We start from the raw sequence: 144,179 nt of genomic DNA on the forward strand, positions 1-144,179 counted from the left end.
TTTCTTGCACCTGACACCATGGAGGCCTCCCCAGGACAGAGCAGACAGCCTGCCCTGGACAGTGGGAGCTCTTGGCGACCCTGCAGGGGACAGGAAAGGGAAGGACCAGGCCGGAGGGGAGTGAGCCCCCAGGCAGAGCCATGGGGCTTGGAGCCCGAGGAGGCCTTTCTGTTCTGAGCTGGGAGAGGACAAACAGTGGTGAGTGTGATCCAGGAAAGCAGCCCTGGTGACATGAGACTGAATCCTCTTCAGAGTGACAAGCCTTCTGGATGATCCCAGAAACAGGACTGTGAGATAAGAGTCCTGGTGAAAGAAGGTGAATGAGTCCCCCTAAGAGGAGGCTCTGTGAGCTACCCCAGAGGGGGTGAAGGGGGCAGATGTGAACGTGCTGTGAATGGGCAGTCATCCTGGGTGGGGAGCGGGCACAGACCCCACTCCATGGCCACATATTTGTCCTTCTGGGTGGTTTACTTGGCTTCTCGGAGCCTCAGCCTCTCAGCCTGCTTGTGGGGTGATGATAGCATGGACTAGTCATTTGCTCAGAGCAGGGCAGAAAGGGATCTCATGGAAATTCCACAGAACACCATCAATGTGGGACTCACGGCTCCTGTTTCCTGCAGGTCTGTCTTGAGGATCTGGAGAACAAATGTGTGCAGACTTGTAGCAGGGCCTGTGATGGGCTCGGTTCTGGTGGTTGGTGGAGTGACTGCTCTCGTCCCCAGGCCCTACCAGCATTAGCCCTTCAGGCTCTGGGTCGGGGAGCCCATGGGGTGTGGGTCCAGCTGTGTCCACCAGGGAGGCCTGGAGGATTTGGCAAGGAAGCACTACTGTGGCCATCCCCTATGCAGAAGTTTCCAACCCAGGGTCCAGTGGGAGCTCTTGCCCTGCACATAGGTTTCAAGTCCACAGCACACATGAGCTTCTAGTGGCTTTGTTTTCTACATGCAAAGTCCTAATACCCAGCACATCCACAGCCCATGAAAAGGCACGTCTGATCTGGCTCCAAGTGCTGCTTCTGGGTCCTTCCTGACTGGACGCCTGGCAACCAGTGTCACCGAGTCAGACTTTCAGGTGGCGTCAGGAGTGTGGGGACGAGAGTACACAGTCCAGCCCCGGGAGCTGGTGCTGCGGCTACAGGTGCACCCTCCACCTACCCCACAGGCGGAGGCCACCGTCCCCTTACAGATTGTTACCAAGTTACTCCTATGGACCCTGCTCGGGCCCTAACTTGGCTGCGACTCTGCCTCAACAAGGAAGGTTTCCTTTTTCCATTCGGGTTCAAGTAGCTAGTTATGAAACCAAAGCTGAGACCAAAGCAGCATAGGCTTTATTCAGAGGCCAAAGAATGGAGGAGTGGGAACAAAGTTGACAGTTCAACTTCTTGCCCACCTGGAGAGAGTGGCTTGATTTTAAACAGTAAGGACAAAGGGAGGAGGGGTGAGACTAATCCTGGGGAGGCAGGTACATTTAGGGGAAGGGCAGGGTTTTTCCGAGTTAGTGGGGTGCCATCTCCTTTTTACCTTTTTTTGGTTCTTCATGTTGGGTCTTGGCCAATGGTTGGTGTGTCACTTAGTATAATGATCGAGTTAGCAACAAGTAGTGATGGGAAGAGATCTTAATTCCCTGCCCAGGAATTGAACCTGGGAAGCCTGGATGAGAACCAGGAATCCTAGCCACCAAACCAGCAAGGGCTAGAGGCTAGAAGCTTTTTTTCCCGGATCTTTGCCCCCAGTGAACAATGTTTTTACCATGGAGGCAGAAACTGTAAATGCAGGTATAAAATTTATTCTTAGAGACATAGCATAACAGCAAGTGGGAGAGCACAGAGAAATGGTTTGTTAAGACAGAAGCAAGGTGGAGGAAGGGTGTGGGTGTCCCCCGCTAATGAGGAGGAGCGCGGTAAACAGGCGGTTAAGTCATTTGTATAGGGCAGTTCTTCTGGGTCTTTGTCTTCCTTCAGCCCAATTATCTGGTTTCTTTTCCCATATCTGACCTACCCTGGGACCCTCCCCTGGGTGCACACTCACCCCTCAGCCAAGATGGATCTCGAAGTGAAGGCTTCTGGGAGAAGCAAGACTCATTATGGCCTGGCATTATCTCTTGAGTTCTGACCCACAAGAAGCCTTTCTGTGAATGTGTAGTGTGTCTCCCTTGTCCCAAAAGAGTGGGGGGCAGAGATCCTTTAATCCTTTACTCATACAGGCTTTTGCCCCCTCTTTGTCCTTCCATGACTGTTACCTTGAGGTGTTTATAAGAGACAAACACTGGCTATTTACTCTCTGTTGTTACTTCCATTTCAGAGGGCAAACAGGAGGCTGATTGTAAATACCTAGACTGAAGCCCACCTATCTCTTTTCTCAGAAATGCTAACAGTTGTACACATCTAGCCTGAATCCCCATGAAATGCAAAAAGGAGGCCAGGTATAAATGTCTAATTTGGAGCCCATCTATCTCCTACATCAATAATACACTAAAATCAACATACAATGAAACTTGGGTTCTGTTGGAAGTCAGACTCATTGCCATTGTGGTCCCAGCTGGTTCCATCTGGTTGTTGGTAGCTTCCTCTCTTCTCTCTAGACCCTTTACCTTAACAACTTTTGTTACATCTTTCTTAAGGTGTGAACAAGTTTAAAGGGTTGTGAACAAGGACACTCCTATTAAAGGAGCTTTCAGATGCTCCTACAGCACCCCCTGATCCTTTCCTGAGAATATTGAGTGGAGGGGGGCATTCAGGCAGCAGGGTAGACAGCTTGCTCTGGATGCTCGTGTGGGGAAGAGGGGCACAGCAACAGGGGCTCAGCCTGGAAACCCCAGAACCACTCACAGATTGGCTCCAGAACTGCTCCTGGAGTGGCAAGAAGGGCTGTCCCACCTACTAGACATGAAGGAAAGGGTGAGGTCCACAGGGCCACCCTCGGGACCAGCTGGGACGCTCCAGGGCTCAGCACAGGCTGGTGTGCTCAGAGCTGAGACAGGCCTCAGGGCACAGTGGGGATGCACTGGGAGGAGGGGCCCTGAGCCATTGTGCCTCTCCTCCCTCTCCTCCCTCGAGGGTGTCTCTTCCCCCAGAGATGAAGGGCAGAACCCTGACAGTCATCCCCACCCTTGTCCCCTCAGGGAAGCTCACTAGAGACTTGGCACCAGCTGGAGGCTGGTCACGTGGTGGTGTCTGCTGTCACCCTCCAAAATACCAGTGCCCAGAAAGGGAGCCGGGGCTCAGCATGAACCTCATGGTTAGTGCAAACAGCATAGGTGCAGGGAGCTGTCTCTAAGGGGAGACAGGCTTTCGATCAGGGCAGAGAGCTTCCCGCCAGCCGCTTGAGCTTCCTGGGGCAGTGGGAACAAATGACCACACGTGGAGGTTCTGAACAACAGAAGCCTGGCCTCTCTCAGTCCTGGAGACCAGACATCTGAGGTCAGGGTGTCCCAGTGCTGCGCTCCCTGCAGAGGCTCCAGCCAAGGGTCCTTCCTGCCTCTTCCAGTTTTTTGGACTCCAGATGTCCCCGGAGTCCACACTGTTTCCATGTGTCCAAAGTGGTTTGTGAAGTTTTATGCTGGAGGTTTCTCGCTGGATGATGCTCCACATTCGGGCAGACCTGTTGAGGTTGACCATGATCAAACAGAGACATTAACTGAGAACAGTCAACATTATACCACGCAGGAGAGAGATGACATACTTGAAATATCCAACTCAAGTGTTGAAAATCATTTGCATTAACTTGGTTAGATTAATCACTTTGATGTTTGGGCCTGCAGCCCTCCACTCTCAGGCCTCAGCTCCCAGAGTGTACCTTTCACAGGAGAGATTTATTTCTTGCTTCCAAGGAGACAGACAGGAGATGGAACCCTTAATCTTATCCTTGAATTGTGCCCTTTAACATGATGCTGGGGACGGGAGAAGGACTAGCCAATTTCCAGCACCTGCAATGGCCTGTTTTTTGGCTTTTTTTTTCCTTTATACTTTTCACTAGCTTTGCCTGTTTACTAGGATGTGGGTCGAAGTTGTTCTTTGTGTGCTCACAATTTACTCACTTCAGAAGTCACATGGAGCCATCAGAGAACCTGCGGATTTCCAAAGTTATAGCTAATCAGAAACCCAATGTTCATTATTCAGAATTGTTTATGTTTTTCCTGGAGCAAATAGTTACTGGAACTATAAAGTAAATAATAAAAGTTAATACCTCTACACTATAACATTTAACATGGATTCATCTGAGCTTTATTTAATTTACACACCAAGGTGAGCATCTGAACGGCTCCATGGTGTGGGCAGCAAAACCTTTCGGTGAGCTCCCCCGAGTTGAGTGAGAAATAGGAGCATTTTATCTGCATTTAACACACACTAGGCTGGGTATTTGGAACTCACAGATATTGTGACTTTTAATGATCTGAGTTATATGTGTTACCGAACCAGGTTTGCATTCCCCATAGTACGTGTGTGCTCCGGCATGTTCGACTCTTTGTGATCCCATGAACTGCAGTCCGACAGGCTGCTCTGTCCATGGGGTTTCCCAGGCAAGAATACTGGAGTGGGTTGCCATTTCCTTCTCCAGGGGATCTTCCCAACCCAGGGAAGAGGAGTTAGGACATGTCTTGTGGATCAAGGGGAAGGGGGAAGAAGTAATGAAACACCAATCTTTGGGTGTTTGGTGTTTTTCCTGGCCCAGTTCAGTTCAGTTCAGTTGCTCAGTCTTGTCTGACTCTTTGCGACTCCACGGATTGTAGCCTTCCAGGCTCCTCTGACTGTGGGATTTTTCCTGGCAAGAATACTGGAGAGGGTTGTCATTTCCTTCTCCAGGGGAACTTCTCAACCCAGGGATTGAACCTGGGTCTCCTGAATAGCAGGAAGATTCTTTACTGACTGAGCCACCAGGGAAGCCTAACTTTATTCAAAAGGCCTGAGAGGCTGTAAATAGCTCCTGCCCTTCAAGTAATGTCTCTGGAAAAATCATCAAAAAAGAAATCAAAGAAGGGCCCAATTTCAAGAGGTACATTGTACTCACACTGTCTAAAGTCCAAAAGCACTTGGAAACATACTCCACATGACTACCTCCTACAATGAGGCCAATCAAATCCACTATGAGGAATCATCACAGCAATTTCATATTGCTCAGAAAGACCAGTATAAAAAAGACCTACTAAAACCAAGTCCCACTGAGGTCTCAGAGAAAAAGGAATCCGCCTTCTCTCTTCGTGGGGATGTGAATGGGTACAGGAAATATGCAAAGCAGCATAGGGATTTCTTTAAAAAAAAAAAAACAACCAAGCATAGGAGAACCTCCTATGAAATGAAAATACCTCCTTCCATATTAATAAACAAGAAATGTCACAGATATCAGTGATTTCTGGCCTCCAAATGGGAATGAGGGCTCCCAAAACTGTGATCCTATGGACATTGCCACCTCTCGGGGTGATTGCTGAGGAGATGGGGAATGCAAGAAGCGAGGTGAAGAAGGAAACAGGATTCACCCCCAGACAGCTGAGATGCTTATGAATTCAGTGAGCCGAGAGGCATGGATCTTCCCAGACACAGAATGAATGCTAAATTCCTTAATTCGATACCTGATCTTCAGAGTGCCTGCTGCCTTTGTTGCAAATTTGCATGTAGCCTGACTTCCCCTCCTGCCTCCTTGAAGCAGTTTTCTCAGAGCTACTGAGATGCTATCTCCTGGGCTCAACGTCCTAAACATTCCCACCAAATCTCCTTCCAGGTTGTGACTATAAATTTTAGCTGACACTTCTGATCCGGCTTTCCTACTCTCCACTCCTGGGCTTAGATCCAGAGAAAATCAGAATTCGAGTTGACACTTGCCCTCCTGTTTTCAAGGGCAGCATGATTTACAAGAGCCAAGACATCGGAATCAAACCAACTGTCTAAAAACAGAAAGTGAAGTCTAAGAGGTACACCTCTCCACCGGAATCCTGCTAAGTCATAAAACAGCACAGAATAATGCCAGTGGCCATAGCACGGAAGGACCCAGAGACTGATACTAAGGGAAGTGAGTCAGAGAGAAAAATAACATAAGATAACCATGACTGGCAAAATCTAAAAATTCATGCAAAGGAACTCATTTACACAAGAGAAACAGTCTCATAAACTTACAAAACCAAATTATGATTCTCAAAAAGAAAATGTTAGGGCAGAGGAAGCAATTAAGAGGTTGGAAGGAACCTCTGCGCTTTAATAGATATCAAATGGAGAAGCCAAAAGGAACTACTGAATACCACAGGAAAGGCTAGAGAACACGATGTAATCACCTCTTAGGAAAAAAAGAACCTGAAAGAGAACAGATGAACGTCTAAGTGGAACTGAAGCAAGCTCTTGTACACAGGAAACAAACAGAACAACACAAATTAACTCTACTCCAATACACAATAACAATGAAACTACAGCAGGAAAAAAAATCAGCATGAGGCCTGAAGACATGTGGTCGCCTTCTGGTTTTCTGCCATAAAACCCCTTGCAGAGGTGTGTGGATGGGCACTCCATATTCACAAGGCCTGCAGGGCAGCCAATAAGAAACACCTCCCCTCACAAAGTGTCCTAGGGCTGGTCAGTGAAAAGGAAGTCCAACTTGGGCAGACCTTCAAGAAGCCAATTTCAACAGGTAAGTTTCAATCACACCATTCTAAACGAGTCCCATGAAAAGCTGTCAACATCGCTAAGTGTTCGAGAAATGGAAATCCAAAGTACCATGAGGTATCACCTCACACCAGTTAAAATGGCCTTTGTCAAAAACTCCACAGACAGTAAGTTGTGGAGAGGGTGTGGACAAAAGGAAGTTCACCTCCATTGAGGCTGACGATGGACCTTGAGAAGAGCCGTGACGGACGACAGTGTGGAGGTTCCTCAAATCGTGAAAAACAGGATGAGACGGGAAGACTTGATAACACCATACACCAAAAGAAACTCTGAATAATATAAGGCTCCAAGTGTAAGCACAGATCCTAGGAAAATCCGGAGGAATATTTCAGAAGGACACACTTTTCCATCAATTGCATCAAGTACTTTTTACATGCACTTCTTAGAATAATGGAAAATAAACCAGAAATAAGAAAACAGGACCTAATTAATCTCAACAGCATTTGCACAGCAAAGGAAACCCTAAAGCAAAGACAAAGACAACCCTCAGAATAGGAAAAATATTGGCAGACAAAGATACCCACAATGAATTGGTCTGCAATACACACAAACAGCTTATGCAGCTTCATCAAAAATACAAACAACCTGTCCTCCGGGAGGTGGGGAGGGAAGGGCTATTGTTCTGCTGAAAGTTTTCACTTTCGTTTCAGGTTCAAAGTATTTGTCAACAAAATAAGCCACTTGTTCTATTCAAATAAACAATACCAATATTTATTAGAGAATTATCTAGCTGACTTTCAATATACTAATGTTAAAAGAAAAGAGAAGTAAAAAACAGCAGAGGATACATCACCAAATAGAGTTTTGACCAACATCCAGACTGAAACAGTGCTTGGAAGTCCTGTGTCACAGCACATCAGGAGTCCCAGTTGGGAAAAGGTCCCAGGCAGTAAGTCTGCTCTCGGGATGAGAGTTCAAAGATTCCAGTTCAGAGTTTCTGCTATTAATTCCAGGGTGCAAACTGATATCTTCATCAATCAGTGAGCAAATTGCAGCTCTGGTTTCATGTTAATGCTGTTTGCTTTGTCTTGTAAAACTTGGAATGTTGTTAAGCCTGGGACTTAATTGGCCAGCCCCCCTCTGGGGGTTCAACAATCTCAAGATTTGTCCCCTATTTTATCTGTCTATTTTAAAAGACATTTTAAAAGACGCTTGCTCCTTGGAAGAAAAGCTATGACCAACCTAGACAGCATATTAAAAAGCAGAGACATTACTTTGCCAACAAAGGTCCGTGTAGTCAAAGTTACGGTTTTTCCAGTAGTCATGTATGGATGTGAGAGTTGGACTATAAAGAAAGCTGAGTGCCGAAGAATTAATGTTTTTGAACTGTGGTGTTGGAGAAGACTCTTGAGAGTCCCTTGGACTGCAAGATCCAACCAGTCCATCCTAAAGGAAATCAGTCCTAAATGTTCATTGGAAGGACTGATGGCTGAAGTTGAAACTCCAATACTTTGGCCACCTGATGCAAAGAACTGACTCCTTGGAAAAGACCCTGATGCTGGGAAAGATTGAAGGCAGGAGGAGGAGGGAACGACAGAGAATGAGATGGTTGGATGGCATCACCGACCCAATGGACATGAGTTTGAGCAAGCTCTGGGAGCTGGTGATGGACAGGGAAGCCTGGTGTGCTGCAGTGCATCGGGTCACAAAGAGTCGGACACGACTGAGTGACTGAACAGGACTGAACTGATCTGTGGTGCTGCAAGTCTTGCACTCACAGCAGGCAGTCAGGGCACACACACTCAGGGCAGTGTCCAGGCAGTTAGAAGCAAGATCAGAGGCCCTCTCTGCTTTGTCTCTGAAGCGTAAACAGGACTATTTAATTTCTCTAACAAGAACAGGGTGGAGCATCCTTAAATAGTGAAAATGACAATGAAATTAGAATAATCCCTAACACTATACACAAAAATAAACTCCAGTTTAAACATGTGATTGAAAGGACAGGTACTATAAAATTCCTGAGGCAGAACATGCTTTGACACAAATCGCAGCAAGTTGTTTTTCATCCACCATTTACAGTAATGAAAAAAAAAAAAAAGAAATTAGGCCTAATTAACCTTAACAACATTTGCACAGCAAAGGAAACCCTAAGCAAAAGGCAACCCCCAGAATGGGACAAATTATTTGCAAATGAAGATACTGTTCCAGAAGTTGGACCTTGGAGAAACCAAGCACCACACTCAGAGGGTTGGAGAGCTCAGGTTTGTTAATCCAGTTGTCTCAGATGAGTTAATGCTCTGAAATTCTGGGGCCCCGACCTCAGGGTGAGCTTCACTTTTATAGGGTCAGTACATACAATTACAGTAGACATGGATTGATTGGTTACCTGGTTACTATGGGCAGTCACAGAGTGTGGGAGTTGTATGGATTACGTGCAGGGAATTTCTAAACAGAAACCGAACATTCCATACTTATCAGAACGATTTATGGTTCTAATTTATTGCTATGTCAGCTTGTTCCTTTCTTGGCTCAGCAAGCATGTCTTACAGAAACAGAATGAGCATGAAGTTATTCCTAGCTGTAAGTTTTAAATTTTCCTCTTCAATACAAGGTCTTCATTTGAAGATCAAGATTTCATCTCTAAAACATACAAAGAGCTTGAACAACTCAATATCAAAATCATGAAAACAACACAAACAACTCAATTAAAAAAATGAACCAAAGACCTCAGCAGACATTTTTCTAAATAAGGCATCGGTTCAGTTGAGTTCAGTTGCTCAGTCATGTCTGACTCTTTGCGACCCCATAGACTGCAGCATGCCAGGCCTTCCTGTCCATCACCAACTCCTGGAGTTTACCCAAACTCATGTCCTTTGAGTCGGCGATGCCATCCAACCATCTCATCCTCTGTTGTCCCCTCCTCCTCCTGCCTTCAATCTTCCCCAGCATCAGAGTCTTTTCCAATGAGTCAGTTCTTTGCATCAGGTGGCCAAAGTATTGGAGTTTCAGCGTCAACATCAGTCCTTCCAATGAACACTCAGGACTGATTTCCTTTAGGATGGACTGGTTGGATCTCCTTGCAGTCCAAGGGGCTCTCAAGAGTCTCCTCCAACACCACAGTTCAAAAGCATCAATTCTTTGGCACTCAGCTTTCTTTATAGTCCAACTCTCACATTGTAACATGACTACTGGAAAAACCATAGCCTTGACCAGATGGACCTATGTTGGCAAAGTAATGTCTCTGCTTTTTAATATGCTGTCTAGGTTGGTCATAACTTTCCTTCCAAGGAGTAAGCATCTTTTAATTTCTTGGCTGCAGTCACCATCTGCAGTGATTTTGGAGCCCCCCAAAAATAAAGTCAGCCACTGTTTCCCCATCTATTTGCCATGAAGTGATGGGACCAGATGCCATGATCTTAGTTTTCTGAATGTTGAGCTTTAAGCCGACTTTTTCACTCTCCTCTTTCACTTTCATCAAGAGGCTCTAGTTCTTCTTCACTTTCTGCCATAAGCGTGGTGTCATCTGCATATCTGAGGTTATTGATATTTCTCCTGGCAATCTTGATTCCAGCTTGTGCTTCTTCCAGCCCACCGTTTCTCATGATGTACTCTGCATATAAGTTAAATAAGCAGGGTGACAATATACAGCCTTGATGTACTCCTTGTTCTACTTGGAACCAGTCTGTTGTTCCATGTCCAGTTCTAGCTGTTGCTTCCTGACCTGCATACAGGTTTCTCAAAAGGCAGGTCAGGTGGTCTGGTATCCCCATCTCTTTTAGAATTTTCCACAGTTTATTGTGATCCACACAGTCAAAGGCTTTGGCTTAGTCAATAAAGCAGAAATAGATCTTTTTCTGGAACTCTCTTGCTTTTTCGATGATCCAGCGGATGTTGGCAATTTGATCTCTGGTTCCTCTGCCTTTTCCAAATCCATCTCAAACATCTGGAAGTTCACGGTTCACGTATTGCTGAAGCCTGGCTTGGAGAATTTTGAGCATTACTTTACTAGCATGGGAGGTGAGTGCAGTTTTGAGGTAGTTTGAACATTCTTTGGCATTGCCTTTCTTTGGGATTGGAATGAAAACTGACCTTTTCCAGTCCTGTGGCCACTGCTGAGTTTTCCAAATTTGCTAGCATATTGAGTGTAGCACTTTCACAGCATCATCTTTTAGGATTCGAAATAGCTCAACTGGAATTCCATCACCTCCACTAGCTTTGTTCGTAGTGATGCTTTCTAAGGCCCACTTGACTTCACATTCCAGAATGTCTGGCTCTAGGGGAGTGATCACACCATCGTGATTATCTGAGTCGTGAAGATCTTTTTTGTACAGTTCTCCTGTGTATTCTTGCCACCTCTTCTTAATATCTCCTGCTTCTGATAGGTCCATACCATTTTTGTCCTTTATTGAGCCCATCTTTGCATGAAATATTCCCTTGGTATCTCTAGTTTTCTTGAAGCGATCTCTAGTCTTTCCCAATCTGTTGTTTTCCTCTATTTCTTTGCACTGATCACTGAGGAAGGCTTTCTTATCTCTCCTTGCTATTCTTTGGAACTCTGCATTCAAATGGGTATATCTTTCCTTTTCTCCTTTGCTTTTTGCTTCTCTTCTTTTCTCTTCTCTTCTATCTGTAAGGCCTCCTCAGACAGCCATTTTGCTTTTTTGCATTTCTTTCCCATGGGGATGGTCTTGATCCCTGTCTCCTGTACAATGTCATGAACCTCCATCCATAGTTCATCAGGCATTCTGTCTATCAAATCTAGTCCCTTAAATCTATTTCTCACTTCCACTGTATAATCATAAGGGATTTGATTTAGGTCATACCTGAATGGCCTCGTGGTTTTCTTTACTTTCTTCAACTTAAGTCTGAATTTGGCAATAAGGAGTTCATGTTCTGAGCCACAGTCAGCTTCTGGTCTTGTTTTTGCTGACTGTATAGAGCTTCTCCATCTTTGGGTGCAAAGACTATAATCAGTCTGATTTTGGTATTGACCATCTGGTGATGTCCATGTGTAGAGTCTGGGTTGGTCATAGCTTTTCTTTCAAGGAGCAAGCATCTTTTAATTTCATGGCTGCAGTCACCATCTCATTAGTAGAGAAATGCAAATCAAAACTACAGTGAGATATCACCTCTTAACAGTCAGAATGGCCATCATCAAAAAATCTACAAACAGTAAACGCTGGAGAGGGTATGGAGAAAAGGGAACCCTCTTGCAGTATTGGTGGGAATGTAAATTGAGACTGCCATTACGGAAGACAGCATGGAGGTTCCTTAAAAAACTAGGAATAAAACTACCATATGTCCCAACAATCCCACTACTGGGCATATACCCTGAGAAAACCAAAATTAAAAAAGACACATGTATCCCAATGTTCACTGCAGCACTCCTTACAACAACTAGGACATGGAAGCAACCTAGATGTCCACTGACAGATGAATGGATAAAGAAGCTGTGGTACATATATACAGTGGAATTTTACTCAGCCACAAAAAAGGAACACATTTGAGTCAGTGCTAATGATGTGGATGAAAATAGAGCCTATTATGCAGAGCGATGTACGTCAGAAAGAAAAAAATAAATATCTATATTAATGCATATATATGGAATCTAGAAAGATGGTACTGATGAGCCTATTTCCTGGGCAGCAGGGGAGACGTAGACATAGAGTACAGACGTATGGACATGGGGAATAGGAAGAAGAGGGTGGAACTAATGGAGAGAGTAGCATGGAAACATATACACTAACATATGTAAAATAGATAGCCAGTGGGAATTTGCTGTATGACTTAGAGAACCCAAACCAGGGCTCTGTGACCACCTAGAGGGGTGGGATGGGCTGGGAGGTGAGAGGGAGGCTCAAGAGGGAGAGGACATATGTATACCTATGACTGATCCGTGTTGATGTATGGCAGAAACCAACACAATAGTGTAATTATCCTTCAATTAAAAATAAACAAATTAAGGAAAAATTGTATGGAAAAGAAATGCTGACTCTATTCCCCTCAGGTATGGTGACCAGGGCTGATGCGACATTCCTGGAATCTGAGTAGGCTTGGGTCCCCAGGCTGCCGTATCCTGGATCTGAGGGAGTCCCCTGGGTGCCAAGTCCCTGGCGGTGAAGTTGCCATCTCCAGCCTCCTTCCTTACGGGTCGCCCCACCTACAGATGACGTCATCCTCCGCAGAGTGATGTTGCAAGAATTGGGATATGTCCAGGGGATAAAAGGTAAGGGGGAAGATGTTATGAAACACAAGAAACCTTAGGTGTTTCTTCTGGAATGTTCTACTCTAAGTGACAATCCAGGAGAAGGGCTTTCTCACAGGCTCTGGTTGTCTAAGAAACCAGAGTTGGGCAGGAAGAAATGCTGCCACCTTATGGCCATTTCCTGTAACAACAACTTTAAAACCGGTGCTGATGACCTCTGAATAGTCACAAGGCCTGCCCCGCTGGAAAAAACAACTGACCACAAGTGATCTCAAGGGGTGAACCATCAAAAATAGATTTCAAAACAGGGCCGATGTTCAAGAAGCCAGTTTCAACAGGTAAACTGTACTCACTGTGTAAGATCAAAACGCTCATGGCAACATACTCCACACGACTAATTATCAAATCAATGCAAATCAAAACAACACTGAGGAATCACCTCACCGTGGTCAGAATGGCCATCATCAGAAAGATCCACAAAGAATAATTGCCGCAGAGGTCGTAGACAAAAGGGAATCTTCCTACACTCTTGGTGGGGGTGTAAATGGGTACAGCCACTATGGAAAATAGCATAGAGGTTTCTTAAAACTTCAACACATACGTACAATATGATCCCACAATCTCGCTCTTGGGCTCAAAACCAAAGAAAATAAGAATGTGAAATGACTTGTGCACCCCTATTTTCAGAGCAGCACTATTTACTAGAGCCAAGACAGACAATCAACCAGCATGTACAGAGACTGAAAAAGGAAAACTAAGTGGGATCCAAGCCACTGGAATACTCAGTCATAAACCAAAATGAAATAATGCCATTGGCAGAAGAATAGATTGACCAAGACATCATCATACATAATGAAGTTAAATCAGAGAGGGAGAAAAAAAATATCATAAGATATCACTCACAGGTGGAATTTATCAATCTACACAGATGAACAAAACAGAAACAACCTCACAAACATCGAAAACCAACTTATGCTTATCAAGTAAAAGTTAGGAAGAGTGATAAATTAGGACTCTTGCATTAACACATGAAGACTAACATATATCCAATAGATAATCAGAAAAGACATAGTGAGTTGCACAGGAAATTCTACTAAACACACCGTAATAACCTATATGGGAAAAAGAACCCAGAGGAAGAATAGATACACGTCTACGTATATCTGAATCAAGCTCCTGGATAACTTAAACATAGGATACCTGGATAACAAAGGATACCTGGATATCTAAACAAAGACAACATTGTAAATACATGCTGCCACAATATATAATAAAAATGAAAAATACAACAAAAAAAAAGTAGGGCATGAAGAAAGCTGTTGCCTTGTGGCCATTTTCTGTAAGAGAGCAACTTAAAGGCTGAGCTGATGGGCATTTAACATTCACAAGGCCTGTGGGACTACCAGTAAAAAACATCTGCCTTCAAGAAATGTCCTGGGCACGGTCATGGATTCAAAACACACAGATGTTCAAGAAGCATGTTTCACTCACACCTGTTCAAAAAAATCACACGAAAAAATGTCAGTATCAGTAAATATAGAGAATTGCAAATCTAAACTACACCAACGTATCACCACATACTCTTGAGAATGGCCATTGGTCAAAACTCTAGAAATGTAAGTGCTGGAAAGTGTGTGGAGAAAAGAGAACTCTCCTACACTGATGCTGGCAATTTAAATCGAGAACAGCCAGTCTGGAGGACATTGTGGAGCTTCCTTAAACAATGAAAAGAACAATGAAATTAGAATAATCCCTAACGCCATACACAAAAATAAACTCCAAACAGTTTAAAAATGTGAACGAAAGGACAGGTATATGACTCTTGAGGAAAATATATGCATAAAATGCTTTGACATAAATCTCAGCAAGTTGTTTTTCATCTACCGCTTAAAGTAATGAAAAATAAAAATAAACAAATGGAACCTAATTAACCTTAACAGCATTTGCACAGCAAAGGAAATCCTAATTGAAAGAAAAAGACAGCCTTCAGAATGGGAAAAATTATTTGCAAATGAAATAGATTTCACTCCAAAATGTAGACATAGCTCGTGCAGCTCAATAGAAAAAACACACACATACATAACTCAATTAAGAACACTGAAGCAAAGATCTCAATGGACATTTCTCTGAATAAGGCAGACTCAGGGCCATAAAACACATGAAAAGATGCTCAGCATCACTCATTATAAGAGAAAGGCAGATCAAGTCCAAAGCGATATCACCTCACATCAGTCAGAATGAATTAGGAGACAGATGGCCTCCAGGTTAGACATTTGGACCTGGCCTCTTGTTTACATTACACGGGGCACACAGAAGTGGGCTGCAGGCTGAACACTCACAACTGTTAACATTTCCTGAGACAAGAGATAGGTGGGCTCTAGTTAAGGCATTTAAAATCAGCCTCCTCTTTGTCCTCCAAAATGGAAATAACAACAGAAACAGGGTAAATAGCCAGTGTTTGTCTTTTGTAAACACGTTAAGGTAATAGTCATGGCAGTAATCAAGGCAAGGACAAAGAGGGGGCCAAAACCCTGTGTGAATAAAGGATTAGGGGCTCTCCCTACCCCTTCTTTTCAGACAAGGGAGACACTACACATGCGCAGAAAGGCTCCTTGTGGGTCAAAAGTCAAGGAATAATGCCAGGCCACAATGAGTCTTGGCTCCTCCCAGGAGCCTTTGAGATCCATCTTGGCTGAGGGGTGCAGGCACACCCAGGGGAAGGACCCAGGGTAGCTCAGCTGTGGCAAAAGAAATCAGATAATTGGCCTGAAGAAAGACAAAGACCTGGAAGAACTGCCCTATGTAAATGACTTGACCGCCTCTTTACTGCGCTCCCCAACAGGGAGGACGCCCACTCCCTTTCTCTCTGGGTGTGCCTCTCTGCCTTGCTTCTGTCTGAACTAAACAAACAGTTTCTTTGTGCTCTCCCACTTGTTGTTGTGCTATATCTCTAATGATAAACTTTATACCTGCATCTACAGTTTCTGCCTCTGTGACAAATGCATTTTTCATTGAGGGCAAAGATCCAGGGGAAAGTAGCTTCTAGCTTCTAGCCCTTGCTGGCCTAGTGGCTAGGATTCCTGGTTCTCATGCAGGCTTTCCAGGTTCAATTGCTGGGAAGGGAGTTAAGATCTCACTTCATGTGATTGCTCCCTGCTGCCTCGCTGAGATCAAGAACCACCATCTCAAAAAAATCTCCAACAATAAATCCGATAGTGGGTGTGGAGAGAGGGGAACTCTCCCACACTGTTGTTGAAAATGTAAATCAGAACATCCACTAGGGAAAATAGTATAAAGGTTCTTTAAAGAACTAAACGTTTAAGTTCATGGGACCTAGCAATACTATGCCTGGTCCTGGATCCTGTGGACACCAAAGTTTTCAAGGACATCTGTACCCCTGCGATCACAGCAGCACTGGGCACAGTAACCAAGGCACAGAAGCAACCTAAGTGTGAAAGGACAGATGAATGGATATAGAAATGGGGTACATAGACACAATGCAATATTACTCAACCATCAAGAAGGATGAAATAATGCCATTTGCAGTCACAGAGAAGAAAATAAAGGTGATCATGCTAAGTGAAGTAGAAAGACAGGAAAAGACTAGGATTATGTGATATCATTTCTAGATGGAATCTAAAAATGGATACAAATGAACATCTTTTCCAAAGAGAAACAGCCTCACAGACTTAGAAAAGAAACTTATGGTTACCAAGAAGGAGAGGGGGTGGGGAGAAATTAGCTGGTTCATATACACACTCCTAATTATAAAATAATCCAGAAGGACCCACTGTATAGCATGCGGAACCCTATTCAGCACTCTGCAATAACCTATATGGGAAAAGCACCCAAAAGGAACAGATAGATGTCTATACATAAGTGAAGAAGTGAAAGTTGTTCAGTCATGTTCGACTCTTTTCAACCCCATGGATTGCAGCCTGCCAGGCTCCTCTGTCCATGGAATTCTCCAGGTAAGAATACTGGAGTGGGTTGCCATTTCCTTCTCTAATAAGTCAATAAAGCTGCTGCCTATTGGGAAAAAAATCCACAACATTGTAAATCACTTATATTCCCCAATTCAAATGATACAATAATAATAATAAAAAAAGAAATGGAGATGATGACTCTAGGCCCCTCAGACATGGTGACCTAGGCTGGTGTCACATCCCTGGAACCTGAGCAGACTTGGGTCCCAAGGTTGGAGTGTCTTGGATCTGAGGGGGCTAGGAAGATGCGCCAGACAATGAGCCCTCTACCGAAGGACCTGGAGAATCTCCAGCTCTGGGAGTGGAGGAGGGTGTCCTCCTGCAGCTAAGCCAAGCCTACTGCCCCCAAAGGATGTTGAAACTTCTGGGATGGAAGGGCTTTGAAAAGTCCCCCGGGCTCCAAGACTCCTGGTGGTGGGGATCCCACCTCCTTCCTTGAGGTCACCCCACCTATGGATGACATCACCTTCCGTAGAGTGGAGTTGCAGGAATCAGCATGTGTCTGGGAAATAAAGGTTAAGGGGGAAGAAATCAAGAGACATAATACTTCTTACACAGTTTGCTAAAACTGACAATTCCAGAGCAAGGCTTTCCCTCAGGCTCTGGTTGCATAAGTAATCAGAGTTGGGCAGGAAGAAATGCTGCCGCCTTGTGGTCATTTCCCATAACAACAACTTTAAAACAATATTTGGAAGGACTGATGCTGGAGCTGAAACTCCAATACTTTGGCCACCTGATGCGAAGAACTGACTCATTGGATAAGACCCTGATGCTGGGAAAGATTGAAGGCAGGAGGAGAAGGGGACGACAGAGGATGAGATGGGTGAATGATATCACCGACTTGATGGACATGAATTTGAGCAAGCTCCAAGAGTTGGTGATGGACAGGGAAGCCTGGCATGCTACATTTCATGGGGTTGCAATGAATCGGACACGACTGAGCAACTGAACTGAACTGAACTGGATGGCAAAGAGATAAAACCAGTCAATCCTAAAGGAAATCAACCCTGAATATTCACTGGAAGGACTGATGCTGAAGCTCCAATATTTTGGCACCAGATGCAAAGAGCTGACTCATTGGAAAAGACCCTGATGCTGGGAAAGATTGAGGCCAGGTAGAAAAGAGGGTGAGATGGTTGGATAACATCACCAACTCAATGGACATGAGTTTGTGCAAACTCTGGGATTTAGTGAAGGACAGGGAAGCCTGGTGTGCTGCAGTCCATGGGGTTGCAAAGAATTGAACACAACTTAGCAGCTGAACAACAACAACAAAAAATGAAATTATAAAGAATGTAAGAAGTGGGGCATGAAGAAATGCTGCCGCCTTGTGGCCATTTTCTGCAATAGCAACTTGTAAGGTGTATTTGTGGCTCAGTCGTGTCTGATTCTTTGCGACCCGGTGGACTGTAGCCTGCCAGGTTCCTGTGTCCATTGGATTTCTCAGGCAAGAATACTGAAGAAAAAAAAAAAAAGAATACTGGAGTGGGTATCCGTTCCATTCTCCAGGGGATTTTCCTGATCCGGGGATCGAACCCGGGTCTCCGACATTGCAGGCATATTGTTTGCCATCTGAACCACTAGGGAAGCCCTGAAAAGGTGTGCTGATGGGCATTTAATATTCACAAGGCCTTCGGGGATGTAAGTAAAATTCACCTGCCCTCAAGAAATGTCCTAGGTATGGTCATCGATAAAAAATCCAGTACACTGAAGAAATTCAAGAAACACTTTTCACTCACACCCTTTATAAAAAAATCACATGAAAAGATGTCAGCATCTCTAAATATTAGAGAAATGCAAACCAAAACTACACCGTGGTATCACCATACACTGGTCAAAATGGCCATTGGCAAAAACCCTACAAAGGATAAATGCTGGAGACATGTGGAGAAAAAGGAACTCTCCTACACTGACGCTGGCAGTGTAAATTGTGAACAGCCACTCTGGAGGACAGAGTGGAGCCTTCTTAAACAATGAAAAGGACAGTGAAATTAGAATACTCCCTAATACCACACACAAAGTTAACCTCCCAACAGTTTAAAGATCTAAACCTAAGAAGGGGTACTATAAAACTCATGAGGAAAATACAGGGAGAACACCCTTTGATGGAAATCACAGCAAGTTCTTTTTGGATCTACTTTTACAATAATCAAAAATAGAACAAGAATAAACAAATTGTACCTAATTAACTTTAACAGCATTTGCACAGCAAAGGAAATTCTAAAATAAATTCATTTCTTCTCCTCTAGAAAATAATTTAGGATGCATTGTAAAGGCAAACACAAACTGATTCTAATGCTTTCCTTCTATCCAGACAAAACATATCTTAGAGAATGTTTTCTTAGGATATATATATATATGTGTATATATATATATGTCTGTAACAGATATTCAATCATACAAGAGCTCCCCACTTTACTTTTTTCCCTAATCCCTGTCTTTACAGATTAAAGTCTTGGTGACCAGTGACTATTTAATAAATACATTTAAGAAGTTGTTGACAGAGATGGCTCTTTTAAACAATAACTTACAGTTATATCTCAGAATATAATATACCTACAAAAATCACTTTAAGTATCTTGGGAAAGATTGCTTCTGTTTCCCTGGGCTGCAGGGATGACTTTCAGAGTGGGATGTAGTCTCCCCTCACACATCACCCTTGGCAGGCCTAACCCTTGGTCACTCGCTGGAGCTCAGCTGCAGGGGTGGCCCAAGGTGGCTCGAGCCTCTTCTGTCGAGGGGGATTCAGGCTCGTGCTCCCCTAAGAGCCCACAAAACTGTAGCCAGTAGAGCTCGCTGCAAACCCCAGGCATCGCGTGGTCCCATGAGGCGCTACTGAGGGAACACAGGTAGTTCAGACTTAAAACTCCACATCAGTTTGATTTACCAACTATGATTTGTGTCCTGAACTGCTTTTCTTTCCTTCTTCTTTTTTTAGAAAGCTATTTTTCTAGTTTTATTTATATTACTTATTTATTGGTGTCACCGTATGGATTGCGGGATCTTAGTTCCCTGACCAGCGATCAAACTGGTGCCCCCTGCAGTGGAAGCATGGGGAAAACCACAAAGGAACTCCCTGGAACTGCTTTTCTTGGGGTGATTCTGCTGTGTCTGTCCTCAACCTTTAATTTTACATTATAACCATTAGAACCAGTTTGTAGTTAAAGACAAAAGGATGATTTTTTCACTGGGAATGAGCTAGTTATTTTGAAAGTCCTTTGGGAATTTAATCACTGATGGGTATTCCTATTTGCAAGCAGTTACTATGTGAGACTAAATGCCATGTTTTGCGGTTCAATGATGTTATCAGGCAGAATCCACTTGCATACAACAACTTGTACCTGGAAGGATCTGGAAATACCAGGCCCCCCTGGTCCTAAGCCCTGCACCCACTGAGGCTGGGGGCGTGTGGAGAGAGAAAGGTGTATATACATAATTAATGCCATAACTGTTTGATACTATTGCTTGAATGAATGCAACTTATGCAATTTCACAAACTACAAGTATATTAACACAATGGGTATTAAAATACCTTGAGTGGCATGAATTAATAGAGTTGCTCTAATGAATAAGGATATTATTATTCACTCTAGCTATAGTATAGAGGATATTAACTGGAATCTATACATTAACACCCCTACAAAGGACACTGAAATGATAGAATAATACTTGTCTATACTAAAGGAACTTAACTATAAACTTAATCCTACTGTAATAATTCAACATTATGTATTTTACTTTAATTTTCGTATTTGGTCCACTCTAACCTTTTCTGTGTTCACTTGTATGCTGTATGTACTGCTAACAGTAAAATTACAATTTGAGCTATGATTACTATTGTTATTTTTTTTCTTCTTGGAATGCTAGCAGTAGAAGCAAAGGAAGGGCCATTTCTACATCAAACAGGAGAAATATAATGGACACTGTAAACAATTTTATGTAATAACATTGCCATGGTTCTAAATGGACATTCAAAAGGACCTGATTTTTCTGAATGCTTAATTCAGAAACTTAGAATGTGATGAATAAAAACAATAAAACTAATAATATAGTAATAAATAATGCTAATAATATAAAGTTGAACATTCTTTTTATATTCTAACAAAACTAACTGACTAGAAGTCAATTTTAATAACTACTGCTAAAATAAGACTCTCATCAATAAGTGGAGATGTATAGGAAAACCCATGATACATCTAAAAATCATCAAAGATAAAATGATGATAAGAAATACAGTGAAATTTTAGTTGGTGTAATAAGCTGATGACTTTGAAAGCAAAGCTGGTGATCATGTACAGACCATGGAAGCCTGTGGCTATCACGAGTGTTGACCTTGGTCCTCCACCTGACATTGTAAAAGCCACTTTGTAATATTCTGAAGCTTTCAGGAGTGTAACTTCCTGAAGAGGCTGCAATAAAATGGGTTTGAAGGATGTTCTGATAATTTCCATCTACCATTCTGTGGTGAGCTCAAACAAGGACAGAAGACAGAGATGCTGGGAAGTGGTAGTTACTTCTACTGCACTTAGGGAGGGAGAAGGCAATGGCACCCCACTCCAGTACTCTTGCCTGGAAAATCCCATGGACGGAGGAGCCTGGTAGGCTACAGTCCATGGGGTCGCTAAGAGTCGGACACGACTGAGCGACTTCACTTCCACTTTTCCCTTTCATGCACTGGAGAAGGAAATGGCAACCCACTCCAGTGTTCTTGCCTGGAGAATCCCAGGGACAGTGGAGCCTGGTGGGCTGCCGTCTATGGGGTCGCACAGAGTCGGACATGACTGAAGCGACTTAGCAGCAGCAGCAGCACTTAGGGAGAAAGGGCATCGTTGGTACTCAGAAACTGCCTAGTACAAGTGCAGAAGCAACACCTGAGTGGTTAAATCTTTAAAAAGTCAATAAAAATGAGAACAACTGTTATGAAATAGCCTTCAAAAGTGCCCTCTCAGATCTCCTATCATAAACACAAGCATAATAAAATCATTGAGTTTACATGGTCTCACGGTTCAGTTCAGTCGCTCAGTCATGTCCGACTCTTTGTGACCCCAAGGACTGCGGCACACCAGGCCTCCCTGTCCATCACCAACTCCTGGAGTTTACTCAGACTCATGTCCATTGAGTCAGTGATGCCATCCAACCATCTCATCCTCTGTCATCCCCTTCTCCCACCTTCAATATTTCCCAGCATCAGGGTCTTTTCCAATGAGTCATTCTCCGCATCAGGTGACCAAAGTATTGGAGTTTCAGCTTCTACATCAGTCCTTCCAATGAACACCCAGGACTGATCTCCTTTAGGATGGACTGGTTGGATCTCCTTGCAGTCCAAGGGACTCTCAAGAGTCTTCTCCAACACCACAGTTCAAAAGCATCAATTCTTTGGTGCTCAGCTTTTTTTATGGTCCAACTCTCACACCCATACATGACTACTGGAAAAACCATAGCTTTGACTAGACAGACCTTTGTTGGCAAAGTAATGTCTGCTTTTTAATATGCTGTCTAGGTTGGTCATAGCTTTTCTTCCAAGGAGCAAGTGTCTTTTAATTTCATGGCTGCAGCCACCATCTGCAGTGATTTTGGAGCCCCAGAAAATGAAGTCTCTCACTGTTTCCACTGTTTCCCCATCTATTTGCCATGAAGTGATGGAACCAGATGCCATGATCTTTGTTTTCTAAACGTTGAGTTTTAAGCCGACTTTTTCACTCTTCTCTTTCACTTTCATCAAAAGGCTCTTTAGTTCTTTACTTTCTGGCGTAAGGGTGGTGTCATCTGCATATCTGAAGTTATTGATATTTCTCCCAGCAATCTTGATTCCAGCCTGTGCTTCATTCAGCCCGGCATTTCGCATGATGTACTCTGCATGTAAGTTAAATAAGCAGGGTGACGATATACAGCCTTGATGTACTCCTTTCCCAATTTGGAACAAGTGTGTTGTTCCATGTCCAGTTCTAACTGTTGCTTCTTGACATGATCTTACACAATTAGACTAACTGATGACAATGGCTTAAGAGGCTCCTATAAGACATCAGAACTGGGATTTGCTACATGAAACACATCAGTTTAGTGGGTCACTATGTGTTATGTAAATAGAGCCTTATTAACAGGAAGAATATGTAATCTTGAATAAAACAGCAAATAACACTGCAAATTGAAGAAAAATGGCTAGCATGTAACTAATTTCATGAAGGCTACTACTTATTTGGCCAGGATTGCCTCTCCTATTAAGTACATAAATACATGGCCAGTTGTGATATTAGCAATTAGTTGTATCACTGTAACTCTCACATAGAAAAATAACCTAATGCTTTCAATGTTTACTACCATAAGAATTACAGTTACTATTCCTTGTAGAAGACAGTCTGATAGATACACTTTTGTTTTACCATAGAAGCTGCTTATGACACATCCTGCTCACAAATAGACTGTTATTTCCAAATTTCTGGAGAGTTATGTGGAGATTATAAATGAATATGGTAACAGATCTAGTAAGTATGTCAAGCTAATAAATAAGTAATATGAATGTTAATAATAAACTTTGCCTTTTATAGTTATTAATGTCCAGTATTTGCTTTGAGAGGAGTTCAACTACTCATTGTTAAAGAGAAATGATCCTTTCTTCTCTGAAACATTTGTTAATCACTCAGTTGGATGTGGTGAATAAAATACTTCAGGACATAATACATAAAATAGCATCAGGCAAAACACATAGATTTTTCATTCACTTTCTTTCTCAAAGGATGGAATATTTTGTGTTTGCATTGATTTTCTGTCTTGACTTCATATACAATGATATATTGATATTTTTAGTTGAAATACAATAGGACTAAAAATATTGATATAATACTCATAAATCATGCTGGTATATGGAGTTGTCACGTATGATTCACAGGAGGTTTAAACGCCCAGTTGTCAGCATAAAGGATTAATGCTATTTGCATGAATCTATACCATGCATGAAGAGCATTTCTCAAAATATTTCACTGAGGCAACTACAATGATGCTAGGCATAAAACTATGTTTTGACTCACAAATTATCATATAATTTGTCTGACTTATTTTACTTAATATGATCATCTCTAGGTCTATCCATGTTGCTGTGAATGGCGTTATTTAGTCCATTTTATAAGCATTATTTAATCCGTTTTTATAACACTCCGTTGTATATATATATATCACATCTTCTTTATCCATTTATCTGTTGATGGACACTTACGTTGCTTCATTGTCTTGGCAGTAGTAAATAGTACTGCAAAGAACACTAGGGTGCATGTATCTTTTTGAATTAAAGTTTTGTCTAGATATATGCCCAGAAGTGGGATGACTGGATCATATAGTAACTAGTTTTTTAAGGAAACTCGCTATTCTTTTCCATAGTGGCTGCACCAATTTTCTTTCCCACCAACAGTATAGGAGGGTTCCCTTTTCTCTACACGTGCAGCATTTATTATTTGTAGACTTTTTGATGATGGCCATTCTGACCAGTGTGAGGTGATATCTCATTGTAGTTTTGATTTGCATTTCTCTAAATTAGCGAAGTTGAGCATTTTTTCATGTGCTGATTGGTTCTCTGCATGTCTTCTTTGGAGAAATGTCTATTTAGGTCTTCTGCCTGTTTTTTGATTGGGTTGTTTGTTTTTTTGAGTTGTATGAGCTGTTGGTATATTTTGGAGACTAATCCCTTGCCAGTTCCATTGTTTGCAAATATTTTCTCCCATTCTATGGATTGCCTTTTCTTTTTCTTTATGGTTTCCTTTGCTGTGCAAAAGCTTAAAGCATTTTTTTCTTTACTGTAGGATCAAGTTATCATGTCTCTCTAATCTGGAACATTTCCACAGCATTTCTTTGTCATGTATGACACAGGAACCATCAATTGTAATGCAAAACTTCCATGGAAATTGATTGCTTAGCTAACGCTAGTTTTAGCAAAACTCAGGGTCAGAGATAAATGAATTTAAGATGCAGTTTCCCTCCTAGAACATCATGAGGATCACAGAGAATTCTGAATATGAAACACACACCCTAGGGATGCCTGCTTGAATCACTTCATGTCCCATTGCTCTGCCTGTTACACTTTCCTAATCAAGGTTTTCTCTGCCCTGGGCATAGTCAGTGGGTAAGACAGACTTTGTGTCTGAAGTCCTTTGACTAAAAGCTTATTCTCAATTAGAGCTGGGTTTGGGAATTAGAACCAGATCTGGTTTTCAGTTAATTAACTCATAAGAGAAAACTAAGGGCCTGAGTTAAAAAAAAAATTAACAAGAAGACATTGAAGTCACTGGGAATAGGCTTTTCCAAAATATATTCTCTTCAGCTTGATTTAATATATTTTATTTAAAAAAAACTAATACAATTAAGCTCGATTTAGTCCATAACAAGCTCCGGCTTCTTTCTTTTTTTTTTTAAACAGAGGGGAACATTTGATTAAATTACGATTCATCTGAAAATATTATTTGATGGGGAAAAACCCATTAGATATATAAAGAGAGACAACATTAAACAGTTAATTGGGAACAAAGAATCACATGATGTAATGTAGATAACTGAGAGAGAGCTCTTGGCTTTGAAATACATTTTTATGCAATGTCATGTAGTTAAAATCGCTGTCATGGTAACTTCTTGTCCAAAAATGGAAGTCATGTAATTTCCTCACTTTGGCTGACTCTCTGTCTTGGCATGGTTCTTGCTGCAGATGAGTATAGAGATGGTTCTTGTCATACTTTAGAAAAATGTCATTGGCAAATAGAATGGAAGCACAAGTAAATTTCTGAATTTTTAGATTTTTTTTTAAATAGAGAATTTATTTAAAAATATATTCTTGTGACCAATGAAAGTAACTGTTTTTTAAACAGGAAAAACATTAAATTAAAATTTGATGGGTGATGAGGCAGACTGGGGAGGGTTGTACACATTTAGGTGATTAACAGCTAATTATCAGCCAGAAATCCGCCCCCACCGTAGATATTAGTTTAGTGAAAAAAAAACTTTTTGTTTGTGTGGTTTATAAAACTTAATGAATAAAATGATGGCCATTTAAAAAAACTGAATACCATTCTCATTCAGAGACCAACTAATTCTGGGGCCTATAACCAAGGTCAGGAAGTTAGTAATCAAGTTCATTAAGACAAATGGCTCAGTTATCGAATTTAACCAACACCCCTTGCTCTGGAAACCAGAATGGCCTTGGGGCTAAGAAATATCTGCCCATACTAAGGGTAAAGCATCTGTGATGAATCAAAGGTTTCCAGACGCATCTCTAAGACATTTTGCCTTACGTACTACCCAGAAGGTTAGGTATGATGCAAGCAAAGGGTAGTGATTTTCTGTTTGTGAGAGCCACCCACACTTTCCTGGAACACCTTTCTCATCATGTAAAGACAATAAATTGTTTTCTTCTGAATGGGTCTGTACCCATTTGGCTCAGTGCACAAGCAGTCGTGTGCCCTGGGATAAGTTCTGGCCTCCAGCTTCTTTAAGTGGTATTCCACCCCTTAATGTACCTAAATGGAATTCTGAGAGGCGTTTCCCCACTTCCTCCCAGAGAGACAGCTCCTCCAGTGAGTCACCCAGACAGACACACGCCAGTGTCCTGGGTGTTTTCTCTACTGAGCAGCAGGCTTGTGTTGTACCAGCATCCCGTGTTGCCTCCAGCGTCAGCAGCCACCTCCGGTTGCCCAGACGAGGCTCCCAACTCTGCCTGGTGCCACCGCCCTGAGGAACTGAGGGCTGGGTCTGAGGACTCAACAGAGTGGGAGGGGAAGGGGGTGACTGATTTCCAGTTCACAACAGGAGCAGCAAGGGTAGGTGCTGGGGGTGGGTAGAGGTGGTTTGGTGGACAGAGTAAATGGGCCTAGGGATTCCAGTGCCTGCAACAGTGTTTTAAGCCCTGGGCACTGCTTTTGAAATCACCATGAATAATTTCTTTTCCATTCTCCCGGGAGACCTCAGATGTGAGCATTAAATTTTCTTGATTTTAGGAGCTTATGAACCTACGGGCTCAGCCACTGTTGGGTTTTAATTACCAGAACACAGTTAGATGATTGGGTAAATTATTGGTTATTTTGCCAGTAGCTTTGAACCCCCCCACCCCCACCACCATGAGATTATTGCCTTTAAAATGCTAAATATTTTCAAGTTCCAAAATTCCTGCTGTTGTGTTAAAGAAAGAATTGCTCTAACACTTGTCTAAACAGTAAGGAAAGCTTTTCCAGGGCTGTTTTAAGTTGGAGCATTGGAGTAGGGAAGAGAGCCGAAGTTCAGCTCCAAATACAATAGACAACTGGGGATTACAGCCAAAGAGCAGAGGGAGCTGAATGGAAAATTACTGAGAGGAGAGAGACTTCAAAGGTGGGGAGACTTACTAAACCGACTTGACGGGATTCTTGCTGAAGGCAGGTCAAGGACACAAACGTCATAGCTGGGGAATGAGGAACTTGATCCCAGCAAGGATGAGGGTTGAGGTCGAGGCTGGAGGAGAGCAGCTTTGTCTTGTGTGGTAAATTGTTTTTTCCACTACAGCGAGGGGCGTAGGGCCTCTGGTACCATTAATCTGAGAGGGAAAATGCCCTTCTCAGGCTTGTGCTTGGCAGGTAATAGACACTGAATTGCTCTGTAAAGCCCAGGACTTCCCTTCTGGGCCAGCAGGATCAGAATGTGGGCCGATGGTTCTCAGGGGCCTGACAGCTTCCAGGCCTCTGCCCACGATGCCCCATCTTAACCCAGTCCAGCCAAGCAATTTGTTGTTAAACTGGATCCAGGGAGACTTAGGAGTTTTTAGTTCTATGTTCCAGGGTCAAAATGGAAGAATCAGATCAACTTAAAAAAAATTTTTTTAGATTATTTCCTTATTACAAAAAATATACCCATTCATAGGCGAGAACAAAGTTGATTTTAAAAATTAATTAAAAAATTAGAAAATACAAAAAAGATGAGAAAAAAGATAAAGCAGCTATCATCTCGCTGCAAAAGACACCCTCTTTTTTTCTATCATTCAGGTCAGGCTACGTTGTGTTAGTCGCTCAGTTGTGTCCAATTCTTTGTGATCCCATGGACTGCAGCCCGCCAGGTTCCTCTGTCCATGGAATTCTCCAGGCAAGAATACTGGAGTGGGTTGCCATTCCCTTCTCCAGGGGATCTTCAACACCCAGAGATGGAATCTGTGTCTCCTTCATCGCAGGCAGATTCTTTACCATCTGAGCCACTGGGGAAGCCCACAGGCTATGTTATGTTATAGTAACACACAACCCCTGCTTTTTTATCATTTAAAACCGTAAAGATTTATTTCTCACTCACACAAAATGTCCTTGGTGGGTTGGCACGAGCTGGGCTTGATATGCTCTCAGTCAGGGATGCACACTCGCTGTCTGGAACAGAGCTGCCGGCCTCAGCTGAGGAAAAGCGCAGGGGGAATCACACCTCAGCTCTTAAGGCTGGCCACCAGAAGTGATCCAGAAGTGATCACCTGTCACATCTTACAAGCCAGACATGTGCCTGACTTCTAAGGGATCAGGAAGTAGGGAAAAGACCAGGGTGTTGGCGAACACTATCGATTACCGAAGCTGTCCTTTCCTTCATTCCCTCCCTTTGTTTCCTTCATTCCCTCCTTTTCTTCCTTCTTTCTTTCTAATTCAGGTCATGTTTTTTACATTGGACATAATATTTTTACCTTGGACTTAATTGATGGCCTGCTCAATCCTGGTGAAATAATATCAGATCACTTTTATTAGCTTATATATTTAAAATATTGGAGACACAATTTTAGATTATAAACTTGAGCTTGTCAAGTAAAGACTATTCTGTTTTTTTTAAATTGAGGTAAAATATACATAGAATACACTGAATAAATTTATCATTTCAACCCTTTCTGAGTGTACAATTCGGTAGCATTAAAGTATATTCATATTCATCGCTATCCATTTCCCAAAGTTTTCCATTATCCCAAACTGAAACTCTGTATCCATTAAACACTAACACCCCATCCTCTGTCTCCCCTTAGTCCTGGCAAACATCATTCTACTTTCTGGGTCTATGTGTTTCTGTCCTCCGTGAGCCCTTCTGTCTCATGTAAGTGGAATCAGGCAGTATTTGTCCTTTTGTGACTAGCTTATTTCTTACTTCACTTAGCATATTGTCTCTTTTCATCCAAGTCGTAGTATGTATCAGAATCCCCTTCCTTTTTAAGACTGAATAATATTCCATTGCCTGTATATATCATGTTTTGTTTATTGATTTTTCTGTCAGCAGACACTTGGGTTACTTCTACCTTTTGGCTATTGTGAGTAATGCTGCTATGAACATGGGTGTACAATTATCTGTTTGAGTTCCTGCTTTCAAGTCTTGTATATATACTAGATCATTTGGTAATTCTACTTTTTATTTTTTTTTTTACAGTTGAGAGTTATGTTTTATTTGGTGATCAAAACTGAGGATTTAAGCCAGGGACACAGCCTCTCAGATAGCTCTGAGGGACTGCCCTGAAGTGGTAAGATATAGGATATAGATATAGAGGACATAGAAGACTTTTTGCAACAAAGACCAGATAGTCAGACTTCAAAAGATTACTGTCAAATAAAGAGAACTGGTGCATGGAGGAAGCCACTTCTGACTCCATGTTGGAAACTGTTTCTTTGACTTGCTTTTATTATTGTAATCATACTCAGTGGCTTGCCTGGTAGACCTTGCCCCTCTGCTTGACTGTAAATGAAAGTGCCTTTGTTCAGCTCATGGAGAGATAGTTTGTCCCTGCCCACCTGTGAATAGAAGAGATTAACACACCCAGTCCATCCTAAAGCGGATCAGTCCTGGGTGTTCATTGGAAGGACTGATGTTGAAGCTGAAACTCCAATACTTTGGCCACTTGATGCAAAGAGCTGACTCATTTGAAAAGACCTTGATGCTGGGAAAGATTGAGGGCAGGAGAAGGGGACGACAGAGGATGAGACAGTTGGATGGCATCACCGACTCAATGGACATGAGTTTGAGTAAGCTTTGGGAGTTGGTGATGGACAGGGAAGCCTGGCATGCTGCAGATCATGGGATCACAAAGAGTCAGACACGACTGATCGACTGAACTGAACTGAACTGAACTTTGAAGGCTGGCCATTCCCTTGGAGATGATTTACAAGACTGAAGACCCTTTCACTTTACTTCCCCACTGCATCTCCCTCTCTATTCTGCCTTTTGACTTTAGTTTCTCATTGCTTCTTTCTCTCTGATCTGTAAAAGAACCTGGCATCCAGACCCGAATAAGATGGCTATTTTGAGATGTTAGGCTGCCATCTTCTTGGTCTGCCTGCTCCCCGATTAAAGTTGCTTCCTTGCCTCAACACCCCGTCTCTCGGATTCTTTGGCCTATCGTGTGGTGAACAGAGTGAGCTTGGACTCGGTAACAAAACCAAATATCTCAAGTTAATGAATTTAGCACTTTTCTATGTATGGGAAGGTGCAAGAGTTGATGCTCACTGAAATCATTCCTTTGATATGTACCTTGGCTATCTAGGGCCAGTGTCTTGTACTTTTACTTCTCACTTTTGAGAAGCTGTCATACTGTTCTCCACAGTGGCTTTGCCATCTTTATATTCCCACCAGCAATACAAGAATTCCAAATTCTCCATATCCTCGCCAACACTTGTCTTCTGCTTTCTTGTATATAGCATTCCTAATGGGTATGAAGTGGTATCTCATTGTGGCTTTGATTTACATTTTGATATTCCTTCTAATTAATGATGTTAAACATCTTTTCATGTGACAGTGGCCATTGGTGTATCTTCTTTGGAGAAATGTCTTTCAGATCCTTTGCTCATTTTTAAATTGAGTCACTTGTCTTTTTGTTGTTGAGTTGTAGGATTTCTTTATATATATATATTCTGGATACTAATCTCTTATCAAATATGTGATTTGCAAATATTTTTCCCATTCTGTAGATTGCCTTTTCACTCTGTTAATTGTGTCCTATGATACAGAAAAGTCTTGGATTTTGTCAAGGTCCAATTTACTTTTCATTTTGTTAGGAAGTTAGAATAGGAAAAAGGAGTCCAAAATGGCAGTGGCTAAAAGACAAAGAAGGGAAAAGCCTGCGAAAATAGAACAAAGGAAGGTCCGAGGACCAGAGTGAGGACCTCAGGGAAAACAAACAGCCCTCCTGGCTAGCCCAGTTTACATAGGGCAAGCTCAGGGGGGAGGAGACAAATGTATAAACGGAGGCAGCCTAGAAGGATTGAGGCCTCTCTTGTCTTTCGGGTCGGCCCACCCTCACTCCTTGAGGGTGTACTATCAAGGGTGTACTATCCTTTGCTTTTCCTAATAAAACTGAGCTATAACACCACTCTGTCCGTCGCTTCAAATTTTTGCTGTGGCGAGACAGAATCAAGGAAATTACACACTCCCCCGACAATTTGTGGTTTGTGCTTTGATGTCATACCTAAGAATTCGTTGCCAAAATCCAGTGTCATGAAGCTTTTCTCTCCTATGCTCTCTTCCAAGAGTTTCATAGTGTTTAGCTCTCACATTTAGGACCTATCTTGAGTTAATTTTTATGTATAGTGTAAGGTAGGGGTCCAGTTTCATTCTGTTGCATGTGGTTATTCGTTTCCAAGCACCATTTGTTGAAAAGACTGTCCTTTTCCCATTGAATGGTCTTGGTACCCTTGTGGATTATTCAGTTTTATTTTACACTGAGATGGGGAAACTGTTAGACTTGCATCTCATCTTTTAGATTTCAGTCAGTTTAGTTCAGTCACTCAGTCGTGTCTGACTCTTTGCGACCCCATGAACCCCAAGCATGCTAGGCTTCCCTGTCCATCACCAGCTCCTGGAGCTTGCTCAAACTCATGTCCATCGAGTCAGCGATAACATACAGCCATCTCATCCTTTGTCATCCCCTTCTCCTCCTGCCTTCAATCTTTCCCAACATCAGGGTCTTTTCCAGTGAGTCAGTTCTTCCAGTCAGTCAGTTCTTTTAGATTTGCATTTCACTTTTTCATAGGTTTTCAAAATCTATATATCTGCCAGTTTTTCACTAGCCCTTTGCTTGGGAATCAATGGGGGTATTAACTACCTCTATTAAGTCTGACAAAACTCTGCCAGTCTAATGGTACTTGGATGGCTTGGGGAAACCCAGATTGCTCCAAATTTTCTCTGTTGGATGTCCTACATACTGAGCTTTCCTTCTAAGGAAAGCGTTCCTTTAGCTTAACAAACTTTTACAATGCCAGTGCACATCGGAGGTATAAAAAATATTCGTTACTCACATGCTAGTGTGAATTTATTTACAACATTGCTTTCTTCCCGGTTGATTACTGAGACGATGAGAATTTTAACTTTAACTTGATTTGAGGGTTGGGGCAAAGTAGAAGGAGAGGGAGAAATACCAGTTTAAGGACAAAGCTGCATTTCAAGGCAGGCAGGCCTGGGTGTGGTGTCACCCTGGGCAACATGAGGTATCAAAAATTGTGGATGGACCCAGAGAGAGGGCCATGGCCCAGACGGGGAAGTAGAAGAATCTAAAGATAAATTTTGCCTACTCCACAGATGTGCCAGGGAGGGGCTGTGGAAGTAAGTGTGAGTAACCCTGGGATGTGCAGAGCCAAGGCCCGGCCCATTTGTGGTTATTTTAAAGCAATAGCACATTTTCCTGCAGGCCTGGAGACATTTCTTTTGGTGTTGTCTATCTAATCCTTCTTTTAAGGAAAAAATGAAGAGTGCAGTGTTGAAGAACATCTAATAGAGAAATGGGAGCTCTGGGACAGGTAATGTTTTGGTGACCCTCACCTCCATCTCCAATGCATACACACAAACATACAACTTTCTTGGGGATTTGTCCTGATTTTGTAAAAATTGTAATTTGAAATGATTGCACATATTTACATAACAGATATTTAAGATGTAGACTACATTGTTGATGCTGGTGTACCTCTGGTGAGGACTGAGTATTTTAATAGTTTTAGTCATACGTTTTGAGAATTAGAATGATTTTTTAATTATTAAAGATTGACATTTTATCCTGCAAACTCCTGTTTCTAGCCAACATCGTCCCTACCATACAGTAGAGAAAAGTAGTTTTACAGTTTGGTTATCTTTAAAGCACCTTTTATTCGCAAAGGGAAAGATGTATCTAGATCACATTCAAAATTGCATTAATGCCTTATTAGTCTAATTAATTTGACCACATAAAACTTGACCTTTGCTGGGTCTTAGTCCCATAGAAAGTGCTGCCGATCTTACACCCTTAGCAGGGAGTTAAGAACTACATAGAGAGTCCCTTGGACTGCAAGGAGATCAAGCCAGTCAACCCTATAGGAAATCAGTCCTGAATATTCATTGGAACGACTGATACTGAAGCTGAAACTCCAGTACTTTGGCCACCTGATGGGAAGAACTGACTCATTGGAAAAGACTATGGTGCTGGGAAAGATTGAAGGCAGGAGGAGAAGGGGATGACAGAGAATGAGATGGTTGGATGGCATCACCAACTTGATGTACATGAGTTTGAGCAAGCTCCGGGAGTTGGTGATGGACAGGGAGGCCTGGCATGCTGCAGTCCATGGGGTCACAGAGAGTCGGACATGACTGAGTGACTGAACTCAACTGAACTGAAGAACTGCTTATCTCTCACTTCTCAGTCTTTGTACTGTTACAAGAGAGCTGACTTGTACCACTAGAGTGCAGGATATCACAAAGCACTCCAGCCCCATCGAGACTTTTTCTCTTTAACAAATCACACTTGACTGTTAAGAAGTTAACAAAAGAGGCTATCTTGTGCCATCAGCTAGGGCTTCCACTTTCCATCATCTTTCTGTCAGCATCTTTTTTTCCCCACTTATGTTGTCCAACACTTTGTGTGTGTGTGTTAATCGCTTAGTTGTGTCCGAATCTTTGCGACCCCAAAGACTGTAGCCCGTCAGACTCCTCTGTCCATGGAATTCTCCAGGCAAGAATACTGGAGTGCATTGCTATCCCCTTCTCCAGGGGATCTTCCTGACCTAGGGATCAAACCCGGGTTTCCTGCATTGCAGGTAGATTCTTTACCAACTGAGCCACCACAGAAGCCTTGTCTAACACTTCAGGTCCTCAAATTGTGTGACTGATTTCCCCTACTTTCAGGTAGACTATATGACCATTCCCTTATCAACTGCAAACACATACACACACACAAACACACACATATATATACACCAAACAAAGATATACTTGTTTCAGTAGTACATATTTTGTTTGATTAGCTCTTGTGTATTTCCTTTATTTACATTTTGGGGAACTCATTTTTTCCCTATTTGAAATTATTGCTATTATTTGAGGTAATCTCTGACTAAAGTAATACAATAATTAGAAAGCTTTTGTGTAGGGTAGAATACAATATAAAGCACTTATAACCCTGGAATAAGATTTTTCTGATAAGATTTTTTTTCCTTTTAAAGATTCCAGTGTGGTATCATGGGTGTATACATAAGTCCAGACTCATCAAATTGCAACATTAAATATGTGCAGGGTTTTTTAATGCATCAATTATGTCTCAATTATTGTGGTTCAGTCACTAAGTCGTATCCAACTCTTGGCAACCCCATGGACTGCAGCAAGCCAGGCTTCCCAGTTCTTCACTATCTCCCAGAGTTTGTTCAAACTCATGTCCATTGAGCCAGTGGTACCATCCAACCATCTCATCCTCTATCACCCTCTTCTCCTCTTCCCCTCAGTTTTTCCCAGCATTAGGGTCTTTTCCAGTGAGTCAGCTCTTCTCATTAGGTGGCCAAACGATTGGAAGTTCAAGCTGCTTTAAAGAAAATAGCTTTGTTTCTATTAGGTAAATAGGGACTCAGTCTTGCCAAAAAAAAAAAAAAAAACCTCCAATAAATGGGAAGAGATACCATATTATTGATTGGAGGACTCAATATTGTTAAAATGTCAGTTCTCTCCAAAGTAATTGTAGAGATTCAGTATAATCTCAGCAGGCTTTGTAATGTCAAAATTGACAAGATAATTATAAAATCTGCACAGAAATGCAAAGGACCTCGACTTGCCAGAATAATGTTTAAGAAGAATAAAGTCAGGAAATAAAAAGGAAAGTACAGAGTAAAGACAGACAGAAAGTCCAGAAATAGATCCTCATTGATGTGGTCAGCTGACTTTTTTCGAAGGGTTAAGGTAATTCAATGGGGGAACAGTAGTGTTTTCAAACAAGGGTGCAGAATAACTGGATAACCTGGTGTAAAGATAAGTGAATCTCAACCAGTACCTCACAGCATATACAGGCTTAATTTAACATGGATCCTTGACATAAATATAAAGGCTAAAACTGTAAAGCTTTAGAAAGAGACCAGTAAACATTCATGAGGTGGGGGGAGGCAACTATTCTGATAGGACTCAGAAAGCAGTAACCATAAAAGAAAAAAATTATGAATTAGATTTCTTCAAAATGAAATATTTTGTATTTATTAGAAATACAATAAAGAAGATAACTAAGCATCTATGGCCTGGAAGTAGGCAGTGGCAAATGTGTATATAGTAAAGGATTTGTATCCCAAAGATGTAAAGAACTCCACAATTCAGTAATCAAGATGACCCAGTTTTTCTTTTAACCTCTTCAGCATTTGTTGAATTGTGAATCATTGCAGACACTGCTGATATCTCAGACTCACTCATTCTGATCCTTCTCTCAGCTTCCCCTTGAAAAGGAAGGCTGGAGCAGGACCACCCAAACACCAAAGAGTAGAAGGGAGACACAGAGGAATGAGGGGAGTTGGGGGGAGGGGAGAGGCAGGAAGCAGCAGGACCAGTGCATGGTTAGCCTCCTGGGACACACACACACACACACACACACACACACACACACACACACACACACACACACACACCCACACACACACACACACACACGAGACAAAGAGCAGGGCTGTCCATCTCCACCCTGCCCAGCAGCCATGTGCACATCAGGGTGACACCAATGAGACATTTCAGTCCTTCCTATCACGAAGCAAAAGACAACCCACTTTTTATTTATTTATTTATTCACTTATTTTTGGCTGTGCTGGGTCTTTGTTGCTGCATGGACTTTTTCTCTAGTTGCAGTGAGCGGGGGCTCCTGAGGCTTCTCATTGTGGTGACTTCTCTTGTTGCAGAGCATGGACTCTCAGGGACGTGGGCTTCGGTAGTTGCAGCACGTGGGCTCAGTAGTTGGGGCTCCCAGGCTCTAGAGCACAGGCTCAATAGCTGTGGCACATGGGCTTAGTTGCTCTGTGGCATGTGGGATCTTCCCAGACCAGGGATTGAACCTGTGTCTCCTGCATTGACAGGGGGGTTCTTTACCACTGAGCCACTTTTTGAAAGCCCCCAAGACAACCCACTTTTAAAAAGATGGACAGAAATCCTAAACCCACACTTCACAAAGGAAGATAGATGAATGGTCAGCAAACACATGGAAAGATGCTCAACATCAGTAGTCATCAGAGAAATGCAAATTAAAAATGAACTGAGACTACACACCCATTAGAATGGCTAAAATTTAAAAGATTGACAACATCAAATGTTGATGAGTCTGTGAGCAGCACCCATCAATTGCTAGTGGAAATATAAAGGAGTATGGCCACTTTGGAAAAAGGCCTAGTAGTTTCAGATAAAAATCGAACACACACCTACCCTTTGACTTGGAAATTCCACTCTCGGAGAGAAATTAAACACATGTTCACAAAAAGGCTTGTATAAGAATGTTCACAGTAGCTTTATTCATAATAGCTTGAGAATGGAAATATCCCACATGTGCCTCAGGAGGAGAATGGATAGACAAATTGTGGTGTGTTCATACAAACAATGAACTTGTGATATATCCAACAACTTTGGATAAATCCCAAAAAGCCAGATACAAGAGGACATGCTGTGTGATTCCTTTTATAGAAATTCTAGAAGAAGAAAAGCTAAGTTTAGAAAAACAACAAAATACTGGTTGCCTCTGAGGACTGGGAAGACATGGAGGCCCTTTCCAGGGAGACAAAAATGTTCTGAATTGTATGAGGAATGTGGATTACAGGTGTGCATCCATTTGTCAGGCTGTACAGCTGAGATTCATGCATGTCAGGGTATGTATGTTTTTTACCTCAAAAACCTGCAAGAACATAATAATTGAGCGAGAAATAGGAAGAGGTAAAGGAGATGCAAGAATGACAGGATATTGGTAATTGTTAAATTCATGTGATAGATACATGGGGGTTCATTATACTGTTTTCTTTATATATGTTTGCATTTTTCCATAGTAAAAAGTTTTAAAAGTGTGTATAAAACTTAAAGGGCTTCCCAGGTGGCTCGATGGTAAAGAATCCACCTGCAAATGCAGGAGATGCAAATTCGATCGATGGGTCAGGAAGGTTCCCTGGAGAAGGAAATAGCAACCCACTCCAGTATTCTTGCCGGGATAATCCCATGGACAGAGGAGCCTGGTGGGCTGCAGTCCGTAGGGTCACAGAGGGTCAGACAGGACTGAGCATAAAATTTAACAAGTGAATTGATGGATGGATCACGGGCTGCTCTGGTTGCTGCACTTTTCTAGGCAACGTCCATTTATCCATATTAATGGGGGAGAATGGTGGTTGAAGATTACAAGCTTTGGAACCGTTTATTAAATCTGTGGCTTTGAAAAAACTCTTTAATTTCCCCATAGTTCCGATCCATCATAGGGTTTTGTGAGGTTTAAATGAGATGAAGTATGTGTAAAGTGCTTGGCCAAGTTCTTGCTCAACAAATGTTAGTTATTATTAGCGGAAAGAAAACGGGGCAGAGATCACATTAAAAATTTATTTGTATTTGTCTTTGAAAAAACTCTTTTCTGTTTAATTCCAGTGTGACTGTCTCTGATATTTGGGAAATTGACGTGATGAGATCCCACTGGGGAAGGTTTGGCTGAAAAGAAATTAGAAAAGGACTCCTGCCCTTGCAGTGAACTTGGAAGTTAATATTTTAACTTTATCTCCATCAGATTGGCTTCAAACTCCTAGCATGAAATGATAAAAAAAAACCCAAATCTTTTTTTCTTGTTGGCTTTTTTATAAGAATATTTATTTTTATTTCTTTTTTGTCTATCCTTATTTAGGCATAACTGACAGATAAAAATTGTGTATAATTTAAGCTTGATATTTTGATGTATTCATACAACATGAAATGTTTACTTTCTTAATTTTAATTTTTTTTTTCTTTTGATAGTACCTGTCTCTGGGATTTTTTGCTGGGGCCAGTATTCCAGTTGGCTCTGTTTTGTAACTTCAAAATAGCTAGTGGTAGGGAAGAGAAGGCTAAGATTTTTGGACCTAAAAATAGTAAAAAAATAATCCCAGCTGGCTAATAAAAAAAAAACCAAGTATATAACCATATTCACCCTCAGGCCTGGAGTACACTTCCTTCTGAGTATCTTTCGTTAGCAACTGCTACCTCCCAGCCTTCACATTGTTAAAAGAAATCTTTCCCTTTCGTTTGGAATCCCTAACCTCATTCATTCAGGGAAAATGTTTCGAGCACATTTTCGAACAAATGTTTTGTTTTTCCTGGTCCATCAGGCACTGGGGGGGCATAACCGAGCACCTCTCATTTCTAAGGCTGGGACTCAGTGAATAAGGAGGGTCTCAGGGGGACACAGAGGATTATCAGGGAAAGTGTCTCTGAGACTCATGGGCGCCCACCCCATGGAAGAGCAGAGCTCCCTTGGTCTCTTTTTCTTGTTTTACATACTGTTGGGGTTTGGTGTCAGTTTTCTTTAAAGGACTTAGTTGGAATTTGCCAGAAAGAACTCTCTTTGAAGATTTATTTGTGGTGACAGCCTTTTCAGATCCCTTCACAGAAGTTTCTCTTAGCACCACAACTTATTTTGTTGTAGAAAAACAGATTTCGGCCCATCTGCTCAGGGTCGGAGTTCCCACACCCTCACGTGAAGCAGGGAGGTTCCCACGCTCCGCTCTGGGCGCCGGCCTGTGATTCCCTCCTGCCCTGGGCCCCTGAGGACACTCACATGTTCTGGTCTGTTTCTGCGTCTTCCTTCTCAGCCTGAAATGCGAGGACCATCTTTTCGGATGGATGTTGGCTTTCCCAGGGGTCTTCTCCAGGACATCTTGTTTTGGAAGCTTCAGTGCGCTAACCTCCTTTATGTTGTGTTTTTATAAGACCTCTTTTGTTGTTCTTGTTCCCTTCTCATCTTTGTCCCTCCACTGCTCTTTGAAAATATGGATATTTATACTAAGTAAGGTTATAGTTGATGTGCTTTACATGTGTGTATTAGTTTCCGTGTTTCTTCAGGATGATTTTGAAGGGCTTGTCTCCCTCACATTCTGGTTTCCCCATCTGTACTTCTGAAACAGGTGGCTAAATTTAGCTTCATTTGAATAACTCAAACACCACATTACTTCCCCGATTTCTCTGAGTATTTTAATCATTTTCTTTCCTTTTTTTTTTTTAATCCCTCTTTTAGGTTTTCACACATATTTATGAAGCACCTACCATTTGCTCATGTCAGGATTGGGATTTTCTCAGTAACCTGGAACTTTGCTTCCAACCCTCCTGCTTCCAGGGCTGCCCCCCTTCCCCCACCCCTGCACCCCCTAGGCTGTCTCCACCTCCTTCAAGGCCCCACCAGTGTCCCCGCGGTCAGGCATTGCTACTGGGCTGCTCTGGCCCGTGGCCTTCTCTGCCTCATGAGCGCTGATCACCGCCGTCGCTGGCTTGGCAGTTAGTCATAAACAGTTGGAGAAGGCAATGGCACCCCACTCCAGTACTCTTGCCTGGGAAACCCCATGGACAGAGGAGCCTGGTAGGCTGCAGCCCATGGGGTTGTGGAGAGTCGGACACGACTGAGTGACTTCACTTTCACTTTTCACTGTCATGCACTGGAGGAGGAAATGGCAACCCACTCCAGTATTCTTGCCTGGAGAATCCCAGGGACGGGGGAGCCTGGAGGGCTGCCGTCTATGGGGTCGCACAGAGTCGGACACGACTGACGCAACTAAGCAGCAGCAGCAGCAGCAGCATAAACAGTTATGTGACATGTACCAAACCTCCTGTGCTGTCTTCCAGGATTATTACAGTCTCTTCATCTCTGGACCCTATGTCACTTAATATAGTACTTTCTTCCTGATTTTTTTTTTTTTAAGTTAACAGCTCTTTGCCTTCTACTTCTCCATCTTCAGTTTTAGGAATCTATTTTGGTTTTCAGATGACCAAGAAAATTTCTCCCTTTTTCGAAAGACTAGTCAACCATGTGGCTTTACCTGCCTCACTGAGGAACTCATCTGAATTTATAGATTCTTGGAACAAAATGAGCTGACTGGCCTCCAGTAATTTGTGACCTCTTACTTAGAGACAGAATTCAATTAATCATGTACCAATCAGTTATTACACACACATATCCCCTTTTAAATAGTTGCCTAACAGGTTGCAAAATACTGTGACCCAGGCTTTTATGGAATACAACTTCTTAGTGCAGTTTCTCGGAATAAATCAAGGGCAAGGTTTATAATCACATCTCATAGGTTAGAAGTCATTTTTGCTTAAAAATCAACATAATTTGATCTCAAGCAGTTCTTGGGACTAGAAAAAACATTTAAAATTCATTTTGTTTGCCTAAAAATACAAACAAACAAACAAACAAACAAAGAACCCTCTAAAATTTCTGCATTCCACAGATTTGTCTTAACCAGTGAAGATGAAAGAAAACATCTGTCCAGTCCCCTCTTTAAAGATCTTCATAGGAGGAATTCTGGGCATGTGAAAGGAGTCAGGCTTACAGTGTAGGCCTCCATCTACACAGTACAGCCAGGCCTGGATAGGGCGTTGCAAGGAACTCAGTTCCGGCTTCCTGTTAAGGATAAGTAGAAGGCATTTACTCTTCATTATGTGGTTGCTTTCAACAAAATTTATGAGAAAGCAAAAGGAAATTTCTAAACTACTGCCAGATGGCAAGTACTTGGAGCACTGAAATGAGACTGAAACCCAATCAGAAAGAAGCATAACCTATTTAGGGCAAGATGTTCGGGCCACTTTTGAAACTGAGGCGTTTCCAAGCCTTCTGTAAAGACATATAGGCTGATTATACAAATTTTGTATAATTTCTTGAGTATAACATTTAGAAATAAAAGTCAAACCTGAGTGACAAAGATGACCTCATAACAGTCTCCAGTATTGGCTGTCTGTTCTTTCTTCTTGTTAAGTAAGTTTCTTCCCTGTTGAACCTACTTTTGAAGCTTCCTTTTCCCCATCTTTGGTACAAATCAACTGGTATCGTCACCCCCTGGTACAAATGACGGCTTTCCCTGATATACCCTTGAAAGAGCACTTGATATGTATCTTGTTTAGTCCATGATTCTATGTGTCTTTTTCTATCCTCCCTGAAGCAGCACTGAAATAGTCTTACTGAGCCGTTATTTTTAAAAAGCCTTCTATCAGTTTTATTTACTTATCATCATTCCTTACTCTGGTACTTTCTGTATGAATAGGAACATTTTAAAAACAACAAATCAAAATAGATCCCAGGTATTTTCAAGACTGCCCTGCTTATGTAAGCAGTGGCTTTTATCTTCATTCCTATCTTCTTGTCTTCCTGATCATGTATTTATAAAGCACTTTCCAGTCATAAGAGCCTAATTTCTTGAGAATCAACATTTCGTTCAGAATTGCTGTCTTATAAAGTCAGCACCTGTAGAAAGCTGGATCTCAAGGACACAACTTAATACTAAAGTAGGCATCAAGGGAAAGTGTCAAGTAAGTTACCTGATTTCTCTCCTAGGACCTGGCTGGTTTAATAGGGTTTTGGGTTGACATCTTCACAGATGCTTATGAGTAACAATGCTGGTATTTATATATTGACCAGAGCCTTGAACTTAATGTTGATTTTCTGCTTGAACTGATTGATCTGTTCTTGGTCTGTTCATTGGTCTCACTCATGTGACTCGGCCTGCATGTTTACATAATAATGGTGCTTCCTGTGAGCATGAAACAGAGCAAAGCCAGCTGAGCCACATGGGGACTGAACCCCTGACCTTGGGCTCATTAGCTCCATTCATAAACCAGGGCAGCCCAACAGTCAACCAATTATTGGTTCACTTGGTAGGAGGGGCCACCATGTGCTGATCTAGCTCAGACCCAGGAAAATCTATCAGAAGGACAGAGTGTCAGCTGTCAAGAGCAAGACTCACTTGCTTCCATTTTTCATGTTAAAACATCTTGCACATTTTAAAACTCGAATCCTACTATGTGTTCTACAAGCTAGATTTTTGATTCATTAGGTTGAGATTAATCTCTGTTGTTTTGTGTACTGGAATTTATTCACTATTTTGATTCCATTTTATGACTGTATTGTATTTTACCCATTCTACTATGAGGGACAGTTGATTTCTCTTGTTTTGCTGTTATAAGTAGTTCTGCCATGTGTCCTTGCATGTGTGTCTCCTGGTTTGCACATGCAAATTTCTCCAGGTTCTGTACATACTTAGGAGTAGAACTGCTGGCTTAGAGGATACATCTTCCATTTTATCAGGTGATCTCAAAGTGTTCGTGCAGCGCTCTGTTCCACTTTATACCCCCACCAACAAGTATTCCGGTTATTTCACATCCTGGCCAATACTTGATATTGTCAGACTTTGAAAATTTTGCCAGTGTGGTATGTGAAGCTGTATTTTAATTGTATTTAAATACAATTAATTTAATTTTGCTTTTTCCTCTATTTTCTAGAATACTAGTAGAGTTGAGCAGATTTTTTTTTTTTTTTTTTGTAGATTGGCCATTCAGCTTTCCTCTTTTGTGAAGTACCCATTCCAGTGTTCTGTCCAGTTTTTAAAAATAATTTTATTTATTTTTGGCTATGTTGGGTCTTTGTTGCTACATGGGCTTTTCTCTAGTTGCAGTGAGCGGGGGCTACTCTCTAGTTGTGGAGCATGGGCTTCTCTTGTTGGGGAGCACGGGCTTTAGGGCTCATGAGCTTCAATAGTTGTGGTTCCCAGGCTCTAGAGCACAGGCTCAATAGTTGTGGTGCGTGGGCGTAGTTGCTCTGTGGCATGTGGGATCTTCCTGGATCTGAGATGGAATCCTTGTCTCTTGCATTGGCAGGTGGATTCTCTACCACTGAGCCATCAGAGAATGGACAACCATCACCTGTCTATTTTTCTTTTGCCTTCATCAGTGAGCATGTGTATTTATATTCCAGATGGTAATCCTCTGTCAACTCTGTGTTGAAAATATCTGGTCCAGTGTGCCTTTTTACACTTCATAATATCTTAGTTTTCATCTTAATGTAACTGGTTTGTACTTTGTGTGTCTTACTACACAAAATCTTTCCTCACTGAATGACCTCTTATGTTTCTTTTAACAGTTATATGCTTTACCATTCCCTATTTAAATATTTAATCCATTTGGAATTGACCTGAACTACTACATTCACAGATGAGGTCAGTGGTCCAAATTCCTTCCCTAAAGATAAACACCAGCAATGCTTGGTGGGAAGTCCTTCTGTTTCACGCTGAGCTGCAAGGCTGGCTCTTGGAAATTGTTTCCCTAAGTGGGCATGTTTGCTTCTTGGGTCTATTTGCGGTCTCTGTGCCAACGTGACACTTTCTGTCTAGTGTTACACAGGACTATAGTTATAGGACTTCTTGCTGTCTGAAAGGCCATACCTGTTGTTTTCTAGGAGCGTCTTGGCTATTCTTGGCCCTTTGTGCTCCTGGAGTAGAAAACATGTTTTCTAAATGTTCCTTCTAAGTGCTAATTGAATTTATAAATAGGCAAGGAAAATAGAAACAGGTTTAGATGTTCCGATCAGTAAACCTGATAGTTAATGTGTTTACTTGAATTTTACTTGGTCATAAAAATTAAGTTCATGGAATTTGGATTTGAGATGAGAATTTATGCTCAAAAAAGTGTTTGTTTTTTCAAAAATTGTCCAATATCTGCAAACCATATTAATACAGGTATGCTAAACCTGGCTGGTTGGTTGTGGTGTTTTTATCACAAATTTAATTAACATTGAACTTGGACCATTTCCCTGAGTAGGAAGAGATAATGTTTGGCCAGTGAAGCCACATGAGATGAAATAATGGTCTCAAATTATTTTAAGTGCTTATAATTTTTAGTAATATGCAGGCCCAGGCACAGACATCAAAAGAGAAACTCAACTAGGTGAGTGTGTGTGTGTGTGCTGATAACTGTTTATTAAGAGAATAAATAGAGAATTTTAATGTACACATTCAGCCTGGGAAACTTAGTATTGTTTATTAAATAAAGCAGAGAAAGCAAGAGAGGAATCAGCACAATGGGAAAATCAGGTCACCAGATAAGGCTTTTTTGCTACCCTGTTTCCTGTTCTGGGTGGCTCTGCCATCCACTGGGAGAGATTCATTCCTCTTACCCAGATTGACAATTTCCCATTTCCTGTCACTCTCTGCCACCTCCCTCCCCGATTCTTGACCTGCCAGGCCAAAGCAGTTCAATCAGATAAAGACACAGTTAATTTGCTGAAGAGCACAGAGCTTTTAGTAAACAACTTCTTCCTGGGCAGTTCTGTGTGGAGATGACAGGAACTTTATCAGCAGAGTAAGAATTGAATTCACTTATTATTGTACGTGTCTATTAGGCCTACACACCCCACTTAGCAAGTCAGTTCATCCCTTCCTTTCCTTTGCAACTTTATAGCCACTAAAAGAGGGAACAGCTACAGTAGCCACTAAAACATTTTGGGAGAGGGGGTGGCGGGATTATTTGGAACCAGCATCTGCATTTTTAAAATAAAGCAGAACATAGACGATAGGCGGCAGCTGTGCAAGGTCATGGGTGGAGGAGAGGCATTCAAGAAATATCAGTGATAATACTGTCACAAAGGGATGGATCTCAGAAAGTTCTGTTCTTATTTTCTGAATTATCAGAGCAGTGAGTATGTTACCATGTTTTGATTGATGGTCTAAACACAGTAGCAGCCCTTGTCAAACAATTATAGGGGGTAGAAACAATTAAGAAAATTATAAGATAAGGATGCCTTCCAGAGTATCAAAGAAGTTTTGAGTTTAAAAAAAACCCTAATATTTTACTGGGAAACTACTACATTTGATATAGGTAAATTGTTGTGTACTTGAAACATTTTATGTACAGTTATCTCCCAGATAAATTAAAGGCCAGGAATCCAGATTGGCCTGATCCCACTACATCACTAACTGATAAATGATTAAAAGCACCTCAATAAGACTTTTAACATAAAAAAGAACAAAACTATGGAATACAAAATGAAATAAGCACTATCTCTACGCTGGCCAAGAACTGCCAAGTGGCTTTCCTTCCACAAAGTTCATGTCTCTGAGGGTGTGTGTTAATTAGCCAGGTGGTGGTGTGTACAGTGTATCATCTACATCCTTCTAGATGTAGATCAAATCACCACAGTGTACACTGTAAATATCTTACAGTTTTGTCGATTATCCTTCAGTAATGCCTAGGGAAAAAAAAGTCCATGTCTCTAAGTCCTTGGCTTTTGAAGTTTGAGGTGTACAAAATAATTTGTAGCAAGCGAAAATTAGTGACCAACTGCATCAGGGGCTTCCAGCTGGTCTTTAAACTGCTGTTGTTAAGAGAATGAGTTGCAAGAGAGCTTCGTCTCTTGCCCTCCGTGCCTTCATGTCTACCTGAAAATGAGTTACGGAGCAGAAACCAGAAGCTGTTTCTGGAGGCCCTGCCGGTGTTCTTTTCGTTGACTGGTGTCATCTCTGTAGAGACCACCATCAATAGGGCTCCCCAGGATTCACTAAGTACCACTGGATAGGGAGATGGAAATCAGGGTTCCACTTCTAGCTCTGCCTTGGCATTTGTCAGTTATAGCTATGTGACTTCAAACAGGTTACTTGGCCTCACTGAGCTTCATCTATAAAATGAGGTGGAGTTGCATGAATCTTTAAAAAAAGACAGGGCTTTCCTGGTGGCTCAGATGGTGAAGAATCTGCTTGCAATCCAAGAGACCTAGGTTCTATCCCTGGGTCAGGTAGATCCCCTGGCAGAGGTCATGGCAACCCACTCCAGTATTCTTGCCTGGAGAATTCCATGGACAGATGAGCCTGGAAGGCTACAGTCCATGGGGTTGCAACGAGTCGGACACAACTGTGTGACTAACCCTTTTAGAAGAGAGAATGTATGTGAAATCACTTTGCATGCCTCTTAGTGCAGACAGTATCCAAAAAGGGTTTGTTTCCTCCATATTAAACTATGCCGAGGCTGAAAAGTTCCAAGTTGTAACAACCCCTTGATTTCCAAAATAACCATCACTATATTCAGTAAACAAATATATGTTAATGAATTCTAGGTAGAAACCATGACACTCAGATCCAGCCCTCAAAGAATAATTTAAGTAATAATTTATTAGGGGCAATAGGGTATACTCAATCCTAATAAGGATGACTGCTCTTAAGTTCCAAAAGGGACCAAATTCAGTGGCAGTTCAGAGGAGTAGGAGAAAATGTTTGGCTACAAGGCAACTTGGAAGTATTTGTGGATCAAAGAATATTCGACCTCTTTCTAAAATTTCTAAAATGCTAGAAAGCTCAGATGTGAACAGGTGGAGACTAGAAGGTTTGGGGAATGAATGGAGATGGGTGAGTGCAGTGTGTCTGGAGTCACCCAGTTTGAGCTGGGGAACAGGCCACAGAAGACCTCTGAGCGTTTGACTGGGGACCATTAGCGTTTATGCTGTGAGCAACAAGAGTTACTAGAGCTGAAATACAGTCTGGTGCTGTGTTGGGGCTAAACTGATCTCAAAATCCCTGGGAGGGCAGAAGGGCCACCAGAGGCAGAACAATCAGCACAGAGGCTATTTTCCCTTGTGGGGAGGCCAGGGGACCAGCAAGGACACGGGTGTGTGCCATAGACTAAATATATTTTGGGGCTTTTAGCAAGTGACTGTGTAAGTTGATGACCTGTACTTAAGATGAGGAACGGGAACATATTATTACATTTTTTTTTTTTAAATGCGAAGGAGCTCTTAAATTTTTGAGCAAGGCCTTGTTATGACCTGGCCTTAGAGTACAAAGAAAAGCCATGGAGAATGTGACATAGGCCAAAGCTCTGAACTCAGGGGACGGTGAGAGCAGTGACAGAAGAAAGACACTGGGCTGCATGAGCGAAATATCACCAGGGTTTGGCCTTATTATTAATTGCAAGGGGTAAAGGAGAAAGTCCAGAACTGAAGTTTTGAGTCTGAGTGATGATGTGTTAGCAGTAACAATACAGAGTAAATTCATTAAAACATGTGTTTTCTTAAACTGAGTCATTTTGCTGTTTAAAATCAGTTCTGCTCAAGCCAGCAGTGTCAGTTCATCTGTCATATTTCTATTTATAGCTACATTTCTAACATAAATATTTTACAGTTCATCCTTAAGTAGTAGGAAAAATGAGGGGTTTCAACTGAAGTGGAAGACTGCATCTTAGAGATTAAGTAGGCCTGTCTGGTGACACTGCAGAATACTAAGCACACTGTTCTCACAAGCTGCAGGTACAGCATTTACAAAAGCGGAAGTTCATGTCTACACAGTTAATGTCATGTAAACAGTAAAAACAAGAAGTACAAAAGAAACATTAAATAAAAGATTTTGCTTTTATTTAAAATAAAATGCATTTATACAGTTTTTAAACCATGGATTATTGAACAATACTGGTAATCTACCCCTCCCTGGCACCCTTTTGGGCTATGTGAGCTAGGAATTTTCTGACTAGCACCAATGCAGGATGTAACAGCGCAACAGACTAGAACATTGCCAGTCCAGGCATTAGAGTTAAGGACGTTGTGGCAAATCATGACTATAATGAAGTCATCCTTAATTTAGCAGATATTAAAACTGCACATTAATTATATTTTAAAGAGCATTTAATTAATGCAAAGATGCTACACCTAAGCCATTTGCTAGTTGTGAGTAGATTTTTAAAAAACTGTACAATTTTATAAAATTTGTGTTTGTACATTAGTTACACAAAATGCATACTTCATAGACCTTTACTTCATACTGTAATGCAAAAGTTGCATATTTTAGGCAGACAGTGAATATGCTGGTGAATACTAAAAGTGTTGTAATACAATATGGTGTAAAAATAAAAACACAAGACAATATACATACATGCTTATTCAAGGACAAAAACAAACCAGGCGTAACGACTAACAGCATTTTCCTTCAAGATCAAACAATGACATTATTAAATACCAGGCACCTTTCATAGGCCTGATTTATTTTGGGGTTAGGGGTGGGACGGATGACAGATTGCTACCAAAAGTAGGATATTTGAAAAATTATGAGGTCAAATTAAACATATATTAAAACACATGCATTAAACATGATAAATAGACTTCATATAGTTTAAGCCCTGGATAGCTTTAAAGTAGATGGCTTGAGTTTCTTACAGTTTGGCTAGCTTGAATCAGTGATGTTTTGTTCCTAACTTACCCACTACTTCAGTTTCAATTCCTGGCTCTAAGGAACATGTGCCATATTCAAGTCCATAACATTGTATCATGATAGCAGATTAATAGTCGTGCTTGTTAGTGCACATATTAACTGGTCTGGTAAGGCAAAAAAGTTTTCATGATAAAATAATGAATTTCAAGCTTACTTTATTAAGCAGCATATAACAAACAACAGCTTTTAAAGTTAAATAACTGTTATGGCCATGGAGTTTCATTACACAGCGTTTCTGTTCACACCCAACCACTGGTAAGTTTGTAGAACATCTCTTCATCTAAACTCTCATTTTGGTCTTTTGCACGTGTTGAGAGAAATATGTAGCCACCAATGAATTCATGAACCACTTTGCAATCTACTTCAGTGCAAATGAAGGACAACCGTACTTCATCTGCAAACTCTACAGTGACCTAGAACAAAGACAGAGAACCGTCAGTCCCTGCAGAAGTCCAGATGGCTGGGTCCAAGTGAGGCCACTATACTTAAGGTCTGTCCTGATCACAAAATACTTGCTGGTCCTCAAATTTTTTTTTTAATCCTAAACTAATAATGCCTTCAAGTCCAAAAGCATAAGTAGAAGTTTACTAGCCCCTCCCCTCCTCCTTTTTAGTTTTTTGTTTTGAAAAGGAAGGCTGAATGCAAGGGGCTTAGGTCATTAAGTTCCCAAATGGTCTCTGGTGATTCAATTAATGAGTGTCTCCCTTCAAGCCTTGGGAGAAAACCTATTTCCTGTGTTTAGCTATTTAACCTTTAGGTTTCATGTTTGAATATTTCAGAAATACAAGAGTCTATGAAGTAATTGAAATCAGTACAACAAATCCAATGACCCTAACACAAAGGACTTATTAGGGAAATATTCTGTTTAAGTGAGAGTCATGTACTCCAAGGCTAGGGGTAGCATGGCATGCCAGGCTTTAGACCCCCAAGTATCCCAGTTTGAATCCTAATTCTCAGTGTGTGGTCATGGACAACGATGGCCTTCATTTGTACAGTGGGGATAATCCATCTACCTTGCAGGGCTGGGGTAACGTTTAGAAATAGGGTACAAATGTAAAACATTTAGTATCATGCTTGGCACAAAGTAGGCATTCACTAAAGAGTAGCTGCTATTTGTGAGTGGAAAGGGTTTATTCCTTATAGAAAGACAACCTTAAAGATTAGGCAATATTGTAACATATTATGCTCTTAGAAGTATCTGGGCTACTTATAAAACAGGCAAGTTTAAGTAGGAAATGAACAACCAAGCATGTTTTATACTTTAAGAGGAAACGGCACAAAGAATCTTAAACATTTATAGGGCCTTTTCTTCTTAATTAATTCATTTTTAGCAGATTGACTGTGTGTGTGTGTTCAAGCAGCATGGTTACAGCTTACCATTTTTATTTCCCAGTTTACATTCCACTGTTTCATGTTACTGAAACGCCAGGTTTTAATTGCATCGCCTGTGCTGGCGTCCATCCTAATCAGTCTATTGTATGCAATTCCAATAAGTTCTTCTTTTTTGCCCCCTTGGAACCTATAGATTTAAAAACATAAATATAAATGTTTTAAAACAGGGGTGGTAGAGGGACATGTCGGTCTGTTTTTCTTGAAGATATGTACTTTTTAACTCTTAAAGTGTTATTCTTCCCTGAGTAAAAAGAAAAATGAAATCACTTTAAATTTTTGATGAAAAATTATAAGCATAGAAAATACACTCCAACATTCTTTAAATTTTACTGTGTAATAGGTTAATGGGTCTCAGCAGGTAGCTTTAAATGTATAATTTCTAATTACATGAAGTTGATTAAGTAAGAAGGCAGAGATTGAGGTTTACATATCGGTGCTTAGTCGAACCACTGACCTTGCAATAAAGTGTGTGATGCCGAATTCTGGTAATGATTGCCAAGCTTGAATAAACCTCATCTTGGCTTCAATTAAACTCATCTGAGCTACATTCTGATGGGCCTCCAAGATTCTTGCTGTTATCTAAACATGAGTAAACATCATATTTACTATTAGATATTATTTTTTCATGGTGGAATCAAGACAAAAAAAGATTAAAACATTGAATTATGTGCCCCATGCCCCAAAATTATGTACTGTAAGAGATGAAATTAGAAAATATCTGAAGCTACATTTGGGAATTTTAGTAAAATAATGACTTTCCAAACTAAACTTCAATATATAGTTTTTCTTAATTTTAGTTCCATATGTCAATAAGCAGTAAGTACTAGTAGGTATTAACTACTATGTTATGTATTAACTGTTGAGACTTATTCAAGCACACACACATATGATAGCACAAATTCTACTCCTCATATACATGATGGGTTTTAAGTTCAGTACCAAGATATCTGATCAGAATGAGTACCTGGCATACAGGCTTCTAGCACTAGAAATCACTGCAATGATTTTAAAATTTTCCTAAAGGAGTAATTAGAAAGGTTAGTTTTTAAATTTACTCACTTTGGGATGCCTATTTGCTCAAAGAGTAGAGGGAAATTATTTCATGAGGGGAGATTGTATCTAGGGCTGTAAATATTTTTAATTCTTTCTTTTTTTTTTAAATATGGAGAACTTACCAGATCTCTTATATAGCCTGGCTGTAGATGGCAATGCGAGGAAAAGAAAAAGGAAGCAGAAAGAAAAAAAAGGCAATCAGAAAAAATCGCAATGAAGCAAAGAAAAAGTTGCGGTAACCTGCAAACCAAAATTCCAGCCAAAAACCATGCAAAAAAATTACTTTAGGTGGAAACCAAGCAAAGTAAATGCAAGCATGAAAATGAAAATGAGAAAGCAGCGATTACTTTCCATTTAGAATACCGAGAAACACTCCACATTATTTTAGATTGTTAAGTGTTACTAAAATTAAGGGTAGAAATTTGTAGGGAGAAAATGTAAAACGCAGATAACCTTTTCCCCTTCATGTACCAGTTCTTACCGATTAGGGTAAAGCTAATTATTTTAGTAGCAAGATAAAAAATTAATATTCAAAAGCCTTTAATCTTGTCTTATATTGAGTCAAATAATATGATCCATGCACAGCTTTTCAGAAAAAAGTTGAAGGCATTAAATAAGTGCAGTGACCATACTGTTTCTTTATTTACAGAAGAAAAGCAAACCCCTCAATTACCATCTTTTTTTTGCATCCTTTTTCCTGGAAGGGAAAATAAAAATATGCCATACACTACACTAGGAGTGGTGGCTACAAATATATCAGTTCATTTCAATTTGGATTAACATGGATAAAATGAAGAACAATTCTTTCCTCTAAAATGTAAAAATCCAGTTTGGGAGTCATAGTTATGTAAAAAAATATCCATAGCAAGTTTAATAGATAGTCTTGGGGAATTAAAATAGATTGTAACAAGCTCCTTAAGCTCAGACCACACACATACCACCATCCTGCCAGTGTAGGACGGCCACACATTCTTTGTCCTCAAGAGAATCTTCAGTTGATTTGTAGTCAAGAACTCACCAATAGAAAATTTATCTTTTTACAGCTAAAACTATCATTTTAAAAGCTTTTGGGAAAACAATTCAGTACCTGTCTGATAGCTAAACTAACATCTGGCAATCTTCACAATTATAGTTTAAGATCTTTTATTCCTAATACCTGATAGTGAATGGTAAAAGTGCTAAGATTTGAAACTATTCATTGACTTTGAAGGCAAATGAATCCACTTTTAGAAACAAGTCTCTTTATAAATAACTTTAAAATGAATTAACCTAAGAATTAAAAACTGAAATTAGTACTTGATTCACTTTCCCTTGTTAACTTACAATCTACATTCCACACAACTCCAAGGGCATTTCCTCCATTCCTCACTACTCCCACATCATATGACTATGGGATAAACAATTTCCATGTAGCTTACACAACTTCTGCAACTTAAAAGATAAATACTTGGTGATTAAAACTTTTGAACATTTCCAGCTAAGGGATTTCAGACCCATATGATAAACACTGTATTTAAAGTTAAGAATTAACAAGTGTTCTGGGTATATCATTGGGCCTTTCCCGTAATGTTTTAAAATTACTCCTTAACAAAAATAAAAATGAAACTAGATAAAAATGAAGTATTTATTTCAAAGTTCTTCTTCACCCCCTTCCTAAATTGGAGGCTTTTCCCTTTTATGGCATGATGCTGGGTATCGAGAACACTGGGGGCTATCCCAAGTGAAACTTCCCTGGCAAAGAACATTTCGTGTTGGACCAAAGAACCATTTTTCTATTAGCAATCCTTTTACGGTAGTCATTTCCAGAAAAGGAATTCTAAACAGAGGGAACAAAAGCAGTGAATTTCAATGAAAATTTACCAAATGTTGTCACATTATGCAAATCTGGCTTAGGTTTTGACTGTTAATGTTAAGAAAAGACAATGTTAAACGTGGACTATAAACCATGTAAAGTTTATTTCCAAAGCTGCAAAGGTTCATTTCGACAGCAAGAAGAGTCACCAGAGATTTGGCTGGGAAATGCTGGCTGTGCTCTGTATCAGACTTACTTTATTTAAGGAATAAAATGGCAATGAACTATGGAACACAAAGCAGTAAGACCATATTCAATTCCCTGAAAAGAATATCCTGTTAGCAGAGTGATTTCCTCAGGTGGTTTAGAATAAATATGTTACCAACTATTCTACCTCATTATCCATCATATTAAAATAATAAGGCTTTTCTTAAATGACCAATTTAAACTGACTGAAAGCTATTTTTTCCTTGTATTTTAACCACCTGATATGAAATTAAGACTACGAATTAAGACTAAAAAGTTGTGTTTAGAGGGGAAACTAAAGTATATGTAGAAAACCGTTTACCTGCTTGTTCTTGTACTTTTTTAGATAGCGAGGGGACACCAGACATTCAGGATTTATATCAGTTGTGATCTGCTCTGGTATTAACTGAGGATCTGGATTTAAATGCTGCATCTTCAGAAAGGAAAGAATATTTTGAACTTCTAAGTTGTAAGAACTGTCTGCCATGGTCTTGCCTTTGGAGGCCAATCTGCAGGCTGCCATCCAGTGTGCATACTGTTTTTCCTGTGAAAAGAAATACTGAGGTTTGGAATCTATCACATGATAGATCCTTTGAGTATAAAATATAAGAATGAATGGTCAACTCACTAAGAAAGCAAAGAAAACCGAGGTTTACTTTTTTTTTTTGGCTGTACTGTGCATAAGGAATCTTAGTTCCCTGACCAGGGATTGAACCCATGACCCCTGCATTGGGGGCTCAGAGTCTTAACCACTGGACCCACCAGGGACATCTGCCAAACTGAGGTTTATTTTTAATCAGAAAACTTACATTGTCACAACGAAGCCAGATTTCATTCATGCCCTCTGCAACCGGAATGAGGAGTTTAATGTTAAATTTTTGGCCTGAAATATTCACATCTGGGGTAACTTCACACCCTGTAGTTAAAAAAAAAATTATAAAAATGGTTAAATTTACACTTAAGAAATCCCAAGCCAATACAGGCAGTTCTCATTTTATGGCATCTTAACATGCTGATTTTGCTGTCATGGAATGTACAAATCAGGGAATTCTTTATGTTCAGTAATTTCGTTGGAGGTGGAGCGAAGACCCAACTCAGACCTAAGATACAAGAGATGTAACTGCACAGAGTTTGTGGCCGTCACAATTCACAAAACTTGATTGAGAAGAGAAGGAAAGAGTTCTATTAAAAGGATATTATACAGAAAAGATGCTCAACATCACTCATTATTAGAGAAATGCAAATCAAAACCACAATGAGGTACCATTTCACACCAGTCAGAATGGCTGCCATCCAAAAGTCTACAAGCAATAAATGCTGGAGAGGGTGTGGAGAAAAGGGAACCCTCTTACCCTTGGTGGGAATGCAAACTAGTACAGCCACTATGGAGAACAGTGTGGAGATTCCTTAAAAAACTGGGAACAGAACTGCCATATGACCCAGCAATCCCACTGCTGGGCATACACACCAATGAAACCAGAATTGAAAGAGACGCGTGTACCCCAACGTTCATCGCAGCACTGTTTACAATAGCCAGGACATGGAAGCAACCTAGATGTCCATCAGCAGACGAATTGATAAGGAAGCTGTGGTACATATACACAATGGAATATTACTCAGCCATTAAAAAAAAAATACATTTGAATCGGTTCTATTGAGATGGATGAAACTGGAGCCCATTATACAGAGTGAAGTAAGCCAGAAAGAAAAACACCAATACAGTATACTAATGCATATATATGGAATTTGAAAGATGGTAACGATAACCCTATATGCGAGACAGAATAAGAGACATAGATGCATAGAACAGTCTCATGGACTCTGAGGAAGAAGGTGAGGGTGGGACGTTGTGAGAGAATAGCATTGAAACATGTATATTATCATATGTGAAACAGAACACCATTCCATGTTCGATGCGTGAGACAAATGCTCAGGGCTGGGGCAGTGGGATGACCCAGAGGGATGGGATGGGGAGGGAGGTGGGAGGGGGGTTCAGGATGGGGAACACATGTAAACCCATGGCTGATTCATGTCAATGTATGGCAAAAAAACACTACAATACTGTAAAGTAATTAGCCCCCAACTAAAATAAATAAGTTTATTTTTTTAAAAAAAAAGGGTATTATACAAAGAAAACTTGTACTCCATTCCCACAAGTTTCACACATTATTATTTTAATATCATTCAGTTCTTTGAATCTTGTTATCAGGGTTTTTTTTTTTTTTTTTTTTGCTAAGTTTCTAAATGTACAGAGATTTTAAAATATCTTTCCATAATAAAATTCTAAAGTGTGTTCTGGTCAGAATAAATGACTTCATGATGCTTTTTAAGAAAGGCACGTGTGTGGAGAACCAGCCAGTGTGAGCCAGAGTCCTATACGAGGGCCTCCCCAGGGCCCCGCTGCTCCCTCACTCAGCTGCTCTGCCCTCTGACTGCTGTCTGCGAGGAAGACTAACGGCGCGGCCTGCGGGGCGCGGGGGTGGGGGGAGCACAGGCTCTCCTGATGTGCACAAAATGTTAGGGGTCCATCTGACACAGAAGGTAACATAAACTTATATACCTGGGAAGTCGGTATGAAAATAAGGGCATGCAGAATTTCACTTTACTGGCAAGTTTTCAGGAATACGTACATTTATGGACTGTACAAAATCCCCATAATCAACTCTGTTAAGCATTAGTTATGGCTTTATAGGAGAGAAAACAGATTTACTGAATGTATACTCAGATAGATAATGGGGCAATGGTCAGCCTAAACTAGTAACCAGTATAAAATAGTGAAGAAGAGCTCTGTAAATAGACAGATTTGGGTTCCAGACCTTTCTTGACCACTTAATAAGCATATCATATTTACTTATGCCCAAATTCCCTAACCTTAAGCTCTATCTCACAGTAATGCTGTAAGGATCAGTAAGATAACGATTATGTCAAAGCTCCCTAAAGAGTATTCCAACTGTTAGTACTTAGTTCATGTCGCCCTCAATGTATGTTAAGACCGTCATGTAGACTCTATGGGGAAGAATGTAAACTGTTAGCAGGGCCTGCCTTTGCCTTTGTCTCTGAACTGGAGCAACTTCTCCTGACAAAGAAAGTACAAGCAACAAGATAGCAAGCTTCTATGTATCTGAACAAATGTTTAAACTGTCATTTTTTTCCTCATCAAATAAATGTTTTAAGTAGCAAATAAAAGAAACAAAACATTTCAGATAAAGGAGAGATCCTCTCCTCTCCAGAATTAACGTCAATCACAAATTTGATGAACTTTCCCCTCCCTCTTTGCTTTCTTTTTAGAATATTTACTTCACATAAATAGCTACCACATGTAACTCCTACACAATCATTACAAACATTCAGGAAGTGTGTGGCAATGTGTTTAACCTGCAAAGTTAAAACAAAGAGATGTTTGAAGATAGACAATCTTTTCCACAAATTTCATTAATCATTCAAATATATTTCAGGTGTACAACTCCATAATAATTAGACCTCTTTTTAAAGTAAAATACCAAGAACACTACAAGGAGAGAGACAGAGAGTGGTAACTCAGGCACTAGCGCAGGCAGAGGCACTCAGAAGCCACATTTCAGACAATATTCACTCCATGCCTCCTTGGCTACTTGCTTCCATGGTAACATGCTGGACCTCACTGCAACCCAATTACTAATCCTCTGAAATGTTAAATGCAAAACAGCCCATTCTGAGCACAATCTTCAATCCTAAATCCCCTCAAAATCTTTGGGAGACCCAATCCTGTGACCCCACAACTCTCACCCCATTGGCTCCATGTTTCCACCTTTTCTCTGCAGTCCAGCCTGGACCCTGCTTCACTAGCTGTCACCTCCAACTCACCAGGCTCACCATCTTTCCATTATACACACTTAGCAAAACCTTAATCCTGGCTCAACCCAACCGCTTACCTCTTACTTGCCTATGCTCTGGCTGCTGAGCACTCCAAGATGGCGGGGGGGGGGGGGGAATCACAAAACTGAGCAGGTAAGTTTCACTAGAAACATGTCGATTCCCAACATCAATCTGTCCCTTGACACTTGCAACCCTTCTGTGTTGACATTCTCAACAATGTTTATTTCACATCTTCTCAGGCCTCCTATGCTACTCTTAGAGGACAACCTCACCTGTTGTTTTTCCAAGAACATGAAAGCCATCAGAAATGAGGTCCCCCAACTTCCTGCCACCAAAGCAGATAAACCTGGCCACCCTCACTTCCACACAGAGGAAAAGGTATCTCTCCTATCTGAGCAGGCAGAGTTTCCTACCATCTGTCAGGTACCTTGCTCCATCACAGAGATCCTGTCCTCCCACCTCCCTTCCTTTCTACATGACAGTTCCATCAGCATTTTGCTTCCTTGAGTCTCCCATCTTAAACCATAAAACACCTCTTCATTTTAGGCCTCTCTCTTCTATTACTGCCCTCTTTCCTCCTTGCCTGTCACAGATGAGGTTCATCAAAAAGCTATCTTTGTTTCCCATCTCAGTGACTGTACTTTGGCTCCCATGCATAAAAGCCCACTGAAATCTGCTGAATCTGTTCTTAATAGAGGCCACAAACCACCTCCATGTGGCTAAATCTTATGGAAGCTTAATCTTTCTTTTCTGTAGCATTTGATACTATTGACTACTCTGTCCTTTAACTTCTATCATACCTCATTTCCATGGTCTTCCTAGATACTTTTTTTGTTGTTTATTTCCCTTGCAAGTTCCACCTCCTCTAATCTGCTCTGTCCCTTAAACATGGGTGTCCTGCAGGGTTCTGCTCTCAGCCTTTTCATATTACAGACAACTACTACAAAGGCTGCATCTACCATTAATATTGGTACCACATCAGTATCTGCAGCATGGATCTTACCCATGATCCAAACAGATATACCACTGGCACCTCAAATTTAAAATAACCCAATTAAATTTAGCTCATCTTCCTCCCCAAACTCTGCTCTTATACAGTCTCAATCTCAGTATTACCCTATCCACCCAACTGTACAGGACAGGATCAAGTCACTCCCCCAGCCTCGCCCAGGTCAATCATCCAGTCTGTTGACTGAACGTCCTGAGAATCTAACAAAGTTGTGCCCTTTTCCCACCCATGCTGATAAGCGTAACCTGGATCGGTATCACTACTCTAAAATTACTCTTCTACATTGTGGCCAATGTAAGGATGATGAATCTTATCGTATTCATAATCCTTCAGTGTCACTTCATTGCTGCCAGTTTAGAAAACAATCTCCTTAACAACTTTATCCTCTAATTCCTGCTGTCATCTCTCATGTTAGAAGGAATGGATTCAAAAGCTATTAGGGAAGGATTCATCCTCTCCGCTTCAACTCCATACTTCAGAAGCATGCCCCCTCACCTACCCACTGTGTGACTGCTGATGATCTTCCCCACGCAATTTTGCACATCAGTCTCTTTTACCAACTCTCCTCCTTCATGAATTGCAATTTTCTTTTTGGGATCTTAACTCCAACATTATTTCCCCTATTAAGCTTCCCCTAATTCTCTCCAAAATCACTGAAGATTGATTAAGCATCCTTACCTCTTTGTTCCTTTGACCTACTGCTTACTTCTTAAAATACTGCTGCTGCTACTGCTGCTAAGTCGCGTCAGTCGTGTCCGACTCTGTGCGACCCCACAGATGGCAGCCCACCAGGCTCCTCCATCCCTGGGATTCTCCAGGCAAGAATACTGGAGTGGGTTGCCATTTCCTCCTCCAGTGCATGAAAGTGAAAAGTGAAAGTGAAGTCGCTCAGTCGTGTCCAACTCTTCGCGACCCCATGGGCTGCAGCCTACCAGGCTCCTCCGTCCATGGGGTTTCCCAGGCAAGAGTACTGGAGTGGGGTGCCATTGCCTTCTCCGATTTTAAAGTACTACTATTGCCCAAATTGTAGTTGTTTATTTCCTGACACTCTCTGACATCTTAGGGATGTGACTATAATCTGTTCTCGCTCATGACTCTAGTACCTGGCACAGTGGGTGGCATGGGTGACCAGTCAGCATCTGCTGACCTGCATTTTTTAGAACTGTCTCCTGCATTGCAGGTGGATGATTTATCAACTGAGCTATGAGGGAAGCCCCTTATTAAAATGTATGTAACTATAAATGGGCTTCACAGGTGGCGCTAGTGGTAAAGAACCCTCCTGCCAATATAGGAGATGAAAGAGACGTGGGTTTGATCCCTGGGTAGGGAAGACCCCCTGGAGGAGGGCAGGGCAACCAACTCCAGTATTCGTGCCTGGAGAAGCCCATGGACAGAGGAGCCTGGCGGGCGACAGTCCATAGGGTTGCAAAGAATTGGACACAACTTAGCACACACACCTGTAACTATAAAGCAATAGTTCACAGATGACTACTAGGCAGAATACAGATAGGGTACAGATTTGGACATTTTGTTGAAATATACTAAAAATATTCTAATACACAATGTACTAAAAAAATAAAGAATACAGATCTACAGATGTAACTCCAGAGCCCGGAAACACTTAAATCCTTTCCTAATTGCCTCTCCAACCCTTTAACTCAGTTGGGAATTCATCTGACTGGAATGCAAGAATGCATCTGATTGGAATCTCAGTCTCACTGGAAATGAGTCTGGAAAATGTACTTTAGTCTTCCAGCCTTGCTATAAGGGAAGGCCAGTAAAAGGAGTGTGAACAGTGAGAAGCCAATGTGTACTGCATCCTCCAGCACACTTGCTGGGGACCAAGGGTGTGGTGAGTGCTGTGTGAGCCTCTGGGAGAGCAGTTCTCAGGGGTACGGCTTCCTAGAGGAAGTGGTGTCTAAACTAGAAGTGAGCTGGCAGCTTTAAGTAACATCACTGCAAGTGAGAGGCTCACGGGCAATCTGCAAGCACAGCTGAAGGCTGTGCAGAGAGAATCAGAGCAAGGGGCAGCAGGACGTCCTCCAGTTGCAGAAGAACCAGGCCAGCCAGGAGAGGAAATGCTCCTCCCCCGAACCAATGCATCCAACAGGTTTTTGAAAGAGGTCAAGAAGCAGCGTGAAGAACCAACAGAAGTCACTAAAACCCAAATGAAGCTGTAACTCCACAGACCTGAATGGGGAAAAAAGACCAAAACCAGCAGCTCTGAGCGCTCGGCTAGACTCAGTCCAGGCCACAGGAAGCAAGCCCACCACAGTGGCCACAGGACCGTGGTGGGTACAGGTGCAGCAACGTGTGCTCAAATACTAGCCCCTGTTCTGAGACACCTGTGGATCTATAGAGGTAATAGGAAACCAACGAGATTTAGGCTGTCAGCTAGGAGGGAGCCTCAGAGGGCTCCTGGGGCTGCCCCGGGAGCCACGATGAGAGCAGTGCCGAAGATAACAAACTTGTGCAGGCGAGAGGTGTTGGGAAAGGGGAAGAACTCCGTTAAAGCCCTGCGGTGGCTAACTCACTGGTGAGTCAGAAAGCCAAGAGGCTGGGGACTTGAGCTGAACCAGCTGGTCACCTGTTAAGGTGAGGAAGAGGAGCAGGATGCTGATGATGAAGGGCGACAGCAGCGGAAACTGGGAGAGGACTACAGCAGAGATGAGAATGAGGCAGAATCTGAAACAGATGTGCGGGCAGCTCACGCAGAATGAGAAAACCTACACGTCCTCATGCTGAAGAACAGAAAAGGGACGCCATAGATTTACTTGGGATAAAAGTAGAAGCACACCCTTCAAGTGAGGCCTGCACAGAGATTACAACAAAATATTCACGGGAAACTGAATACTGAACTTTAAAAAAGTACCTAAAGGAGCAAAAGGAACTGCTAAAAGCTTTATTCCCCAGCAAAATGAAGTTCAGTGAATATTAGCTAATAGACATTCTACCATCAATATGCTCATTCCAAGGCTTTCCTTACCTCTTAGGTTCATCTGATGAGCTGGTGTGCCACTGGATTCTTCTTTGCTCTTATAACAAGAAATAGACGTATCTTTAAAGGTACACCAATACTGCTTATAACCTTTTAGAGTCAGCTTTTTTGGCCTATGTGTTGAACAGAATTAGAAGACGAAAAAAAAAACACTTTTGAAATAACTTTATCAATGCTATGTTTTAGCAGCAAAAATCTCACAATGTTAAAAGTCTGAGGCCAAGTTTTATATATGCTGAGTTCAGTTCCCTTTCATCTCGTGTGTTATATTCAGTGTTGCTATTACTGGATTTTCCCCTTCTTCTCAATCTGCTCAGGAGATATTACAGTGAGTGGGCAGAGAAAGACCCTAAGGTAACATTCCAGTATTTCTGTCAGTTGCAGATGTCCCCATCACTAGCAGGTCACATGGAAAGGACAGGAAAGTAAAAGTGGAGGAAATGTCAATAACTGGAAGGTTCCTGGGTCCTGTAAATACCAGCAGGTTCGTGGTGTCTGCAGGGCTGCCTCCGGAGCCTCTCTAAACAGGCAAGTTTGCCTGGCAAGTCTAAAGTGCGCAAAGTGCTTATCTCTAGGGATGTACTGCAGTGGTGACTTTCACTTGCCACTCCAATGCCAAACATGAAGCATGGGGTAGAGAGGATAAGGAAAAGTGTAGGTAGATGAAAAAGGTGGGTAAAAGGAAAATAAAGTGGAGGTAGGAAGCAGCATCTGAAATCAGGTCAGTAGCTCAGAAATGTTACTGTGTGGAGCTATTCTATGTTCAGCTACAATAAATGGTTTATTCCAGAGCTTATATTCCACATCACCTCCTTTCCTCTTTCTGCCTTAATGCCTAGCTCTCTCTTGATTCTGTGGAGTATGACTAGACCAACCATTTAAAAATCTAGATAAGATACTCTGGAATCTTGTTGTAAAATAGCCCATGAACAAGTGAATAGAATCCAATAAATTCTGGGGCTCTGAACAAGGAAATAACCACTGAAAATAGCAGTTCATTATGTACTGCTTTCACCCAGACTGGATGCTTTATATGAACAGTATGTTTCAGAATTTGCATGATGCAATCCATCTAAGTTACACAATCACCTCCCTGCCTTTATTAGATAAAACAATAAGTACAGGAATTTTAATTCTGTAAAGGTAAAATTTTTCCTCATTATAATTTAGTGTTCATATAAGTGGCAAATGCTTTTAGAGATGCATTTGCCAGTCACATAAATTTTAAGGATGTGAACATGACTATAAATCTGACATTTATTTATTAATATTTGGAATTCCTCCTCTTTTGTACTTACTTGAAAACTTTAATATAGTCAGCAAGTTCAGGAATGGAAGTGATGTCACCCTAGGAGAAGAATGAAAACATTTTTTTCTCACTTTTAAAAAATTTGAAACTCTTTTAGCATCTGATATTAAGAACCAGCTCGTTCAATAAACAAGGAAAATTACATATTATAAACATTTTAAAGGTATTATATACATGGTCATATAGTACAAAGGCATTTTCAAATGGCATAAAAAGCTATTAAAAATTTGATCAAAACAGCAATTTAGACAACCCACAAGAATGTAGTGTTGATTCTAATACGGCTAAAACTGTTTATAGCTGCATACAGAAATTTTCTGAATCATAACAGTCCTGAGAATAGTGTTTCTTCTGTAATAACTAATATCTAAACTGAGATCTATTTCCTCTTCTTTTTGTAATATTTCAAATTTGGAGATCAATAAATGGATTTACCATGGCTTGAAGTTAACTTTTCCTCTGCAGAAATGTTCTCCCACTACTTATAAGAGAACGTGCAGACTGTACTGGCATAAGATCTCTCTCTACTGTGTTGGAAGCACTAGAGACTAAACAGTATTAATGTAAAAAACTTCCCTGAAAATTTCTGGAAAATCTATGTCTGTATTCTCTAAAGCATTAAATATTTCTCTATATGTCCCAAGCACTTCATGAAAACCTAATTCCATAAAAAGGTATAATCATCAAACTAAATTAATAGGTAAAAGATTCACCCTACCAATATTGTTGATGTTTTTCCCCCTTCCAAAGTAATCTCCAGGTCTGAAAGGGCAGCATCAACTTCATCAACTTCTTTGTCGCTGTTGTTCAGATGATTCTCTGACGTCATTATTGACAGCTTATTGATATGATACTAAAACCAGAAGTGACATTTTATTTAAATGATTTTTCTAACTATGAATTTTAAAGTGAGATTATTATCTTTATCTATATTGAATGCCTTTTGTCACCTAATCTGAAAGGCTAAGTCTCCCAAGAATTAGAAGGATAGAAAAATGATGGGCATGGCACCTGAAATCAGTGTCCTAAACCTGCTAATCAATCTTGACTCAAAAAAGGAGGATTTTTTTGACAATCACAAACGAATTCAGTTTAGGAATCCCTAGGATTTAGAGTTAACACCTCTTTCACTGAACTCTACGCGAGCAGTGACTTTTAAGTGTCCCACCCCCCCCCTGCAGTATTCCATGTCTAGCATGCAAGCTAGAAGCAACAGGTACTGAATGAATGAACAGAATATGCATAAGGTCTTCTGAATAAATGCATTAACACTGGTTACTTTATCTTACTACTATTACTACTTAGTACTACTTACTATTGCTGGGTACTATTACCCTGCAGCAGGAAGTTAGTTATTACTATTATGTTGAAAACTAAAGTTCCACTGCCCACCCCCATCCATCTTCAACTCAATGCTGAAAATCTAACTTACATTGTCATTTATACATAAGAATAAACATGTTTATATGTGAATACATACACCACCCCTGACATATATGAATACTCACATATATATATATGTATATACATAATGAGTAGTGGTAAGTCCTCCTATATGTATATAGAAAAATCTTTGGGTGTAGAACTAGTCATGATTTTGAACACACTTAGATAAATGGTTTAGAACAAATATTAATGATTAGATTCTGATGCTAAACTTAAGAGGTTTTATACAAAGTTAAGCAGAATTTTTAAACCACCTAATCAGTTATCTTTCAGAGCACTAAATAAGTAGCAATCCATATTTCTTAAGGATTCATTCACCAAATACAATCTGTTCATGGGAACAATTAGTAAACTAATGCTGAGGCCAATTATCTAATTAACTAATAGAGGCCAATAGGTTCCTCTATTTTAAGATTTAGTGAATTAATAATGACTAGTCTCTAGCTATGGCTTCCCTCGTGGCTCAGTAGTAAAGAACCCACCTGCCAATGCAGGAGACACAGGTTCAACCCCTGGGTCGGGAAGATCCCCTGGAGAAGGAAATGGCAACCCACTCCTGTATTCTTGCCTGAGAAATCCCATGGACAGAGGACTACAGCTGGGCTATAGTCTATGGATTGCAGTTGGGCTACAGTCCATGGGGGTCACAAACTTAGCTACTAACAACAACTACTCTCTGGCTGTATCTTCAGTTGTGCTGAAATGAGATCCTTATAGTGGTACAAACTTTCATATTCACAAACCATGGAGAAGGAGGTAGGTTGAGGCTCTCAGGCAGTGGTCTCAAATATCAGAGTATAAGAATCATATGGAGAGCTGGTTAACCATAGAGATGCTTAGGTTCATCCTCAGAGATTTTGACTCAGTAAATCTGGAGTCCAGCCTGGGCCCCAGGCTGCTAAGTGCCTTAGATGAATCTGATGCAGAAGGTCCTTATGAGTTATACTGGAGAAATCCTGACTGTGAATGGGACTGGTCATAAAATTCAGCTTTGCTTTCAAATGTGCATGGGGCATCTGTTAAATGTTACAATACATGATTGGACCTAAACGCTTAAAAAACAGTGTTACTAACTTTTCCAACTTTTCAAAATCCACAGCTTCTTACTTTGAAGTACTTTGTTTCTTTTTACTATTGAAGATTTATTTTACACAAGGAACCAGAAGCTCTAATAAGAGAATAGTTCAGGGTGTAGCCTACGTCTAAGATAAAAAATACTAGGCATCTCCCTTGCCATATTTTCCGAGTTTCCCTCTTGTGCTGGATGGCTTCCAAGAGGCTTTGGGTCAGTCTCTGGGAAGGCTTCTAACAACTCAGGGGATTTGTAGTCCAAATTTCTCTCACTGAATCTAGATTCTAAAATGGTCCAGGGAAAGCTATGCTTTGGGGCATTCAGTCTCCATGAATTAAAATCCAGCATTCTGAGGTGTTTTTCTACTGAATCGAAATGGAATATCTAATGTTTACTGGATGGGTGGGAGCTGGGGAAAGCCACAGAATAGTCCAATTTCTGTGACAATATGACTATGTGTACACTCACTCAATAATTATTTTTTGAACACCTACTATGTGCTGGGCACTGCATATAACTGTTGGGTTTTTTAAAAAATGTGTTATTTTTATAATAAAAAGATGAGAAATACTATATAAGAAAAGCTGTGGTTTTCTCCATATACATTTTACAAGTTTTCTTATTACTTTGTCATCAGCAAAATTTTCACTAGAGAATTAAAAGCCCCTACTCTAAGTGGGAAAAATGTAGAGAGAATGCTGTAACCAAGTGATATTTTCCAAAAACTGTTCCCGAGTTTAATTCAAGAAATTCTTCAGGTAGCCTGAATGATCCAGAAACATAAAAAAGAGTCTTAACTGATTAAGCAAGTCTCTAGAAAATAAATAATTAAACTACTTCATCTGTCATTCATTTTCCATCTGGGGTTCATTTTGATTTCCCTCCTTTAGAATGTAAACAAAGAAGAAATAAGCTGTTCTTCCTCTCGAAAAAACAATGTTGTGAGTCTTAACTGAGAAACTTTTCTGGGTACATAAAAGCATTTGGAAGATGGAGAGCATTTTTATTTGTGTTCTAATGAAGAATTAAATCACTGTTAAAGTAAAAGACATTCAAAACTAAATGTTCTTTTCGCTTATAGTATTCAAAGAACATCAACTTAATCAGAACTTTATGTGAAAATGGAATTCTCAATCAGAGAACACTCAGATATCTGAAATGATTCATCTAGAAAGATTAATCCAGTGGTTAGACCTCAGTGTCTCTAAGAATGAGGAACTGTAGGTGCTGTCCTAATATTACTTTACCAGAGGGGAGATCAGTGGACATTAATTTCTTAGTAAGCCCTACTATAATTCTAAAATAGGTGGTATGCAAGATCCACATTTGGAAAAATACTAGTTTAGTTACTTGCTTCTTAAGGAATTGTCATTCTAAAAACTTATTTATGTTTAGTTTTACTAGTCTATTAAAATTTTATTATCTTAAAAGGTATTAATTTCTGCCATAGCCCATTTTACAAATATTACCATTCCCAGTTATTTATGAAGTTATGCAAGGCTTCATTTCAGAATTCTGATTTTTAATATGGATTTTATTTCCAGGGGAAAACTGGATAGTTTTAAGCTAATATAGATCTGGAGGCCGGAGGATATAGAAAAGTAACTATTTAAGTATACCACTAAACTCTTACATAAGACAAAAAAAATTAAATTCACATATTTTGCCTTCTTAGTGTCTATTCACTTTCTACATAGCAAAAAATAAAACATTATATCAAAATCCTACTGGAATTACTATGCCACTTTACCATGTAAATAATCCCCTACCCATTCCTCTTTAAAGTCCAATTTACCAATACTCTTCACTACCTGCAAGGCTGCAAACATCATCATTTCTTCCTCGGTGCATTCAATTTCTTCTAAGAGAATAGCCCATTTGGCTTGCTCATAAAGCTGATTGATTCTGATTGCATCATACTGCAGCAAAAAGAAACACAATTCCTTTGTCATATGTTACCTTCAATATTAGCAATAAGGAAAAAAGCTACCCTTAGGGTTATACATATCTATATATACCATCTCTAATTTTTCATTAAAAATGGCATTAAAATATGCCAAAAGATTTTTACATATTCAGTATTAGAAGTAGATTCTGTATGTTATTTTCCAGGGTAATAACCATTAGGTATACTAGCTCTTAACAAAAGGAATTTAACTTGAAGGCATTAAAGTAAGGCAGAACTGACTGCTTTTCAGTATTGTTTTGCAACTTACACTAACCTGTCATAATCACAGAGTAAATTAATTATTTCAGGGAACATCTTGCTCACTGTGGAAATGCATACCCAGACAAAGTAGCAGGTCCTTGGAAACAGTAATTATTTTAAAAATTCAAAATAAAGGGCACACAGGCATTTGTGGAAAAGACTTACTTAAGTGTTACTGAATTATCCAGTTATATTAATAAAAACCAGTAGTAATATATCTTAGAATAGTAACAAAATGCATAGCCCCTTCCTACCCCATGCAAATTTTTTTAACTGTGTTCCCAGAAAATTTTGGCTTTATCAAGATTAGGTATGATACAGCCTAAAAAAGAATTAAAATAATTTTTTATAATTCTATATACATTTTAGTGTTGTACAAGGTATTATTTAAGCACATAATTTAAGATGATAAATACATATGTTAAAATGTAGGCTACAATCTAGACATGAAAAGTATGAGAGGCAGACAAGAGAAGTCCCCTTGCCCACAAGGATGATACGAAAGCAAAAGATCCAAATCTCTGTGTCATGAGTTTTCTGGGGGAAACACTCCAGATTTTATAGCAAATTTACATCTTATCAGAAAAGCACAGTATTTCAGTAGCAGAGATGATGACCACCACTTGACAGTAAAAACATATTACAATGTTTGGCTATGAAACTGAGAGAAATGTAGACTTAAAAAAGAATTTTTTTGAAGGAACATCTTCTGGGATATGTAATTTTAGAAATTTGAAAGTAACTGAATAGGTAATCTTTCAGAAAACTTTTCTTCTACCTAAAGTAGAGTTGAAGAGAGATGTTAAAAAACGTAAACTAACTTTACCAACTCTGTAGTAAATACAAACCATGGAACACAGTATGGAGGTTCCTTAAAAAACTAAAGATGGAGCTACCATATGATCCCGCAATCCCACTCCTGGGCATTTATCCAGAGAAAAACAAGGTCCAAAAGGATACATGCAACCCTATGTTCATTGCAGCACTGCTTACAATAGCCAGGACACAGAAGCCACCTAATATCCATCAACAGAGGAATGGATAAAGAGGATGTGGCACATATATACAACGGAATATTACAAAGTCATTAAAAATAATAAAACAGGGTTTCCCTGGTGATCCAGTGGCTAAGAATATGCCTTGTAATGCTGGGGACACCAGTTTGATCCCTGGTCAAGAAGATCCCACATACTGCAGAGCAACTAAGCCTGTGCACCACAACTACTGAGTTCATGCACTCTAGAGCCTGTGCTCTGCAACAAGAGAAGCCACTGCAATGAGAAGCCTGTGCGCCACAACTAGGGACTAGCCTCTGGGTGCCACAACTAGAGAAAGCCCACGCAGAGCAACAAAGACCCAGCGCAGCCAAAACTAAAATAAAATAAATAAATCTTTTTTTTAAAAAAGAATGAAATAATGCTATCTGCAGCAACATGGAGGAAACTGAGATTGTCATACTGAGTGAAGTAAGTCAGACAGAGAAAGAAAAGTATGGTATGATATCGCTTATATACAGATTCTAAAAAGAAATGATACAAAGAACTTACAAAACAGAAACTAAGACAGCCTTACAGAACAAACTTATGGTTACCAGCAGGGAAGAATGGCAGAAAGAATAGGAGTTCAGGGTTGACATGTACACACTGTACACACTGCTGTATTTAGAAGTTATAACCAAGAAGGACCTACTGTACAGCACAAAGAACTCTGCTCAATATTACCTAACAACCTAAATGGGAAAAGAATTTGAAAAAGAATATATACATGTATAACTGAATTACTTCGTTATACACCTGAAACTATCACAACATTGTTAACCAACTAAATTTCAATATAAAAGAAAGTTAAAAAATACAAATCAACCAAAAATTCAATTATCTTAACAAAAAGAAAAGGGTTTAGTTATGCTTCCAACCTACTAAAACAACAGACTTCTTTAAAATACTGACAATTGTGTCCAAAGTTTTGAGTTTCTAATATTATATTCAAAACTTGCTATCCATATCCAAGCAATTCCTTACCCCACCAACTTCCAAGAAACAAAGAGAAAAAGAGATCCCTCTAAACCCTTGGTACCTTTGGATTCAAATCAAAAAAGCTGTAATACTTGAATCGGAGCAGCAAGGCCTCATTTTCCTTCACATCTTGTTCCATGAGAGATCTTGAGGAATCAAGCCACCTGGACAGAGCAAGACAGAATTAATTCTACCTCTATGTAGATAAAGAAATTCTTAAATTGTATCTATCCTTTAAAACTCACCCTTGGTTGGTAGGGATAAATTAGGAGGCTAGGATTAACATATACACACTACTATTTATAAAATAAGACAAACAACAAGGACCTATTGTATGACTGTATTCACTTATACACACAGACAGACACACACACATGCATATATATGGAACTGAACTGCTGTGCTGCACAACTGAAACACGATATTGTAAATCAACTATGCTTCAATTTATAGCAAAACAACAACAACAAAAATAAAACAAAAACTTACCCTTGGTTGATTTTTGCTTTGTCAAGAAGGGCTTGAGGTTTGAACATTTTTGCCAAGATTTCTGGTGATGTTATCGGCTGACTGACAGCAAGTATACCAGGGTTGCCTTCTGACAAAGCACTGTCACCAAACCAAGCAGAAGTTGGTGACAAGGGGCTTCCATCATGAGCATCGTAAGTGGGGGTCATTGTTTTACTATAAAGTCCTGGGCTTGAATATATACTTCCTAATAAATGATGTAAAAAACAGGTAGTAAGTATGAAGTATAGTTATCTTCGTTTTCAGTAATACATGCTATAATGATGTAAAACACACTGTGAAACACAAACTTCGTTCTGGAAGGGAAAGCTTTAGTACATTATTTTACCTGTCTTAGAAACGTGAAATTAACTTTACTTGAATAGCATTAAGAACATGTAACAATAAGGTCAAAAATATAATTAAGTTGGTAGAAATTCTAGGGAAAACAGTTCAAGAGAGTTAGAATAAGTTAAGGATACTGCTGAAGCAGACAGACCAACACTTTTGTTTTTTAATTGTGCCAAGGCTCACCTTTCAGAGGGCCAATGTAAAGAACATCAGTGCCTATAGAAAAGGAAAGAAAGGAGTTCAGAAGGTAAAGGAAAGGCAACAATAGAAGACAGAAACAAAGAATGAAAATGAAAAGAAAATGGGGAAAGGAAAACAGATTTTCCTAACTGTGAATCATAAACTGAAATAAATATTTTAAGTGAATTTAAGAGTAAAGAACCTTAGAAGCTATAACCTAAAATGAGCTTTTGCTCAACTCAAAACAATGAGGTTGTGCTCTTGGCATGTGTTTAGTGACAAACATGTACATTTATTACCCTCTGAAATCACCATACCCTGTTTTAAGACAGCTCAATGTAACTGAATGCTGCTGCTGCTGCTGCTAAGTCGCTTCAGTCGTGTCCGACTCTGTGCGACCCCATAGACGGCAGCCCACCAGGCTCCGCCGTCCCTGGGATTCTCCAGGCAAGAACACTGGAGTGGGTTGCCATTTCCTTCTCCAGTGCATGAAAGGGAAAAGTGAAAGTGAAGTCGCTCAGTCGTGTCCGACTCTTAGCGACCCCATGGACTGTAGCCTACCAGGCTCCTCCGTCCATGGGATTTTCCAGGCAAGAATACTGGAGTGGGGTGCCATTGCCTTCTCCGATGTAACTGAATAAATTCACATAAATTAAGATAATAATTTTATGTTGTTGTTTTCTCAGTGAATAGCTAAACTGGCTCCAACAGTTACAAATAAAATATTAAAGCAAAAGGATATGTAAATTTTGCCCTAGAAAGAGGCTAATAAAGGTGCATTTTATATTTAATCCCCTGAAGTTACAGAGATACTATCTTTTTAATATTCAGCTTCCTCAATGTTAAAGGGCTAGGCATACTTTTTTTTTTACATTGAAAAACTTCCAATATACATTTTTTTAATACTTTTTTTTTAAAAAGGAGCTACATTAAAAAAAATTTTGCTGAATTAGTCCACTGATGATCTATTCTCTGTCGTTTAAACTACAAAAATTGAGATTAGATTAAGACTTTAAAAAAAAAATTCAGAATGACTTTAAGCAAAAGCACATCCCCTTCAAACTTCCAACTGTTAATATATTTTATCCTGTAGTAATAATTTTTAAAAAGAAAATCTGTAAATGGGTGTCACATTGTTAAATGGATGCTGTTAATGAAATAGCTGTTTTCCTTACCTAACTATGGACGGGGAGGCCTGGCGCGCTGCGGTTCATGGTGTCGCAAAGAGTCGGACACGACTGAGCGACTCAACTGAACTGAACTTACCTAACTTAGGAATATGCTTAGGAATTTCTTTCCTGTCATCTCTAACTATACACCACCCATAAACAGAATGATAGAAACAACTACCCATGAAAAAGTGATGGTAAGGCTAGGGATAAGTTGTCAAGACAGAGTCTAGGAAGACAACATAAAGTAAAAAAATAAAAAAACAAAACAAAACAAAATCTTTTACTAACCACAGGGTTATCTGATTTGATACCTCTAAATGTGTTCTTCAAATGAATACTAAAACAATTTGTAGAATATGAACATGTAGAATGTGAAGAAACAAAGAAGGCTGTAATGTTCCCTTTTAGCCTTTGAGGAAGAATACTGGAATACTTAGTTGTAAAGCAAAGAACCTTAAAATACAAGGGCATTTTGTGAAAGAGTTACTTATAAAAGGGCTGAGAACAATACTCCAACTGGGCAAAGGATAATTCTGCTATAGAGAACATACATGTAAATAAGGTATGGAAATGAAACGTCTTCATGAAGTTTCTAAAACAAAATACATTCCCCTATGTTACACAACACCTAATAGAATCAGCCATTCAATCGATTCCCTTCCTTCTTATTTACCTATACTTTGCATAATCTACATTCCATACTTGCACTTCATTTTCCCATTTGTTGTTAGGCAGCCCACAGTAATAGCTCATGTAGGTGTTCTCAACAGCCTTCTTGTTGTCATTTGAGAGAAGCAAACTGAGGCACAGGGAAGTTCATATATTTGTCCAATGTCAAGAACTATTAAGTTGCACAGCCAAGCTATAAATCAGCAGTCCGACTTGACTGCAGCTAAACACACTGTCTCCCAGGTACCATAACTTATTTAAGCCATTCCCAATCGGTGTGCATTTATTCATTTTAGAGTTTTATTACTGATGTCGCCACCGCTACTGCAGACAGTGCATTCCAATAAACATTTTTGTACTTATTTCCCAATTCTAGTAGCACTGCTAGGTCAGAGGGTACGTGATTTTAAATTCCTTTTAAGTCCCAGTTCAGTGACAATCTCAACCAGCCTGTATTCCTGATTGCCCAATTTAAACCATATTTGAAGCAGACTAATAAAGAGTAAGATGAGGTAGCATATGTACTCAGCAACAAAATATGAGTTTGCTGAACACCACAGAATGATAACTTAAAACTAAAAGGATGAGAAACAAAGACTTTAACAAGCACTACAGTATTGGGCCACCTACTATAAATATTAAAAACTCATTACTTTTATAATTAAAGAATAGTTTTTAAAAAATGTTTTGATGTTTAAAATGGCAGATTCTAGTTAGGAACAATGGCATCCTGCATGGTGATTTTCCTGACTTTCTCGATTACCTTAGGACCCAGACTTTTCCTTTGTCAAGCTGCCTCTAAGATTTCCTAGGAAAGTTCCTAATGAAGTAATTCTCTACTTCCATAGTAAATCTTGATTTAGTAATCTGTAAATCAGCACTAAACAGTAAAGTTAATTCCTACATGGAAAAATTGTTTCCCCCAGACATGGGATCAGGCTACTTCAAATGGTTCCCTCCTCACAGGTACTTGAAGATTAGATATTTACCTAGTTACAGCTAGCAAGTGGCAAAGCATTAGAGAGTGTGTCACCTGAGCACAGCCTGTAAACAACGTATGTAAACACTCAGAATTTTATCATATTTATGTGTAAGAATCTGACTAAAGTCTGAGAATCACTAATTCACTCATGATCCTTTACGTTTTGAAACATTAAATAAAAAAAGCTTTGTTGAAGTATAATTTACACACCAATATTTTATCAAATATTCCTATTAGAATTCACAAAGTATTCACCTTTAAATACTAAAAACTGGAGAGATGATGTTACATACTGGTTCGACACATGAGTGTGAGACCCAGACCAATCTGGATTTGAATCCTAGCTGCGTCCCTCATTAGCTTTGTGACTTTGGGCAAATTACTTAACCCTTGTAATGTTTTTTCCTTGTAAGTAAAGTAGGGATAATGCCACCAAAATCACAGATATTCTGTAAGGATGAAATGAAAATACACAAACACATAAATACATAACTGTTAACCATGCTCACATAGATGCTGGTAATTCAGGAAGCACATAGGCACTAAAGGAAACTGAGCCTCTTTCTGCCTCAGTAGAGTGAAAGTTACACCTATTCCTTACTACACTCTGCGGTACAGGAACCTCTGTGTAGCACTGAGCACAGTGTCTGACCCCCAGAAGACGTCAAAAGCTGAGATGTACAGACCTGTTGCTATTTATATGAACATAATATGCAACTGATCAAATTTGTCAGCATTTAGTCCAAACATTGACTAATCATAAAAGCAGGCAAACTTGATATTTAGTATTTCTTTTAAAAATGAATCTCTTGTTACTTTTCACGTGTATGGGACTTCTTCTCTATAGATAATCAGTCCTCTACATATCACTATCTTTGTGTACTTTCTTAGCATTTCACATCAACTCCTCAAATGTTCTTAAACTGCTTGAATGTAGACAACTAAAGCGTATTAAAAAAAAAAAACTCCTTGAACTGAAAACAGTCACTTCACAGACACAAGAGAACACACACAGCGTATGATTCCATTCACACAAGGTTCAAGAACCAGCCCAACACGATTCTGCGGTGAGAGAGGCATGGGAAAAGGCTGCAAGAGGCCTTCTGGGGTCTTGCTATCATGTCACATGCTATACCTAGCTCTGGGTGGTGAAAAGTTGTATGCATCCGCAAATATTCATCTATAATTTAAAATCTGTTCATTTTACTATATGTAACACCTCAATTTGAAACAAGAAAGAAAAGAAACTCACAGTTACTTACTCTAAAATATGTGTAGCTTTCCCTTGTCTTAATTCATTATCTTTCGTTTTCTAATTGTCTTTTCTTCAAGCACTATATAAAAGCTCTTCTTTGCAGTTCTAAGACCAATCCTGCCTAATTTCAATCACTCTAAAATCATCCCATAAATATACCTTTCCATGTAGTTCTTCATCTTAAGAATTGAGTTTTCATTTAAACTAAAAAAACAAAAAACCGAAAGCAGAGATTCTGTCTACTGTCACATGGCTTCCTCTATATAAACCATCAAGTCTAAATCAGATTTTAATCGTATTCTAATGACAGACACATTCTTTTACTCTCTTTGACTGCCTTAATCTGTAGGCTCTACTACTACTCTTTCCCCTCATTCCCTCCTCCACATTTTACAGGAATTAAATTCTTTCTAAGTAATGATTTGTTCATTTTGTACTATATTCAGAAACCAGTGACTCTACAATGCACTAGCCTATATTCCTCAGCCTGACATTAAATACCCTCCAGTGTGATCCAGAAGTTCCTTGGAGGTCTCTCCCCCATGAACTGGCTCAAATGGTTTATTTACACATCTTGTACTTTTCTTTTGCTGGGATGTTCTTTGTTAATATCATTCTTTCTACTTGGATCACCTATTCTTCCCATCAAAATCCTAGCCACTGGAATCCTAGCCAATTCACAAACTTACTTCCCCAACCTGAAAACTGAGTACACCCTACGTGGAATTGTTGTCTTCTGAATTCTTACAACATTATTTCTATAATATTCATTTAACATTTATGTATTACCCCCTTAAGTACAGTAACTATGGTTTCCCACTGGCCTATAAATTACTTAAGGACTATCTTATTTCTTGGTAGCTCCCAGATGTAATCAGTACATGAGTAGTGACATAAAGGTTACAAGGTATGTGACCTTAGATGTTCCTGATCTTTGTTGTTCAGTTGCTATGTCTGACTCCTTGCAATCCCATGGACTGTAGCACACCAGGTTTCCCTGTCCTTCACTATCTCCCAGAGTTTGCTCAAATTCATGTCCACTGAGGTGATGATGCTATCTATCCATTTCATCCTCCGCCTCCCTCTTCTCCTGCCCTCAGTCTTTCCCAGTATCAGGGTCTTTTCCAGTGAGTTGGCTCTTCGCATCACATGGGCCAGGGTACTGGACCTTCAGCATCAGTCCTTCTAATGAACATTCAGGGTTGAATTCCTTTAGGATTGACCGGTTTGCTCTCCTTGTAGTCCAAGGGACTCTCAAAAAGAGTTTTCTCCAGCACCATAATTGGAAGGCATCAATTCTTTGGTGCTTAGCCTTTTTTTTATGGCTCCTAACCTTACTGTTAGCAAAGAGTCGGACATGATTGAGTGACTGAACTGAATCTTACTGTGCCATATTTTCATCGTTATATGTGAATAATAACATAATCTGCTTTGACAGGTTGTAGGAGAAGGCAATGGCACCCCACTCTAGTACTTCTGCCTGGAAAATCCCATGGATGGAGGAGCCTGGTAGGCTGCAGTCCATGGGGTCGCCAAGAGTCAGACACGACTGAACGACTTCACTTTCACTTCACTTTCATGCACTGGAGAAGCAAATGGCAACCCACTCCAGTGTTCCTGCCTGGAGAATCCTAGGGACGGCGGAGCCCGCTGGGCTGCCATCTATGGGGTCACACAGAGTCGGACACGACTGAGGTGACTTAGCAGTAGCAGTAGTGAGAATTAAATGAGTTTCTGTGGGTAAAGTGTGTGAAATAGTTCTGGGCATACATAAGTCTGTGTTCACTGTTTACTTTCATTACTACCATCATCACCCCAGAATTTTAAAAAACAGGAATGAACTGAATTAGTAAAATTATTTTATTTATTTGCTGCTGAGATCTATCCTAAGAAATGGATTTATAAATGTGCAGTCAATGGAAACATGGGAAACTAATTTTCAACAGACACTGCCCATGTTCCTACTGTATGCCATATGTTGAGTTAGGTCCTAGTAACAGAAAGGTAAGAAACAGTCTCTTCAGGCAGGGCCTCACAATTATTAGGGGAGAATACATAATACCAAACACAGAAAAGTCTGGTGACTTATGACAGCAGGATACCTAATTCAGGTTGGGGAGGTAATGGAAGGAAATCTGAGAACACTTCTTCAAGAAAAAAGAGAGGCACTAAGAGACTACCATATGCAAAGCATAGAAGTTTTAAGTAACCTGATAAAAGTAATAATGTCTTAACGAAATAGTGGTGGTTTCCACAAAATACACCCCAAATGGAACTGAATGCTATAAACACCCTCCAATTTCCGCAATGCCAAGAACTGAGGCAAGTTAAGGTACTGTCTCCTTTTGACTTTTCCTGAGCACAGAACCAGCTTTTCTTATTATTGATTCAACTGCTAACACCTGACACGATGATCTGCATGTGACAGACTCCGGTGATGATTTAAAGATTGAGGGAAAAGATGCAGAAGGACAGTGTTCTTTAACCTGACCACTCTCCAGACTATTTAGTCCATTTATACTGATAACAAAAACATATAGGAAGACCTACTGTACAGCACAGGGAATTGTACTCAATATTTTTTAATAACCTATAAGGGAAAAGAACCTAAAAAAGAATATATATATATATATTCATTCTACACATGTGCCGCAACACCTGAAACTAACACAATATTGTAAATCAACTATATTTCAAATACACACACACACACACACACAGGCATACAGCTCTCATGGTTCTCACACTGAACCCATGCTTAGTCAAAGACTCACCTGATCCAGGAGTGATAAGAGGCCCCTCTAGTTCAAGTGCCTCATCTTCAGATTGGTCATCTAGCTTTTTCTTTTTTTTCTTTGTTGGATCTCTGGGTTTTTTCAATAGAGAAAGCTCTTCAGGGTGTCTGATGTCTGTTACAATTAAGAAAAAAACATTATTTTACTGGGATAATGGAAGTTTAAACACATTACAATTGGTAAATCTATGAATACATTTCAAAACAAGAACTTATAATTTCCTTCTGAGCATGTATGTATTTTGCCAGATACTAATGTCATGCAAAACACTAGAATCTGACACTTTTAAAAACAATATACCAAAGCACACTTAATTCATAGCTATCCAATAAATGTAGTTACCTAAAAGCAGAAAGATAATACTATGGTACAGAAAGAAAATAATAGAACTCTTATTTATATATATTTTAAACCAAAACTCTATGAATTAAGGTTTATATTATATGGTTGCTTCATTCTATATATAAGTTATACTAGATACATGAAGTAAATGTAAAGAAAATATTTTCACACCATTACCAAATCTCAAAATTTTTATTAACTCAAACTTTTCTACCTTGATACCAAATGTCTACAAGTTTCTGAGTTTATTCTATTCATTTTCATGTGAAGAACCTGATGAGATGTGTACACATAATGAAAAATTGGCAAAATAATGAAGATTGCTATTTTCCTATGTCTGCTGTCTGCTCTTCTACAATTCTGTCTCTAATTGTACAGTCAGTGATAGCTAGGAGTATAAAGTTGTCACCCATCAAAAAAAAAAAAAAAAAAAAAAATCACCAAGTGGGTTTTAAAAAAAACCAAAAAATATGTAAGAAGCAAAATGGCTACATGAAGGTAACAAAAAGAATTAGAAATGACCCAAATAAGTTTATATATTACATTACATATTATATACCATGTCCATAAACAGCAGGAATGACTAAGAAGTCAGTGATATTATTTAGACACTAAGTCATGTCCAACTCTTTTGCGACCCCATGGACTGTAGTCTGCGAGGCTCCTCTGTCCATGGGCTCCTCTGTCCATGAGATTTCCCATGTAAGAATACTGGAGTAGGTTGCCATTTTCTTCCCCAAGGCATCTTCTAGACCCAGGGATCAAATCTGCTTCTCCTGCATTGGCAGGCAGATTCTTTACCATTTAGCCACCAGGGAAGCCCAAGTAAGGAAGTCAGTTCCTCCCAAATTGAGCTAAAGATTCAACGAAATTCTAATCCAAATTCCAGCTTACTCTTCTGAACAATTTGATCATAGAATTGTTCTCATTTCCTTATAAATTTTATAATAGTGAAAGCAATTTTGAAAAAGAATAAAGTTGGAAGACTTAAACTATCTAAGACATCATAAATCCATAGCAATTAAAACTGTGCAATTACTGGCTAAATGATAAGACATAAATGAATGGATTAGAAGAGAGGACCCAGAAACAAATCCAGACACAGCCAATTATTTTGGACAATGGCACTATGGCAATTCAAAGGAAAAGGGAAATCTAATTCAGTTCAGTTCCTCAGTTGTGTCCACCTCTTTGTGATCCATGGACTGCAGCCTGCCAGGCTTCTCTGTCCATCACCAACTCCCAGAGCTTGCTCAAACCCATGTCCATCGTGTCGGTGATGCCATCCAACTATCTCATCCTCTGTTGTCCCGTTCTCCTCCTACCTTCAATCTTTCCCAACATCAGGATCTTTTCCAATGAGTCAGTTCTTTGCATCAAGTGGCCACTGTAGAGCCTCGCAGACTACAGTCCATGGGGTCGCAAAAGAGTCAGACATGACTTAGTGTCTTCTTCATCAGTCTTTCCAATGATTATTCAGCACTGATTTCCTTTAGGATGGACTGGTTTGATATCCTTGCAGTTCAAGGGACTCTCAAAAAGACTCTTCTCCAACACCACAGTTCAAAAACATCAATTCTTCGGTGCTCAGCTTTCTTTATAGTCCAACTCTCACATCCATACATGACTACTGGAAAAACCATAGCTTTGACTAGATGGATCTCTGTTGGCAAAGTAATCTCTCTGCTTTTTAATATGCTATCTAGGTTGGTGATAGTTTTTCTTCTAAGGAGCAAACATCTTTTAATTTCATGGCTGCAGTCACCATCTGCAATGATTTTGGAGCCCCCCAAAATAAAGTCTCTCACTGTTTCCATTGTTTTTCCATCTATTTGCCATGAAGTGATGGGACCAGATGCCATGATCCTAGTTTTCTGAATGTTGAGTTTTAAGCCAACTTTTTCACTTTTCTCTTTCATTTTCATCAGTTTCTTCAGTTCTTCGCTTTCTGCCATAAGGATGGTGTCACCTGCGTATCTGAGGCTATTGCTATTTCTCCTGCCAATCTTGATTCCAGCTTGTGCTTCATCCATCCCAGCATTTCTCATGATACACTCTGCATAGAAGTTAAACAAGCAGGGTGACAATACACAGCCTTGACATACTCCTTTCCCGATTTGGACCAGTCTGTTGTTGTTCCATGTTCAGTTCTAACTGCTGCTTCTTGACCTGCATACAGATTTCTCATAAGGCAGGTAAGGTGGTCTGGCAATCCCATCGCTTTAAGAATTTTCCACAGTTTGTTGTGATCCACAGTCAAAGGTTTTGGTGTAGTCAATAAAGCAGAAGTAGATGTTTTTCTGGAACTCGCTTGCTTTTTTAAATCTCTTTAATAAACAGTGCTAAATGAGAGATTCATGCATTTTTCAAAAAGAACATTAGCCCTCATCTAATGCAATATGCAAAAATTAATTTCATGTGTCATAGGGCTGGGCTTCCCAGGTGGCACAGTGGTAAAGAATCTGCCTGCCAATGTAGGAGACAAGAGTCTGATTCCTGGATTAGGAAGATCCCCTGGAGGAGTAAATGACAACACACTCAGCATTTTCCCTAAAAAATCCCATGGACAGAGGAACCTGGTGGGTTATAGTCCATGGGGTTGCAAAGAGTTGGACACGACTGAGCAACTGAGCACATCATAGACCTAAAGAAAATTTAAGTAGACAAATATTTCTTAGATAGGATACCCACACCCCTCATTTAAAAAAAAAAAAAAACAAAACCAAAAACTGCCCTTTACCACAAGAAAAAAACTGTCGCGAAAACAAAAAGGCAAGCTGTATACTGGGACAAAATATTCACATAATATATTATGTATATCTGACAAAAGACTTGTATCTAAAATATATAAAGAACCCATACAACTTAATAATAAACAGACCAGTGGGCTAAAGATTTGGATAAGCATTTTCCCACAGAAAACATAAGAATAGCCAAGCATTAATGGTCACGAAGTGCAAATTAAAACCACAAGACACAAATACACCCATCAGAGTGGCCAACATGAATAAGACTGATAATACTCAGTGTTGTAAGGATGGAGAGAAAGTCGAACTCTCATACTCAGTTGCTGGGAACGCGAAATGAACATTTTTGAAAACACCTTGGCAGTTCTTTATGAAGTTAAACATGCACAACTCAAGACACTCCACTCTTATTTAAGAAAATGAAAAGCATATTTATAATAGCTTCACTCACAAAACTAGAAATAACACAGGTGGAAGAACATGTTATATTTTCGCATCAGTGGAACACTACTCTTAGAATGTAATATAAGCCATCAGTAAAAAAAAAAAAAAAAACCCCACAAAACTATTGATATATTCAATAACATGAATGCATCTCAAATTATCATCTAAGTAGAAGAAGCCAATTAGAAAAGGGTGTATACTGCATGATTTTATTCACAACATTCCTGAAAATGACAGCAAATCTACAGTGACAAGCAGATCAGTGACTGTTAGGCTCGAGTTTGACAGTTAATGGAAATGTTCTATATCCTGATTGTGGTATTAATAGTCTGAGATGGAAACATCTGTCAAACTCATTCAACTGTACACTTTAACTGAGTAGTTTATTGTACAACAATTATACAAAAATAAAGTTAATTAAAAAATAAAACGTAAAAAGAGGGAAAGCCAAGAAAAAAAAGCAGCAGAAAGGAGAAGCGCTCGTTGTGTTCTTGGAGTGTTTGGTGGCATCTACACCATCTGTCAGTATAAGGAGAACAGACAATGAAATCCAAGTTCCTGCCTAACTTGTAATGCTTCAGACTGCTAAGTCACTGGATCAGAGTTTGACAGCAAGTAATCTGTACTTTTAGAAACCCACAGTCTCCACTAGACTCAATCCAGTATTAGGAACTCAGGAAGCTTTTTATCTGGAGGAAAATTAGAACTAGGATGGGCCACACTGCTGCAGAGCTGATAATGCACAATTTGATGCAGAAGCACACAGCCAAACCACCTGGATGCACATCTCAGCTACACTATTAGCTGCATGACTTGGGAAAGCTACTAATTAGCTTACTAGCATCCAAGTTTCCTTATGTGTAAAATGAAACTACCACCACAGGAGGTGTTTATGAAAATTCAATGATTGCACAGGGCCTGACACACAATAACTACTTCGTAAGTATTAGGTATTAATGTTTTTTTCTAATGTTGAAAAACATACAATCATGGTATACATTTGGAAATTACAAGAAAGTATTAAGACATTTAAAACCTGTTCATGAAAAATGGAATATGACTGTGAATCAGTGATCATTTTAACAGATGTATAAAACTGTATAAATATAACATAATTTAACCATTCTTCCAAAACTGTGCCCATTATAGATAATGGTTCTACAAACATCTATATATACCTACTTTTCCATGTTTTATTTCTTTAGAAATTCATTGGAATAGAATTACTGGATCAAAGGTTAAATGAATTTTAAGGCCAAAATGTAGCAACATGGGCACATGTATTATTTTTTTAAAGCTTTATTTTTAAAACAGTATGTTTATCTCCTTGTTTTAATTTACATTTCTTTGATTATTAGTGATGATCTACACTTCCTCATGGGTTTTTAGCTATTTATATTATTCCTTCCTTTGCTCATTTTTCTACTACATTTTTTCAAATCAGGGCTTCCCTGGTAGCTCAGCTAGTAAAGAATCCGCCTGCAATGAGGTAGACCTTGGTTCTTTCCCTGAGTTGGGAAGATACCCTGGAGAAGGGAACAGCCACCCAACTCCAGTATTCTGGCCTGGAGAATTCCATGGACTGTCGAGTCCATGGGGTTGCAAAAAGTCAGACACAACTGAGTGACTTTCACTTTCTTCAGATCAAAGTTAATTTGCATATAAAAGTTAACATGGTAGATACCACTGCAAACCACACTGAACTTTCTTTTTTACTTATTTATACCTTGAACCATGTTTAAAAAAGAAATCCAAATCTTTCAATAACTATATGGATTTTTTTTCTCTGTTGGTTATTTGAAGTTTACTATTAGGAATACTCTGGTATATATTAGGTTTTTGTTTTGTACTTACATGCTATTTCAGGGTGAATACTTTTCTGAAACATGAACATGGAATTAGCAGTAAAACTGTCCTGAACAAATACTTTACCAAAGAGTAGGTGAACATCTTAGGTACTAAACAGCAGAGATGATATTAAAAATGTTTGTTTCTTAAATTATGTCACTTAATCTTAAACTTCCAGGCAGGTCTTTTTAAAGTTAAAAGTAGTATAGTGACTTCTTTAGCTAAAGCCACAAAATTATAAATCAAAGATTTTCTTCAGTCTTGTATATTCAAGTTGAGATAGGGCTGGGACCTGGGACCCTTTACCTGAGTGCTTGCACCTGGGCAAATGTCTCCTCAAGCAACAAAGAAATTATAAGGAACTAAAAACAACTGCATGTATGTGCAATCAGGGCAATTATGAACAATAAGATACAAAAAGGCCTCAAACCAACTTTCATTTTGCAGGTGCAGGGAGATGAAGTAGGGTACTGAGCATGATCCCTGCACACAGCACCAAGGGGTGGGGAGATCATCTAACCAACCCACAGATCTGCTCCCACCAGATCCCCGCTTAAGGAACCAGCCCACTCTCCCTCAGAGAATGAGCAAGGGGACCTGTCACTTGTTTTTGCTCTGGGATAGCATGAGTCCCAATAAAGCCGTGCATGAATTCCTCACCTCTTTTCAATTTATATTGATTAAAGAGCCTAAGGACACAATTCCATAACAAAGGCAACCCATTTATCCTTGAAAGTAATTCTAGGGATTTGAATCAGTAGTGCTAAGTTGTGCTATGCAGATTCAGAAATTCAGAAGATATTTCAAGTATATCTTTTGAGCTATATTTATCTACTTAACAGAACTGAATCATCATTTCCTAGACTACTTTTGAAAGAAACAAGATTTAGCATGCTAAGAGATCTAATGATTTATGGATTGTACTTTCAATTCTCAACGTACCCTCAGCTCTAAATGCCACCACTGCCATGCTGGGAGTAAATAAAGACATTAGAAAATTCCGAGCTTCTGAATCATCACTTGTCTCCTCTACTTCAGTGTTAAGTGGGTGCAGGGTGGTGGTGGCAATCTGTCTCTCCACCCATTCATTTCTCCAAAGCAAATCATAAACTGGTACAGGGTGAAAAATCTAAAAAGTATACAGGACATAAAACTAATCACGGCTGAGAGATATGACCTGCTTCTACCACAGTTTACCAAGTTTGGTGGGAGAGAGGAAAGCAAGCATGTATAATTAGAAAACGCCGCCTAAATTTCTGGTGTGTCCTTTCTTTTTGAGAATCACTGCACTACATGATTCATCCTTTGAGATTTTTGTTCATGGGCCATTTCCTGTCAGCTCACAAACCAGCTCTGAACATTTTTAGAAAAATGAGTGCTGTTAACTGTTAACTAGCTTTTTGCTCACAGGCAGATGAAGCAGCGCCTAACTATATGTGCCCATGAGAACTGCTTGTGATATAAGAGTAATCATATTAAAAACATATGTTTAAAAAAATAAATAAAATAAAAACATATGTTTAGGTCACCCCCCCAGATAATACTCTTAGTGACTCAGGGGCTCCAACAGCTTGTTTTATAAAAGCTCTAGTGATGGATGTTAACTAAACTTATTGTGGTGATCATGTCACAATACATATAAATACGGAATCATTATGTTGTACACCTGATGTTTATGTTTATGTGTCAATCATATCTCAATTTTAAATCTCTATAGGTAATTTTGATTCCAACTTTTTCTTGAGAACTTGCAGCTAAGGGAAAGGGTAGGAAGAGGAGAATGACAGCTTATTTCTCTAATGATAGGCAGTTCTATATGCAGCAAGGTAGCTGTTGGCTACACATGAAGTCTGTGAGTTTCATTTCATTACAGCAATAACCAAAAAAAGTAAATCCATATGTGATACTATTTTGCTGATACAGGAACTTAGGACTTATGTATTTACTGTGTGTCTTACATCAGGAAGAAATTAAACTAGTGAATTTAGGAATCTGAATCACATGTGTAAGAGTGGGCTTGGTGAAGAACACAAATAATTAAATAAGGTTTATATTAAAATAAAATAACACTTACAGGATTATGAGATGTAAAAACTTTAAAATGGGCATACCAAAATACAATGCTATCTTTCCTTTATGCTAAATTATAGTTCAATAATAAAGAGATAGTAGCATTTATGAGTCACTAAGGCAATGGCACCCCACTCCAGTACTCTTGCCTGGAAAATCCCATGGACGGAGGAGCCTGGAAGGCTGCAGTCCATGGGGTCGCTACGAGTCAGACGCGACTGAGTGATTTCACTTTCACTTTCCACTTTCATGCATTGGAGAAGGAAATGGCAACCCACTCCAGTGTTCTTGCCTGGAGAACCCCAGGGATGGGGGAGCCTGGTGGGCTGCCGTCTATGGGGTTGCACAGCGTCAGACACGACTGAAGCGACTTAGCAGCAGCAGCAGCACACAAAGCAGTGATCCAGGATCTATTTATAACAAAATAATTAACTCTACAGCAATCAAATCCAATGTTCAAAATCAATGTTATCAGTAGAGTACAAGTCTAGTGGAAGAAAGGTAACATAAATTACCTATATAGTTATGTAATATATATAGTGCATATGTGTCTCAAAAATTATGGAGCTGAGGAAATGGGAAATGAAGGAGTGGAGAAGGGTACTCAGGTAAAATAATAAAACAGATTTTGTTTAAAAACAGAATTTTCTTAAGAGTTTCCAGTTAAACATGTAGGTTGAGTTTTTGCATTTACTTTCACTCTTTTCCAAAATTCATACCAAAATGTAAAGAAATAAAACATGAACCTAAAAGGACAAAACAGGAGAAAAACATCAGATCAGCAACATGAGAAAAATGTTGAGACAAAAGCCAGATGGTAGAGAAGCAAATACTTAGTAAAGTGGACAAACAGAAAATCAAGGTGTCTACAGGAGACACCAATGGGAAACACATGGACTCACTATGCTAAACATCAAGCATGATCATGTGCTCAAAAAAGAGGCAAGAAAAATGAATCCTGTCCCATATTGAATTACACCTACCCCTTAAATACACACCCTTTAGGATTCCTTAGAGGGAAATCTGAAAAGCCCTAGAGAAAAGACCCTTTAGATACTGACATTTGAAAAGGCTTGCTCAATGTCTAAATACCCCTTAGAGGGACAAGCTAAACCCCACTCAACTAGAGCTTCCTATCAGGTATCTGTATGAATGGACAATCAGCGACTGACAGACATTATAGAAAGGAATCTGTGGCAGGCAGAATTCTAGAGATAGCTCCTTAAAATTCTTGCTCCAGGTTATACAATCATACACTAATCTAGCAACTGCTGTGAAGAGTCTTTGCAAGTGGAATTAAGGTTACTGATCAACTGATTTTAGGGAGATTATCCAGAATTCTCTCAGTGGGTCCAAACCAATCACAAGAAGCCTACCAGAAAAGAAAGGCAGAAGGAAGCAGAGGAGAGATAAGACAAGAGAGGTCATATAGACTTGAGAAGTAAGAAGAGCTGGACTTGCTGTTGCTGACTTCGAAAAAGGAGGAGAGTTACAAGTCAAGGAATTCAGGAGGCCTCTAGAAGCTAACAAGGAGATCAAACCAGTCAATCCTAAAGGAAATCAACCCTGAATATTCACTGGAAGGGCTAATGCTGAAGCTGAAGCTCTACTCCTTTGGCCACCTGATGCAAAGGGCTGACTCATTGGAAAAGACCCTGATGCTGGGTAAGATTGAGGGCAGAAGGAGAAGGGGGCAACAGAGAGGATGAGATGGTTGGATGGCATCATCAACTCAATGGACATGAATCTGAGCAAACTCCAGCGGACAGTGGAGGACAGGGAAGCCTGGTGTGCTGCAGTCCATGGGGTTGCAAAGAGTCGGACACGACTTCGCGACTGGACAACAAGACAGAGTAACAAGAATGTGATTTACCCTCCTGCTTTATTTAAACAATAAAGAAACAGGAAAGTTTTTCAGATATTAGACAACAAGGAGCCCAGGACAGGAGAGAAAAAAACAATGAGCTCTTTGAGTGTACCAGCTTACTGTCTAGAAGCAGTTCAGGGTGGGGAGGGGGCAGACAGAGTCAGGTCTGGCTGAGTTGAGACGTATGAGAGGGAACCCAGGGAGGCCAAGATGACTAGAATTTGTGGGTCAGAGTACCAGAGAGAAGAGAGCTCTGGAGACCTGCAGTTATCCTCTGGGATCTGGGTGAATACAGATCTGTGCACCTGTGAGGGAAAGTCTTCCTAATACACTGGATACTGAGAAGAATCCCCAGAAGAAACTTAGCTCCAGACTAATGGACCTGCCCTTAGTAACACTTAAAAGCAAGTATCAAAAGGATCCAACTGATTCCAAGTAATGTGACTGAAAAATCTGGCAGAAAGAAGAAAACAAAACCCAACATTACTTAAAGGAATACACAAAGAAATCCAGCCAACAGTGTAAAATTAACAGACTCTAACATTCAAACAGAAACTACCAGACAAAAAAGAGGCAGGAAAATACAACCCATTATCAGGAGTAAAGTGGGGGAGGGTGTGTAACAGATGCAGAAATAACTACAATTATAGAATCAGTAATCAAAGATATTAAAATGGCTATTATAAGTACACTCCACATGTTTAAGAAAGGAAAGGCACAAAATAATGAAGAAAAAAATTAAAATTTATGTATTTTTAAAAGGCTAAAAACCAAACTTCTAGTGATGAAAAATACATCTGAAATGAACACTGGATGGGATTAGCAGAAGATCAATGAATTTGAAGATAGCAATGAACACTATGCAAGATGAAACATAGAGAATAAAGACCAAAAAAAGGAAGAAAACCTCAGAAACTTATGGAAGAATAACAATTGCTCTAGCATATATGAAACAAGCCCAGCAAATGACAGGAAGTGTGGGAAGGGACACCAAAAATTATTTCAAGAACTACTGGTTGAAAGTTACACAAATTTGATAACTGTAAATCCATAAATCTAAGAATTACAATAAGAACAGAATAAATTTAAAACTATGCTAGGACACATCAGAATATGAAGACAGACAAGGAGAAATATTCATATATCACTTCTATGTGGAATCTAAAAAAATGACACAAATGAATTTTCCATTTATTCTTAATAAGGCTCTTCACTTGTAAAGCCTGAATGTCAGAACTCACCTTACATAAAAAGAACTTGGCATGCTTTTGCCAGAAGTGTTTCTTTCAAAAAGGAAAGGAAATATAACTAAGAACCTCATTTAATCACTACACAGGAGCATTTTCTTATATAACAAAAGAAAACCAAGATAATTTTTACCAAATAAAAAACTAAGAAGGCTGTCTGCCAAAAGTCACACAAGAAAAGAAACAGACAATCTAAGTAAGCCTATACCTATTGAAATTGAATCAATAACAACCTTCTAAAACACAAAGCACTAGGGCCAGACAGGTTCACTTTAATTCTACCAAACATTTTTTCTAGTTTTACTGAGGTATGCCTGACATACCTCAGGTATGTCATACAATACTGTGTAAGTTTAAGGTGTACAGCATAATGACTTGACTTACAAATACTGTGAACTTACATATACTGATCACCACAGAATTTTCCTTGTGTTAAAAACTCGTATGATCTACTCTCTTAACAACTTCCAAATAAACCATACAGTAGTGTTAACTCGAGTCAACATGCATATTCCACATCCGCAAGTACTTAACTTGCCCCTTTTGACCACCTTAATCCAATTCCTCGCCTTAAGTTGTTTACATGTCTTGGCTATTATAAATAACGCTGCTATGAACACGGGGGTGCAGTTACCTCTTTGACACAGTGTTTTAATTTCCTTTGGCTATATTCCCAGAAGTGGAATTGCTGGGTCATATGGTAATCTGCTGCTGCTGCTGTTAAGTCGCTTCAGTCGTGTCCAACTCTATGTGACCCCATAGACAGCAGCCCACCAGGCTCCACCGTCCATGGGATTCTCCAGACAAGACACTGGAGTGGGTTGCCATTTCCTTCTCCAATGCATGAAAGTGAAAAGTGAAAGTGAAGTCACTCAGTCATGTCTGACTGTTTGCAACCCCATGGACTGCAGCCTACCAGGCTCCTCCGTCCATGGGATTTTCCAGGCAAGAGTACTGGAGTGGGTTGCCATTGCCTTCTCCGATATAGTAGTCTACTTTTAGTTTTTTGAGGAACCTCCACACTGTTTTCCATAGTGGCTACACCAATTTACAGTCCCACCAAGAGTGCACAAGGGTTCTCTTTTCTCTACATCCTTGCCAGCATTTTATCACTTGTCTTCTTGATATTCCCATTCTAACAAGACTAACAACACTGACTCGATGGACATGAGTTTGAGCAAGCTCCAGGAGTTGGTGATGGACAGGGAAGCCTGGTGTGCTGTAGTTCACAGGGTCACAAAGAGTTGTACATGACTGAGCGACTGAACTGAACTGAATTCTAACAAATGTAAGCTATATCTAATTGTGGTTTTAATTTGTATTTCCCTAATGATCAGTGGTGATGTGCACATTTTCACATATCTCGTTGACCATTTGTAAAACTCCTTTGGAAAATGTCTATTCAGGTCTTTTGCCCATTTTTAAAATTGGGTTATTTGGGGGATTTTGATATTGACCTCTTTATATATTTTGGATATTAACTCCTTATAAGATATATGGATTGCAGATATTTTTTCCCATTCCATAGATTATATTTCATTTTGCTGGTCACTTCTTTTGCTGCATAGAAATTTTGTTGTTTGATGTAATCCCACCTGTTTATTTTTGCTTGCCTTTTGGATGCTATATCCAAAAAATCATTCCCAAAACCATGTCAAGGAGCTTTCCTCCTTGACCTTTGAGGAAGAAATTATACTAATACTCTACAATCTCTTTCAGAAGACAGAGCAGAGGAAATACTTCCTAATTCATTCTATGAGGCCAGCATTACTTTTAATACTAAAATCAAACAAAGACACTGCAAGAAAACTATAGAACAATATCTCTAATGAACATAAATGCAAAAATATTTAATAAACTATTAGCAAATCGAATTCAAGTGTATTTATAAAAAATAATTTACACACCATACCATGAAAGAAATAACTGATAAGCTAGACTTTATAAAAATTAAAAATTTCTGCTCTGTGAAATAAACTGCCAAAGAAAAAGAAAAGATAAGCCACTGACCAGGATAAAATATTTGCAAGTCATATCTGACAAAGGATTGTTACCCAAAGTATACGAAAAACTATTAAAATGTAACAGTAAAAAAACCAAAAAGCTTGACTAAAAAATAGGTCACAGACTTTTAAACAGACACCTCATCAAAGACGTACAGGTGGCAAATGAACATATAAAAATATGTCCCACATTTTATGTCATCATTAAAATGCAAAATTATAACAGTGCTAAGCCACTACTCATCTATCAGAACGTCCACAATCGAGAACAATGACAACACCAAATGCTGGTGAGGATTTAGAGCAATGAAAACTCTCATTCACTACCGAATGTGAACACAAAACATGACACAGCTACTTTGGAAGACAGTTTAGCAGTTTCCCACAAAACTAAGCATTTTCCTACCATATGATCCAACAGTCATTCTCCTTGGAATCTATCCAAAGGAGTAAAAGACACATGTTCACAAAAAAACCTGCACATAAATGTTTATAGCACCATTATTATAACTGCAGAACTTGGAAACAACTAAGAAGATATCTGTCAGTAGGTGTGGAAAATAAACTGGCACATCCAGACAATGGGATATTATTCAGCACTTTAAAAAAATGAGTTATCAAGCTATCAAAGGACATGAAGGAAACTTAAATCTGTATTACTAAGCAAAAGATAATCTGAAAAAGCTATATATTGTATGATTCCAATTGTATGGCATTCTGTAAAAAGCAGAATTACAGAGACAGTAAAGAGATGAACAGTTGCCATGGGATGGTAGTGGAGGGATGAAAAGGCAGAGCACTGATTTTCAGGACAGTAAAACTATTCTGTTTGGTATTATAATAACGGTTATACATTTGTCCAAACTTGTGGACTACACAATATCAAGAGTAAACCCTACTGTAAACCATGGAGTCTGGGTCATAATTATGTGTTAATGAAGGTTTATCATTATAACAGATGTCCCACGCTGGTGTGGAGTGTTGACAGTGGGGAGGTTGTGTGGGAATGAGGGTAAACAGGTACACTCTGTACTTTCTGCTCCATCTTGCTGTGAACCTAAAACTATTCTAAAAAAAGTTTATTAATTAAAAAAATTGATAAGTGATATAAACAAGCAATTCAAAAAAGAAACTGAAACGGCCAGTTAAGACATAAAAACATAGTTATCTTTATAAACTAAAATGCAATACTGTCTTCTTTTCACTCAGAAACAAACACTAAAAACTGACAGCGTTCAAGTGTTAGTGATGGCTTCGGGCAATGGGTTTTCACACACTGTGAGCTGGAATGTAAATTGGTATAACCACTTCGGAGAGCAATTTGACAGTATCCAAAATGAATTATGTATACACTTAGAACAAAACAATTCTACCTTCTATTTCTACACAAAAAGAGAAATTCTACCACACATGTACAAAATAATGTAAGATACCGCACAACTACAGTAACATACTTTTTGAGTATATACACTCATAGATATGAATATATGTATGTGCATGTATGTGTATTTATGTATTTTCAAAAGTACTGGAAAGATACACACTAACCTTATGACAGTAGCTGCTTTATAAAGGGAAATCAGACAAGAATATACAAATCAAGAACTTTACCTGTATTATTTGACTTTAAAAGTTTGGCAAAATGACAAAATATCGGAACTATTAATTCTAGATGATATTTAGGTGAATGTTACATAATTCTTAGTATTTTTCTGTATTTTTATTTCTTATTAGAAATTCCATTAAACATAAAAAAATCTTGTAATTTGAGTTATTAAATAAAAACAGTAATGTCCTGTATTTCCCCCAAATCTATGGTACGACAGAATTATGTTCTAATGATGACAATAATTCAGATTTTCTCTGATGGTTAAATACTTCCTGTCCTATGACAGAACTGGGTCAACCAAACGTAATCTACATCTCATTTCAGAAAACATAAACAGAACTGCTCCAAGAGTGGTAAAACTGTAGACTGGTTAAGGATGCCAACATGCGTGGTCATTTCCTTAGGAACTGTATCAGCCCTTCAGTGAAGGAAGTGACACAATCTGCCTGAATCAATGCAAATACTGATTTGCACTGAAGGAAACACTACAAAAGCTACATTCCTCTGAAAATAATGCCTGTTCCCTTCTCCTTTCCATAAAAATAAAGTCATCAGAAGGAGGTATTCAATAATAATAAATATACAATATACTTCTAGAAAGGAAAGAGCTCTACTAGACTCCTGTTCTAATTTAACTCAGTATTTCTTAATCTTAAATATAAAAAACGTTAAAGTAATAATTTCACATACACACAAGCACAGATTGCTCACCCCAATCCCTACTCCTTGAGATAAACTCAATGTCAGCCATATACATATCACACAACTCATAATTTAATAAAGAATTGATATAGTACTTACTAAATGTCTTACAGATGTCAGAAACAGCTTTGAAGACTCTATCAGAGAAATTCACTTTCACCTTCACATACTTCATGTTGGGAAGTTGCAGGCGGAGCAGCTTGTGCTGGGGGGTGAACTGAAGCTTAGCATCTGCCTGAATGCCGTACTTATCCAAGGTCCAATGAGTCTTGAGAAGCCAAGTTCTCTTCTTTTCCCACCACAGAGCATGGTCAGACCAATCTTTTTTTACATCTATTAAAAAAACAAACAAGACACTTAAAAATCTGCAGGACTGCCTTGAGAGAAATTACAAGCAGAAAACTAAATAACTAGGTATTTAATATGAACAATTAGTTAAGTACTAAGTGCCCGTTACATGATAAGTAATACTAAAAGAAAGAAATACCAAACAGCTGAGAAAACACTTTGCCCTTGAAAGCTAATATAGAAGCCAGCAGAGGCAGAATACACAGGGTAACTAATAATGCTTCAAGCAGATACACACATGACAAAGTAAGTATGACACACATATGACAGAATAAGTACTCTCTGTAAGCATTCGGAGAACAAAGAGGACCCTGGGGATTGGAATCAAAAGGATGAAGAAATAATGAGATGGAGTTGGGGGATTCTTAGCCCAGCTTTGAGCAATGGACAATATTCTGATGATAAAGTTGGTGAGAAAGCTGAGGTATATGAGGCTGCAGGAGCATGTTGAGGCTAAGGGGTGGTGCAAAGTAAGATGGAACGAAAATGAACAAAAACCACTATCTTAGGTAAAGAGCCTGGAAAAGAAAACATCCATGAGTAACACTTAACTTGAGAGAAAACAAAAACAAAAAACTACATCCCAACCACACACCCAAATATATTCCAAGAAAAGTAACTCCCCCCCTCAACATATTTTGGCACAAGAAAAAACATTAATACCTGTGAAATTATTTAACACCCATATACAATTAAATTAAAAGAAACTAAATAAAGAGCTGGACTATAAAGAAAGCTGAGTGCTGAAGAATTGATGCTTTTGAACTGGGGTGTTGGAGAAGACTCTTGAGAGTCCCTTCGACAGCAAGGAGATCCAACAAGTCCATCCTAAAGGAAATCAGTCCTGAATATTCATTGGAAGGACTGATGTTGAAGCTTAAACTCCAATACTTTGGCCACCTGAAGCGAAGAGCTGACTCATGTGAAAAGACCCTGATGCTGGGAAAGATTGAAGGCAGGAGGAGAAGGGGACAACAGAGGATGAGATGGCTGGATGGCATCACTGACTCAATGGACATGAGTCTGAGTGAACTCTGGGACTTGGTGATGGACAGGGAGGCCTGGTGTGCTGCAATCCATGGGGTCGCAAAGGGTTGGACATGACTGAGCAACTGAACTGAACTGAAATAAAGAAAAGTGTAATTTACACAAGATTTGGCTATCCCCAGATACAGTAGATCATAGCAATAAATTTGCAAATAAAATCCAATTTCAGCTGGTTATTAAAGTAGCAATAAAAGTAAAGAATGTGGGGATCAATTATATGATGAACTAAGAACCAAAAAGGGGGAACGGGATATTAAAACAACAACATAGCAAAACAGAGCTTTCCAGGGGGAAAAAATAAAAATGAAAACTATCATCATGATTCTGATATAAAGCTCATTTTAATACAGTTTTAAAAAGAACTGGTCTATTTTAAGAAGATAAGTTTAAAAGTTATACTAAACCTGAAACCTTTTAAGCACAACTTGTCTCCCTGAAAGCCTCAGATAGTAAAACATCAAATTACCACACTATGAGCCTAGAAACACCGTCTATAATGGTGAAAGGTAACTAATATAATTCTCCTCATTATGGAAGAAACAGATCACAAGAGGGAAAAAGACCTTTAATTCCCCCAGATATTAAAAAAATATATTTTAATGAGAAAGTACTTTAATGGGAAAACTGTAGTTATTTGTGATTGTACTGCATTTTGAAATTTCAGTATTTGTTTTGGGAAAGCCCTGTCAATTATGTTATTTGAAATGTGGCTGCAGAAATATGTATTTTACAACTACGTACTTGTGACACAATGTATTCAATATATAGTACCCAGGCCTCTTAAATTACTTTCCAGCACAGCATTTAGCAACTTTCAGAAACAGTAAATCCAATCTGGCTCACAAGCAGATAACCAAGGCTGGGACCTTTTTGTATACTATGAGGTAAATGTCTTACATGTACAGACGGTTTACTGTTTTCTTTAGGAATAAAGAGCCAAAGACAGAAAAAGATCATTTGTAAAGAATCACAGTAACCACTGCAGAGTAAGGCTGAGCTGAATTGAAGAAATGGTAGATGGGTATCTAATACTTTCTTCTTCAGCCCATTCACTTCTGCTACCAATGTCAATCATTAAGGAAGCCACAACATGTATTTCCAATGTAGGGAGAAGAGAGGAAAAAGCTGTATGCTGGTAATAATAATAGTTTTGTTAATACTGACTTAAGTCATTTGGATTCCCTTTGTCCTAAATCAAAAGACAACCCTGAAATAGGAACTCTGGTGCAAGTTCTTATTGAGGTGGGGTGGGGAGAGGGGGAGATCCCAGGAAGCATACCTGAGGGGATTAGGAAAAGTGAGACATGGGAGAAAAGTCTATTAAGAACTCATTAACTTCTGTGGATAACTGGAGTTCAGTCCTGCAAGAGCCCCTCTGAGGAATCACATAAAACATGACTTAGAATTCTCCTCCTAAGGAAAGAGAAAGCTGGGGGATCTATCCAGTTCCTTGGTTGAGGGTTGCTCTTAGAGCCATTAAATTCCCAGCTTTTCCCTAGCTGCCATGCATGGGGCTGACCACTCTGCACTCAAGCACTTAACTCACCAAACCCTAAATATTTACTACATGGATTTTTACAGAAAGACTTCATAGGCCCAGATTCAATAAAATATCAACCTTGCATCAATTAGGCTTCAAACACTGACCACAGAAACAAGTACTTCCTATGATCTTCCTCTTTAGAATCTAACCCTCCCCATCAATTCCACCTTGGTTTTTTAGACCAAAGGAACAGCCCCCCCTGCATCTACTAAGAATAAACACAGGGGAGAAGGACATGTAATCTTAAGATTATGTACTAGAAACAATATGAATAGTTTGTTTACCCACAGAAAGAAAGACTCTCTTACTGACTGGAAACACTGGTAAGATCAGTCTTTTTTACCCACAGAAAATAGTGGGTAAGTAACAATTTAGGAAAGAAAAATTACCCCAAATAAAAACCGAAACAGGACACCAGGAAAGACCTGAAGTGTCAATACTGCACACACCAGCAGACAAAAACAGAGAAGCGGGCATTCTGACAGTAAAAAAAGGAATCAGTGTTAGAAGATGGAATAGTTGAAGGGACTATAGCCCAGTGGTTAAAAATCCACTACCAGTGCAAGGGACGCAGGCTGCAACTAGAGAGAAATCTGTGTGACGCAATGAAGATCCTGCATGCCACAGCTAAGACCCAAAGCAGCCATAAATAAATAAGATGGAATGATTAGCCTGTGATGTTTCTTCCAATAGTATAATTTTGGTAGCATTCTTGAAGACTCAAAATGCCAGCAACCTAATCAGCACTAATCACAAGATAATCACTACTACAGAAGAAACAAACAGCATCTGTAAAATATTCATTAATTACACAAATATCTACTGAACATTTACCAGAAAGCACTATTCTAGTGCTAGAAATACAGTGATGAGAAGAACAAAGTTCCCACATCTTTGAAGAAAGCCAATATGACTCGAATTGAAGAGGTGAAACAACCAAAGAGCTTGGCAGAAGCCCTGTATACCATGAGGTTGTTCAGCTTTTACTCTTTCTGAGAATGAGAGAAGCCACTAGAGCAGTGTTTTTCAGCTTGTTTGGCATTCGAATTATCTGAGCAACTTTTCAAATAGAGTAATGCCTGGACTCAGCCCAGACTACTTTCGGTGCGGGTCTAAAACTTTATTTTAAGCAGGGGAGTGATTTTTTTATTTTGAAGTCATCAAATAATTTTGAAGAATGCAGCAGTAGGGGTGAGCATGAGTGAAATTCAGAGGCCATGCAAGAAGTTAGTATGGGAGTGGACAGGATGAAAGTTTGAATTACAATGGCTGGGCAATGAGGATGTAGAAATAAGGAATACAGACAACTTTTCCCGATCATTTTGTTATACTGGCGAGTAGAATCATGGATGGTAGATGAACAGAAAGTGGATGGCAAGTCTAAGAAGTACTTTCAGTCTTGTTTTTAAGAACAAAAGGTATTTCAACATTACTTAAACAGTGATAGTCCTGTAAAACTTAAAACACATTTCCAATTATTCTTTAATTTGACTGCCCCTCCAGAAAGAGTCATTGTGTCACAGTGTCATTTCAAAGTTAGAGGCTTGAGCGAGCTCTCTTAAATATATAAGACAACATTTTCCTACTTACTAGAAAATCTTTCTTTAGTTTTGCCTCTGTATTACACTGTGTATCTTATTTTGAAGCTAATATCTACACGTCATGTCCCACAACTGGCTCCACTACAGGTATCACAAGAATATATTTATCCTATTCAGAAGTAGCAAAAACAACTTTACACTCTGATGAAAATCCTGAGAAAGATGATGATAAACCAATTAAGAATCATTCACCAAGGCAAACGTAGAGCTAACCGCACCTCAAAAATACTTAACTACACAAATTGTGTGTGTGTGTGTGTATGTAAAGCTGTGTATCTTAATGTAATAGCTCCGTCATTTCAACCCAGGCAGACTGAAACATTATAAATTTAAGGCCAACAGGATCCAAGATAGTGCTGGGCAATCCTGCCACGTTTCTTCTGTTCACCACTGTATCTCAAACTTGCCAACTCTCCTCAAATGCCTGTGTACCCTCCTTCTCCTCAGTAGACAACCACGGATTCTGCTTCAGAAAATAGAGAAGCCATCAGACTGAAACTATTTCACCTAAGAGCCAACCAAATGTACAAAGCTTCTTGCATCTGTACCAATATGGGTCTCCTGACTTTGAGTTATGATGAAAATGTCTCTCCTCCTAATCATCTGAAACTAATCCAGCTACCTATGCTCTGCTGCCATTCCCACCTTCTAGAAACCATGCACTTCTCACTCTGGCTCCTCGGTATCTCATCCATTCTTGTGACTTTACATGGCCTCTATGCACTTACCTTCCTAGTTTTTGTCTCCAACCTACCCTTCTGCTTAGAGCACCAGTTTATACATCCTACTGACTACTCCACATCTGCACCAGGATGTCTCAGAAGAATGTCAAACTTAATATATGCAAAGTGTGTTGGCCACTCAGTCATGTCCAACTCTTTGCGACTCCATGCACTGTAGCCCACCAGGCTCCTCGGTCCATGGAATTCTCCAGGCAAGAATACTGGAGTGGGTTGCCACGTCCCGACACAGGGATCGAACCCAGGTCTCCCACATTGTAGGCAGATTCTTTACCATTTGAACTACTCAGGAAGGTCCAATATATGCAAAACTTAACCCAATTTTCTCCTAGTTCTACTGTCATTAAATAGCCCTAAGAATCAACCCAACCTGCTCATGCCAGAAAGCTAAAAGAAGTGAATTCTCTTTTCCTAGTCTGCATATTCATCAAGCCCCAGTTCCACTTCCCAAAATCTCTACTTCGGTCTCCACTGGCACCATCCTATTTCAGGTCACCATTATTATCTCTTACATCAACTACTGCAAGAGTCTCCTGTCTAGTCTCCTTGATTCCATCCAGCACTTTCCACATGACAGCCAAAGTGATCTATTTAACACTTTGTCAATCCCCCCGCTGAAAATCTTTTAACAGCTTGCAACTGCACTGAGAATGAAATCCAAATGACTTTTAGTCTACAAACTTCCACACAGTACAGCCCATCTGAAAGTGAAGTCGCTCAGTAGCGTCCGACTCTTTGAGACCCCATGGACTGTAGCCTACCAGGCTCCTCCGTCCATGGGATTTTCGAGGCAAGAATACTGGAGTGGGTTGCCATTTCCTTCTCCAGGAGATCTTCCAGCCCAGGGGTTGAACCCGGGTCTCCCGCATTGTAGGCAGATGCTTTACCATCTGAGCCACCAGGGAAGCCCACAGCTCATCTACTCTTCCTTATTTATCTTGTGCTACTCTTTCTCTGCCTAGGCCACACCTACCTTCTTTTTATTCCAAGAACTGTCTAGTAAGTAAGCTTTTTTTGCTTCGGTGGCTTTGCAAGTGTTACTACACTCTCTGAATGTCTAATTTTCTCTTGTCTTCCAAATTTTAAATTCCATAGTCTCAGAGAAGTTTTTCTAAACCACTCTAAGACTTCCAGTGTCCTATGTCCCTCCTTTATTCTCTATTTCAGTACACTGTAATATCACTTATCAAAATGTGCATTCATTTTGTTTGTTGTTCCTGGCATGGGGAGGTATCTTAATTTCCTACTAAACACTGAGAAGACAAGGACAACGCCTATTTTGATCACCATTATATTTCTAGCACATTGCACAGGTGACTGACACATGTTTGATAAATGAATCCTCATACTGAAAATTTTACAGATCCTTCATTACATCAAGAAAACATTAATCCCAGAATAAACCTACTTAAGAAGACACAAGACTTGTACTCTGAAAACTATAAGATGCTGATGAAAGAAATTGAAGAAGACATAAACAGATGGAAAGATATGCCATGTTCGTGGACTGGAATAATAAGTAGTGAAAATGACTATACTACCAAGGCAATCTACAGAGTCAATGCAATCCCTATCAAAGTTCCAATGGCATTTTTCACAAAACTAGAAAAAAAAAATCTCTAAACTTGTATGGAGACACAAAAGACCCTGAACAGCCAAAGCAATCTTGAAAAAGAAAAACAGAGCTGGAGAAATCTGGCTTCCTGACTTCAGACTATACTACAAAGCTACAGTCATCAAAACAGTATGGTACTGGCCAATAATAGAAATATAGATCAATGGAACAGTAGAGAGAACACAGAAATAAGCCCATTCACCTATGGTCAATTAATCTATGACAAAGGCAAAACTACACAACGTTGGAAAGACAGGCTCTTTGTCAAATGGTGCTGGGAAAATTGGACAGCCACATGCAAAAAAATGACATTAGATCATTCCTTAACTCCAGACACAAAAATAAGCTCAAAATGGATTAAAGACCTAAATGTGAGACTGGATACTATAAAATTCTCAGAGAAAAACATAGGCAGAACACTCTCTAACATAAATCATACAAACATCTTTTTTGATTCGTCTCCCAAAATAATGAAAATAAAAGCAAAAATAAACAAATGAGACCTAAACTCAAAAGCTTTTGTACAGCAAAGGAAACAATAAATAAAATGAAAAGACAACGTACAGATTGGGAGAAAATATTTGCAAATGATGTGACCAAAAGGGATTAGTCTCTAAAATTGAGAAACAGCTCATGCCACTTAATAGCATCAAAACAAACAACCCACTCAAAAAATGAGCGGAAGACCTGAATAGACATTCCTCCAAAGAGGACACACAGATGGCCAACAGGCACATGAAAAGATGTTCAATATCACTTGTTATTAGAGAAATGCAAATCAAAACTACAATGAGATAGCACCTTACACCAGTCAGAATAGCTATATCAAAAAACCCACAAACAACAAATGCTGGAGAGGCTCTGGAGAGAAGGGAACCCTTCTACACTGTTGGTAGGAATATAAATTGGTACCACCACTACGGAAAACAGTATGGAAGTTCCTTAAAAAAAAAACTAAACTAAACTAAAAATAGAGCTACATATGACCCTGCAATCCCACTCCTGGGCATATATCCAGAGAAAAACCCCAATGTTCACTGCAGCACTGTTTACAATAGCCAAGACATGGAAGCAATCTAAATGTCCATCGACAGAAGAATGGATAAAGATGTGGTTCATATATACAACAGAATATTACTCAGCCATTAAAAAGAATGAAATAATGCCATTTGCCACAACATGGAGAGACTTAGAGAGTGCCATACTGAGTGAAGTCAGTCAGAAAGAGAAGGGGAAATATCATATGACATCCTTTACATGTGGAAACTAAAAAGAAATGATCAAATGAACTTACTTACAAAACAGAAAGGAACTCAAAGACTTAGAAAATGAACTTATGATTGCAGGGGGAAGGGATAATTAGGGACTTGTGGGATAGTCATGTACACACCGCTATGTTTAAAAGGTATAACCAACAAGGACCTATTGTACAACACATGCTCAATGTTATGTCCAGCCTAGATGCGAGGCAGGTTTGGGAGAGAATGGATACATGTATATGTATGCCTGAGTCCCTTCGCTGTTCACTAAAACTACCACAGCGTCGTTCATTGACTATGCTAAGTCGCTTCAGTCGTGTCCGACTCTGTGCGACCCCATAGACGGCAGCCCACCAGGCTCCGCCGTCCCTGGGATTCTCCAGGCAAGAATACTGGAGTGGGTTGCCGTTTCCTTCTCCAGTGCATGAAAGTGAAAAGTGAAAGTGAAGTCGCTCAGTCGTCCGACTCTTAGCGACCCCATGGACTGTAGCCTACCAGGCTCCTCCGTCCATGGGATTTTCCAGGCAAGGGTACTGGAGTGGGGTGCCATTGCCTTCTCCGTCATTGACTATACCCTAATACAAAATAAAATGTTTAAAGTTTGGGAAACAAAAAAAAGAAAACAACAAGGAAGTTACTCTTAAACCAACATGGAAAATATGTAAGATTTATTTAGTTTTATGTTTAAAAATTCATTTTTTCTTCTTCAAATTAAAAATTAAAACATGTCTACACTAAGTGTGGCAAACATTCCCCTAGACATGGGGCATCAAACCCTATCGACTGCCTCTTCTTTCTCACTTCATCTTTTGCTCAAGACAATCCTTACAGTATGAAATGATTATGCTCAAAAAATTCTTTTGAGTCTTAGAATTTAGATTTGCCACAGAGAAACATTATAAATAGATTCCAAATCAGACTATTACCCAAATCTAAAATAGTCCAAAGTATACTACGAGAAATATTCCACTAAACTGATATCATAAGGCTTTTTGCAGAATATATGGTTGATGTTCAACTAGAGATGCAAGGAAAACTGCTAAGTGGCACCTGCAATGTGGGCTGGAGGGAAGAGAAGCTTCAAAACAATGGAGGTGCTAAGTGGTGAGGGAGAGAAGTTCTTTCACCTTTCATATACTGTAGGAATTAACTGGCCTCCTTCCTCTTTCCCAGCTATGATTTGTCGCCTTAGGCCAAGGTTTCTTTCCTCTGCTAAAAAAAAAAGTTCCTCACAATAGAAGAGCTTTACCTTCTGCTTTCTTCACCAATTCCTGAAACAGAAAACTACTCTCAAGTTCTTGTCTTTTTAATCACTCAGTCTTCCAAAAAAGGAAATAGGCAAACTGGACAAAGTGTTGCTCTTCGGATACACAATCAATAAATGAATCAATAAACATTTTCCAAGGACCTACTATATGCCAGACACTAAGCTAGGAAGTGGGAATATACACTTAAGTTACGCTTATCTCAGAATTCCCATCCTAGAGGTGCTTGCTGTTCAAGTGAGGGACACAGAGAAATATAATGAATTAAAAAGATAAAACAGCAAAATGCAACAGGAGCAAACAACTTTAAACGTGGAAGACTGATTAGGCTCTCAAGAAAAAGGACGTTTTACCTGGGTCTTAATGTGGGAGTTCTAACATGTACCAAGCGTGACTGTTCTATGGACAATAGTGGCTCTAAATCAGATGGTTTTATGAAGGTAATTATGATGGGATTACGGAGAGTGAATCAGAAAAAGAAAGAACCTGGCACAAGAAATTTACTGCAATATTCTGGGAGTCGGACCTTATCTAAGGCAGAAGCTAAAAAGGAGCCAAATGTGAGGGATATGTCTAAACTAGAATCACAGGTCTCACTGATACTGATTACAGATGAGAGAGGACAGCTGGAAGGTGAAGAGGAACACTAGAAAGTTCCTGGCTTGAAAATCAAATGGATGATACCAACAGCACCAAGATTTGTTCCTGAACATTTAGCATGTACCGTAGCACTTAACATACTCTCATTTAATCCTCACAAAAATGCTAAGTGGTAAATGCTATCACAATTCCTGTTCCAAGAGATGAGACAGAGGACAGAGGAATCGTAAATTTGACCCCTTCTCCAGGGGATCTTTCTGACCCAAGGATTGAACCCAGGTCTCCCACATTGTGGGCAGATTCTTCCCTGTCTGAGCCACCAGGAAAGCACTATAATTGAGAGGGAGTATAGGGAGGTAAAGAGATTATTAAATGAAGTGGAAATACCCCAGGTCTTGCCAGAGGGACTGGAGAGCGTTGAGAAGTGAAATATGGAGGCTGTATTTCATCCCTGCCCTTCCTTAACATGGTACCTGCCATTCCTAACTCAGAGCTAAGTGGCCTGCGCTGGTAGCAGGACTGTTGTGGGGTAGATTTCAAGCCATCTTAAAGGCAAAGAGCTGAGTAAAATTCTAGTGGGAGTTTCAACAAACTTCCCATAAGTCTGACATCATGGATCTTTCTACAACTTATTAGTTTGTGCCTTTCCCTGCCAGTATCACAGGGGGGCTTACAAAGACCCACATAAACTAGGAACTGAAAAGGTCCTTAGGAATCAACCCAATCTAAATTCTTCCTATAGATAAGGAAACAAGGTTCAGTGGGGTTAGGTTCATGCTTGAGGCTCTACAGATCCTCAGGGGCAGAGGTATCAGATTCCAGTTCTAATAGGCACCTAACTGAAATCTCAACTGAGGAGTCAGCATGAAGAAATGGGTTCACAGTCTAAATTTATGTTCACTCAGCTCTGCCCAAGGGAAACAAACTCTAGGCAGAGAAACCTTGTCATCAGAGACTGCTCTTTCATTAGGGTCTTAAAGAACTATGTGGAAATAGTCACTCAAACCACTCCATTTCTCTGTTCCAATACTATCCATACACCAGAAATGTCAATTTGTATATAATGGACCCCAGTCCTCACAGGCACCAAGAAGCTAATCAATTCAAGATATATCCTAAGATACATACATACATATATATATGGCATTTCACCAGATAATAAGAACTGGACCATGGAAATTGTGATTCAAGTAAGACTGGTTTCAGGAGGTTGTGCCTAGAACCAGCCAACACTGCAAAGTCACTCATCAGTTCACTCTCAAAACACCAAATGTGAAAGAATATTTATATTATGCATATGTTCAGCTGATTTAATAATGACAGCTATAGACAATAAAATTCAAAAAGGTCATGGCTGGTAGCTATTTAATTATTTGAAGAATACATATACTACTATACAAAATTAAACTGAGTTTAAAACAAGTGAAGAACAGAAACAGATTATCAACAGCAAAGAGGCAGTTCAGAAAAATAATGTAACCACTTCTGATTTTATATCAGAGATTAAATAAAATTATATTATAAAATGAATATTCTGTATCACATAAAATAACTGAAACAACTTCTAAATCATTCTTCTCTTAAGACTGTTCTAGAGGGACCAGAAGTAAATTCCTCAATTATTTTTATTCTTATTCTAGAAGAGCAACCCTCCTTCCAGAATCATCCTTTACTGTAGAAGAATAATCCAAGCGATTCTCAGCAGTTCATTCTATACTACATCACTATCTATGACTTAATTCAAGTAACTATAATAGGATTATTAGTATACGAGAAATAAGTATATTCCTGATTTTCCACAGTTATGAAAAGCAGAAAGAAACTGCTTTTAAAAAAGTCCCAGAGCTAACTCAGGTGACATACACTTTTAGTAATCAATAAAATGAAAACAGCAAACACTGGAATGATGCATGTTAATATTTCAAAACTCAGTAACCATTGCCCACTCACCCCATACATTCAACAAATTAAGCAAAGACTACGAAGATCATGGAGGAGGAAATGGCAACCCACTCCAGTGTTCTTACCTAGGAAATCCCACAGACATAGGAGCCTGGCTGGCTACAGTCCATGGGTTCACAACGAGTTGGACAGGACTAAGCGATTAACACTTTCACTTCATACCAAGATCACGTGTGTTTGCTAAGCCACTCAGTCATGTCCAACTCTTTGCAACCCCATGGACTGCAGCCTGACAGGCTCCTCTGTCCATGGGATTCTCCAGACAAGAATACTGGAGTGAGTTGCCATTCCCTTCTCCAGGGGATCTTCCCAACCCAGGGATCAAACCCATGTCTCTTATGTCTCCTGCACTGGCAAGTGGGGTTCTTTACTACTAGTGCCACCTAGGAAGCCCCTCCAAGATGATACAAATAGTAATTATATTAACCTAACCTTTAAAATCTTTAAGTTCAGTTCAGTTGCTTAGTCATGTCCGACTCTGCGATCCCATGGACTGCAGCGTGCCAGGCCTCCCTGTCCATCACCAACTCCCGGAGTTTACTCAAATGCATGTCCACTGAGTCATGATGCCATCCAACCATCTCATCCTCTGTAGTCCCCTTTTCCTCCCACCTTCAGTCTTTCCCAGCATCAGGGTCTTTTCTAAGGAGTCAGTTCTTAGCATCAGGTGGCCAAAGTATTGGAGTTTCAGCTCCAACATCAGTCCTTCCAATGAACACCCAGGGCTGATCTCCTTTAGGGTGGACTGGTTGGATCTCCTTGCAGTCCAAAGGACTCTCAAGAGTCTTCTCCAACACCACAGTTCAAAAGCATCAGTTCTTCAGCAATCAGGTTTCTTTATAGTTCAACTCTCACATGCATACATGACTACTGGAAAAACCACAGCTTTGACTATACAGACCTTTGTTGGCAAAGTAACGTCTCTGCTTTTTAATATGCTGTCTAGGTTGGTCATAACTTTTCTTCCAAGGAGTAAGCATCTTTTAATTTCATGGCTGCAGTCACCATCTGCAGTGATTTTGGAGTCCCCCCTCAAAAAAAAAATTGAATATATTTCTCTAAGGCTGAACTTAAAACTTCTCCCTGTTTTTCTTTCTATCCAAATACTATGGAATTTACCTCTCAGATGGCTGTTAAATGTGTCCCTTTCTTTCCTTTTATTACATTGCTTTAGTTCAAGTCCTCAACATCTCTTGTCTGAACTATAATATCATTTTTTACAAAACTATCTGAGTTACTTTTTAAAATGCAAATTTGATAATTTTACTTCTCTACTTAACTTTCCAAGTCCCTCTGCTGCTGAAGTGTTTGATAACCTCTCAGCAGGTTATATAAATCCTAACCTGTGCATCTCGATGCTTAGTTGTCCCCAGGTTCTACAACTCACGTTGTGGCCTAGTTTGTGAAACAACCTGATGTTTTCTGCCTCTTTGGCTGTATACCTTTCTCTTTCCTTCTCATCAGGCTGACAAAATCCTACATAAAAACCAGATATTACCATCTCTACATCTTCACTAACCCTCTTGCCAAAGCAGTTAGGCACATCTTAGCATTCTGAACAATGTATCCCAATCAATTATAACTGATTATATGTAACTACCTTCCTCCACTCAATTAACGGTCTTTGGTCTTATTTATCTTGTATCTTAAAGGCAAAGCCCAGGGCCTTGTACACTGAATTAAACCAATAAATGTTTGCAATATGCAAGTAACATGAAAACTCTTAAATGTACTCGTCTGTTACTGACATAGTGAATTGTAGACTGAAGATTTAGAAGCAAAGTTGGTATTTTATGCAATTAAACAAAAGTATGGTGGTAACTAAAACATGAACCATGTTGTTAGATAACTGGTATTAACTAAACCATGATAACTAAAACGTGTATGTTGAAACTGTGCAAAATATTGATGGTTTCCAAAATTCTGATACATCCTGTTCTTAATAAAATGTTTCTCATGTTAGTAGAAGCAGTAAACCATTTCAAAGTTTACATATCATTCAAACTGCCAAAATATTTCAATTAAAGTACTCCATTCAATTTTAGCATAAGAAAATTATTGTTTTACATTAAGATTTCAATGAGTGACTAAAACAGATGCATCAACCAGTGATCAAAAACATTTAGAAACTAAACTTCTGATACAAAGTGACTAATTGACATTTCTTTGACATAGCTAACTTCATTGAAAATTCAGGAATTTGCCCATCAAAGCAAAACACAATCAACTAAGTTTACAAATCGCCTTCTGAAGTTACTCACAAACACAAAATAATGTTTATCAATTTCAGTATCAAATGAATACTATTTCAAATAGCAATAGTATTTGCTATTACAAAATACACTAATTCAAGTAGTTAAGAAGTTTTACCAGATGACATAAATCATGCATGCAATTACAGAGTGCACACAAACAGAAGGCATGTCAATTATTCATTTCCAGAGGGTGGGTAACTTTCTATCCAATCCTAAAGGCTTACTACAAATTTGGTTCAATCTGGCTTAGTTCCTAGAAGACTGGACTCAGAGTCCATGCAATGTCAACATCTGACAAATTCTAAGAGTTACATCAAGGCTGAATTTATCAGTTAGTGTTTGACTCATGGAGTATTAAAACTGGATTTGTTTTTTGAAGTTAGTCAAAGGGATTAGCTTTTCTATAATTCAAAAAAGAAGTATGGAAACAAATTTTAATACAGGACGAGCACAGGCTATGGAAAAAAATATTTCTTGGAATCCAAGAGGCTTACTACTGCTTATATCGTAAGTTACTGACATATATGAACATGATGTACTTCAAATTCATAAAGATCTGATGTCTCTTTCCAGTTTAAAATCTGTTATTGGTATCTCACAGCTCTTACCACAACACTAAATCTTTTAAATTTGGTTTGCAATGCACTTTAAGTATTTGCTTATTTCTTAAGCCTGTCAAGTCACTGGTTCCCCAGGACCATTCCTCCACCAACATACTCTCAGTTCCTCAAATGGCGGCCCTCCCTCATTCCCATGCTGGACTTCTCATGTTCTCCCAACCTGCTGTTCTTTTATCCTACACCTCCTTCCTAAGATCCTCTGCCACTCACTCATCTGGCTCTTTCCTACTCCACCATCAGCCCTCGATTTAAATGTAATTTCCTCCAGAAACCCTTCCCCATATACTAGGTTGGGTTCCCCAATATATATACTCTCTGATAAATATTTCAATTATCATAACACTCATCACATAACAGCAATTACTTATTTGAAGACTGTCTTGCCCCTAAGACTGCAGGTTGAATGAGTCTAAGGATTAAGTTAATTTTGTACACTTCTTGTCTCTGCCATTCATAGTATGGTATCTGGCACTCTAGTAGGTTCTCATTTAAAGCAAGTAGGTGAATGAAGGAATAACAGAAGAAAATAGAATATCATTTCCTCACTTAATGATATCTTTCCTCTCTATAATCATATTTTCTACTTCTCTTAGTCTCTAATACACCATAAACATCACCACTTTCCATCCAGAATACCTTTCTTCCAAACTTTTCACCCTGGTTCTCTTCAAATAAAGTCAGTCAGTCTTTGTTCATGCTTATAAATCTCCACCATCTTTCTGAACCACGTATTTCGTGCTTCACATGGAGACTGTCAATTCAAAGCAATATTCCGTTTTCACTGTTACTAGAAAGTCGTTCAGATTTTACCATATTTACTACGTCCCATTACCTAATATAATGCTTGGTCCTCCATAAATGTTTGCTTGCTGCTACTACTGATGGGTCAAGTTCACCATCTCTTTGATCCTCACAAATGCCACGTCATAAGCCTCTCTAACCTACTGAAACAAAACATGAATGTACAGACTTATTTTGGGGTAGGAATATTTACACGTGAATGTCTCCTCTTGCTCTAAAGTCTCTCTTTCCTAGTCTAAGTTCTTTTAAGGCATTTATTCCCCAAACTCATCAGGGAAAATATTTAGTAGTGAGATATCCTAGCCATCCATTAGGATCCTCAATAAAATAACCACAGTCACTCTGAAGGACAGAGAAGCCTGGCATGCTGCAGTCCATGGGGTCACAGAGAGGTGGACAAGAGTGAGCAACTGAACAACCACCACCCCCTAACAGTACTCACTATACACCACTGTATACTTTACACATATGTATTCATTTAATCCTCACAACAACTCTATGAAGTAAGTATACTATTACCCTTGTTTTACTTATAGGAGACTAAGCCACCGCAAAGCTAAATAACGCGACCCAGGGTCACAAAGCTTATAGGGAGTGAAGCCAGTATTCCCAGTCAGGCAGTTTTGCTCAGGGAACGTATTCCCGAGTTCAGAACCATTAAACAAAACTTACAAAAGCAAGAAAATAAGAAGGAGTTTTGGTTAAGTACTACATAAATACAATGAAAATAAACCAGGCTACTTCAATCCACAATTCAATTGTTGTTTTAGGTTTACATAGTATTTGAAGGATAACTGAGGATAACATTTTTTTTGAGTTCTTAATATAGGCATTCTACTTATTACAAAAGATTCTGTTAATGTTGGAGAGGCCAAAAGGTTCATTCAGGTTTTTCTGTACCATCTCATGAAAACGACCTGAACAAACTTTTTGGTCATCCCAATACTTTTTACATCATACTTAGTTCTTACATTAACTCTAAGAAGCAGGGAAGTAAACAAAGGTTAAATGAGATTAATAATCAGGAGAGGTTAAAACAATATGCCAAGGTCATATATAACTCTAAGTGGCCATGTCTTGGACTTAAGTCCTTAAACACGGACAAAGTTCACTTTTAAAAAAGGCATTTGCTTAAACCAGAATATTAAATTTATTGGAATATCCTCCATTTAAGCATGGTTTATCTATAATTTTGTATATATTGGAGTATAAAATCTACCACTTCTAAACCATCTTTGTCATATCCAGGCAAGAATACTGAAGTGGGTAGTCAGTACACCCTTCTCCAGGGGATCCTCCTGACCCAGAGATGGAACACAGATCTCCTGCATTACAGGCAGATTCTTTACCGTCTGAGCCACCAGGGAAACCCCATAGTAATAAAGGTAAGCACAATAAAGTTAAAATACATTCCTAACATGGTAGAGAATATATCAGTACTATTTGGCTTACCTTTATAAATGACACATTCCCAATCTTTTATAAAATATTATTTCTCTAGCTCAGTAAAAGGGAACATTTTACATAGCTACACTTCATCAACATAGCTCCATTTACAGAGACTATTCTAAAACACTTCACATATATTAACTGAGTCCTTATAATAATCCTAATAAAGACATTGTTATTATTCCCATTTTACAGATGAGCTTTTGAACTGTGGTGTTGGAAAAGACTCTTGAGAGTCCCTTGGACTGCAAGGAGATCCAACCTTCATCCTAAAGGAAATCAGTCCTGGGTGTTCATCGAAGGACTGATGTTGAAGCTGAAGCTCCAATACTTTGGCCACCTGATGCGAAGAGCTAACTCATTTGAAAAGACCCTGATGCTGGGAAAGATCGAGGGCAGGAGGAGAAAGGGATGACAGAGGATGAGATGGTTGGATGGCATCACTGACTCAATGGACATGAGTTTGGGTAAACTCTGGGAGCTGGTGATGGACAGGGAGGCCTGGCGTGCTGCGGTTCAGGGGGTCGCAAAGAGTCAGACACGATTGAGCGACTGAACTGAACAGATGAGCAACCAGAGGCGCAGACAGGTTAGGTCACATAGCACAGGGCTGCAAAATCAGGATCGTGACACAGTCAGGAGGCCCTCCCACAGTCTATGCTCCACAACAAGGGTATTCTATCACAGCAACAGATTGCATCAACACCTTGCATAAAAGCTTAAACTGATACAGCAACTGTCCGCATATTTCAAAGTTATTTTTAATTTCAAAGGTTATGAAATTCAGGAACTACATTAAGGAACAATAAACTGGGAGGCACTTATCCAACAGACATCTTCATCTGCAATCAATAATGCTAGCACGTCACTGGTGTTTTATTCATAACCTTGAATGCTCCATTAAGAAAAGATATCAAAACCATCATTACACTGATGCTTTAAAATTGATCTTTAAGATACCTCATGTAGCTTTTAGTTACAGCATAATATAAAAATAAGATAGGTAAATATCTGAGAAAAGATTCACTACAGATTCCAAAGCAAACATCACCTCCTCTGGGCTGAAGGTTACTGGCTCTGTTACCTTGAACACCGTATTAGGGCCACCGACTGAAACTGGATGGTCCTTATAACTAAATAATAAATAATCGAGTCTGCAGACTGAATCATGAAAGGAAGGGAAATCTAAATGTAAACTTCCCATTTCAACCATTTATTGCTTATCTTCTTCTCTTAAGGACACTAATTCACTTAGAAGCAGAATTATTGAAACTGAGAAAAAATATCAGAAAATAAAAATTTCAACGTTTTACACATAACTGAGTCACTATGAATAAATAGTGTAATATTCTCAATGAAGGAAGGCAGACAAATACCAAAGAATGAAGGATTCAAATAATGACCCTTTACACACAACGATACTTTTTAGAGGATATTATATTTGAAAAACAATTTTCAAAGACTTCCAATAACACTACAAAGGTAAGGGAACAAACATAAATGAAGGCTTATTCTGTCTTTATCTGTATTGTATAGATAAAGAAACTGAGACCCTTAACATGAAAACTCTGACTTAAAAAATTTTTTAAAATCACAGAGCTATTAAGTAGCACAGTCAGGATTATAATCCAGACTTAATTCTTTTTATAACATTAAATCCTAAAATTTTAATTATTCAATGATGCTTTATTACAGATCTATTTTATGACTAAAGTTCTAAAATATCTAGGTTTTCTAATGGATTGATGATAAATCAGTTTTCACTGGCCTATTATTTTATAGCTCAGCTTTTACCAAATAAAAGTTGTAATTACATTATTTCAAATTGATAGGATGCAATTATTTCCTTTCTGATACATTATCACTACTATACTTCATACATTTCTCCTTTCAACATACAAAAATAAACAGAAGCTATACAACTTTTAGGGCAAAATCTTTCCAACTTTGACTAAGCCAAATTCCCTTGTGGAAGACAATTTTTTAAAAGTTCAATCCAGAAAAGAAAAAACTTGATAAAATTGGACTTCCTCAAAATTTAAAAATTTTGCTCTTTGAAAGATACTGTTAAGAAAATAAAAAGACAAGCCACAGACTGGGAGAAAATACTACAAAACACCTATCTGATAAAGTACTTGTATCTGGAATATATTAAGAAATCTTAAACCTCAACAAGAAAACAAATAAAACAATTTTAAAAAACAAGCAAACTATATGAAGACAGTTTACTAAGACATACAGATGGTAAATAAGCCTGTAAAAAGCTTCCCATCATAGCCATTAGGGAAATGTGACTTAAAATCATAGTAAGATATCACTACATACTTGATTAGACTGAATAAAATTAAACAAAAATAAAACCAAAAACACCTGACAATACCAAATGTTACCGGAAGACTCAGAACAATTCTTAACTCTCATCAAATCTCCGCAAAGTAGAAACAACAGTGGCAGTCTGAAAACACTGGCAACAACTGGTAGACAGATACACTGTGGCACACATTCATACAGGGAGCTGCAACGGAACAATAAAAACAACCACTGATACACGAGAATCTAAACTGTATTATACCAACAATTATTTTTAAATAAAATGTACTACTAAAATGTACTAGTCACTAAGTTGTGTCCAATTCTTTTGCGACCTCATGGACTGTATGTAGCCCGCCAGGCTCCTCAACCCATGAATTTCCCAGGCAAGAATATTGGAGTGAGTTGCCATTTTCTTCTCCAGATCTTCCCAACCCAGGGATCAAACCCGTGTCTCCTGCATTGCAGGGGGATTCTTTACAGCTGAGCCACCAGAGTGAAAGAAACCACCCTCAAAGCTACATGGTTTCATTTATATGACATTCTGGAAAAGACATCTAGTGGTTTTTCAGGAGCTGGAGTTGAAGGGGTGGGCTCATTATAAAGAAACACAAAGACAAGTTTTTGGAGTGTTGTAAAAGTTCTATGTCTTGATTGTGGTTGTTTTATGACTGCGTGCATTTGCTAAAACTCAGCACAGTATACTAAAAAGTATGAATCTTATTGTATGTAAATTATACTTCAGCTAGTAAAGTAATGCTCAAAATTCTCCAAGCCAGGCTTCAGCAATACGTGAACCATGAACTTCCACATGTTCAAGCTGGTTTTAGAAAAGGCAGAGGAACCAGAGATCAAATTGCCAACATTCGCTGGATCATCGAAAAAGCAAGAGAGTTCCAGAAAAACATCTATTTCTGCTTTTTTGACTATGCCAAAGCCTTTGACTGTGTGGATCACAATAAACTGTGGAAAATTCTGAAAGAGATGGGAATACCAGACCACCTGACCTGCCTCTTGAGCAACCTGTATGCAGGTCAGGAAGCAACAGTTAGAAGGACATGGAACAATAGACTGGTTCCAAAGAGGAAACGGAGTACGTCAAGGCTGTATACTGTCACCCTGCTTATTTAACTTATATGCAGAGTACAATCATGAGAAATGCTGGGCTGGAAGAAGCACAAGCTGGAATCTAGATTGCCAGAAGAAATATCAATAACCTCAGATATGCAGATGACACCACCTTTATGGCAGAAAGTGAAGAAGAACTAAAAAGCCTGGATGCAAGTGAAAGAGGAGAGTGAAAAAGCTGGCTTAAAGCTCAATGTTCAGAAAACTAAGATTATGGCCTCTGGTCCCATCACTTCATGGGAAATAGATGGGGAAACAGTGTCAGACTTTATTTTTGGGGGCTCCAAAATTACTGCAGATGATGACTGCAGCCATGAAATTAAAAGATGCTTACTCCTTGGAAGGAAAGTTATGACCAACCTAGATAGCACATTAAAAAGCAGAGACATTACTTTGCCAACAAAGGTCCGTCTAGTCAAGGCTATGGTTTGTCCAGTAGTCAAGTACGGATGTTAGAGTTGGACGGTGAAGAAAGCTGAGCACCGAAGAATTAATGCTTTTGAACCGTGCTGTTGGAGAAGACTCTTGAGAGTCCCTTGGACTGCAAGGAGATCCAACCAGTCCATCCTAAAGGAGATCGGTCCTGGGTATTCATTGGAAGGACTGATGTTGAAGCTGAAACTCCAATACTTTGGCCACCTCATGTGAAGAGTTGAGTCATTGGAAAAGACCCTGATGCTGGGAAGGATTGGGGGTGGGAGGAGAAGGGGACGACAGAGGATGAGATGGCTGGATGGCATCACCGACGCGATGGACATGAGTTTGGGTAAACTCCGGGAGTTGGTGATGGACAGGGAGGCCTGGCATTCTGTGATTCACGGGGTCGCAAAGAGTCGGACACGACTGAGCAACTAAACTGAACTGAAGCCTGATTTTAAGAAAAATTAACAGGAAAAAAATGCAGTAATTATGCAAAAATTTGTTACAGAAGAATTATAGTAGATATGACTTCGTAGCCAGAAACATGAGTGCAGAATACTATATCTCAATTAAAAAGTTATCTTACAATATTCTTTTAGAGTATCTGTTTACCCCACACTGGGCATATATACCATTTTGTAATGTACTATGGTATCAGCATAATTTTTAAATTATTTCAGTATGATAATTATCTAAATAAAAATATTGCACATATTAGCTTTTTTCTTAAACCATTTCCATTAGTTTCTAAATGGGCTCAATGTTTTCACATGCCAAGACACAATGGTGTATCATTCCTTTGTTACGACTGAATAAAAAACATGCTACTGAGGCCTTCGTGGTTATAAATTTTTCAAATCTCTGGAATACCATTGTCCACTTACTGGTCCACTCCATTTCAGAAATCTCATGAAAACAGCAGTTTAAATAGCTCCTTGCTACATTACAGAGGCACGTATGCTTGGAAGTGAGAGAAAGGGTGGAATGATAGCAATTTTCCTTGCTGTTGGGGGTTGAGAGCAAAAGCAGTCCCAAACTAGGCTCCTTCTGAGGAGTGTAATTCTCCACGATGAAAGCTGGAACCTTTTAAACAGTCTAGATTACATCTGAACTCCTTTTAAAAGGAGTTCCTCCCCAACTCCTGCCTCCACTTCAGGATACTCAGGGACTCTCAATACCACTGAGAAAACAAGCCACTCTTATCTGTACAGCACAAATAGTCCATATAACGCATTTTCACATGTATTATCTCTTTTCTTACCGAGACATATGAGAAAGTTTTTTTAAATTGGAATTTTAGAGATCTCAAAACTCACTCAGAAGGTTAGATTAGTTGTCCAAAGATCACACAAGCCAATATGTGGCAAAGCCAGAATCTATTAGCACCTACTACAGTCTAAAGACAACTAACACTATGGAAACCTATACCCAATGACGTGTAAAAATATTGCCTATACCTTATCCAATAGTAAGCTAAGAAGAAAACCGAACTTTAAAGATAAAGGTGTATGAAGAAGAACCTATAATCATTCTGAAATTCACACTGATAAAGAATTTTATTGTCAAAAAAAAGTAAAACAATGTCTTGAAAAGACAAATGCTAAGGAACTATTCCATAGGGTGGCTGTGAAGTCTGGAAACAAGTACTATTACTCTACATGTATCTCAACGTAATATTAATAAGCCACATATTACATAATCTCTTATGGTTCTAAACTTGGTAGCCATTGTATATTAAAGGAGACTAAGAAAAGAAGGCAATTTACTGACAGCTAAATGTAGAATGAGATCTTGGATGGAAAAAACAAAGGCCAATACTGGAACAATTGTTAAATATGAATCTGGATGCATGTTAGACAACAGTATCGAATCAATGCTTAATTTCCTGAACTTGATAACTGTAATGTAATACGAAAAAGAAAGTCCTTGTTGTTAGGTGATACATATTTTAAGTACTTAGAGATGAAGGGTTATGAGGTGTGTAACTTCACCTCAAATGGTTCCCAAAAGTGTGTATGTGCACAGAGAAATCAAATGAAAAATGCTAACAGATGATCTAAATGAAGATTATAGTATTCAGTTATCATTCTTGAACTTATAAGTTTGAATTACAAAAAATAAAGAGTTGAAGATAAAAGATAAAACTTCAAATTTTCTGTTTTTAATAGCTAATAGACATTTCCAACACTATCTTTTCTAACAAATTGAATAAAAAAGATACATTCTTTTTAGTGCCTCTATAAATATAAGTTAACTCTACTTGGAATCAAACAGTATTTGTTGACTTTTTAAAAACTGGGTTTAAAACACAGCAGCAAACAACCCATAATGTATCCAAGGAATAGCTTGAACTTTATTATGTGCTATGAGAATTTCAGTAAAATTCACATACTGTCCTTTATTTTTAAAGAGCTTTAGATGTGCTGAGAAACAGATAAAATTCAATGTCCAGTTCCTATGGATCATTAAGAGTACTCTAAATACTGAGTAAACTTGCTCTAAGATAGTACAACTAAAATTCAACTCATTCTAATATATATGATTTCACCATTAAGTGCTTCTCCCACCCCAGTTCAAAAGATTTTCAGAAATTTTTATCTTGATATAGTCCACTGTGAATGCACTGACGCTGCATCATGCAGACATTTCACTTCCATGAATTCAATCATAAGCCCTCAGAGGAAAAAAACTGAGGATTTCAACAACATAGGCACCATTTCACTAAATAAGCATGCCCTCCCCAAGGAGCACTAAGCAGTATAAGGAGGGAGCTGTCCAGTACCATAAGCGTTTCTCCCAGTGTGCATCTTGCCAAGCTCTGATCCTAGCATTTAAAGTATTTTTGTGTAACAAAGCCCCGAATGCAAGCCAATTTCTTCATCTGTGCTCCAACTAAAGAAATTTATTTTTGGAATTTCTAAAGGTAAAACTAGCTATTTTATACTTCTATGAGATGGAATGAATGAATGGAAACCATACTTCATGATCACTTATCACTTTAAGGGATTTTTAAGGTAATATGAACCAAAATCTTTGGGGGGTGGGGCATCATGTGTGCTAAATTCAGTTTAGCTTAATCCTAACACACAACTCCAAAATAAATGTATTCTATTTCATTATTATAGCAAGAACATGATACACGATAAAGTGAGGATGACTTCTTTCCAAAGGCTACATCCAGAAACAGTAGCCTTTTGCTATGCAGTGAAACAAAGCATCTTTTGGCATTTTGAATCCTCAATGCTTACTAAGCTCTGAATCCTATAGAGTAGAACAGTGTTAATATTTCTTGATGATCTCCAAAGGAAGATCAGGAATCTCACAAAACTGAGCCTCCTCTTTACCTGCAACATTTATTTTTAAATACAACTGTTTTTATAATTTTATTCTCTGGTGTCTTATTTTTATAATCCTTAACCTTGATATTTTATATTTTAACTCTTAAAAGAAACCCAAACTATTAGCTTTGAAAATTGTTTTCAACAAAAAGTATAGTAAGCTTTTAAAATTCTATTTAAAGCTTTCAATCTGGATTAAAAAACTCAAGTGTAATAACTTTTCCTTGTCAGAATGGGGTATAAACATTGGGAAGATTGATATGGAGATTACTTGTCTAGTATCAACCTAAAGTCACAGATGTAAGAAGTTTCTGTGACATCACGATATAATTCCCTAAAGCCCACTTTTTCATGGCGTACACTCTATTTTCTTTTAAAAGATCTGCGCAGAATAACAAATGTCTTGTGTACTAAAATTTAAAAGGGATCGTGTAGATCTTTGAATTAAAGTCATAAATCTAAGAATCACGGTTGAATGATCTTATCTGAAGCACACAAGTTCTTTATAAAATTCTAAACATAAAGATGTTGCTGGAAACATTACTTACTTTTTTAGCTTGCTTCATTAAAGTGCATGAGTCTGGGATGAACACTGTACCTTCAAAATAAGGCTGACCTTCAAGGGCCAAATCTTTGTTTGATCATAGACCTCTTCGAAAACCTAATGAAAGCTAAGAAGACTCTTTGCAGAAAATTTCATATGTGCACATACACACAAAATTTTAACACAATGTTGAAGGAAGGAGTCAACATAAAATCTACCGATCCCAGAGAAATAACTGCTATCACTGATTATATGGAAGACAGCCTTAAAACCTAATGCTCTGGTATTCATTCATACACACTATGATGAAAACAAGAAGGGTATCAAACAGGCATGTGGAGTTTGAAAAATAGGTGAAGGCTGCTCTGTGGTACCACAACTGTTCTGAGTGCAGAGCAGCCTGGTTCTGCTAATTGTCCATCCCTGCTCTACAACCCCCTCAGACATGAGACCCTGTACCATCTGATCTGTGCCATGACCTCCACCTCTTTTCATCTAGACTCTGCAAGCTTCTTTGATCCACTTCAGCTGTTGACAAGTAACCATCCAGTCTACCCAATACCTTCAGAAACACAACTTAGGGCTTCAGAAGGTAGGCCATTCCAATTTTAGGCAACTCTGAAGAACTAAAAAGTTCTTTTCTAATCTGACGAGCCTGATTTGTAAGTCAAAACGCTGTCCCGAGTTTCTCCTCTATCTACTTGCCGATAGGTAACAAAATAGCTTGCCATTCAAAGTATCTAATCCTAAAACCAGGAGCAAAAATTCATTAAGCCCTACTTTTACCAAAGGGGAAAGTCAGAATTACGCTAAAGAACATTTTCTATTTGAAAATCAAAATCTAAGAGGATCAATATTGTTCAGTTCAAGAAAGATGTAAGGCTTTCATGTACACATTTCCTACTTTACTGGGTTTCTTTTCACTGCATAAAAAAATTTAAAATATATCAACATTAAAAGATTAGCATTATAGTCACTGAAAATTAACATCAGTTCTGTCTGCAAATAGTTTATTCTCTGTATTTCTATTTATGCCTGTGATTCTATAATAAACAGCTCCAATCAATGCAACATAGTCATTATTTATTCATTAGATAAAGCCTGGCTTTCAAGAACTACAAGTTGTCTCAGTCACCTTCAACAGCTCCTTTTTCACAATAATATCTCTTATTGAAACCAGTGTATTAATAAGGCCCATTTGTCATATATAAAGCAATCTCTGAAGAAAACGCTTACTCTCTTTGATAACAAAGGAAATACAAACAATTATATTTGATATTTTCTTCCTTAAACAATCCCTTACTAGTGCTGGACAAAAAAGACTCAGAAATATTTTGCACAGTGACTTAGTCAAATCAGATAAGAACAATGATAACTAACGGTTATGTAGGTAAACACACATCAGAATCTCATTTTGAAAGGGCTACAAAGCAAGAGGGCTCCCTCCTGGGCTATGTCTCAGAGAGCCAAACAATGCACATTCCTAAGGAGGCTACCCTCTAAGGAGCTTCTTTATGGTCCTTCAATAATTAAACTTCCTGCACTGATCCAAAAAAGGTCCACCTAAATGAAAGCTGTCTTATACTGCAATTACATTGGGGCACAATTTCCGTAAGTTTATACGGTAGGTATACACTAATCCTTGGTAAGAAATACATTTCCTGATAAATAACCATTTTTCTACTTTTCCAGAGAGGCTTGAAGAAGGAATGCTGTGTTTTAAAAAGATGCACACACAAAGTCTAGAAAAGATAATGCCATACACTTATTAGAACTTGTACTACAAACAAATAACACATTAAAACTCAGGAACAGTCCTCCAAGCGTTTCTCTCGTAATAAAACCATCTATTGAATCGTTTTAGTTGATTCTCCCAGCTGAAAACGGTTTCATCCATCACAAATGTGTACTGAAAAATTTTCTTACACTTCACATTGTTGGATATGCTAGTAAGACTGAGTCAGTTTTAAAATCAATCAACTAATAGTATTAAATCAATATATTTGTACCTAAGCAAATTTTGCCAATCTCCAGTCAATAATATCGGCTTTTTGAAACAAAATTCTTTCACTAGCTTGTAATTCACATAAAATCCAACGCTCGAAATACCTTAAAAGCACGGACTATTATAGAGAGTCAAACACTGCCCCACCCCTAGTAAGAGTGGATGACTGGAACATTTTAATATACTTCATCACGTAGTGGCACAGCTACAAAACTTTCATACTAACGTCAGAAGTTGAACATTCTCCAACAGAATTAAATTTTAAATAGATTTTGCATCATCCTCAATATCAAACGTCACCAACATTCAGGTATACTGAAGGTAAGGAACCGATAACCGCAAATCCTGTAATACAACCCTCTCAACCTTCACTTGCGCACTCTTCTCACTTCCTTTAAGAATTAAGGAGTTTTCTCTATTTCCTACGCAATTAAAAGTACTAGTTAGGAGACTGGAATCACCAAATTATTAAAATTTCAAAGAGTAACAATACAAAAAAGAGGCAAAGGGGAAAAGCCTATTTGTTTAAATATTAAGGGATCTTACATTTAAAAAAAAAAAAAAAGCATTTGCGGGATGTCAAGCAAGACTTTCAAAATCCACCCCTCCCGCCTTAAGTCCCCCGCTCCCCACCCGCGAGCCCAGTCTGGGAAGTCGTTACTCTGACGCGGCCGGGATGCTACTCACCGAGTTTTTCCACCAATTTGAGCATCACCCCTCCAATGTGCACCTCCCCAGTCACTCTCAGGGTGACATCGCGGTTCAGGTCCGTCACATGAACGCTCAGTTCCCACGTCCCATCCGCATAGCAGCCATCTGGCATCCTTATCCCGTCCAGAGCCATGGCTCCTTCCTGCGAGCACGGAGGAAATGGCTCTCGTCAGCGTCACTCCCCCAAAGGAAAGCAAATCCCACCGAACTCGCCGAGTCAGCCGCGGGTGAGAGGAGGTGGAGAACGCGAGGGTTTCCGCACGAACTCGGGAGAGCCGGCGACGAGGACAGCTGCCGGCAGGACTCTGAGCCCCGCGCCCCTTCCCGCGGCCACCCCGGCTCTCGCTCCGCGGCGGCCCTCGGCGGACACGGCGCCGCCCGCCCCGCGCGGCCCCAGCCTAGCGGCCCTCGCCTAGCGGACCGCGGCGGGCTTCACCTGCCCGCCTGCCGGCCGCACCCAGGCCCGGGAGAGGCCGCCCGCGGGCTCCACGGTCCTCCTCCCCGCCCGCGCTCCCCCTCAGTCCCTGCCGGGCCCGGCCGCTCACCGCGCGCTTCTAGCGCTCCCGGCCCGGGCTGGAGCGGCAACAGGCGCGGAGCGGGAGCTCGCCCGGCAGCGGCAGTGGTGTCGGGTCCCCTCCTCTGCCGGCGAAACGCTGCGTCCAAGCCCGAGCGACTAATGGAGTCCGGCCGTCGCTGCCCCTCGCCTCTCCCTCCGCGCTCCACCCCTCTCTCCCCGCCCCCTCAGTCCGAGACCAGCTCCTTCCTCCCCGCCCAGCCGAGCCGCCCTCCGCGGGTCCGGCCGCCTCGCCCCTCCCCCGCCGTCCCCCGCCGCCGCACTCGGGGCCGAGGCCGCGCGAACTCCCGGGCTGGGGAGGGGTGGCGCGCGGCGGGGAGGCGAGCTGTGCGGGGGAGGCGGGGGCGCCCGCGGCGGCAGCAATCTCGGCCCCGCCGAGTCGCTGCCCTTTTATGGAAATGAAGGACCCGGCGTAGGGAGTGAATCCAACATCCGGGCTCTCGGCGGCGGGACCTGAGGAGGGGGAGCCCGGAGAGCGCGGCTGCCTCCCACCCGTGTGCGGGAGGGCGTCGGGCGCTCCCTTCCACGCTCGCGTCTCTGGCTCCGGGAGGGCATGCGGCGGTGGGTGTCGGTGCTTCCAGCCGGAGGAGTGGGCTCATCCGTGAGAAATGGCCACAGGAAATTCCCAGGGCAAGGTCGTTTTCGGGGAACAAAGTCCCCCCGCCCCCTCCCCACGTCTGGAACGAGCCCAAAAGTCTCGGGGCGGTGAGAAGTGCCGCACTCCGGGAGCTGGAGACAGGGGTTGGCGACGTAAAAACTTTTAAAAAAGTAAATGCCTAAGCCAGCTCCGCGAACATCCAACAAAAGAATGAGAAAAATCGGAGAGAGGTGAACCGCAAAATTGCTTTGCAAGCAATGTCCGGCACAATCAGCAACTCCTACCGGACTCCCAAGAGTTTACTTGCGCTCTTAACCCATTCGGAAGCTCCAACCAGAAGTGAGTCATTTAGGTCCACGATGCTGTCGTTAGAGGTGGGGAAAAATCAGGGCAGTGAGGTTTATTCGGAAACTCTTTTTTCTCCAGCCTTTTCGACTGTGTACGTATTTGTTTATTTTTATTTGCATTTTAGCACTAACAGTCTACTAAGTTATTTAGATGGCTAGACATCCTCTACCCCACCCTCAGCCACACCTTGAAGGAATTTTAATAGCTCTGAACCGGCGCCAGCAGGTATGGGAAGAACTAAAGAATGTTACCTGTTGAGACTGACCAGTGATGGAGAACGGTCCTCCAGCTTCCCACTTCACTTCCACTTCCCCCTTTTACTATCGCACTCAACCGAGAGGGCTCCAGTCAAAAACGCCTACTGGAAAACTGCCTCGCTGGCAAATACAGGGCTCGACGAATTTAGGTCAGGAAGACGCAGATAAGATATCCCACATCCCATAAGACCCCCAGTTCTAAAAGCCTCCAAGTCTTCTTGAACTTGGTCAGACTCTTCACACCCCCACCCTAGGCAAATAATTCTGTGTTCAGCAACGCTATTGGGAAACGAGGTTAGAGGCCTCAAGAAAGGGGTGGGACCCATAAAGGAGTAAAAGAAAAGCAGCGAAGTTTAGTCAGATGCCAGAGGTTTGGCACCAAAAATAGGGAAAACCACTACAGTATTTTCAGCTAGTCATCATGGAGAAATTGATGCCTCGGAGTCGGTAGGCTCTCCACTCTCCAATCATTTCTTCTCATGGAGGTTCTAAATAGTTCACTTGGAAGCAGTATGAACGTCCAGAGAGGAGGCGATGTTTATGTAAATTATGGTGTTGCAAATATAATTGGAAAATGTTTTTAATAAAATAAAGCGTAACTTCTTAGGGTAAAAAAAACCAGAACTGTACATGCAGCTGTAAAAAATCACAAGCATATCTCGTTCTAATTATTAAGAGAAAAAAGAGTGAAAGGAAATACACCAAAATGTTAGCAAGCTCTCTGGGTGTTAAAATCAAAGGAGGTTTATTTGCCTCTCTATTTTTTATTTTCTAAAAATCCCAAAGCTTTGCATTCAGAACTTGTCTGTCACCACCTTTAATTACATCCAGCATCTCAATTTCTCTGGGCATGCCATTACCTTCACAGTGATAGACACAACTGAGAGAGCAGCTGCTGGACACCTGGACAGGACCTTCAGGGGTTTCCTTTTGTGTTTTTAAATATCCCCAAATAAGACGTAAGTTCTTTGAGAGCAGGGACTTCAAGTTATTTGTCTTGCCCACAAATTTGCAAATACCTTGACACAAAGAAAATGAAAGACGTGCTAGGATCAAATCAACTCAAAAGGCTAGGAAACACTATGTTTGCCCCATAGAGATATTTCATTTTGGGGGGAAATCCTGGCTTTGAAGTGTATGTGCTTATTTCTACACCTTATACTCCAAAGATTTATGGCATTATATAATGATGCATAAACTATGAGATAGCATACATTATAAAGGGCACAAAACAACAAGGAAAAAAGATGGGAAGTGGAGGATTAGAGACTTAAAATAGAGCCGGGAATGTGGCTGAGAATTGTACCTCAACAACTTTTCAAGTGCTCCAGCAAGCTCTGAATGACTATGACTTCTTAAACATGCCTTTGTAGAACCAAAAATATCCACGTCCTTTCTGAATATTCCCTTTCCTTCAGACAAATTTGTCTAAGCCAACTGTTGTATCTCAGAAACTCTTTCAATGCTCAGTATCCACATTCTAGTTCTTTTTCTAACTCTCCTGTGAGTTACTTTCTGAACAACCTCCCACCACAATCCCTACTACTATGACTGCTGCCGATTTCTGTGAATGTTTCCTGCATTAGGATGGGGAGCTGGGAGCGGGTTGTTAATATTGCAAATATCAGTCCCCTTTCTTAGCATTTGAAACAGCTTAATTATAGCTTTACAAGCGACTTTACTAGCTTCAGATAATCAGCAGTTGGTGTTCAAGCCAACTGGAAGCACAGGGTAGGCAGTGACCCCCTAAAAGAACTATTAGAGGAATAGTTAGGCTGAGTTGGGTGCAGCTGGTCCCTGTAGGCTCTCTTTTTGAGTGTTTCAAGCTGTTGCTTGCTTTGAAGATTAAAGAGGAGTCAGACTTGAATCTCTGAAACTGGGGATTTTTTTTTCTCGATTATTGAGTGAGACCTTCAAATACATTTCTTAAATGTTTACTTCCACCTAACGTTTCCCAGTGTGTTCAGATGTGGAATCTTATCTGAAATCCCCCACTAGAACCTCTAAGACAATGCAATACTTGTGGTACTTACATCATACTGAAAAGTAGCCGAGAACTCCAGTGTTTGGAAGAACAGCTCAAGCACTGAAAGCAGCAATATCCAAATAAGGTACCAAGCACTGGGCTTAGGTTTAAACCAAATGATACCTCACAGATCTGCCGTCAAATGCAGCCCTCCGGCTTGGTAATCCGCAGGTTGACTTCAGCTTTTTCTCTGAGCCCACTTAAACTGTGCTTTACAATCTTAAAAGGTTCGTAGCAAATATAACCAGTGAGTTTGAAATATAGAGAGGTTGGGGGATAGGAGAACATAAGGGGAGGTTTGTGTGAGTATGAATGTGTAGAAGTATTTTAAAATGCACTTAAAAATGCCGTTTGAGGCCAGCAAGATGAAATGTAATGAATTATTCCTGTCAAATACCAGGTGAGCAGAATTCTCTGTTTGTCTCAGGGATTACCAAAAATGGAGCTCCCTGTGAAAGCTACTAAGGAGGTAGAAATCAAGAGGCATGGAGTGTGAACTAAGAATGGGAAGGAAGGTTGCAGGGGCCACTTTTTTGATAGAAGTGGTATTCAAGGTGGATGGCAAGGAAAAGCCTGGCAAAATGAGCGACAAGGAAGACTTGCTTCAGGGTGGGGCTGTTTTGACACAGGCCTAAAGAAAGCCTCTGAGATAACATTGAGATCTCTACTTCAAGGGGAAAAAAATACACTTGTATTTACTGCCCTAGATTACAGAAAGCTGTTTGGTAGAAAATCATGCTGGTTGATCCTTAGAAAACAGTTTTTGAACATCACGTCATCTTGTGAAATGTTCTGCCTCTGACAGAAATATGAACTGTTCACACACGCTCATACAAACAAGGTGGCTAACTGTGTGCTTAGCACAGTGCAGGGCACTGAGACATATCTGCAGATGTATAACACATGTCATAAGCTCTTAAGGAACATGTTTCTAATATTAGAATATTTGAAACACCAGAAAGGCTATCCATATGCATAAAGAGTTAAATTAGACCTTATACCATTTACAAAAATTAACTCAAAATGGGTCGTAGACCTAAATATAATATTTAAACTGTAAAATTCTTAGAAGAAAACATAGGAGTAAACCCTTGTCACCATAGATTAAATGATGCCTTCTTAAAGAGAACATCAAAGCAAAAACAATGAAAGAAAAACTAAGTGGGGTTTTATCAAAATCAAAAATGCCAGTATTTCAAAGGACAGTAACAAAAATGTGAAAAGAGATGGGGAAAGGTTAGGTAGGGAGTTTGTCATCAACATGTATATACTGCTTTATTTAAAATGGAAAACCAGCAAGGACCTACTGTATAACACAGGGAACTCTGCTCAATGTTTTGAGGCAGTCTAAATGGGAGGGGAGTTTCGGGGAGAATGGATATATGTATATGTATGACTGAGTCCCTTTTCTGCCCACCTGAAACTATCACAGCATTGTAAATCAGGTATACTCCAATATAAAATAAAGTGTTTTTTTTTTTCCAAATCTCATTTTAAAAATGTGAAAAGAGGGAATTCTCTGGTGGTCCAGTGGTCAGGACTCTGTGCTTCCATTGTAGGGAGTACCTGAGTTCATCCCTGATCAGGAAACTAAGGTCTCGTGTGCTGCAGAGCAACTTAGCCCATATGCTTCTACTACTGACCCAACAAGCCACAGCGAGAGCCTGTGTGCCACAGCAAAAGATGCAACAAGAGATCCCACGTGACACCACAAAGATCCTGAGGATGGCAACTAAGACCTGACGCAGCCGCAGCCAAGTAATTAATTAAGTTTAGAATGGGCAAATGATCTGAGTAGACAGTTCTTCAAAGAAGATGTACAAATAGGCGAAAAGCACGTAATGAGATACTCAATGTTATTAGGCATCAGGGAAATACTAATCAAAACTGCAATGTGATAACACTTTCCGTCCACTAAAATGATATAATAAAAAAGATGACAGTAACGAGTATTGGCTAAGATGTGGAGAAATTACAACCCTCACGCATTGCTGGTGGGAGTGCAAAATGGTCAGCTGTTTTGAAAAATGATTTGGCAGTTCCTTAGAATGTTAAATATAGAATTCCCATATAACCTAACAATTCTGTTCCTAGATATATACCCAGGAGAATTGGAAACATATGTCCACACAAATACTTGTATACAAAGATTGTTCTTTTTGTTCAGTCGCCCAGTCGTGTCTGACTCTTTGTGCCCCCATGGACTGTGCAGCACGCCAGTTCTCTCTGTCCCTCACCATTTCCCAAAGTTTGCCCAAGTTCATGTCCATTGCATTGGTGATGCCATCCATCCATCTCATCCTCTGATGACCTCTTCTCCTCCTGCCCTCAATCTTTCCCAGCATCAGGGACTTTTCCAATGAGTCAGCTGTTTGTGTCAGATGAACATGATGCTGGAGTTTCAGCTTCAGTATCAGTCCTTTCAACGAGTATTCAGGGTTGATTTCCCTTAAGATTGGTTTGATCTCCTTGCTGTCCAAGGGACTCTCAGGAGTCTTCTCCAGTGCCATAGTTTGAAGGCATCAATTTTTCGGTGCTCTGCCTTCTTTATGGTCCAGCTACATTAATAATAGCCAAAAGACAGAAACAACCAAATGTCGTTCAAGTGATAAATGAAAGACACTTGGGTTATTTCCACCTTTTGACTATTATTAATATTCATATAGAAGTATTTTTTAGTGAATCATTAAAAACTTAAAGGGAAGGGGCTTCTCTGGTGGCTCAGTGGAAAAGAATCCGCCCACCAATGCAGGAGACAGAGGTTCAATCCCTGATCAGGGAAGATCCCTCATGCCTTGGAGCAACTAAGTAAGCCGCAACTTTTGAGCTTGTGCTCTAGAGCCCAGGAACTGCAACTACTGACCCCATGTGCCACAACTACTGAAGCCCGCGTCCCCGAGAGCCACCACAATGAGAAGCCCCTGCACCACAGCTAGAGAGTAACCCGTGCTTGCTGTAACTAGAGAAAAGTCCGTGCAGCAACGAAGGACCAGCATAGCCAAAAATAAAATTTAAAATAAATTATTGTAAAATGACATTAAAAAATCAGAAGGGATAAAAATTCTATTACTGTAATGACTAAATTGTGAAGTCCAGACCTGCTTTGAAGATTGTGATAACCTAGCCTCTGAAAGACAGTCATCAAGAGAGTCATGGGATGTGTTCTGAAGATAAATCTAAGCAGATCTGAAATAGTAGATGGAGTTAGGCCTATCCAGAGGTGTGGTATGTGAAATCATGACGCAGAAGTGAGCACGGCATGATCACCAGCCGGAGAGAAGAAAGGAGGAAATGCCACAGAGTTGCACTGGAAAAGAGTGAGCATGGAGTGAGGCCGACTGGTGAGTTTAGAGTCTGAGAAAGAGAATGGGGAGCCATTAAAAAACTGGCTCACAATAGTAACATCATGAAAGCAATGTTCAAATGAGATTAATCCAAGAAAAATATGCATGATGGAAGAACGAGAGACTAAAGTCCAGAAGTTTGCTTGCAATAAGCAAGCATCTCTTAGATACAAGAGAAAGTCTTTGGCTGGTAAGGTAAGTAATAGGGAGTGAGAGATGGAGGGAATTCAATGTGTCAAAAGTTTTTGTGCATTTTTGATGTTCTAAGTGCTGCGCAGGACACTATACATGTACTTCACAATAACCTTAAGTTTTTATTATTATCCTTATTTAATGTGAGTTAACTGATAGCCAAACTGATTATCTGGTTGTCTAACTTGTTCTAAATTACATGGTTGGTACTTGGAAGAAGTGGGTTTAAAACAAGTTTGAAAACAGAAGATCATAAATGCTTCTAAGTTTTTACCATTGGGTGACCAGAAAAAACAGTGGAGTTACTGAACTGGAAAAGAAAAATTGGGAGGAGCTGATTTCAGGGACCAAGGGAAATGTGAAGCTTTTTTTTTGTTGTTTTTTTAAAAAAAGAAATATTGAACTTGAGGTGAAAGCTGTACATCCCAGTGGAAACACTTGGAGGACAATTAGATAAACAAGCCTAGTAATCTTGTGAGAGGATCAGATCACACAGAGAAAAATCATTAACATTGAGGCAAGCCTTCATGGGTGTCTCAACTTCCCAAATGAGACTGACCCTTGGGGAACTGCTCTCCAAGGGTGGAAGCAGGAAGAAGAGACATCTAAGGCAACAGAGAAGAAAGGATCGGAGTAGGGAAAAGAATCAAGTTAGTTCAGTGTCTTGCCAACCAAAACAAAGAAAGAAAGAAGCCATTCCAAGAAGGAAAGGTGGTCAGCAGTATCAAATGATGCCGAGAAGTCCAGGAGAATAGAGTGCCAGAAGAAGAGGCTGGTGAGAATCATCGCTCACCTTGGAGAGATCACTTTACAGCCAACCCACTGAAGACAGAGTTCAAACAGCTAAAGGGAAGTTTATCAATAAAAGGAAAGCAAGAAATAGGATGCTAATTTGGAGGTGCCACAGGAGCAGAGATGGTTTTTCAAAACAAAGGGGACCTGAGCATTCGTAAAGACCGTGGAAGACATAAGAGGGAAATGGTTGCTTAACACCGAAACCAAATTACCTCTGGGATTATCTGGGATTGTACCAAAGATTCAGGGGGAATAGGAGCAGCCCTTGCCAAGACAGAATACAGACTCACAAGCTTGCAAGGGTAGAACTGGGTTATTGGAAGGTTCTAACCATTTTATAAGAGTGGAAACGCACGGCAGGATACAGCAAATTGGTGCATAAACTTATTTAAATAAATAATGTCTATATTAGTCAAGAAGAGGGTGGGGCTGGCTGAGTTATTGTGCTTCTCGGATGGACACCCTCCCAGGAGGTCAGATTGGGGCCAGGATGTAAGAAAGGAAGGATGTGATTAAGAGATTATTTCAGTAGGACAAGGACAGAAATTCAGAGGCCGGTAAGCGAAAACCAGTGGTAGCAGCACAGATACCAACTTTCCTGCCCCAGAGAAGCTGCAGGGGGTCAGCTGGCCTGGGGACAGTATAGCCGTCACGTGTAAGTCACTGGAAGGCTACAGGCCAAGAGGTCAACCCCCACAGCTGCCTTCTGCAGCCAATTCCTGCAACACAGCAAAAACTCCCACTTGATAAGTGTTTCCCTGTTAATGAACACACTAGGCTCCTCCCTGATTTTCAGTGTTATTTACTGTCTAGCCAGTTCCTCCTTGTTTTTAGTGGCAGGTAAATTGCTGACTCCCAACCCCCATTCGGAGAAAGGATCCCTCCCCTTTGTGCTTTGTATAACAATGCCCTCTTCAAATGCATAAACCCTCTTTTCTTCCCAAACTAGGAGTTGCAATTCCACTAAAAGAGCCAAGCCAGAAAGTCACCCACAATTCCAGTTGCCCTACGGCCAACTCAGTTCAACTTGGAAGGACAAAAGTGCTTTTTATCCACTTGCTCCTAAACAGGTGCTCAGGTGACAGAGAATTGACCACAGCTGAACATCACCACCTGGTGCCTGGGAGGTGTCACTGCAAATCTTTTTTCCCCGTTGAATTAAATTCAGCATAAATTTCATTATGAAATTAGTGAGCAAATGGAAAAAAAATGCGTCTATGAAAATATAAACTCTTCATTTTGGGATCCCATTATTTTTTTAGGACTGTGCTCTTGGAGATATCCACACTATTCCTGCATCAGCAATTTTTCCTGCTTCATCTAATTCTCCGCTTGCTTCAAATCAATGCCATCATCGTATAGATAGACTCTGTACTGTGCTTTGTGCTTAGTTGCTCAGTCTTGTTGGACTCTTTTCGACCTTATGGACTGTAGCATTCCAGGCTCCTCTATCCGAAGGATTCTCCGGGCAAAAATACTGGAGTGGGCTGCCATTTCCTACTTCTGGGGATCTTTCCAACCCAGGGATTGAACTCCTGTCTCTTGTGTCTCCTGCACTGGTAGATGGGTTCTTTACCACTTGTGCCACCTGGGATGCCTCTACCATTTCCCATTTAAAGAAAGAAGAAGATCTTTCTTGATGACATATATCCCTCCACTACCCATACTGCTATGGTCCCCTTGAACACAAACCCACTTATATGAGATGCTTATGTGCAACATACCTATTTCCTCAAGTCTAAATTACTTTTTAATTCACCCTCAAATTAGTCTCTGTGGTCGCTTCTCCGCTGACACTCATGAGTTCTCTGTTGCAAAACGTGCAGTGCCTTTTCCATCCTCTCCTCACTCAAACTTTCAGCAGCATTAGATGCTGTCTGCTCTCTTTCTAATTTCTTGCTCCTCTTGGACTCTGGAAATTGCCATCTCCTTATTTTTGTTCTACCTTTCTGTCTTCTTTTTTTCAGTCTCCCTTGTCGGCTCCTTAGCCTCTAGCCAAGCCCTAAATTCAACCTGGGACCTCTTTTCTTTTCTGTATGCATTCTCTCTCTAGCCTACCTTCTTCTACTTTGAGACTTAAAATGTTGTCTCTATGCTGATGATTCCAAGTCTCTAGCCCAGATCTGTCCTTGGAGCTCCAGACTTGGAGATTCATGTATAAAAAATATTTCACACTAATGTGTGCAATGTGACACTGACTTTCTTTCAATATCTATTTCTGCTCCAGTGTTTCCCATCTCAGTAAATGACACCATCATTCATCCATTTGCTGAGCCTAAAAGCTGGGTTTCCCACATTCCTTCACCACCACTCCTCCAGCGACTAAGTACATGCTAAGTCTGTCTGTAAAATAGATCCTGAATTCATCCACTTCTCTACACCTTCACCATCACCATCCTGGGGCTGGCCACCAGCTTCTCAGTTGGGTTATTTATTCAAGAGCCTCCTGAGTGATCTCTCTACTCTTCCCCTCTCCAGTCCATTTCCTATAGAGTACCTAGAGTGATCCTCTAAATATGTAAATCACAAGATTTACTCTTCTCTTAGAAACATCAACAGCTTTCCATTGTGCTCAGAATAAAATTGAACTCTTTACAATGGCTTAAATGGCTGACCTCTGCTCACTGTCTCCAGTCAGAGAACATTTTGTCTTCCTTTCCTTTTTATTCTTTTACTACTGAACCCATCTCGTTCTTGTCTCTGCCTCCTTACTTCACTGAAGTGGCTCATGTTGTCAGAATTGCCTCCGTGTCACTAAACTCAAAAGGCATTTTTAACCCTCATCTTGATTTATTGGCAGTTCTTAACATTGGCGATCACTTTCTCCTTGCAACATTTCCCTTGCCTCCTGTCACACCACATTTTCCTGGCCCTTCCTTCCTTTTTAATGGAAAAGTTTTCCTTCCTTAACTTACTCATTCAGTCTTAAGTAAGTTGTGCGTGCGTGCTCGGTCGCTAAGTCATGTCCGACTCTTTGTGACCCCCTTGACTGTAGCCTGCCAGGCTCTGGTCCATGAAATTTTCATTCACTCTTAAATAAGTCACTTGTGCCCAAACCCTTGTCTTAGGGTCTGCGTTTGGGAAAATGCAGACTAAGATACACAGTGCAAATACCCCATGTAAGGGAAGCTTTCCCTCACTCCCAGACTAAACTGGTTTACTCTGCTACAGGCTGTTTTTAAGGCCTCTTCTTTCATATCACAGGACTGCTCACAGTTTACAATTAGATATTTGTATGATTCTTTGGCTAATGTATGCCATCCCTACCTTGAAGGAACAGTGTTTATCCCACCCTGTTTTATCCTCAATACCCGCCAGTACCTGGCACCGAAATAGATACCCAATAAATATTTGTTGAATGAATGACAGCCAATGGATAGTACGTTTTCACCCATAACTTGTTGAAGGTCTAGCTGAGAAATTCTCAGATTTTCTGTCATTACATTTCAACATATTTTTCTTTTACATTCCTTCTAGACTCCTTTTTCCTTTAATAAATTTCAATGTTTTCATTTTATGTTTAGGACAATAACATTCTCCACATAATACTAGGACTCTCCCTTAATTTGATCCAAATTTATCTTATCTCCTTTCCAACCAAAATATGTGTCCTCCTAACTATAGAAACAACTCCTTCTGTGATAGGACTTTAAATTTCAAGTCACAGTATTTCTGGACATCCATCCTCAAAGCCTATAAAAGCTTTTTTTTTTTTTTTAATTTTTTTATTGAAGGATAATTTCTTTACAGAATTTTGTTGTTTTCTGTCAAACCTCAACATGAATCAGAGTATAAAGGCTTTTAATTGCAGGCTTCTATTGGCATTCCACTCCAGTATACTTGCCTGGAGCATCCCATGGACAGAGGAGCCTGGCAGACTACAGTCCGTGGGATTGCAAAGAGTCAGACATGATTGAGCGACTAACACGCTATTGGGATTAACAATTCTACAGGAGGTGAACATGTGAATTTGTTGTTGTTCAGGCACTAAGTCGTGTCTGACTCTTTGCAACCCCATGGACTACAGCACGCCAGGCTTGCCTGTCCTTCACTATCTCTTGGAGTTTGCTCAAACTCATGTCCATTGAGTCAGTGATGCCATCCAATCATCTAATCCTCTGTTGTCCCCTTCTCCTTTTGCCTTCAATCTTTCCCAGCATCAGGGTCTTTTCTAATGAGTTGGCTCTTTGCATCAGATGGCCAAAGTATTGGAGCCTCACCTTTAGCATCAGTCCTTCCAATATTAAATAATTTTGCATTCCTGAGAATTGGCCCTTATACATAATTTATTTTTGAGTGTGAGAAAATGGGGGAAAGACACATCTCCCTTCTCTCCACAACTACTAGGTCTTTGCCCACAAGGGAAGAGTTGTTAATATGTAGATTAGAGTCCACATTATTAGTTGGGGAGGTTTGTTAACAGGTTAAGTTTAGTGTTTGTCCAAGTTGGAACCTATCTCCAGCATCTTTTGTGTGGTAGCCTTTCTCCACCTGGGGCAGACTCAGTGCCTCCTCTCTTCCATTCTATATGCCCTCCAGAGGTGCAGGCTCCTCCTATTTGGAAGAAAGAAATGAAACCTTAAGCAGAAGCCACATTCTCCAGTCCAGCCAGAGACTCCTTCCCTCTCTGTGGGAGTATGAAGCACTGGCTCAGATGTTAATGAAAGGGAATTTTGCTTTGAATTTGGCTGTTTGTTTTCATGTGGTTGAACCAATTGAGCATGAAGGATGCTTGGCACTGCAGGATCTGGGCATGCCTGGGTCTCTAGTTTAATACATTCAAAATAGGACTCAAATTGATGCTAAAGCTGAAGCTCCAATATTTTGGCCATCTGATGCAAAGAGCCAACTCATTGGAAAAGACCCTGATGCTTGGAAAGATCGAAGGGCGAAAGGAGAAGCGGGCAGCAGAAGATGAGATGGTTAGATAGCATCACTGACTCAATGGACGTGAATCTGAGCAAACTCCAGAAGATAGTGGAGGACGGGGGGGGTCTGGTGTGCTGTAGTCCCTGGGGTTGCAAAGAGTCGGACATGACTTTGCCAATGAACAACAACAACCCTGTCTCCAATCTCCATTAACCTACTGTTTTTTTTCAGGAACTCTGAATAGCAGTTTCAGAGCTTATGCCTAAGTTGAATATATGGATTTTGCTGCTTGGCAGAATTTTTCAGATAAATAATAGAAAAGCCCCAACAAGTCTTCCAATCTGTCTCCCCAAAACCAGGACAGGATCTTTTCCTACATTAGGCCTGTCTGATGTTTTATCTGATTTAATTTTTAATAGTTTCGATGATGACTTTCACAATTTCCCTGAGGAGACCATTTCATAATTCAATATTTATCTCCTAGACAGGGAGTGTTTCCAGTAATCAACCCAAATTTCTAAATTTCATCTTGTTCTGTTGGAGGTTATTTCCTCTCTGGGAGAAGATACAATTTTTAAATATGGTATAAGTGTACCGACAACTTTTCAGTAGGCAATATATTTCTTTAGTCTCTTCAATGAAATTAATACCCTTAATCATTTGTTTTTATTGTTTTTTCTGAACACCTATCATTTTTTTATCCTTTCCACATCTATATGAACTTATTTTCTATTTGTAGTCTTATTATTTTATTTAAATTTTTTAAAAAAATGATACAGGTAATTAGAAGACACTCTGTTTGTTTGTTAAAATATTTATTTATTTAGCTGCACTGGGTCTTAGCTGCAACCCGTGGGATCTAGTAGTTCCCTGACCCGGGATCAAACCTGGGCCCCCTGCACTGGGAATGCGCAGTCTTAGTCACGGAATCACCAGGGAAGTCCCTAATTGTTTTTTTATTTAATTAACTATTTTTAGTAGTGACTTTTTGGTAGTAAAATAGTATAAGATAAAATTTGCCATTTTAGCCATTTTTCAGTGTACAGTTTAGTAGCATTAACTGCATACACACTGTCCTGCAACCAGTACCACCATCTGTCTCCAGAGCTTTGTCATCTTCCTAAACTGAAACTCTGTACCTATGAAGCACTAACTTGCCATCCCCTCAACATCCCCTAGCTGTTTTACTTTCTGCCTCTATGAATTTGAGTGACTATTATAGTCACTTCATGTAAGTTCATTTTTATTTCTTAAAGGGACTAACACCTCTAAACTCTAACATACCATGATTTTAAATGATGACAAAAATAAAAATAACCTTATTACAGTTGTATTAATTCGAGAGTGATAGTCAAAATAGTTAACAGCTGGCATTCCAGGGACAGAGGATCCTGGCGGGCTACGGTCCATGCAGTTGCAAAGAGTTGGACACAATTGAGTGACTAACACAACTGACATGGCAGTGACACTGGGCAATGAGAACAAAGCTCAGCCCAGGCAGAGTGGGTGATGGATGAAAAGAACAGCACAGTCTAGCCTGTTCCTACAGCTCCACGGCAAGTCTTTGCTGCTCATATAATTCATTCTTCTAATGTCGCTGTTTGTATTATATTTTTAGGTATTTTATTTTCATATAATATAATTGTGCAGTTGATTTTATTGGCTTTGTAGATTTTTTTTTTTTCAGGACTAATGGAGTTTTAATCCTTTAAAATACTCAAGGGAGAGAAATAAGTTACATGTCTCAAGGAGAATGATGGGTAAGAAAACTCCACTGGAGTCGTCCCATGCAGGACAGAGTTGAAAGAGCATTCTGATCTATAAATTCTATTAAGAGAATTTATAGTGATAAGCAAAAGAAATACATTTTTTTCAAAGGAAACTAGGAGATAGCAGTCTGGAGGAGGTCGCAATATAATTTTCAAAAACATGGCTTTTACAGAAATACACAATATGTCAAAGATTTATTTAATTATAATGAAGAAACAGGAGGATGGTGAAATTGATCCAAAGAGGATCTAGGAAGCTGATATATAGGATTGGTGAAAAAAAGAACACTGGAATAAGATGGCAAAATTAGATACAAAACTGGTAGATGTCCTAAGAGTAAAACCATAATCTTTGAGATTATCATATTGACTGGGCAAAAATCATTATCAATTTTCTATGGTAATATTTAACTTCACAGAGTCTAGGCTCGAAGCAAAAGTAAATGGCCAACCAAACAAAATTACGTTTCCTAGACCATCAGACTTGTTAGGCAGTCTTGTTAGAGATAATACTCTAGGAGAATATTGAAAGGGCACACAGTACTTTGTTTTATTTGTTAAGTTTGGGGTACTTTGTTTACAGTGATGTGCAGAGAGCGCGTGATCTCAAATCTCCCCACTATCCTTACTAAAGGCATGTTGTGTTGGTAGAAAATCCTTCCTGTCCAAAATGAGGTCTGAAAGTTGGGAGAAGACCTGAGAGGGTCACCATGAAACTCTAGCATAATGACCTTAGATAGTTATCCACCTTTAACAAGTTATGTCACCTGGTTCTAGCATTTGGGTTCCAGGTACAACCTCTTATACTGTGTCACCAATGCCACAGGAAAACTGCAAGAATTAATACTACGAATACCCACATATCTTCTGCTTAAATTCACTAACTGTTTGCATTTTGTAAATTTGCTTTATCTCTTTCTCCAATTCCCACAAGTATATTTTCTGGAGCCATTTGAAAGTTAATTATATTTATTATGAAATTTCACTCCTAAATACTGTGACATGTAGTCTTAAAAATAGGAAGGTTTGGACTTCCTTGGTGGTCCAGTGGTTAAGAATCCACCTGCCAATGCAAAGGACACAGGTTCAATCCCTAGTTTGGGAAGATCCCACAGCAGGCTGTGCACAGCCTGCTGAGCACATGTGCCCTAGAGCACGTGCTCTTCACAAGAGAAGCTACAGTAATGAGAAGCCGGCACACCACAACTAGAATAGTCCCTGTTTACCACAACTAGAGAAAGCCTGTGTGCTGCAATGAAGACCCAGCACAGCCAAAAATAAATAAATGAATATTTAAAAAGAGAACTTTAAAAAAGCAAAGTAGATACTATGATGCTTTCCCTGGATTCCCCTTCAGGGATGAAGAACTTATTCCCCCCTATTTTGGGAGTGCCTCTGGCAGGTAGCCCTTAGCTATTGGCCTTCCCTGGAAGTTGTCTTGGCTGGGAAGACCATGTAGCCCAAGGTCACAACTTTTCGGGGGCCATCTGCATCCCATGACTGATTGATGTAGAGGTTTAAAGGCCTGGACTCCTTCCCTACTGAGGACAGCTTGGAAGGATCATTCCAGCTTCAGCTCCTCAGGCGGTCACAAGGCTGTAGCTGAAACTGCATTGCAACCCAGACTTCCTCTCTGCTCATTTCTGCTTTGTTCCCTCTTCTGTTCTCTTCCATAGGTATTGATTCCAAGAGCACTTCCCAATAAAATTCCTGCACATTAATCTGTTTCGGAGTTGGCTTCTCGGGAACCTCAACCAGAGAGGTGCCAGAAGTGGTTTGAGAGAGCTGAAACTAATATTATCAATTTTAGTGACTTATTTCAAAATTTTATCATCATGGAATTTAAAAAGTACTTTCTCATGTTAGACTTACAACTCTCTTGTTTCAAAGGTCTCCAAGATGTATTGCTTGAAGGAATTAAGATGCAGAATATTGTATATCATGAGCTTCCATTTGTGAAAAAAAGAAAAATGGAGACTACATTTACATATAAGCTTCTATGTGCATAGAATATCTTTGTAAGGAAATACAAAAAATTTGCAGTAGAGGTTGCCTTGAAACAGAAGATCAGAGGTCTAGGGGTAGGGGACTGACTTACTTTAAGCCCTGTCATATTATTCTATCATGCACTGCATAACCTTTTTTTTAAAGGCTGGAAACAAAAAAAAGAAAGACAAAATGGTAATGGTCACTAATTCTGGCTGATAGGAATGAATACGGGTTTCGTTGTAATGGTTGTCATTTTCTGTAGTTTTAAAAATTAACATTTCTAACACCCAAAGCTCATTTGTTTAAATTGATTTCTCCTTGTGGATATAGAGACCATTCTACTTATTGAAACATTTCATTTATTTGAACATGTTCTGTGAATGAATGAATGAGAGTTCATCTTCATCAATTATTATACGAAGAGGGAAATACGCTATCACCTGATACAGTGCTATTGACATTGGGCCCTGTGCCAAGGACACAAATGTGAAATGTCACAAAGCGTTTGTTAAAGCCAGCCGGATCCTCTCCCTTCCGCTTCCAGTTTTCACAAGTGTGCACGAGGCAGAGCTTGATGAACTTCTCCGCTGATGAGAAGGTCGGACATTAAACCACAGAAAAGGGAAGAGCTAGCTGTGCTTTGCAATCAGTACATGTTTTTGACTCACTGATGACTACTTGGACTCTATCAATGGATTCTAGTCTCTGGGCGGGGTCTTTTGTCTCTTGGGATGCATCATGAATTAGTTAAGGTCACAGTGGTGCTGCTTTGCTTGCGGCAGCTCCTGAGGACTAATACATTTCTGAAAATGGGAAAAAGGCCAAGTTCATGTCTTTCTGAATGAGGGATGAAGGAGATGACTTTGAAAAGTATTAAGCCTGAGGCAATATCCTGAAAAGTAGTGCAATAAATCGGCCAAATATCACTTTGGAAGTGCTGAGAAGTGAACAAAGCATAAGGTATGGTTTTATAATAAATGATCCTTGTCCGACTCATCTAATTTCCTTTTAGGCAGAGGGATAAGCCTGGCTGAAGGAAAAGAAACAATAAATTAAACAATTTTTTAACTTGAGAAAAATTTTCATTTTAACAAATTAAAATGAGAAAAACATATTCTAGGCAGATATACTGGTAGAAGGATTAAACTCTTAAGAAGAATCATTGTCAACCTTACAACAAATGTGTTTTAAAGGAATTTCAAAGGGATTATGTAGATATTGGCTCTACATTCATTTTAAGCAAGACATGTTTATTGAACACTTAATGTTTTCCAGGCTCTATTCTAGATGCTAGGGACATAATATTGAATAAAACAGACTAAAATTCTTGCCTCTGTGGAGCTTATATCCTAGGGGGAAGAGACTATATACATATTCTTTGTTAGATAATGTTAAGAGTTAAACAAAAAGTAGTGATAGAAGATAGGAAGTATGGGGAAAACCTTACAATTTTAGATAGAATGGCTGTTGGAAGGCCTTATGAAAAGGTGACGTTTGTATAAAGATTTGAATAAGGTGAGAGAGAGTCATGCAGATACTTAGGTAAGAGCACTTTAGATGTGAAAATGGCATGTACAAAGGTCCTGAGGCAGGAGCATACCTGGTGTTCTGTATTGAGGTTGCAGCAGAGTGAATAGAAATTCAGATCAGAGAGGTAGCAGAGGCCAGATCAGGATGCTTTATTGACTTTAAACCTCAACCTTTGAAGGGGAAAGGACCCTCTCCTTACCTCCTGGTCAATGAGGGAACAGGTAGACTGGACAATTGATTATTCTTACTCAGGACTTGGAGCCATAAGAAAGCCTTTGGCACAGGTGCGGTTGCAGTGAGAACCCACGGCAGCAGTGTCCACTGTGTGGTATGTGCAGCACCAGCAGTAGTGTCCCACCTGGAGTGTCATGGTCGGGTCTTCCACCCAGCCGTCCTTCAGTTCTAACCATGTTCTGTCTATAGTTCTCCAACCTTCCTATTGTCTGTAAGCTAACTGGTAAACCAATGAAAACTCCCATCTGGTGGCTCAACATTAAAGAATTTACCTGCCAATGCAGGAGGCGTAGGTTCGATCCCTGGGTCAGGAAGATCCCTTGGAGAAGTAAATGGCAACCCACTCCAATATTGTTGGCTGGAGAATTCCGTGGACATAGGATCCTTGTGGGCCATAGTCCGTGGGGTTGCCAAAAAGGTGGACATGCCTTAGCAACTAACAAAGCTAGCCAGAATTGCTTCCTTGGAACTAAAAGAGCTATTAATAAAAATACTGATGGATACTCATAAAACTCAAGATTATTGTTCAAGTCATTCTTTATAGCTCAGATACTGTTAGTAAAAAGCAGACAGACATGCAGAGAGAAAACAAACTAATACCTGATTCATTACTACTGACTATAACTGTTGTTTCTGGTGGATTACCAGCTAACATAAAATAGGTCTGTACAGTAGTTCATGTTCCAAAGATGGCTGTAATGACATCTTCCCTCCCACATGCTCTTTTGCGTAGTGAATTTGTTATTCCCCCAGCAAGAAGTGAGTGGCATATGTTTCCTCTCTCTTTGAATCTGTGCTGGCTCTGAGATGTATTTTGACCAATAAAATGTGACAGAAGTGATATGTAATTTTCAAGGCTGGTCTTCCATCTTGGAAGCCAGCTGCCATGTAAGAAACCCTCTGCTCTGCTGGAGAGAGACCAATGGAGAGAAGCCGGAAGACACCTTGACCACTCCAGCCCCGACCAAACTGCCAGCTGAATGTAACCTCCTGAGTGAGCCAGACAATGATATATGAAGCAGGACTACCAGCTGAGCCCAGCCCAAATTCCTGATCCACAGAATCCTGAGCAAATAAAATGGCTGTTATTTTAAGCCACTATATCATCGGGCTGTTTATTACACAGCAATAGATAACTGAAATGTATAAATATTGTCACAATACAAAACCTTAATTAATCACTTAACTGCATGAGTTTTCAGGCAGGAGATTTTAAAAAATAGGGGTGTATGTGTGTGTGTGTGTGTGTGTGTGTGTGTGTGTGTGTGTGTGTGTGTGTATGCGTGTGTGTGTGTGTGTGTGTGTGTGTATTGGGGGAAAGTCAAAGAGATGTCTGGGAAAATTGAAGGAGGAGAAAGAAAAAAAGGAAAATAGTTAACAGAAGGGCTCACTTTTTTCTCAGGATCATATTTGAACTTGAGAATTGGAAATCAGTTTACTAAACTGGCCTGTGTTCAACTATTGGTCATAAAAAAAGCATTTATCTACCACCCCACCCTTGAGTGGAGAAATTGGTACAGGCATGATTTCACTGGTTTTGCTCACTGATGCATCCCCAGATGACTGGAACAGAAATTCATAAGTGCTCACTGAAGACTTGTGGCAGGAAATAAACACACATGAAAACCATAATATAATTTAAAAATTTTACCTAATAAATATCAGAAGTGAAATAGAGTAGTTCATCCAATTTAGGGTTTCCAACCTGATAAGATGGGAAGAGTGGAATGGGTTAATTGGAGAGAGTTCCAGAAACCTATAAAAGAGTTAAACACCATTACCAGAGACTTCAAAGGGTCAGGAAGGCTAATGGTCAAAATAAAAGCAAGGTTTGTGAAAACTATTCATAAAAAGGCTTTAAGCCTGTGTTTCTTTTAGCAACAGTTCTCTCTGATTTAGACCTCTAATTTTATCTTCATCTTTTCTTTTGTCAGAAAGAAAAAGGTGAAGCTGAAATTTTTCTTTTGTCTTATTTTCTTAAATCAGAAAAAAAGGCTTTCACTTTGGAAAGTATAAAATATACATGTAAAGAGATACAGGAAGAGACTTCCCTGGTGGCCCAGTGGTTGAGAGTCTGTCTTCCAATGCAAGGGATGCAGGTTCAATATTAGGTCGGGGAACTAAGATCACATGTGCTATGGGGCAATGAAGCCTGTGTGCTGCAGCTACTGAGCCTGTTTGCCCCAGAACCCAAACCATGCAATGAAGACTCACGGCAGCCAAAAATAAACAAATAAATACATTAATAAAAGAGATACAGGAGATGGAGCATCTCACTGTTTCAGAGGAGTTTAGGTCTCTCGGCCGCAGAGCAAGGTTTAGCAGAGGGTGGCATGGCCCCACTGAGTGTTCTCAGTTGGTTCTAGTCAGAGCGCCTAGAGGCCAAGCCTTCCTGAAGAGAAACGTGTCTCATCTTGAGGTTAGGTCTAAGGCCAGACACTGTTTGGACTGAACAGCTTCATAAGATCCACAGTCCTCCTCTTTGAGGAAAGAAGTTCCTACAAGCCGTTAGTAAATTCTAGTAATAGTCTATCGGCCCCTTCCAGCCCATCACTGCCCTCTAGCAGATGTAGCACGTGCCATGCCCAAAGGCTTGCTTCACTAATCAACCCTGCCAGGGGGCAGCTGGACAGAATTCCTTGTGGCCAAGTGGGACACCAGTCTGTACAGCAGCAGGATAAACATACAGAATCCCACACACATCTATCCTGTCCTGGGGAGCAGACGAGGAACCCACAACTGACCTCTCAGCCTCTGGAATGAGCATGGTCTTGAAGAAGAGGGCAGAGTGCACTCTTGAAGCAGTGTGCCTTCCTTCAAGGGCTCATGGTGCCCTGGATGTGGATGGACAAGCTCATTCCTTCCCTTTCTTGTAACTTCTGCTGAATACAGCACACTAATATTCCAAGTCCCATCACTTCATGGCAAAGAGATGGGGAAACAATGGAAAGAGTGACAGACTTTATTTTCTTGGGCTCCAAAATCACTACAGATGGTGACTGCAGCCATGAAATTAAAAGACGCTAGCATCTTGAAAGAAAAGCTATGACAAAACTGGACAGCATATCAAAAAGCAGAGACAATACTTTGCCGACAAAAGTTCACATAGTCAAAGCTATAGTTTTTCCAGTAGTCATGTATAGTTGTGAGAGTTGGACCATAAAGAAGGCTGAATACCAAAGAATTGATGCTTTTGAACTGTGGTGCTGGACAAGACTCTTGAGAGTCCCTTGGACTGCAAGGAGATCAAACCAGTCCATGCTAAAGAAAATCAACCTTGAATATTCATTGGAAGGACTGGCGCTCAAGCTCCAATACTTTGGCCACCTGATGTGAGGAGCCAACTCGTTAGAAAAGACCCTGATGCTGGAAAAGATCGAAGGCAGGAGGAGAAAGGGAAGACAGAGGACAATATGATTGGATGGCCTCACTGACTCAAAGGACATGAGTTTGAGCAAGCTCCGGGAGGTGGTGAAGGACAGGGAAGCCTGGCTGCTGCATCCACCAAGTCTCAAAGAGTCGGACACGACTGAGTGACTGAACAACAAATACTAAAATATTACTGATCATCAAAAGTACTAAAACAACTGAGATTTTTTTTCCCAAGGGGAATCCAGAATGCTTCTTTGTCCAAATGACCTTGGCAGAAATTGCAAAGTTTACACATCCACCCGCCTGCTCCATTGAAATGAACTCATACTCTGCTATATCGTCCAACATTCTATGGATAAATGCCCAGAAATGAACTCATAAAGTTAAATAACTTTTTCAGGTCATTGATTTGTGGTCTAACCTTAATTTAGCCTTTAGCAAATGTCATGTACTGATTGGTCAACAGATTAAAAGTTTCTGAAATAAAGAATGAAGTCAAAATGTTAAAAAGAATTATACATCGAATCATATAGCGTCATATCAAGATTGGATATGCATCATTATCATAGAAAACAAACTTATGGCTACCAAAGGGGAAGTGGGGTGATAAATTGGGAGTATGGGATTAACAGATGCACACTACTGTATATAAAATACATAAACAAAGATTTACTATATAGCACAGGGAACTATAGTCAATATATTGGAATAAACTATAATGGAAAAAATTTTAAAAGGCTATGAATATATACATAAATATAAATGAATCCTTTTGCTGTATACCTGAAACTAACACAATATTGTAAATCAACTGTATTTCAATTAACAAATACATTAAAAAAAGTTTAGAATGTGCATCATTATAGGCATTACTTCAAAGAAAGATTAGAAACAATTCAAATGTTTATCAATAAATGTTCAGTTAAGTAAATTCACACATTGGAATACTGTGCAGCTGTACAAAAGAACAAGGAAGCTGGTTATGAACAGGTAAGGAAAGTTTTCTAAAACGTATTAAGTTTAATAAAATCCCATAGTTCAAAAAAGTATGTCATGCTTTGGTAAAGAAGAGAGAAATATAAGAATGTATATTTGAAATTTGTTTGTATGTGCACTAAACAACTCTGGAGCTAAGTATAGGTAAGAAATTAAGAAGAGTGGTTACATATGGAGGGTATGAACTGGGTTCATGGAAACATGGGGTGGGTGAGGGGAGAAATTCACTATATATATAACTTTGTATATGTTTTGGTTTTGACCAATAAGAATGCATAACCTATTCAGAAATCTAAATTAAAAAAAAAATACCTAGAAGTGTGTAAGAGCAAAACCTTGAGTAACTCAGGTCCTATTCATTGGGAATTTGCAGTGAGTTGAACAAGTTAAAGGGCTTCTCAGGTGGTGCGGTGATAAAGAATGTGTCTGCCAATGCAGGAGACGCAGGAGACGTGCGTTGATCCCTGGATTGGGAAGATCCTCTGGAGGAGGAAATGGCAACCCGCTCTAGCATTCCTGCCTGGAAAATTCCATGGACAGAGAAGCCTGGTGGGCTACAGTCCATGGGGTTGCAAAGAGTCAGACACATTAAAGACACGGATGGTGAGCTATGTCTTCATTCCACGAGAGGGGGGGAAGTGCTGAAATGCTGTAAGAGAAAGACTCTTCTCCCAAGTCTTCAGCTCTTGTGGAAGGTGACTGGGGAGAGAAGAAGAACATGTAACTGTCTTGGTCCCAGCTTTATCCAGGTCTCCTACGGTCCAGTTCACATGCAGGCTTTTAACAAAAGTGTAAAGCCACTGGAGACGTGCATTCAACAAACTTTTAAAGTACCTACTATGAGCTTACAGACATTAATAACAGTCAACTCCAGTCCTCAAAAGAATCATGATCCAGGAGTCAGGGGATAGGAAAACAAAGCGGTGTGGGGTAGGGGGACAGGAGTGTCTTCCAGCCTAGGAAGGGATGTGTGTGTGAAGATGGGGAGGAGTAAGGGTGTAGGTGTCAGGATTCCCTCAGCAGGAGAGAGGTGAGCTGAGTTTTAAAGGACTACCTGGCACAAAGTGAAGAGGAAGACAGAAGGGGATTCAGAGAGAGGGCTTGGGGCATGAGGGAGTAGGGGGAAGGGGGCAGGAAATGGCATCGATAACACTGGAGAGAAGAGATCAGATAATGAAGGGCCTTGAAAGCTGGGCTAAGGGTTTCAATTCTGGCAGAGAGGCTAAGGGAACTGACATACTAGGTTTGGGTTGGGTTGTGGAGAGAGTTCTGCTATACTCAAGAGGGAGATGGAATACTTTGCCTGTGAACTACTGCTTGTGATTGTTATTGTCCTAAAACGTACCATTGCCTTACTAGGTTCTGGTGATATGTACAGTATTTGTTACTGTCATCTTTGAGAGTTAAAACAAAACAATATTGTTTCAGTTGGAGTGCTAACAGGAAACAGATGGCACAATCAAAGGAGGATGATTCTAGGAGGGTTTGTTTACAGATGGGCAACATACAGGTGTGGGCACAGGGTAGGTGTGTGCAAGTGATGCTACAGTGACCTGGGTCTCATAGCAGCCTGGCCGACAACACATGCCTAGGCCTGTTATGGGACTAAACGCTTGGGATCCCCCACCCTCCACTCCCCCAGGCAGCCCCTAACCCCCACTGCGATGGCATCAAGAGGTGGGGCCTTTGGGAGGTAATTAGGTTTAGATGAGGTTATGCATGCAGGGTCCTCATGGTGGGATTACTACCATTATGAGAAGGGACCAGAGCTCACTTTCTCCCTCTCCCTCTCTCTCCCCCACCGCCATGTGAGGACAGGGCAAGAAGGCAGCTGTCTGCAAGCCAGGAAGTGGGCTTCCACCAGAAGTTGACCATGCTGGCACCCTGATCTCAGACTTCCCAGTTTCCAGACTGTGAGAAAGAAATGTCTGTTTTTGAAGCCACCCAGTCCATGGTGTTTCCTTATGGCAGCCGAAGCTGACTAAGCTGAGTCGACTAACGCAAAGCCCACGTGGACAAGGGCAGGGAGCTGCTGCTTGAATCTGGAAGTGTGAGATAGTCATGGGAAACAGTCAGATTGGGAGCAGCAGAGAACTTTGGTCAGGACCTCACAGGGAGCAAACCAGGGTAAGACCTCCCTTCCCTCCCTCCCACTCATCTCCCAGGCTCTCAGAGGCCCAGAGATGTGGGTCAGTCTTCAGGGACTGAAAGCAGGGTATGGAAAGACGGAGCATGGGTTTAAAGGGGCAAATGACAGAGGCTCAGCACAAGCAGTATAATTAAATTTCTCTGTTTGTTCTTTCTGGTGCATCTCCTCCCTCCCCCAAAAAAGCAA

General features: G+C 39.9%; 1 protein-coding gene across 34 annotated transcripts; it reads right to left on the reverse strand.

The window, feature by feature from the left end:
- Positions 1 to 47,332: 47,332 nt before the first annotated feature.
- On the reverse strand, positions 47,333 to 120,787 carry FERMT2 (FERM domain containing kindlin 2). Of its 34 annotated transcripts, none has more exons than XR_014059962.1 (18): positions 119,497 to 119,677; positions 118,928 to 119,093; positions 91,490 to 91,723; positions 76,491 to 76,625; positions 69,642 to 69,674; positions 69,090 to 69,315; positions 68,662 to 68,764; positions 66,188 to 66,295; positions 62,577 to 62,711; positions 61,848 to 61,897; positions 60,538 to 60,662; positions 53,497 to 53,603; positions 53,010 to 53,231; positions 51,323 to 51,346; positions 50,772 to 50,792; positions 50,047 to 50,175; positions 49,582 to 49,723; positions 47,333 to 48,617 (listed from the first exon to the last, which is right to left on the reverse strand). XR_014059962.1 is itself a non-coding variant. In XM_081511583.1 (18 exons), the coding sequence occupies exons 2-18, from the start codon at positions 119,082 to 119,084 to the stop codon at positions 48,444 to 48,446; spliced, it is 2,121 nt and encodes a 706-aa protein (XP_081367709.1). In that variant the 5' UTR covers positions 119,085 to 119,093; positions 119,497 to 119,677; the 3' UTR covers positions 47,333 to 48,443. The 34 variants fall into 34 exon arrangements, 8 of the variants coding, with proteins under 8 accessions (XP_081367709.1, XP_081367712.1, XP_081367711.1 ...); XM_081511583.1 differs by having other exon boundaries at positions 50,051 to 50,175; XR_014059963.1 differs by lacking the exon at positions 51,323 to 51,346.
- Positions 120,788 to 144,179: the final 23,392 nt, after the last annotated feature.

The sequence above is a fragment of the Giraffa tippelskirchi genome, chromosome 7 (assembly GCF_054371585.1).
Source record: "Giraffa tippelskirchi isolate mGirTip1 chromosome 7, T2T-mGirTip1v1.2.pri, whole genome shotgun sequence".
In the NCBI taxonomy this organism is placed as follows: domain Eukaryota; kingdom Metazoa; phylum Chordata; class Mammalia; order Artiodactyla; family Giraffidae; genus Giraffa; species Giraffa tippelskirchi.

Coding starts and splice junctions, on each gene's coding strand:
- FERMT2 (XM_081511583.1), bottom strand. CDS start 119,084: ATGGCTCTGGACGGGATAAGGATGCCAGATGGCTGCTATGCGGATGGG. Junction 53,604..60,537: donor TCATCAGATGAACCTAAGAG/GTAAGGAAAGCC, acceptor TTTTAACTACAG/GGTGTGAAGTTACCCCAGAT. Junction 49,724..50,050: donor ATCACACACTTTATTGCAAG/GTCAGTGGTTCG, acceptor TTAAATCTATAG/GTTCCAAGGGGGCAAAAAAG.